The sequence below is a fragment of the Diospyros lotus genome, chromosome 2, assembly GCF_014633365.1.
Source record: "Diospyros lotus cultivar Yz01 chromosome 2, ASM1463336v1, whole genome shotgun sequence".
NCBI lineage: Eukaryota > Viridiplantae > Streptophyta > Magnoliopsida > Ericales > Ebenaceae > Diospyros > Diospyros lotus.
This window is the reverse complement of record NC_068339.1, coordinates 6,864,018-6,980,376: the sequence shown is the minus strand read 5'-3', so window position 1 is coordinate 6,980,376 and position 116,359 is coordinate 6,864,018. Positions and strand designations below refer to the sequence as shown.

The following is a 116,359-nucleotide window of genomic DNA, read 5'->3' as shown; positions in this document are numbered from 1 at the left end:
ATTTATTATTTTATTTTGTAAATGCAAAGCTCCCTTTCTTCCTCTCGTTCCACCTATCAATGTCAACTTACATGCCTGCCTGCAAAAGGGTCCATTCTTCTTCTTGGGATGTTGTTGCAACCTAGTAGACACCCACTTACTTGATAAAGATGCTTCCCTTTGATTGACCTCATTTGATAAATTATTATTATTATTATGTATTTCATAAATTAAGGAGTGGTTTTATTTTATTTTATTTTTATAAGAATTGTATTTTAAATATGTGATATAATTATTAGTCATTAATTAATTAATTAATCTATTTGGGGAGGGTGGAGTGGGTATAAGAATCAACTGGCTGAATATATATATATATATATATATGACAGGGAACACTAACAGTAACAGTATGACTAGTGGCAGATGCACTAAAGCCACAACAACTTGTTGCTTTCTCTTTGAAAATTTTGTGGCTTGGATGGAGGAAGGAGGAGCCGCCAGCACCGCCCCCACAGCAAAGCGTGAAAGCGGTAGGCTTTGATATTTTAAGATTTGCTGTTGACTTGGACGAATATTTCAATCCCAAATTGAATAAAATTGTAATTTTGAATTATTATTATTATTATTATTATTATAGAGTTCATATATATATATATATTAAAAAAAATGTTGTCTAAAATAGTGATGATGTGCTTTGACAACTCCTATGTTATAAATAATATTAATTAAGTTAAATTTAATATAAAAATCCAGAAAATAAAAAACCATCCCATGGCCATGGGGAACCCCAGAAAGAGAGAGAGAGAGTGTTGCACAATTTCTCCTTCTCGACGATGGTGGCTGGCAGCGGCAACCTGTCAGATTGAGTCTGCAAAGGAGATGAATTGGAATTGATTGATGCCAATTGTTTTATGGACCATTGAGCACTAGAGTTGCTATGGATAAAATGATGGCTTAATCAGGGTCCATCTTGAGATTTTTTTAACCTTACAAAAATTTATAAATTAAAATTTTAAATTTTTAAGACTTTAAATTGAATATGATATTAATAATTTAAAAAAATTAACTAAAAACTTTTAAAATTACTTTTTCTTACAAAATTTTGATATAAGAAGGATATTTATTCTTTAAAAAATATTAAAATATAAAAAATTTCAATAAGACATTAATTTTCACAAATTTCGTATTTATTATCTAGCAAACGGTAAAATGTAAAAAAATTCACTAAAGGATTAATTTTTTTTACAAAATTTGTGGGATTGGTATTTATTATTTAAAAAATATTAAAATATAAAAAAATTAAAAGAAGTAACTTGAACCAATGACCTAAAAAAGTAGTTATCTTTATATATATAAAAATATGATAGTTTGGCAAAGAGTTTTTTCCTCCAAAACTTGCATTAATTAGTAAAAGTATTAATTATTGTAAAATTAATAATAAATTTTTCAATACATGAGTTTTTCAATGCTAATTATAGGTTTTTCAATGCATTATTTTGTGTATATTAAATATTTAGTTAATATACACATAATAAAATAAGATAGTCTGCAAAAGAATTTTTTCCCCCAAAACTTACATTAATAATAATTAAATTATTATTACTAAAAGTAGTAGTAATTAATAATTATTATAAAATTAATAATAAAATTTCCAATACATGAATTTTTCAATGTATTATTATGTATATATTAAATATTTAGTTAATAAATAGTTTGTTGTGGACACAATTAAATAGATGAATATACATATACACGTAGCTAATTTTTAATATGCAATAATGAATACACACTAAGAAATTACACAAGATGTAACCAAAATATCACTTTTATATTGATTTTCTATAATCTTTCTGACTTACATGCTGAAAAATTATTAAAAGTCATTTATAATGTGTATATTATTTATCCACCTGTTTAAATATTTAGTTAGTTAACTTCTTTTAAGCATGAATTTTTCAATGTATTATTATGTGTATATAAATATTTAGTTATTAAATAGCTTGCCAAGCATTTTTTTCCTCCAGTACTCTGTCAAAAAAATATTTTTTATCTCTAAAACTTGTATTAAATTAAAGATAATAATAATTAATAATTAAAGTAAAAAATTAAGCATGGGTTTCCAATACTATTTATAATATTTACTTATAACTTAATTTTAAACTCAATTAATCTTCTCATCAATTAATTAAAAATATTTATAATATTATTTTTGATTAATCCCTCAATCAAACAAAAATAAATATTATTTTTGAAGAATATAAATAGACAACTTAAACTATTAATTAAGTCATAAAAAACTATTTATTTGAATAAAATAAAAATAATTTACATTTAGTACTTATTATTCCAAAACAATTGGAGACCTCCTATATAAAGTATTTTAAAATTTTTGACTATCAATTAAATAAATATTATTAATAAAAAATTTGAATAGATAATTTAAATTATTAATTATGTCATGTATAGATATATAATTTCTCAATGAATTAAAAATAAATATTTTTTTATAAATATTATTAATAAAAAATATTTATAATATTATTTTTGATTAATTCCTCAATTATTAAAAAATAAATATTAATATATAGGTTTTTCAATGTTAATTAAGATTTAACATATCACATTTGCAAGATTTGAAAGAAAATTAATACAAAATGAAAGAAAAATAAGTCAAAATGCATATTTTCAAAGTTTTGTTATCATTACAAAAATTAAATTTCAAGATCATAAATTAAAAATTTCAAGTAAAATTTTAATTAGTATTGAAAAATCCATACTTTCTCGCATTTAGGAATTTTAATTTATATTTATAATTTATAAATAAATATATAATATAATAAATAATTTTATTTTAATAATTAATCAATCACTATCTTTAATTTAATGCAAGACTAATGCATGAATTTTTTAATATTAATTAAAATTTAAGATATTGTATTTTCAAAACTAATATATGAATTTTTTAATATTAATTAAAATTTAATTTTTAAATTTATTGTGATTATACCTATCGTGCATCACATGGGTGAATACTAGTTTTAATTTACAACCCCTACTCTACCAACTAAGCTCATATAGAATTGATATAAATTAAGTATTTTAATCCAAACTTAATTTTACTCATATTTATAACTAATCAAATCATAACTTCTCAATAGAGTGGGCTATCGTGAATGAGTTTCTATCATTAGAATTCAACTAACTTAGTTTGAACCCAAATAGAGTTTAATAAAATTTGAGTTAAAATGAATCAGAAAATATATATGTAAAAAAGGAGAACTATTAAAAAAATTAAAATTTAAAGTTAAAAAATTCAATATATTTTATTCTAGAAGAACAAATAAAAGAGGGGTGGGGATATCCTTGCCGCGCCCCACAGTTGGGGGGGGGTTGGGGGGGGGGGGGGGGGGGGGGGGGCGTATCCTAATAAGTGTTGTCTTGGGAGGGGGAGGGGGAGGGGGGTCGGTCCAGCCGAAATGGAAGGAAGCCATTAATGGGAGTTGAGAGTATCCCGTCCCAAATTGGTGATACCCCTTTTCTGCGTGCGAATTGGAAGTACTTTTCAGCTTTGGGGATTGAGACTTTGTACGCAAAATCAAAACACCTACCAAAATCAGATAAAACTATCGCTGAGTGGTCCTTCTGGTTGGTACGTCTTGTCCCATCCAACACCCCCCCTCTCCACTAAATATAAATTCTCAAATACTAGGAAGAAAATGTTATTAGGGGGTTAACTTTATTTAACGAATATAAATAAATAAAATTAAATATCTACTAAAATTAAAATTAAAATTAAAATAACAAATTAAATGTGTAATTATAAATACTCTTTAAGACTTTTGGCAACAATGAATTGTGATGTTTTAAGATTTAGTATTCTCAAGTATTGAGAAAATAATAATTAGACTTCAATAAATAACAAATTAAAAATAACCAAAAGATTCATTACTTTAAAAAAAAATCAAAATATTTTAATATAATAATACAAAAGGTGTTTGATTTGGAGTTAGACTTGGAATTAAGGGAGGACAGACACTAGAAAATGAGAAAATAAAGGAAAAATATAGAAGAACAATTATTCTAATATAATAATGTTTAAAAAATATATTCGATATTATTTAAGAGGGGAAATGGCCCCCTTAAATCCGCTGGAGGTACTTTAAATGGCTTGAATCATAGCAAAATTAGCGATCGAATATTGAGGGACCATTCTCATCACTCTTTTTAAGTCTTGTGTGATTTGGGTTTAAAGAATCAAATTTATATTTATATTTAATGCCATTAAAACTAGCTAGGCATAGGCGACACGAGTAGAGCCCTTATTTGAGTAGTGTTTATATAGCGCCGCAAAAATGGGGACAAGCCTAGCTATTTCCGTAGAATACAAATGCGCGGACGACAGAGGGCACTATTTTTGATGAAAGACATGACCTCGCCACCTTGAAATGATAACCTTTCTTCTTAATTTTTCCACCTTGCCTATTAAACTCTCAGTTAAAACAACTTAAATATGTATTTATATATACACACACATTTATTTAAAAATTGTGAAAAAAAATAATAGATTAAGGTAAATTATACTCATTATTCTCCTAAGGCGTGATTAACATAACTTAAATTTTGTTTCCTCTCTAGGTTTGTGAATTAATAGACTTAACGGAACGTGTCAAATAAGCCATATTCTCTTTATGTTTAAATAAATATTGGTCTAGGTTATCATTATAGCAAAAATTATGCCAAGCTACTTTTCCATTCAAAATTTGATCCAGTACTAGCACTTCCCACCTTCATCTCAACATCATCATAGCCCACTAAGCAAGTCAAAATATTTTTTTCTCTACCCTGGGTGGGAGAGAACGATCTGGGGGATAAATTATGCTATGTTTTACTCACTCCATTATCGTCTCTCAAATCTCACCTCATACCCCCACCCCCCCCGCCCCCCAATGGCCCATGGGAGTAAATTATTTAAATCTCAGTGTGTCCCACAATTTGATTAAATTTGATGGTATTAAAAAATACTAAAAAAATTATGGGCATAGCTGAAATTTCGACACCAAGATTGAAAATAAAACTCTGACGGCAGTGGGACTGTAGAGAGGTTGGTATATCACAGGGTATGCTAGCTACTATTACTTTTCGATATTTTGGTGTCTGGTGGCAAATAAAATAAAGAAATTATCATGTGCTAATTGGTGCCATGCTCTGTGACATCCGATGTCTAAAAGAGAGAGAGAGAGAGAGAGAGAGAGAGAGAGAGAGAGTTGTTATGGGAAATCTATAAAACCGGGTTGGTTGTGCGGTGAGCGATCTCTTTCGACGACTGTTTTGGAAACAAGAATTTCAAGTTCAAAGAGATAATAACGGAAAGGGGAAGAGAGAAATAAGGGCCATTAAAGTTGACCTCAAGCCCTTTCTATTAAAGCAACAAGAAATAATCATTTAACTTGAGCTTCTTATTCAAGAACTTCAACATCTTATTTATGAGGAGTGGGCCATTTAACAAACATTTTAATTTTAATTTTTTATCTAATTGTTTCAGTTAAAAATAAATAAATTTAACATCTTGTTTAACTGTTGAGTAAATTTCACATAAGATCAAGTGCAATGACCTCCCTCACAACTAACACCACCCATATCACTTTTACATATAAACAAATTCCACTTCCCTCCCCATATCACTTTTACATATAAACAAATCCCACTTCCCTCCCCCCCTCTGTCACATTAACTCTCTTTCAATCCTCACTTAGTCATTTCTGCCCTACTCCACTTCCTTGTCTTCAGCAGCTTGCGGCCGTGAAATCCACCGACTAAAGATGCCCAGCTCTCTCTCTCTCTCTCGACCAAAAACTCCTCGTGCAAGGTTGGGTTCGACCAAAAACCCATTGAACAAAAACACATCGATAGCAACTAATGAGATTGATTCAAACCCGTCTAATTTTGAATTGTTTTGAACCGAGAAGGGTTCAACGAACGAACCCACTTAGAATTTTTAAAAACGAAAACAAATATCATTATTTTCTTTTCTCAGAGTTAAAATACTAAAAACAAAAGCTCTATAAATGGTCCAAAGTAATTCAAATTCCTTTATACTCTAAAACTCTATATAGGGCTTCTATAGGAGTTCGTCCTAAGTTCTTTTCTCCTTTTTAAATGTTATAAACAAGTACATCCCCTTTTCTTTATCTCCTTAACCTTTCAATCAAAGACCTTTTAGCCAAAAAAAAAAAAACTCCACCAAGGGCATTACTTCCATTGTTGAGTTACCTAACATAAAACCAAATTGGTTGAGTTTCTTTTCCTAAAATCTACTCAATCATCCCCTCGCAAAATTTCATGATATAGTTCGTTATCTTGATTACATAAATTTCACAACGTTTAATATCCTATTTGTTCTTAAAAAGTAGGCGTTCAGATAACTTGGTCTCTGTTCTAAACTTTAACTGAATCATCCTCTCCCAAAGTTATACTAGATACCTTATTAACTTGATCCCTCTTTAATTTCACATCTTTGAATATCTCATTTACTTTCCAGATAAAAAAAAATCCCATTTGTTCTTAAAAATAGGCATTTGAGCCAAGTCTATAAAAGATAATAAAAAAAACACAATTAAACTAAAAGTGCCCCGCCCCCACCACCAAAAAAAAAAGAAAGTAGAATTAAACATGATTAGCTGTGAGAAGAAGAGACCTTAACCGTCATGCATCTCATCTCGGTTTGTGTTATTTCCAGTCATTGAAACTATAGAGACAGCAGAGCGTGAGAGAAGCATTCACAACAAACCTCATGCTTTTTCCACGGCGATCCCAATAAGTCCTAACCACTCACCTCTTCAAGTTTTTTTGCCTGTACGGGGTCTTTTTCTTTTCCTGCGACTCGTTCTCATGGTCTCCTCGCTATTCTTCATTTCCTGCATTTTGGCTACCACATTTCAATGACAATGACCAAGGGATTGAAAAGTTGCAGTATATGTTGCCATTGCTTTAGAAAGTAAGCTACCAGTTAATTTTGTTATCTTAGGATTAGAAAGTAAACTTCAGTTATTTGGTTATCTTCAACTGGGATCCTAAGAAAACACGGATCAGCATTTCCAAACCTATGTTGGCAAACAATAGCACACCAAAACATGTAACTATTTTGAATTCAATTTTGGATCCAATGCAAAACTGCTAGTTCCAACTCTGTTTCTAATCTATGACACTGAATCCATTTCGCAATTTCATTATTTTCAAAAGAAATTCTGTCAGACTAGAAGCAAGGTTTTCCAACAGGCCAATGGGCATAGTTCAAAATAAAAGGCAAACATTGTGGAAATCTAAGAAGCAAATATGTGCACACAAACACAAACACAAAACATAATGATGATTGTGAGCACCAAAATTTTTCTAAAGTTGGAGAGAACATCAGGATGTTATAACAAACAATTTACACATTTCATATCAATAATGGAAATAATAAAAATCCCTTCATTCTTAAAATATATTTATATTGCCAAAACAGTAAAAATCATTTCCACATTTTCCGTGATCTTTAGATTCACATCTTTCAGGTATCCATATGCTCCCAGATAATAGAACACGAATATTCCATGTGACCACTTTTTTTTTTGAATAAATAAACTAACAGAATAATTCTCTTTGAAATTATATCACTTAGAATCGACAATCTTCAAATAACTCTCCTCAAGTGGACTCAATGACTTTAAAAGAGGAGATTATGAGCATTCAGAAAGAATAATCAACTCACCTTTTCTGAAACAAGATTTGCATGCCCGTGATTCTTTTTCTTCATACAAGAGAGTGGGTTAGGACCCTGCAAATTTGAAGGAAAACTAAGTTCATCAATGTCAGAACTCACTTAGAGACAAGCTAATAGTAGCAACTCTCGCTCTCTCTCTAAACACAACATAAAAGACCCATTAAGATCATCTCCCTCCCCCTATCTATTTATCTATTTAAAAAACATAATACACATTGAAATGATGTAAAGACAAAAAACATGAGGCAACCTTAAGCAAACATACCTTCAACACCCACTTTCCAACATTTCACATGGCAAGTAGTTTTTTTTTGGTCAACTTGCGTTGCACTTAGATTATTGACTAGTTAGAACAACAATATTACAAGTTTGTAAATCCAAACATTTTTCTACAATTAATGATTTGATAATGAGCAGTTCTGCCTTGTTAGTAATGGTAAGGTTGCTCCTTTCTGACCAGAGGGATGGGGTTTGAGTTGTAAAAATAGCCTCTTCAAAATGAAGGCAAGGGAAGGATGTGTACAAGTACAACCCTCCTTTGTTCCTCAAAAAACAGGGAGGGTCCATGCACTTGGGATGCCATTGATTTGACAACTGGAGAGAAGTAGATAGTATTGGTAATGGGGGAAAAATAAAAAAAAATGTCATTACCTAGTGTTTTCCTGTAGCCATCAAGCTGTTCACTAGAAATTTAACCTTTTAGTTACAATAATGATGAATATATATCATTATGTACAACTTTAGACTGCATGTGAAACAACAGGACAGTGAATAAGGTTCCCCCTACCGCAATGTCTGGCAACAGTCAGTATGAAACTTGAAACCTGTGACCAGAGTCTCACAATATTATCATGAACAGCTTTCTTTGGTCTTTCCTTGAGGAAAAATCAAAACACATAGCATCCTACCCTGGGTGCTCTTTCTCACTCATGGCCTACAAAATTCTTATTATTTTCAATTTTGAAATTATATTTTCGCAATGATCAATCTTTCATTGCACTTGTTCATAACCCGTAACTATATAGTGTTTTCCTTTGTTTTTTTTTCTTTCATTTTCAATCCTTCATTTTATTATTAGTATTTGAAACATGTATGCTTGACCTAAGCAGTGTCTGTATTTTCAATTCTTTTACAGTCTCTGCATGTTTAATAAATGCCTGAACTGACATTTTCATTGTTGAGCAAACCACTCTAGCAAGATGTTAGCCCTGTTATACATGTCCATGAGAATGCTTATAATTTCTATATTCCCTTGCATTTTTATTTTCTTCTTTCTTGGTTTCACTACCTCAAAAATTTAAACCAAAACAATTATAAGCATCTCTAACTCTTCTTTAATTATATAATAATTATCCATCTATGGCAACAAAAATATGGCCTCAACATGTTGAAGTTGTATGAGAAAATTGTGAATAGAAAATGCTGGTGACAAAGGTACGAGTAAGCAAGTTGGAGCAAATTGTCAATGCTCAGTAGAAAATATAGTGAATCAGCCATCAGATAGACAATGGATAAAAAGAGGACACAGCATGTGAACACCCAGGGATGTAGTCTTTTAACCAAAGCATGCACTCTCTTATATGCAGCAGCTTAATTCTAATGCAACTTGAAGCTATTCTTTCAAGTATACCATGATAACTAGCTCATAAAATGGTAAACATATTATTTAATTAAATACTAAAAATCTCAGGTACAAATGAAATTCAGAATACCTTTTGTACTAACTAATTCATTATGCAATAGGTAGCCAAAACATATTAGCCTCAGATGGATAAGCTTATTTACATCTAACAAGCAATAGACTGCCAACATACCATATTAATAGTTCAAAACCACCATCCGTATATTTGTGAAGCTGCTAACTCCAAATAACTTCATAAGGGTAATAAATCACAAATATCATGCTTTGACAATACCCCTCAAAAAGTATGGGCCATCTTAGGCCATAGGAATTATATCTGCAGACCAGCAGGACATTCTCAACATACTTAATGAAAGCAAAAGAATGTCATATATTGTGTGGGACAGGGGAGATATATTAATATAATATATGTATATATATACATATATATATATATAGAGAGAGAGAGAGAGAAGAGAACAATAACTAAGACTTGAAACAAACCAAGGGAAAAGAAAGATTTGATCTGGATCAGAACCTTGGCTTTCTTTCTCTTGAACTGAATTCTGTCCACTTCTGTTCTCTTTCCTCCATTTTTGCTCATTATTGTTTCCTGGTTTTCTAAAGCTTGATCAACTTTTCTTTCATTTACATCAGAAGATTCCTGCACTTCCTCCACAGCCAACTTAACCTTTTTCTTCGTTCTTAACATCTTATATTCCAATTCAGACATGTGTGAGCGTTTTTCTTCAGTAGATTTGACAAATTCACGTTGATATGAAGATGGAGGCTTGAGGAGTAAGGCATTTCGCAAACCAAATATTACAGGCACACCGGGTACCTTCAACCATAAATAAACAAACATAATAGTAAATAAATCAAGGATTTTCACAATCGGTATATTAGTAAATTGAGCGGACAAAGACAGGGACATTACGGTGGAACAAATTGTAAACTGAGCAGTTAAGAACAAACTGCAAAATAATAGTTGCAGCATCTAATGAAAAATTCAAACCCTTGCTTTTAGGTTGCTTTTGATTTTACTTCTAAACACAGTCTATCTATATCACACTCCAGCTTGTAAATCAGCACATCAGCATTGACGGATTGGATCATGTTTCCATGGGAGCGTGCAACCCCATTACCAGTATCACTAGACAAGAAGATATCCTCTGAGAATTTCTTTATTTCTTGGCATCTAACCTACCATGACAACCATAGGCAAAAACTTCATTATGAGAAAGGACACAAACCATTTGGAACTTCTTCTGCAAATCAGCATCCTGAGTAGCAACAAAGAAGTGTTCGGCATTGTCTTCTCCAATAATTTCCGTGATGCAAGCCACGGCACTCTTTCTCTTCTCATGGTCACATCTGAAAATGGTACAAATCATAATCCACTCCAAGGATCAATCATTATGTGTGAAGGTATCCTTAAATTGAGCAAATGTTGATATTTGTAAAGTACTTTGCTTCTAGTTAGGCCAAGTAGGTTGCTATCTTCCAATATTTTTCTTTACCCCAAACTTGATGCTAAGCAGAAAGGGGTGATAACTGACCTTGCAGTAAAGAGGTTACGAGCTGCCTTAAGAGATTCTGTATAGCCTTCGCCAAGGCTTTTTAACTCTTCATGAACGCACCTAAGCAATAAAGAAAATGAAAATTAGACTATAAAGTAAAAATGAATTTGACAGGATATCGTTGTCATCATTATTATCATGAAAAAGAAAAACTAGGTAAGCCAGCTGACCTTGTAGTAAAGATTTTAACAGAGGCACCAAGAGTGTTTGAAAGTGCAGTATCGGCTGGAGTAATATCATTGGCAAGAAGATGATGTACAAAAGTTCCATCACAAAGAATCTTGAAAGGCTCTCGGAAGCCAAAGCAAGCTGTGTAGAACCTCACGATCTTACGATGACGTTTTTGCTTTCTCAATCTCATCTAAATGAAAATAAATAAAGGATTTTCACCTTACATGGCAAAATCTTCGACATAAACAATTTTTTTTATTTATTTATTAAAAGCATCTTATACTCATTAAAAGCAGCTGGTTATGAAATCGCAAGAATCTCATATACTCATTACAGATTGTAACTTCAAATCTCTGTTTAAAATTCTACAAAGTGACATCATATAGTTAGTTCCAGGTTATCTTCACTTTTTAGTAACAAAGGGAGAGCAATTTCAGAAGATCTCTAGATTCCGGCCAACCCAACCGAAACCAAAAGAAATTGCAAAAACAATTCAAACAACAAATTCAGCCATTAACAACAATGCAGAACCAATTTGCAAGTAGAGGAAGGCAAAAGAAAAAAAAAAAAACTCACCGAAACCCTGCGATGGCTTGAACCGGTCTTCTCCGCTGCGAATTTTCTCGCGCTTGCCCTAGGTTATTGCTTCAATGCGATCTCTTCGATTGAAATCTTTCTCCCGCTAGCTGCTGTATTTTCGATAGTATAAAGCCTAGAAACCACACTCATACAAGACCATTCCACAAACCCCCAAATAGTCATATAACCTAATTTCGTATACAAGCAAGCATCCGCACATCCCCTAATTTCTTTATTAAAATTTTGTGATATTAAATTACCCAAACCAAGTTATACAATATCCTCTCTCTCTTTGTTTTCCCCCCTGCTATTTGTATGTGTTGTATAAAAGTACTTTCTATAAGATTTTTTTTTTTTTTAGACCGTGTTTAACGTTGTTAATTTAAAAAATAAGAAATAAATTATTTATAATATAATAGAAAGTAGAATAAATAGTGTGACTGGAGATAGGCTTATATAAGTTATTTTTTTTAATTTAATTTTGTATATAAAATTATTTTATGCAAAGAAAATTCATAAAGGAATTTTACAAGAAAATTATGTACAATAAAAAATAAGAAAAGGGTGCAAGTTAGTATTTAGGGCGTCCTTTTCCTTTTTATTATTGTATGAGAATAAATAGAATGAAAATGCATAAAAGTCCAAGTTCTGCGAATAAGCATATATGGGTGGGTAGGGATAAATGGGCCCTCAATGAATTTGCTTAATTTTGTTTAAAATAAAAAATAAGATATAGATATAAAATCTCATTTTACATCCAAATAGAATTAACAAGGCAAAATTACTAATGCAGAGGGTTGAATTGGTCAATGTAGAAGTTCAATTTGCTAAAAATGATTAAATCATTTATTTTTTCTAAAACAGTAGGAAAAAAAAATAAACATTGGTTAAATATATAATTTATTTTATTTATTTATTAATGGTGTTGGATTACTTAAGTATTAGAAATTGATATATTCTACGGTAGCATTTATTAAAATAAGTAAGATAAAATTTAGTCAAGATAAAATTAAAATATTTTCTAGACTAAGATACAGAATAATTAAAATAAAGATAGGAATCATTTTAAGACTTTTATTAAAATGTTTGTTAATTTTTTTAAAATGTACTGAAAGATACAAGTATCATTTTTTTTAATATGTAAGGATCAAGATAAATTTATCTGAAAAGAAAAAAAATAAATTTATCTGAAAAAACTCAAATAAAAAGTTATATAATTTTTTTTAATTTATATTTTAGTTAATGAACACTGCCTCTATATCAAATGGTGTTGTTGCATTTCATCTCTACTTTTTTTCCTTTTGGCTGCCGATTTAGTCTGCGGGCTGATTGATGTAGTAGCGTCGTCAATGCAGATGGTGATTTGCAACTCTCGGGTTCTGCATCTGTTGGTTGCTTCTGCTTCATTTTGAGTTGTGATGCTTGCTGCTTGTTTCACTTGTATTGATCCCCTCTCTCTTTGCTTGATCCTGCGTTCGGTTTGGAGGCTTATTCATCTTCTTTAAGAAAACCATATCCCCTATCCCTCATCGTTGCCATGGCTGAACTAGGCATCCGAGACAGCGAGGGAGAGGGAGGAGGAGACAAATCAAATGACGATAAGGGGTCAAACGCCTGTTTGTTTTTGTGTTATGCTGCTAACTAGCGTTGATAGGCATTTAAATAATTATTTTAAACTAAATCTCCATTTATTTTGATATATAATATAATTTAAAATAAAATAGCAAAAATTATTACACATCCAAATCCAAAAAAAAAAAAATAGTAATGCCTATTTCTTTAGCATTTTATTTTACAACAATATAAAAAATAATTACATGCTATGGTACGTGCTTGCTTATACAACAAAGCTTAAAATAACTTTTCATTCAAAAAAGCATGGAAGACCTGCTTAAAAACAACTTCATTTAAAAAAAAAAAAAAACTAATTATGCTTCAAAACACAATAATAGTTTACTAAACATTAATTTTTTTAAAAAAATAGATGAAAAACTGTGCAAATACCAAACAGCCCAAAAGTGTTTCATGTTTTGTAATACCTAAGGCAAGCCCAACTTTCTGCACTTAAACTACACCAAACCTCAGAGGGGGATAGTGTGTATTTTACCCTAAATATTACTATAATTTGAAAAAAGAACTACTTAAAAACCCAAGTCTGCACTGAAATATAGTCTAAAGATGAACAAACAGAAATATAGTCTAAAGATGAACAAACAGAAATATAGTCTAAAGATGAACAAACAATTTGATGATTTCACCTGATAACTTGTGAGTTAAAAATACACACGAGGATTATATTTTCATTTAGGGACCAATCTCAAAACAAGTTCAATCAGCTCAAGCTTGAATAGTGGGCCATCATTCCCCTTAGGTTCAAAAACTGGAAGCTGTGTGCCGGTGGCCACAATAGCCCAACCAGCTACACCCATTAACCCCAGTTGAGAGTTTGGAGAAACTGAGAAAGTGCTCAAGGAAAAAGGGTAACATGCATTGGCCAAATGCATAATTATCTATCAATGACTAGCCAAAAAATCATTCCTGCCATTTGACGAGTACCAGATTTGTCCTCAATTCCATTCTCTTGTTTCATTTGACTATAGAACAAAAAGTGTTTCAAGAATTGCATTCCACATTCAACCAAGAACCCCAACACAAAAAACCTGCGGACAAACAAGCTTCAAGATCACATGTGCAAATTAAAGTTTTCGTGGCTGAAGAAGCATACGGTAGAAACAGTTAGGGTAAATGTACCCAGAACCAATGGAACAGCATGCATCACTGTCATTCTTCCAATTTTTATATTTGACAAGGGCTACAAACAATTAAAACAGATTAGCTGGTTAATCACTTTACTAGTTCTTCAATTTGTGACCCCTCTGAAACCCATCTCAAATGAAAACCATCCCAAATGGTCCTGTACCTCTCCATAACTAATAAATGAGGCCAAGAGCAACCGTGCAATTTTCTCCATGCATAAAATCACAAGGAACAAGTTAATCCTATCCCCAGCAAAACAACTCGACGTCCTAATTGGATATTGCCCACATTTTCCTGCACAATTATGCTCAAGAGAGATAATTGCAACTTCGATTCAACTACATTCAATGAAGATCATTGCACCCATTAAGTTATAAGCAATGGTTTGGATTATAGAGTTAAGCTACAGATTCCATTGTATCCAAATAAACAAAACGAAAATAAAAAAGACCAAATGTTTGATTTCCATAACGAATCTGAACTCATATACGTTTGTTTCAGTTTAATTTATTGTCAGTAGATCCATAATTATCAATCAGTTCACGGACACCTTTAATTTTAATTTCATCAAAATGTTCTTCACATCTTTCTCGGCTGGCCCCAATTCCACATTGCATATTCAAACCAACTAAATAACTCTCCTTAAACCCCCAAAACGGCACCGCAGCATAACAAATTATTTAAGAATTACGACTGAATGTGCAGAAAAGCAATCAATCACAACTCAACAAATCAAATCCACAAACATCTAAAAAAACCACAAATCTCAAAAGGTATCCATCGCATCAAATGGCAGATATTTTTATCAAAATATATAATTCCAACCAACAGACCTAAAATTAAGTAAATGATGTTCATATATTAATCAAAACTCAGAAAATTGCCTCGGAACTTCAATTTAACAATGACAAGAAAAACCAAAAACTGGAAAACCCTAAAATCGGCAAGAAAGTTTAATAACCAAAAGCAACCGAACCTAAGCGGTTAGGACGACGGCCCCGCCGGCCTCCTTAATCTTCTTCTCGGCGATCTTGGAAACGAGCTTGGCCTTGACAACCACCGGCTGGGACGGCGGCAAAACACCCTTGCCCAAGACCTTGAAGTAGCCAAACTGCGTAACGTCGACCAGCGGGACCTTGTCCTTGGTGGCCTGGTCCTTGACCTCTTGCGGGACAAGCGACCAGATCTTGTCGATGTTGACTATGGGGCAGTGGAACTTGTTCCGGAGGCGGTGGAAGTACCTCATGCCGACCTTGCCGAAGTAGCCCGGGTGGTATTTGTCGAAGAGGATGCGGTGATGGTGCATCCCTCCGGCGTTCCCCCGGCCACCGGGGTGCTTCCGGTGCTTCCCGATGCGGCCGTGTCCGGCGCTCACGTGGCCGCGCTTCTTCCTGTTCTTCTTGAACCGGGTTGTCATTCTTTCTCACTGCGGGTGTTGGGGGGCGGCCGCGGCGGTGTTAGGGTTTCCGTGGAGCAACGGAAGAGGAAAATTAGGGTTGAGAGAAATTTATAGACAATGAAGGGTGCTATTCAACGATTTTACCATTTTGCCATTGCATGCGAGCCGAATGGCATAGAACAGATCGAGGGTGTCTTCGTCATTGAAGTGGTGGACGTGCTATGTTCAGTGTTGCTGCATTGTTGGTCCAAAAGGTGAAATTGTTTACCCCGAATTCTCTTACACTTGGCCCGACAAGATATGGGAGGAGATTAATTATGGTGATTCAGTCGGACGCAGTGGTTAGACCCGGCCTCACCGTGCACAAGGAGCCCCCTCACTTTGAAGAGAGGTACCCCATACTGTCGCTTGCGAGACTTAATCATCGATCTTGGTCCAAAATTCACCACGGAAGACACTTTGTGCTCCCTTCTTGACCAATGAAATTAGTGTTGGTGTAAAAAATGTTATGTTTGGTAATTAGTAATTGGGGGAGACGTCATATTTATTAATATTAAAAATAAATAAATATTAATTTTATTTTAAGTGGTTTTGTTATTTTAAGTGGTTTTGTTTTTCTTTTATTTATTTAAGTAACTTAATTTATTTTTTTAGAGAAGTAATTATGATTTAAAAAAATAAATAATACTAAATAAACTAAACACTTACACTTCTTCTTAGATTTTGTCGACGTTGGAAATTTGTCGACTGTGATTCGTTAGTCCGCACTGATAAAATGAACACAACCAGAAAGGGAAATCGATACAGTAGACAAATTTGACGTAGTTAGTGTTCCGGCCGCCAATACCTGCAAGTACTCCGATACTCAAATAAGTGTGAAAGTCATGAGCAACCGTATAGCAATAGGCTAGCTAGAAAAAATATACCTTTGCCCCTGAAGAAGGCTAACAGATATATAGAAAAAGAGAATGTTCTCCTGGATACATCGTATGACTGTAGGTAATGGAACTGAATATTCGGCATTAGCGGAGGTGCCCGGATGGCAGCATGGTGTCGACGGGACCCTCATTGATAGGGATATTAATGGGGATGGAAATTGCTATTAATGAAGATGTGATTTGAGTTAGACGCACGAAAATCTAAAAGTGGCTGCAATGATGATATTGCAGGCGAATACAAGGCCAGGATGAGACCGCCATGAGCTAAGAAAATGGGCTGAGAGGATAAGGCCAAGTCAGGCCCAGATGGCTTAGCCAGAATAACCCCTAGTCCATAATTGCTCTTTGGTTACTTTACGGTCTTCTCATTACGCGAGTTGATCAATTAGGCCAGCGAGTTGAAAGCGTTGTTAGGAGTTCGCAGTATCGCTAGGAGCATCGCTGGGAGCTCGTTTAAAACTCGTTTAGTCTCGCGATCCAAGCTCGGCCTCCAGCGATGCGTGAGCTTGCCCCAACGAACTCAGCTTGGAACTTGCTAGGCTTTAGGCGATTGACCCAGTCTACTGAATTGAGCCTAGCCCATAAAAGATAGTGTGGGAAATACCCGTAACTAATCTAAACTCAATGTAATTTGTCGTCGTGAATCTTAACTTGGTTCATTGCATGTCGAATGAAATCTACTAAATTCGTCGTCAACATTTACGATGAATCTAATAAATTTTGTTTTAATATTGATTTAATTTATTTATTTATTTTATTTTTATTTTTTAATAAATAATAAGTTAATTATTTTACTTATTTATTTAACAAAAGGATGGTTATTACTATTTCTTAAATTTTAAAAAATTTCTCACAATTTCCTCAAAACTTTAAAGATATTAATACTCTACAATTTTCACTAATATATTTTTTATCCTTATAATTCTAGAAAAAAAAACTGCAATTATAAAAAATCTAAATCGAGATTATTATTGTTCCAGGTTGAGCCATAAAGATAAAAAAAATAATCGAGTCAAAAGATTATTTAACAATTATTTGAATATCGAAATCCATTACAAAATAAATTTCAGCACACACTTGTTTATGCTTGGGACTTGGAGTCCGAGACCTTTATCTGAATACCAAGCTTTACTAGTATTTTATTGCAATTTGTACTAAACTGCAGAGACCTGATTTACTTGGTTGGTTGGTTGAAATTATTTGAACTGTGAATTTTTTTAAAAAATAAATTTGTCTTTGAAAATTTCTCCTCCTCCATCGGTCGTCGACAGAGGTAAGAGAAAAGGAACCATCCATCTCTTTAAAAGTTGTTCCTACATTTCTCCATGAATCCCAGACGAGTTTTCTATATATCCACCACTATTGAAAAATAAACCCCGCAGCCATACTTAGAAGAAAAATGTTACCTAATTTCCCCAACAAGAAGCTGTAACGAACACCAACTGCTAGGTTAACCCAAGTATACTGTCAAAACCATACAATTGCCATGCCACATAATTGTGTACTAGTATTGCCTCAATACAGTGGCAGGAGAAAAAGACGAACGCCACACAAATCACAACAATGAAATACATAATAAATACACAATGGTTTTTCTTGCATTTCTCAATTGCAATAATACATCCGATCCGAGGCTCAACAATAATTATCATGTTCCTAATAGTATAACCAGTAAAAACATATATAATTGGAACTTCCCACGGCACCCCAACCAAGGTACTCGATCTAAAATTAAAAATACCTTTTTTTCCACAACTTAATGTTGCGCTTCATGAGCACTACCACCAAGATCCCCCTAAGAGATACTCTTAACTAAAATACCTATATTTCGGATCTTAACGACGAATTGAGGAGCATAACTAAGCTACCAAGGCCTCCTGGAACCAATAGGAATGGTGTTGGATCCTGAAATCAGAGACCTGTTTCCGAAACCACCTTGTCCTCTGGACCGGAAGTTGCCACCAGAAGCTGAGAATAGAACCAAGATATTGTATTAGCCATTCAGCCCAACACACTGCCAGACTAATGAAAGCTTTTGGTAAAGTTAACAGCAATTACCTCCGAGATGTGAACCACTCGAACGAGCCAAGGCCAACAATGCAGGAGGGGCAATTTGCCCCGCTTCTTGCAGGATTTTAATGAGATCCCTAGCATACTTCGCATTTGCATGTGTGAAAAACGTAAAAGCAGTTCCCCTGGCTCCTGCACGACCAGTGCGCCCAATCCTGTGGACATAGTCCTCCAGACTTGAAGGAAAATCATAGTTGATCACACATTTGATATCCTTCACATCTACAATCAGCAGACACATAAATCTCAGGTCGAAAGAACAAGTTTTAAAGCATAATGGAGGAAATGCAATGCAACCTTATCCCTGCACTCCTAAGGATCTGACCCGTCAAATATTAAGATAACACATTCATCATGTAAATGTGCCCACCTTAATTTGCAGGGATAAGGAGCAGCTTCACCACCATAACTTCCAATTCCACACATCCAACCAATCAATAAGCTTGTATGAGTCAACCGGGCTGCCACGACAACCAGCTCCACAACTGTGGATGGGCAATGATGATTTCAACTCTGTTACCTAGACACAACATAGGAGCCATGCCATTTTTGGTAAGTTAAAAGGATGGATCCTACAAATCTTTTGAAAAGTAAAATCCACCTGTACATATTACCACCGTCCCCATACATGTCAAAGAAACTACGGACAAAACCTAACCCAGTATTATGCTGGCCTTCATAATACAACAGATAGATGTTCACCTAAACCTAGAGACCATCATGGCAACAGCCGTACACTGCCCTGTGTCCAAGTAACACTAGCTATAGAAGAAATCACGAGTTATCCTATGGAATGATTGTGCCAATATAAGAATATATGGCCCATTCAGTATGTCACTTTTGTGAAGATTTTAATTTCAGTTTTTTTTTAAACATATAAAGTGGGGGGGGGGGGGGGGGGGGGGGGCATCTTTTAAATACATTTAATGGTTCCAAGTTTGCAAAACCTCAAAAAACAATTTAAAAACATTTCCTAGAGTTGGGATTTTAGAAGATTTTCAGGAACGGGATGGCCCAAATGGCATAAGTATCATTCATGTTTCAGTTTCCAAGAACAGATAAATAATTTTCAAACTCCTCAAACTGATTTAAAAGATTTCTTTCAAACTGATTTCCTATCATTTCATGCAGAAGAATCATGCTCATAAATTTTGAAAAGAAAAGCAAACAATGGCCCCAAGGCATGACAGCTCCCTGCTTCACACCCAAACCACAAATCATTTTCCCAGGAAAGTGGACAGCAGCCGGCCGACTCACCAATGGTTAGAATATATCAAGACCTAAATCAAAAGACTCAAAAATTCCAGAATTATACACAGTGATCCTACCAAGACCACGTGCAGCAACATCAGTAGCAATCATTATAGGACTTCTGCCACTTTTAAATTCAGCCAAAACCCAATCTCTTTCAGACTGGTTTTTATCACCGTGGATGGACAAAGCTGGCCATCCATCAATTCTCAGCTGCCTAGTGATTTGGTCACATCCTTTTTTGGTCTCAGTGAAAATTAGTATTCGACTTCCATTCATCACTTCGCTGAGCAGTTTGATCAGCCTGCAAGGATAAGACACTAGGACATCAAAATCAACAACGAAAAATCTTCAGGCATTTTCTTTGGTACAGCCACAAAGTCACACCTGTTGTACTTCTCCACCTCTGTAACAACTTCAACAACTTGGTTGATAGACTGATTTGCTTTGAGATCTAGAGAGCCGATAATAACCTAAAAGATGCCAGAATAGTCCAATCACAATTGATAATTACCTACATCAACACAAATGTCTTACAAATTTAGGGTAGGAGTTCAACCTTATACGGATTGCGCAAGAACTGTCTTGCCAAAGTTTCCACCTCTCTTGGCCATGTAGCACTCCAATACAATGTCTGCCTATCTGGTCGAATCTGTAATTGGCAAAAAGAAAGCTACCAAATTCAGCTCTGAAGCTCTAGTGCTTAAGAGCAACTCAACATAAAACACTAGTCTCATACACAACACAGATTATCACTTTCCCCCTTCTCTGGCCAAAAACCAAATGGGTGCCCATTCAACAAAGAACATTCGAAGCACAAAGATTCTCAAATCAATCCCAATCAAAATCAGGTTAGACAGGCAACTTTTTGGTACCATATCATTCAGTAACAAAATTTAACCAGATGTTCTTGCCAATTGCAATGCCATGGAACCCCAAATTAGAACTTCAAAGTTCATTCTCTCTCTCTCCCCACCCCCCGGGGGGAAGATAGATTAAAAAAAAGACATTCTCAATCATGTTAGAAACATAAGAATGAGCATAGGCAAGATGTAATGTCTATGTACTTCAACAAAGAACAAATGTTATAATGTGAGACAGATTTGGAAACCTACTAATACTGACTGGTTGTAGGCAAGATGTAATGTCTACGTACTTCAACAAAGAACAAATGTCACCATAATGTAGGACAGATTTGGACGCCTACTAAGTTAAAGATGGAAATTAAAAAAGCAAATCTCAATAATATGATGGAGAAAATTCATTTGGGACCAAATTAACATGCACCACCTGCAAAGGGTGATCTTAATTTGGAAAAAAGGCACTTCCCTCTAATAGGGTTTATCATGGTATTTATCATTATTGTGATACTCCTCCTACGCCCAAGTATAAGTGCCAAGTAAATATTGTTCGGTATGCGAATACCCTTTTTTCTCACCATAATGACATTGATTATGACGCGTCATGAGTGTTAATCCAAGAGAAAAATGAGTCTTGGGGGGGGGGGGGGGGGAATAAGCTAGAAGAAGGGTTATGAAATTTGAAGCCTGAAATTGAAAGATTAGAGAGAGACAAAAATCCCCTAGGCATCACACCTAGGGTTGGAATTGCATCTTACAATTCAAAGAAAGCATCACACTCAATTTTTTATTTTCTCTAATGGAAAAGAAAGATTTTATAATAGTATTTAAAGAATTCTAGCAATCTTATTCCTACCAAGATTAAGAATTTTTTGTAGAACAAAACTAATTGGAAATCTTTCCTTTTTCCAATTAGGAAACTAATCAAAATCTAAAACAACTAATAATAAGACAATAAATAAAACCTAACATATAAGAATTTCCATTTTGTTTAGTTTACTAAGACAAAAAAAAAATCCTATTAGGAATGGAAGAATTATGGGAACTTTATAAATACTATTGTAATCTTTCCTTTCATTACTAAATAAATAATTCAATTTTCTCAAAGCGTGATGCTTTCTTTGAATTGTGAGACACAATTCTAACCCTAGGTGCGATGCTTAGGAAATTCTTCTCTCTAACATTTCAATTTCAGTCTCAGGTTTTCGAAACTCTACTTCCAACCCTGTTCTGAGCAAACCAAGTCTCATCTTTCTCCAAAACAAACATCCCCATAGAATCTTAATCGACATCCTAAGGTGAGAAAAAATGGCATTCTCATACTGAACAGTCTCTCCTTCAATTCAGAAAGAGTCACATGATAAACCAGATTAGCAAGAAATGCCTTTTCCCAACTAAGAACACCCTTCGCATGTGGTACATGCAAACTTGGCCCCAAATGAATTTTCATCATCACATCATCAATAAATACTTATTTAGCTGCCCCCTGTTACAATTAGAAGCACTAGGATCTCTCAAACACAGCCAATTCACAACCACACACACACCCGAGACCAATCCCAACAACAGAAATATAATCAGAATTAAAGACAATAATGGAAATAGAGTAAAGAGACAAGCAAACCACACAAGAAGACAAAGATTTATCCTGATTCAGATTGCTGTAAGCAATCCTACATCCAGCCTCTTCGATCCGAGAGCAATTCACTAGAAATCCTTTTGAAATCAGTACAAGAATCCTCTTCTCTATCACACGAGTACGCCGTCCTATGAGATTACAAAAAACTCTCTTTAACAAGCCTTTCCTCTCAGTTTCACAGCACTAAACTCGTATACAAAATGTGAAATGAATGATGCGACTGCCTTCCTATGCCTTCTATTTATAGACATATAGGCGGTAATTACAATGACTCATTAAAAGAGAGAACATTCTCTTAATATACCCCGCATAATATACTATACAAGTTAGACTCTAACTTAGTTTATTTAAGCCGCTTCCAATCACCTGAGAATTCTCCTGATTCCTTCTAATCTTCCAAAAAGATACTCGATGCAAAACTTTACACCCCCATCATCAACTTCTCCAAGAGATTCAACAAACACACTTTCATAGTCACTACAAAAGAATGAGCCATTCACAACAAATCTGGCATTCGCAACTCCCAATTGATAATCAAATTTGAGTGCCACCACATATCCCTAAAACCCAACGGACAAATCAAATGACAGAACTCCCAAAATGTCCACAATACAGTACGGTTTATGAATTACATCTAATGCATTTGGCACAAATCAACAGTATCTTAGATAGGATTGGCATTGCTGTTTTGAGCCAAAACTTTGTTGCTAGGGTTAGAATGCTAGGGTAAATTGTTGCTAGCATCATAATTGATGCAGGAAATACAGTGGGTATATTAACTGTTCATGTCCATTAGCATTGTCACCTTAGCAAGTACAATTGTTACTAAACTTAAAAAAGAAAGGTACATGTCTCAATTTCTAAGGGCATCATATCCATTGGAACATATTGTACAGGTGGTCACTGGTCAGTGCAATTTACAAGCAGAAAATTGGACTCATTGATGCAACTGGCATGAAATTTGTGGGATACGTGTATCAATTGACATCTATGAACAACTATATCATGTAGAAATATCATAAATGAAAATTCAAATTCTATTGAAAAAGGACAAATGAATAAATTACACATTAGTTAGGTTATCTCAATTAATCCAGAGGCAATAACAAATAAATAGTTATGGTTGTTTCTAGCTCTGACTTCCAAGCAAACTAAATCGACGTAAACCATATTTATATTAAGAAGGGTATTTATCAGTCACATCATAAGTTGTGCCCATAGAGATGTGGAAATAGATTTCTAAACTAAATCTACAACTCATCGTCCAAACTAACTGGCTTATGGAAGTAAATGATAAAACCTAGCTACTTTATGAGACACATCATGAATCAGCTGAAAAATAAATCCAACTATCTACTCAACATACAACTGCTGGTGAAATGAAAAAGATGTTATGGTTTTGCATCAAGTGTAGCCTAGAAGATTTAGAAGAAGTCAGTGCAGTCAAGTTGGTCAAGTGGCAGTGTAAGTTAGGGTTTATGTCTAACGGTAATTTAATTATGAGGGGTATATTAGGGATTGTGTACTCTTTAATTAGTCCTTGTAATGTCCGTCTATTTGTCTATAAATAAGAGGCATGGGGGGCAGTCGCTGGCCATCATTCATTCATATTGTGCAAGCCTAGAATTGATAGTGCTTTGTAATCTTGCAATTGGTGTACTCGTGTGAGGGAAGGTTCTTGTATTGATATCCTGATTTCTTAGTGGATTGCTCTCGGGATCAAGAGGCTGGATGTAGGATTATCTTTTGATAATCTGAACCAGGATAAAATCGGCTCTCTTCATTGTGGTTTGCATGTTCTTTCTTTGATTGTTTGATTTCTGTATTTGTTCTATTGTTCTGTTTCTGTTGTGTATCCAAACCATGCGTGTGTGTGGTTATGTATTGGCAAGATTGAGTGATTCCAGTGCTCCCAATTCAACAAAAGATGTGTCAAACAAATTGTACCTATTTACAAATTTGATCATATGGGGGATACATGTTTAGTGTATAGTCAAACTTCAAACTGCAATGTTAGTTCTATGACACAATAGGACACATCTGAAGAATCATTAGGGAAGGTTTACCTGGGCTATAATTTTCCTGATCTGAGGCTCAAAACCCATGTCCAGCATTCGATCAGCCTCATCCAAAACAAGGTAAGTCACTCTTCTCAAGTTTGTGTGCTGAGTTTCTAACATATCTATCAGTCTACCTGGTGTAGCAATGATAATTTCAACACCTGGAATGGCAAAAAAAGTAATTATCTCATCTCACTAGTCTAATTGAGCAAAAGGACTGCAAACAGAAAAAAGAGTCCACCATAGGACTACGCAGATACCTCTTTGAAGGTCACGAATCTGAGGGCCTTTTGGTGCACCACCATAGATGCAGGTGCTTCTAATACTTGCACGGGACCCAAATTTTAAAGTTTCTTCCTGAATTTGAACAGCCAATTCTCTAGTAGGTGCTAATACCAGGACGATAGGACCTTCACCCCGTACTGAAATGTTTTCACAGATTAAAATGTAATCATTACTGGAAAAAGATAGATGAGAAAACGTGATAAATATTTTGGAGAATCATTAAAAAATACTGACCCAATCGAGGCTGAGCACTAACATGAACCAAAGCAGGTAGCAGATATGCCAAAGTCTTTCCAGAACCTGTCTCAGCAATGCCAATCAAATCTCTTCCTTTTAAGGCCATTGGCCATCCTTGAGACTGAATTGGTGTTGGCTCAACAAAACCCAATCTGGCCATAACCTCAAGGCAATAGTCTAATAAGCCATACAAGATTGATCAGATGTCAGTAACACATGAAAGACTTCAGCTAGAAACTATCAAAATATGGCTCAAAGTAATACCAGGGAAATTTGCCTCCTCAAACATTTGTATTGGCCTTGGAACATCATGGCCTTCAACAGTTATCTCTTTTCTGGCACGGTACAGCATAACTTCTTGCTCAGACTTTGAGCTCACAGAAGGGCTCTCAATGTAGAAGTTCTTCTCAAAAGGGACCAAATTACCAAAATCTTGCTTTGGAAGAGCAATATTATCCAAATCCCCTCTAGACCCTCCATATCTACCACCTCTGCCACCGCCACGACCTCCATCAAACCCCCTCCCCTGCCCCCCACTGAAGCCCCTTCCACCACCACCACCTCGACCAGTATCAGAACGACCACCACCAGCCCTGCCTCCACCCAAATTTGGCAACCAACTCCTTCCTGCATCAAAAGCCCCACCATCCCCACGGCCACCAGCAGCTCTACCTCCCCCACGCCCAGAATCAAATCCCCTACCACTACCACCACCTCGCCCCCTTCCACCAGCACCTGCATAACCTCCTCTCCTATCCCCCATTCTACCACCACTTCCCCTCCCTCCACCTCTCCTATCACTAAATCCCCTTCCACCCCCACCTTGGCCAATGTCAAATCCCCTGCCAACATCAGGCTTAAACGGGTATCCGTTGAAACCACCACCACCCCCCGGTACAGAACCCGGAGCCCCTTCAATCCCTTTTCCACCAGAAGAGTAAGGCCCCGGAGCACCCCCATAAGGAGCAGGGCCGCCGCCTCCGCGGCCGTAGGTGGAGGACCCTGGCCCACCCATAACCCCCGGCGGCGAGGGCCCCGTCAGGTCACTGCAGGAACCACAAACATAGAGCATATTCAACAACCTCCGTAAATACACAAAAATTTAACAAACACACTTCACAAACAAAGATGAACAAAAACACAAATCCTTGTGCGTGGAAAGAAAAAGGCACAGATCTGAATCGGAGGATTTGAACTCCAAGTACCTTCGACGCTGGCGATAGGAAGTAGGGTCGCCATATCTTTGATCGAGATGGTTCATCGTTGCGAACAAACAATGCTCCAAACGCCTCCAAACCTACAGGTCGACAAGGATGAAACTAACTTAGGGTTTCGGAATAAAGAGAGAATGGAGAGGCTGCCCCTTCCCTTTGCTTTTCAAGGAATAAAATAAAAACGTTATTTCCTCCTTTTCCTTCCTTTTCTGCAGCGGGGAGGGAAAGGAGCGTAAAATATCTCCAAGAGGAAGACTGATTAATTACCGCTCACAACTGCACCGCCTTTCATAATTTCATTTATTTATTTATTTATTTCAGAGTTTTTACTTCCAATTCTTCCTCCATACATATGACGTCATATGGGTTGGGTAACATCTTTTATCTTTTTGTTATTTTCTATGAATATAATTTATTTATGCATTTTTTATATTTTGCACTTTGTTTGTTTAACTTTTAATCGCCATGCCCTAAGTTAATTCATGATCTCTTGTTTAAAATTAACTTATTTTACCACTACACCAAGTCTTATATTTTCAAATATATAATTCAATATATTTAAAAGCAAAAAAATAATTTTGTTGATAAGCTTTAATGTAAAACGTCTCTTGTAAGTTATTTTATTTTTATTTAAATTCTTTTTTTACTTAATTTTATTTATTTAAACGACATTACTAAAGTTGCAAGAAAATAAATGGATGATTATGAGAGAAAAAAATAAAAATATTGCAAGAGAGAGAGTGAGTTGAGATGATAAAAAAATTTGTGAAATAGATTAATAGTGTAAAAATTAAATTGTTCAAATTTCAAGTGAAATCGAACAAATTTAATAAATTTTAAATATATAATTAACCTTTGATTCAAGATATAGGGCTATGCTTAGAGCTCACAAAATAAGAGAGGCCCCAAATAAATGAGAGACGCAAAAGACTTAAGATGGGAGATGTAACATCCCGCTCGAGCGATAGGAAGAATCGGAACAACTTATCCTGATGGGCCTACACGAACTTCCCAGGGGGGTCACCCATCCTTAAATTGCCCCAGGTCAAGCACGCTTAACTTGGGAGTTCTTTGCCAACATTCAGCCCAAAAGGTATCCAACTGGTGTTGTTTCCTTTCTTACACTATCCTCGATATATTCTAACTTCTCTGGGCTCTCGGGGTATTACATTCTCTCCCCCTTAAGCACATGACGTCCTCGTCATGCGACCTTACAACTGGTCCCAGACCTTCTCCCCTTGGGGGCTGCCATCCTAGAAGCCTGTCAGAAGCCGCTCCTTGTACAAGCCCTCAAGCCCCGGCGCCACTCCCCGCCCTCATCGGACCGCTTTCGCCAAGGGTCGGCTCTGATACCACCTGTAACATCCCGCTCGAGCGATAGGAAGAATCGGAACAACTTATCCTGATGGGCCTACACGAACTTCCCAGGGGGGTCACCCATCCTTAAATTGCCCCAGGTCAAGCACGCTTAACTTGGGAGTTCTTTGCCAACATTCAGCCCAAAAGGTATCCAACTGGTGTTGTTTCCTTTCTTACACTATCCTCGATATATTCTAACTTCTCTGGGCTCTCGGGGTATTACAGGAGACATTGGAAAAAAGGAGAATAGAGCCAAAAGTGACCCAAGGGACTCTATAGAGAGGGAGGGGATGCTAGAGGACGGTAGGAGATCCCGAAGAAAATGCATGCAAGACAGCGATAGACGTTGAATAAAAAAGAAAAGTGTGAGAAAACAAAGGAACTCCAGACAGAGGTGGAAGACGAAAGGAGACCAAGGGACACAAGAGATAGAAGAGAAGGGATCACACAGAAGAAAGAGTGATAGAGAAAGAGAGAAATGATGGATGCTACAGGACCAATAATGGGATGAAAGAAACTAAGGGATGCCCAACGCTAGAGGTGGTGGAGGACCGATGACAGAAGGAATGAAATCAAAGGACGTCGGACGATCGAAGATGGAAGAGACGCAATCAGTCAATCAAGCACTCACACAAGAAAGAGAGAGAAAGAAAAAGAGATGGGGAAGACAAATAGACTCACTCTAGCTGCAATGCTTACACCTACCATCTATATATATATTATAACAAAACAGCCGTCAAATTTTTTCCCGCTCATTTCCAATTACTATTTTGATATTTTATTATATTTTTTTAATTTTTTTCTTACTTGAAATAGAATTTTTATAGGTTATTAATTAAGTTTTGGAGATGTAATTCTTGGAATATGTAGTTCTTGGAACATGTAAATGGTTTTTTCATAACTAAATAGTGTTTGGAGAATGTGTAATCATGCTGGTATATGAAGAGTCAAGATAAATATTATTAATTCATCCATATTATTAATGTTTAAATATTAACATAAAATTTTAATTGAAATAAATTACAGAAAAATGAGACTTTTTTAAATCGGGAGAAATCTTAAGATATTAGGTAATACTGTTGAATACTGACTGTCAAGTAAATTTTTTATTTTATTTTTATTTATATATAGTTTAATTAATTTAAGTTTATTTTTTTATAATTTTAAATGTTATAATTTTATATATAAATTAAATGTTATAATTTTATTTTTTAACTTTATTTTTTTTTGTTGTTTTTTAAAAAATGTGACATGTCTTAAATGTGATAATTGATTGCTAGGATAAATATGTAAAGTCATGTATGGATAATTAATTTTAAAATTTTGATTATTATTATTTATATAATTAATTAATTATTTAAATTATCTTTATTTTATATATAGTTTAATTATTTTAAATTTAGTTTTTTATAATTTTAAATGTTATAATTTTATATATAACTTAAATGTTATAATTTTATTTTTTAACTTTATTTTTGTTTGTTATTTTCTTAAAAATGTGACATGTCTTAAATGTGATAATTGATTGCGAGGAGAAATATGTAAAGTTATGTATGTATAATTAATTTTAAAAAATTGATTATTATCATTTATATAATTAATTAATTATTTAAATTATCTTTATTTTATATAGTTTAATTAATTTAAATTTAATTAAATTATAATTTTAAATGTTATAATTTTATTTTTTAGCTTTATTTTTTTTGTTACTTTCTTAAAAATTTGATCTGTCTTAAATTTTTAAATGTTATAATTTTATATATAATTTAAATATTATAATTTTATTTTTTTAACTTTTTTTTGTTACTTTCTTAAAAATTTGACCTGTATTAAATGTGATAATTGATTGCGAGGAGAAATATGTAAAGTCATGGATAATCAATTTTGAAAATTTGATTATTATCATTTATATAATTAATTGATTATTTAAATTATCTTTATTTTATATATAGTTTAATTAATTTAAATTATTTTTCTTATAATTTTAAATATTATAATTTTATATATAACTTAAATGTTATAAAAAAAATTTAAATTTTTTTTTTTTTTTACTTAAAAATTTGACATGTCTTAAATGTGATAATTAATTGTTAGGAGAAATATGTAAAGTCATGTATGGATAATCAATTTTGAAAATTTGATTATTATTATTTTATATAATTAATTGATTATTTAAATTATCTTTATTTACATACAATTTAATTAATTTAAAATTATTTTTTATAATTTTAAATGTCATAATTTTATTTTTCAATTTAATTGATTATTGTCATTTATTTAATTTTGCTTTTTCCCATTAATCTACACTGAAGATGTGTTATATGTTGGACTTGGAGAAATTAAATGCAAATTAAATTTGTGTTTTGAAAATTATATTAAGTGAGTAAGATTCAAATTGTGTGGCAAAGCGTGGGAAAAAAGAGAAACTTAATGGTGGCATGTGATTTGATAAATTGAGAGAAATAGGAGAATTTAAATGAAGAGAAATTAATAAAAGAAAGTAAATATATCTCTCTCTTCTTCCTCTCCATTCCCGTTCAACCCTTCAATTTCTTCTCTTCTCCTTTCTCGATTATTCTTTTCAAATTTTCTCTTCTTCTTTACTTTTATTTATTAAATTTTAATCGTATTTTTTTACCTAATTTGGTCTTCTGGTGTAACATAGCATCACTATTCTGTCAAGTGAGTGATGTGAATGCAGCTAAGAAAAATTAGGCCTTGAGAGTTCGTGTGGTTTGCACATATGAGATAAATACACGTAAAAATGCCCCCCAAAAAAAGTCTACCCTTGAATGCATATTTCAAAATAAAGAGGTTGGTTATCGTTTATTTTTTTTTCCTATTATTGTGTAATTTTTTTATTTTTTACGCATTGCTTATTGTATTACATGTTAATTTAGGTTTATTTTTACATGATTTCGGGATAGAGTTATGTGCTTTTAATTGTTTGTCTACCCTTGAATGCATATAAGAAAATCTTTCAAAATCTATAATCTTTTTGTTGTATTTTCATGATTGTAACACGGTTATTTTATTTATTTTTTACTTCTTTATCGTGATTTTCATTTATTGTAACTATTAAATTATATAATTTTTACTTTAATAATTTTTTTTTTTTTTTTTTACGATATCCATTCATCCATGCATCGCATGGGTGATCCACTAGTTAAATATTATACTTGACAATTATCAATTAATTGACATTTGACAGCGTAAGAGAGAGAAAATCATATAGTAAAATCGAAAATGGAAGGGGTTGTCATTTATAATGGCATAAAAAAATTAAATAATCTTTATATATATATATATAAAAGTATGATAGTTTGTAGAAGAATTTTTCCTCCCAAAACTTGCATTAATTATTAAAAGTGAAGGTAATTAAATGCTTGTATTTTTCAATAAATTAAAGATAATAATTAAATTAAAAAATTAAGCAGGGTTTTGAATATTATTTATAATATTTATTTATAACTTAATTTTAAACTCAATTAATTAAAAATAAGTATTTTTTATCAATATTATTAATTAAAAATATTTATAATATTATTTTGATTAATTTCTCAATTAATCCCTTAATCAATTAAAAGTAAATATTATTTCTGAAGAATATGAATAAACAACTTAAACTATTAATTAAGTATAAAAATTTATTTATTTGTATAAAATAAAAATAATTTACATTTAGTACTTATTATTTCAAAGCAATTGAAGATCTTCTATACAAAGTATTTTGGAACTTTTCATTATCAATTAAATAAATATTATTAATAGAAAATTTGAATAGACAATTTAAATTATTAATTAAGTCATGTATAGATATATAATTTTTTAATAAATTAAATATAAATATTTTTTATAAATATTATTAATCAAAAATATTTATAATATAATTTTTGATTAATTCCTTAATTATTAAAAAATAAATATTAATGTATAAATTTTTCAATGTTAATTAAGATTAACAAATCACATTTGCAAGACTATGCAAGAAAATTAATATATAATAAAAGAAAAATAAATCAAAATTTATATTTTAAAAGTTTTGTTATCACAGCAAAAATTAAATTTCAAGATTAGAAATTAAAAATTTCAAATAAATTTCTAATTAACATTGAAAAATTCATGTTTTCTTAGAAGTTTTAATTTATATTTATAAATAAATATATAATATAATAAATAATTTTATTTTAATAATTAATCAATCACTACCTTTAATTTAATATAAGACCAATGAGCTTTTCAATACTAATTAAAATTTAAGATATTATATTTTTAAGACTAATATATAAATTTGTTAATATTAATTAAAATTTAATTTTTAAATTTATTGTGATTTAAAATTTTATATATTAGTCTAATTGTGATTAATACTAATTGTGATTAATAATTTTATATCTTAAAATTAAAAAATAAAATTTTAATAATTTTAATATTTATTTATATTATTAAAAGGCCACCAAACAAATTTTTGCCTAGGGCCGTAGATGCTGTTGAGCCGGCCCTGTCTGTTGCCTATAAGTGTTAAAAAATTAATAAATTTTATAAAAAAATATTCATAATAAAAGTTTAACATTTTTAATATAATTTTTTAAAATGAATAAAGTAACCAAAACTAAGCAAATGTCAACCACAACATTACAGGGTTTATATAGGTTGGACTTACTTGAGCCAAAAATTATATTAAAAATTAAGATTGTATTCTTTTTTAGTTTTAATTGTTAGTTTTGAGTTTTAAATTTATTTTTAATTTTTTATTTTGATAATTTATTTTTAGAAAAAAAAAATGTATTCTGTTTATTATTTTGAAAAATTGTATCTCAAAACAGAAAACTAAAAAATACTTTCTGTTTGGAATTTTAAGAATAATTTTTTAATGACACCTTATTCAAAAAATTTGATTATTTAATAAATTACAATTATTTAGTATTAATATATTATTAAGAAATATATATATTTTAAAGCTAGTGAATCTTGTAATATTTTTTCTCATCACAAGAACAAAATATGAATAAATAAATAAATTGTCCCATCTTTTCCGTATTTTGGTTGTTTTGACTAAAAATAGCCAAAATAACTTTTTATTATTTTAAATTTTATTTATAATTTTTTATTTTCAAAAATATATTTTTAAAAATAATAAAATAAACCCATTTTTACTATTTTAAAAAATTAAAAACTAAAAATAATCTAAAAACAATAAAAAGAATGGGCCCTAAAGGTTTCATTAAATATCAAAGACAAAATTTACTAGCCTTTGTTAAGAGCTAAAAAACCTAATACAAATCTTCTTGCATGACAAATATAAACTCGAGACAACTAAAATAAATTTTCTCTTAAATGAGATATAGACTACACAAAAATTATAAAATAAAACTTTGACCCATAACTGGTTTTATAACAATAAAGATGAAAGAAGAGCACTAGTCAAGTTGTACGCTGGACTTAAATGTTAACAAGTTTATTGAACACCTTATTATTACTCACAACTTTTAAAAGAACAATAAATGGTCTTCAATGCAGATGGTTGAGCTCTTTTTAAAGGCCCCTTTGCCTCTTCCAACGGTTGGACAGAAGAAGGCTTCAGATAAAAAAATTACTTGTTATTAAACCTCTTTTTCCCTTCAAATTTTCAGCTACAAATAAAAGGAGAAAAGTATTCATTTGCTAATGGGTCAATGAAACAGATAAAATAGGTCATCTTGGGCATTTAATGATCATCAAAAATAGGGAAATGTTTCGGTTCTGAATCACAATAGACTCTCAAACTATGTTGTACGGAAACGGAAATGAGAAACATTTTCGATAAGAAACGAAAACGTAAAAATGAACATTCTTCTAAAAAAGTAAACATAAATAGGATCCGAAACAGGAATAAGAAACGTTTCCGAAACGAAGAAACGGCTCATATGAGATGTTTCCGTGTAACATAGCTCTTAAAGATTAACTTTAAATAGACTCTCAAAGAATGAATTATATATTGATTTAGTGGAAAAAAAATAGAATTTAAAAAATAAGTAGTTTTGGGAGATATGAGATATTAATCCATTAGTTTTTTTGATTTAGTTGACTAAAAGAGCAATCCATAATATATTGAAACATTCCTTAATCCGTTACATGTTAAAATAGTTTTTGTTATTAAATAAGATTAGTCGACTATACTACCTCAATCCCTCAACTAGTGTGATAGAATAGAAGGCATCAACTTTTTAGATAAAAATGATTAATTACTCTTAAGCAAATGGTCAACCACTTACTAACATAAAATTTGAAGACAATTTTTTAATCCAAATTAGTCGACTGTATAAAGCGAAGTAGTCGACTGCATCTTAGCAAAAGATAAAAAATAATGAAAAAGATATTTTGAAACATTCTTATTATTAACCTTTTTCTATACAACTTGAAAGAAAAATTCTTTTTGAATTTTTTTTGTTATCATCAAAGGAGTAATGATTGTCTATTTGAAGCTAACAACCTTTCAACAACAACTAATTTATCAAACAACATTATTCTTATACCAAGACTTATTTTATTTAAAATAAATTGTTACTGTCAAATGCTACTAAATGAACTTTTATTTAAAAAAATTTATTTTTATTATTTACTTATATTACATATCACCTCTCTAGTGTGTGGGTGTGGGTGTATATATATAGGTATGCCTGTATATATGTATTTGGACTCAAAAAGAGACTCAACCAACTAGCATAATAACTCATTTTCCCCTAAAATTATCTTTCCTTTTTAAGTTATACATGTCAAACATGTATTCTTTATCTAAGTGGTTGCCTTTTCTTTTTAAGATTTTACGTTAAAAACAAGTTTACAAATATTAATATTTTGGTGTGTTAAAGATTTATAGGCTTTAGATTATAAAATTTGATGGACATTAAAACTTTGATTTAATCCAATCCAACCCAAATTTTAATAGGTTGAGTAGTTAGTTCAATTTTAATTTATAGAGTTGAGTTGATTCATATACATAAGATGAATAGAGAGATACTCTCTGTTATTTTTAAAATATGTGATATTCTTTATAATTTGATAAATGATGTAAGTGATCATTGTAATTCACTCTTTAGTTTGTTATATATAAGTCCATGTTCATTGTGTGCATAGTTGAATTATAGAGATAGTGTTATCATTAATTTTTGTTGTTTGTTTGTCAAAAATGTTTCGACAATTTTCCAAAAAAAAAAAAACATTTACGTGTTAGTAGCCCTTAAAGATTTATTATTATTATTATTATTATTTTGATAAACCCTTCAAGATTAAATTTACTATTTTCTATCTACTAACTATGCTATTCTCCTCTTCTTTGTATACTTCTGCTGAATCCTTCAAGCTTGAATTCTATTGTCCACTCAGTTATTAACAGATAAGGAAATGCCTTCTGTTTAAGTAGATGTGCTAAATAAGGCTGCATATGATTTATCTCCACTTAATTGTGGGCATAAAACAATGACCAATTAACGTGCTCTAGTGCTGTTATCAACAAAATACATGGTTCAGTTTGATTATCAAACTGTTTTCTGCTTGAATGATTGGCACACTTGTGACAAATCTTGAAATGATGGTATTCATATGCCGTTTCTGTGGCATAGAAGGCACATGGAGAGAGAGGTGTTCATCCGGTGAATCCTGCCAGCAAAGGTAAGACAAGATATAGAGCACAACTTTAGTGGGTTGGACCACGAATCCACAATTGGATTCAGCACCAACTGATAAGAGGACAACAAGATAGTCATATATGATGGAAAGCTCAAGCCATGCTGCTAATCAAACAAGGTTACAATTGACAATTTGACTGCTTCCAACAATCTTAAAAATTTATGGATATTATCAACTCATGTAGTTTCCGTTAAAGAGCCATATTCAACTTCTCATTGAGCAGCGGATGAATTAAACATCAAAGTGGAGAGTACAGAAATCCCATTTGATTAGCTGCTGTTGCAGTGCAAACTGCTTTCTGTTCGGTCTTTCTTGTTCTGCTTTTGTTTCCCTTTTTCCATTTTAGTTTTCACATTCTGCGGAAGAATAGTATTGAAGTGATGAGCACTTTGAATTTAGTGTGTTCTCGGGCAACCGGTCAATAGAAAATGAATATAAAGAGTCTATATAAACAGATTCTTCTGATGCTGCTGGGATCAAATTAAGGAGAGAATCATGGCGAGCTCATATCTTCTTACTATAATCAAGGTTCTGATGATCTTGATATGTGCTGGATGGATTTCGCTTTGGCTTCTCAAGCCCACAGAATTTTGGACAAACAAATGGAAAAAAGCAGAGGAAAAAGCAGCAGCTACAGCCTTCGGTTACAATGGTACAAACATCTTTCCTTAAAACATTTAAATCCCATTCTTGCACATTTTCTTTGCTTTCTTGGCTGCTTGAAGCAAGAGCAGTCATTTGAAAAAACAGTAAGAATTTTGTTTCCAAGCTCTAATCTCAGAGAGGTTCCTTTGCAGGGCTTGATTTTTCTGTGTATACGTTTCCAGTTCTTGCTTTGGCGATGATCGGATTTATTTACTTGGAATTGAAACCAAAGGATCCAAGAAGCAGGTAGGGGTTAGGGAGATAGCTTCTTATTATAATGAACTCATAATCTCTCAACATTTTACATTTCTCCCAGCTGAATTTCGATGACAGACAAGCCAAAACTGCAGTGAAAGGCCTCTCCAATCCGTTCATTGTCAACAGATATGTGGGCATCTTATCCGCAATTGAAATCCTTGCTGTATTGCTCTTCATACTCTTTCTCGCATGGACATTCTACGCCCGCATCTCCAATGATTTCAAGAAGATGGTGCCGGTGAAGAATTTGAAATTGAACATGTGAGTGCGATGCTACGATCCCATTCGGCTCCTTGTGGAAAAGGAAATATGCTCATCTTGGTTGTGCGAATCCTTATTTCAGGTGGCAGTACAAAGTTTCAAGGGTGGCAACGCGGTCTGGCTTGCTAGCAGAGGCCTGTCTCGCCCTCTTACTTCTTCCCGTCCTGAGGGGACTGGCAGTATTTCGACTGCTTGGCATCCAGTTTGAGGCTTCAGTAAGATACCATATCTGGATCGGAACAACAATGATACTCTTCGCAGTGTTGCATGGTGCGGGAACCTTGTTTACATGGGGGATCAAGCACCGGATTCAGGACGAGGTGAATTCTAAGCGTGTGGATCTGATACCAGCCGAATGCAAACACATTTCTTCAGTGTTCTCAGAGCTTTGGATTGACTTGTATTTGTTTTGCAACAGATGTGGAACTGGCAGAAAACAGGAAGGATATACCTTGCCGGTGAGCTTACACTGGCCACGGGGCTAGTCATCTGGATCACTTCACTTCCACAAATAAGAAGGAAAAAGTTCGAAATCTTCTACTATACCCACCATTTATACATGATCTTCATAGTATTCTTCTTGTTTCATGGTGGGGATAGGCACTTCTACATGGTTTTCCCTGGGATTTTTCTCTTTGGCCTTGACAAGCTGCTCCGGATCATTCAGTCGAGACCAGAAACCTGCATACTTTCTGCCCGGGTCTTCCCCTGCCGAGCCATAGAGCTTCTTCTTCCCAAAGATCCAAGTAATTAAGCTCTCAATTTCCTTCTGTCACACATCAAGAAGACAAAGAAGTAATTAACTAACTCATATACTGTTTTTTGTGTTGTTTCAGCGCTGAAGTACACGCCAACAAGTGTGATATTCATGAAAATACCAAGCTTATCCAACTTACAATGGCACTCATTTAGCTTATCCTCTAGCTCCAGCACTGATGATCAAACCATGTCTGTTCTAATCAAATGCGATGGGCGGTGGACAAGCGCGCTTTACAACATGGCAGCAGCCGAGCTGAGCTCCAATTCGAAGCAGACCAAGTGTATCCCGGTTGCCATCGAAGGGCCTTATGGCCCCCCTTCACTCTACTTCCTAAGGTGCATCAAACCCTCCATCAATCTCAAGCTCTCTGTACAGAACTTTTGAGTACCGATGAATTGTTTTTTTAAGCTTTTTGCAGATACGATAGCCTTCTGATGGTTGCCGGGGGAATCGGGATTACACCATTTTTAAGCATTCTGCAGGAAATTGAGCACTCTGCAACGAAGGGTTTGATCCCCACACAAATACAGCTCATTTATGTCGTGAAGTCGTCCCCACAAGTATGCCTTCTGGACTCGGTTTTGCCATTACTGCTCAACCATAGAGCAGAAGAGTTTAGTCTGAAGCTCAAAGTGTTTGTGACACAAGAGCATTCCGGTCCTACTCTCCGGCAACTTCTGAACGACTTATCCGGCGTAAAGACAGTTCACTTCGAGACACTCTGTACGAATCACGCCGCCCATGGACCTGAGAATTCGCTCTGGATGGCCGCCATTGTTGGATTTTCTTCCATCATGTTCATTATCTTCCTCAGCTGCTTCAACCGCGCGTTTCTTCATTCCGGTAAAAAGGCCTCGAAACAGAAGCATCCCTCCTCCCAAATCGATCTCTTTCTCTTCAGTTCTTTTGCTTTGGCTGTCGTGTGTGGCGCCTTGGCAGCCGTCGTCGTGAGGTGGAGGCGGCTAAAGACGGAGCTCCCACGGGGCTCCCATAAACACGGCAAGGAAATCAAGCTGACTTCCATGGAAACCGGCCATGCACTGGAAGAACACGAAATTCATTACGGAGGAAGGCCTGATTTTCAAGGTACCCTTCTGTATTCTTTTTCCTTAACGATGAGTTACCATTAAGCATTGGAAATTAATTAAGCAGTGAAGATCTTATAAATTAATTGGTGATGGATTGGGCAGATGTATTTTCTCGATTCCCGGACGAGACAGGCGGATCTGACATCGGGGTGTTGGTGTGTGGACCAGAGCCGATGAAAGAGTCGGTGGCTTCATTGTGCCAGATGAGTTCTCAAGGTTTCAGAAGAAAGAAGCCATACTTCAGCTTCCACTCTCTGAATTTTACACTCTAAGAGATTGATATATACATACTCTTCTTAAGAGCAAAATAAACATGCATCATAACTTAAAACTTAGGCCTGAATTTTCTTTCTTCATTCTTCTAGACATCAGCCTTAGCCTATGTAAAGAAACAAGCATGCCAAGATTTTTCTCTAGATTTTCTTGTACAGATCAATCAAATGAACAAAACTGATTTACAGTCGATGCCCAGAATCAAGAAAACAAATTTCACCGTGGAAGTTTTGAAATGCACACAGCAAAGTTGGATTCAAACCGGAATTTGGAGTAGTGACGCCTCCTCTCTGGCCACATCACCGCCGCCGTCCTGAGCTAATTCCGGCAACAAAACCCTCGGCACAGCCACCTCATCGCCGACTAAAACCGCCACGACTTCCCTCATATTGGGGCGGCGGACAGGGTCAGGGTGACAGCAGGCTAAGCCCAGCTTCAGCACAGCCTCCATCTCCTCCGCCGCGTACTCTCCTCGGATCCTCCCGTCCGCCACCTCCGCCACCATCCCCTCCACGTACTTATCCCTCACCCACTCAATCAGCAGCTCCTCTTCCTCTGCCTTCGCCGCCGTCTCTATCGGCCGCCGCCCGCACGCCACCTCCAGAACCACCACCCCGAAGCTGTACACGTCGCTCGCCGCCGTGGGGGTCGCCATCGTCACCAACTCCGGTGCCATGTACCCCAGCGTTCCCACCACCCGCGTCGTGTTCGGCGCCTCGCCATGAGTGTACAACTTGGCCAGCCCAAAATCGCCCAATCTTCCTCGCATCTCGCTATCCAGCAAAACGTTGCTGGATTTGATGTCCCGATGGATCACCACCTGGTCCCAGCCATGGTGGAGGTAGTTTAACCCCTCGGCGACGTCGGCGAGGACTCTCCGCCGGCCTGCCCAATTCATCACCTTCTTGGGCTTATCGAAAATCCATCGATTGAGGCTTCCGTTGGGCATGTAATCGTACACGAGCATCAATTCATTTCCCTTCCGGCACCAACCTCGCATTTGGACCAAGTTCTTGTGTTGAAGCCTGCCCATACTCGATATCTCCGCCATGAATTCTCTCAATCCTTGCTTCGAATCGTGGCTCACACACTTCACGGCGACTTCGGTGTTATTGACCACTCTTCCTTTGTAAACTCGGCCGAATCCTCCCGCTCCAAGCAGTTCGTCTTTGGAGAAACCATTGGTGGCTTGGCTGAGCTCTTCGTACGAGAATCTATGGGGCCAGTACTCGAGCTCCCAGTCTTCAATCACATCCTCTTCTCCTCTCGTCTTATTCTTCCTCCAGAAATACCAGTAAAAAACACCTAAGGCCAGAAAAAAAACGAAAAGAGAGGCAATAACGATACCGGCAATAGCTCCGGAGGACAACGAAGACGACGAAGTATGGAGCGTGAAAACTGGCAAATTCGTGGTATTGATGTCTCTGGCAAGGCCCGTGTCACTGAAACTCCACGCTAAGAGCCTCTGCGCTTCGACCCAAGTAGTCTTCGACGTAGAGAAACCGACGTACATTTTGGAAGACAAATAATTGGCCATCGCCGGGGCTCTGTAACTGAGCAAAGGTTTCGGCGGGCGAGACACTCCGACAGGGGCGATGGTGACGTTGATTTCGAGCCGAGACCCGTCGAATTCGATCCAAGCGTGTACGTTCTGACCATTTCGCATGTCCAGCGGGATGAGATCGCCGCTGCTGGAAGAGTTGTAATAGCCGGCCTTTTTAGTGACCGCCGATTCAACGTTGTTAAGGTCAACGCCGACGTGATTGTCGTTGGGGTCATTGAACTCCGGGTTCCGACCCGTGTCGAACTCGACGGCGAGTAGCGGGGCAACAGTGGGTACAGTGGCGTTGGAGAAGAGCCCCAAGTACTGACCCGACAGAGCACCGGCGGGTTCCGTTGAGTTAGAGAGGACGAAGACGAGGCCGAAGCCGGGACTGGAGCTGATCTCTGGCAGGATCGAGAACACGAATGAGGTCGAAAACGACGAAATCGAGGTCGAGGTCGAGTTCGAGGTGGGTCTCATGGGAACTCTAGATCGGTAAAAGGCCCGGCCGATAGAGAACTGGTTGGTGTCGTTGGTGAATCGGATGACGGAGGAGTCAACGCGGGCGTCGCCGACGAGCTCGAGGAGGCCAGCGGCAGTGGCATTGAAGGAATTGAAGAGAAAATCGAGGGCAAAGGAGGAAGGAAAAAGGGCGAGGTGGAAGAAGAGGAGCCAAAAAAGAGGGAAGAAGGGCTTTGATTCGCTCGCCATCGGGCAGGTGATCGGCTCCCGCAACCAAACAGCTTTGAGGTGGTGTTTCTCATTTTTCTTTGTTTTTTTTTTTCTTCTCAATTTTTCAACTCTTCATCCAGCTTAGTTTTTTGACCAGCAGTACCTATCTAAATTCTGTGGCCCAGCTTACCTCTTTCGATGACGGACCTTTACCTAACCGCCGCTACTGTATTGTATTGTATTGTATTGTATTGTTCCCCTCAAAATATTTTACTTCTTTTAATAAAACTATTTTAAATTAAAATATAGTATATATTTTTGCTTGTTAATAATAATAATAATAAACTAAAGTCGGCTAAGTTGTTACCGTTACTTGTCTGCGTGGAACTGAAACAAAATAAAAAGTCAAAAGTGTAGGCGCACGAATTATAAATTGACTTGTATTCCCTCTCCCCTCTTGCCTTTTCGTACCCCCCAGCCAATTCCCAAAAAGGTCTCCAATGCCAGCAAATTCCGACGTACTTATTCCGGGAGCTGAATCTTAGCCAGCGCATGTTACATCAAATATTTTCACATTTAGCCGGCAGGCAGGCAATTACAATGACAAAGGCGTTTGCGAGTGCGTTTCACATTCCTACTCGGCATCGACACATAATTCTAGTTCCCCGCCCGCATTAGATCAGAAGACACCTGATTAGAATAAATCATCGTTTGTCCAGGAAATAAGACTACAAAACAAACATTATTCATTTACCATTCCTATTCTTATTCTTCACCTTAAGAGTTTCTTACACATTGTCCTAAACACGTAAGAGAGGTTAATTATGGTATATAATAACACACCAAATAAGAGACACAGTGCATGATACTCACAAAAAATCATCCCACAGAAAAATAAAATTCTCACACTATGATTATCATGACTCAAATCGATAACATTATATACAATTGTTACTTGAGAACCAATTATATTACCGCAGAGGCTCCTATTCCTATCAAAAGACAAGGCAAATGGACGTGGCTATACGGGTGGGCTGATCCTGATCCTATGGTATGGCCCCAACCATGACTCCGGATTCAATTACCAATCTAATTGGACTTGAGATCAAATGGGTGCTTCAAAAACATGTTTCCTTTTATATTTTTATTTATTGGATATCTATTTCTTCAATTAACTACTCTTTTGAGAACACAAATGAACATTACCCTTACCGGCGCGGGTGGCTCACTGTCCTAAAATGTTCTTATACTCAATAATTTTTAATGATAAATTTTGTTTTTTTTAAGGCAATTAACTAATTACCATAAATATTAGATATTAAACTTAATACAAAGTTAATTTATTGAGAATGATATATTTAAATAATAATATTTAAAATCACATAAAAAATTAATTAATGTAATTTTTATATAATAAATAATTCATTCATTTGATAATGAGTTGGTATGGTAAGATATTTTTGCAATTTGTTAGGTTCTTGTTTGAGATGTCAGCAAGATCTCTTAATCATATCATTATTATCAATTTGGAAGCCATCACCCAATTAAAGAGACAGGTGAGGTGAGTCACAATTTAATTTGATCATGCCATGCCATGTATCCATGACCAAAGCATATGATAATTACTAAAGTTTAATTTATTAAAAATTAATAATTGCCATCTGTTTAAATCTCAACCATATAATACAATACATTTAAATTATAATACTATATTATCATTGGTACATGAAATATTTTTTATTGCAGTCCCAATAATAGTAACATACGTTGTCATTTTCAAATTTAGTCATTCATTTTCTCAATTTACCCTTCAAATTTAAAATGATCATTCTTATATAGTGTTCATCGCTTGTGTAGAAGATAAATCATAAATACGACACTTTATTTTATTATATAAGATTAGAATCAAATTCACAATTCATCAATATAAATTTAAAATATAGATCGTTTCATAATTCAATTTGGTTTGAAATTTGATGCGGGGAGACAATGGATAGTGTGAAATCATTGACAACAGGGAGTTTGAGGCATGGATATATTTCAAATCAAAATTACGTTCTTTGGTGTTGACAAATTACTTTATAATAGAAATATTCTTAGTAATTCAAAATTCATAAATCTTTTTTCTTATTTACTCGAGAGCTGACTCGCTGTTGGGCTACGCCTAAGGGGTGACTGTGAGCATATGCCATATGCCACGAGGCGGTCCCAGCGGGCTCCACCTCACGAGCCACTTGTCACCATATTAATGGGGGCACTCACTTTCCTTCGTTTTATCTTTTTCTTTTCTTTTTCTCGAAACATGCGAAACGAACGAATATCCGAATATCATTAACTAACTAGTATGGCGGTTTCTTTGACTAACTAATTTTCATGTTAAAAGTAAAGAATATACATTTGCATTTCTCCTCATTAACATAATTTTGTTTTTGTACGAAAAAAATCGTTAATAACATAATTTTATTTATTTAAATTAAAGAGGATTTTTCAATCTAATTAATATATTTTCATTAAAATATATGAAAATACAAGTGAATAACATTTTAAAAAAAATATACCAATTAGAGTAGAGATTTATCTTCATAAATAGTATTACTTTTGTTGATATGGTACTATTTCTTTTATGACAAAAGAATGGTTGGAGGTGAGTCCGCAAAGGGACTGGTCCTGACGATCAATTCATCGAGAGGCAACTAACATCTGCAAGTACTTTAACGTTTGAGTGAATAAGAAATGACAGAGTATTAGTAGATCAGAAAGAAAAAAATATCTTATATTTGAAAAGAGATGATTTATATAGAAAGATGAGATATTTTTTGCATGAATGCGTCGTGTGTTTATAGATTAATGGGATTGAGTATCCGGCGCCAGTGGAAGTTCTTAGGCAATATCATGACGTTAACGAGACCCTTATTAATATGAATGAAATTTACCATAAATGAGGATGAGAAGAGTGAGATCTTAAGTGGACGCACGAGTTTCCAATATATGACCATAATGATGTTATTGCGAGCTGGCATAAAGCTAAGATTGGGGCAACGTTAGGCCGAGAGCCATGGGTGAAGATTGGGCCGAGAGTCATGGGCCGAGATTTGAGCTGAGATTAGACAGGTACAGACCACGACTCCCCAGGTTAGTTGCATGAGAAGTGGCCATTTGAGTTAAAAAAAAAAAATTATATTTTAGTATTATAAAATTTTGTTAATAAAATATTTTTTTTGTGTATTTTGTTTAAAAATAAAAATTAACTATATTAACCAAATTTAAATACATCACCCCTAAATCTAAAATATAATTAATTTTTGATATAATATTACTATATCAACACTCATTTTATTCGAATCTTTATCTAAAAAATAAAAATTAAACTGCAACTATTAATCATCATATTTTAGTATTAGTTTATAGGACATTAAAATATCAAATAAGTCTTTATACTTATCTCATCGTTTTAAATTGTTCATTGTAAATAAATAAGAGTTAAATAAACTATTATACTTTAAAATTTAAATCTAATTTGTTCATTATATTTAAAAAAAATCAAATAAGTCATTATATTTTTAAATGAGATCATATTAGTTATTATTGTAAATATTTTCAAATTATAAATTATAAATTTCAAATAATATTATTTGAAGTACATAACTTCAAAGGCAGGCTGTTAAGTGTATAATGGTTGGTTTAGACTTTTTGAAATGTTTCAAATTATTATTGATGGTTCGTTTATTTTTTAAATTATAATAATTAAATTATTGTGGACACACATTTTTATAATATCCACGTCGAGCGATAAGAAGGATCGTGACAACTTCTCAGGGATAGGTGATCCCCCTCAAAAGTTAGCATCCCTGGGAAGTTCGCGTAGGCCCATCAAGATGAGTTGTCTCGGATCTTCCTAAAGCTCGATGCGAGGTGTTACAAAAATGTGTGTTAACATTTGGCGCCGTCTGTGGGAACCCCCTTGGCCGAACTATCCTCTCTCACCCTTGAAACGGTCCGCGCCCACGAGTGCCACCGCACTTAGGGGGAGGCTCTGGCGGTGGTGCGTTAGTACCGGGTTCGTTCCACCTCAATCACTCAGAGGGCGACTGCCCAGAGGATAATTGAGAGGCTCACAAATGCGACGGGACTCTTGGTTGTCGAAGGGCGATAGCTTGAGCTAACCCGTGGTTGTGGACCCATGATGACACCATGTGTGTGATACGCCAAGAGCCCAGAAAAAAATAGTATATATCGAGAATAAGTAAGAAAAGAAACAATACCAGTTAGATACCTTTTGAGCTAAATGTAGGTAGAGAACTCCCAAATTAAGCATGCTTGATCTAGGGTAATCCAATGATGGGTGACGCTCTTGAGAAGTTCATGTAGACTCATCAGGATAAGTTGTCACGAACCTTCCTATCACTCGATACCGGGTATTACAAAAATATGTTTAAAATCATTATAACTATAACTTGACGATGAGCCACTTCAACTATAATAATTAACAAGAATGATGTTTCATGTTTTTAATTTTAAAATAATTTAAAAGTTATGAATTGCTTATTTGTTTAAAAATTAATCAAAATTGGTAATTTTGTGACTAATGAAAAGCTAACTCTGCTATTTAGAAAAGGAAAGGAGAAAGAAGGAGTTTAGCCCGATGAAGTTTAAGAATTTTAAATTATAATAAAGATAATTTTATTTAGAATTTGAATGGACTTTGATAATTTATCGAAATATAAAATTAAAAAAATTTAACTTTAATTACTTTTAAAATTATCAAACAATAATCAATCAATTTTTTTTTTTTTGTTGATTTATCAAAGTGGTCCAACCAATTTAAAGTAATTAATAAACTCAATTTAGAAATTGTAAATTATATATATAATTTTAATTTTATATCAATCGTATAATAAGAGTTGATATGATTATTGTTTTCATCTGTTTCACGGAGTAAATTGCACCTTTATCATTCCATTAAATTTTAATAAAATAAAAAATTAATAATTTTTAGAATTTGACATGCAATTTATAAACTCGTCATCATTTTTTGAATTAAGGGAGGGTAAGAGGAGAAAAACGGAAGACACACGGGGCCAACTAGGCAGGCCCAGTCACGCCTCCGGGGCTTTCCTTGCCCCTTCCGCTCCCCAAGAAAAATCCCATAAATTCGAACGCTACGCAACTCCCTAGCGTCTTCAAGGTCCAAGGTGTCGTTGACAGACAGCGCGCTCGCTCCCTCCCTTCCTCCCTCCTTCCCTCCTCTCTCTCTCTTTTCCACATCACCCTTCCGTTTCTCGTCTCTACAGATCATGACTCGGACCTCGAATCCTAGCAGCAACAACACGCTCAAGTTCCTCTACAGCTACGGCGGAAAAATCCTCCCTCGTCGTACAGACGGCAAGCTGCGCTACGTCGGTGGCCACACCAGAGTTCTCGCCGTGGATCGTTCCATCTCCTTCGCAGGTTCGTTCATCAATTCTTTATTCTCTGTGCGTGTGCGTGCGTGCGTGTCGTATTTAGAATTTTGGAGGAATTGAAGCGAGTTTGGATTGGTACAGAGCTGATGGTGAGATTCGGAGAGTTGTGTGGATCGTCCATGAGTTTGAAGTGTAAGTTGCCGAGTGAAGATCTAGACTTGTTGGTTTCGGTCACCTGTGATGAGGATCTCGCTAATGTCATCGATGAGTACGATCGATACGCGTTGTCTACACGGAAGGAGGATCTGAAAGTCAGAGCTGTGCTCTTGCCGCTTAAATCTCTTAAAAACATTTCTCCTCCTACGTCAACTGGTTCCAGTGTCGATTTCTCTGCCACCGCATCTCCACCACTTGCTCCAGCGACGCCATGTCAACGCGGTGCTCGAAATTACTCGCCGGCCGTTGTATTTCCGGGTGATATCCTGAAAGAAGCGGGCAAATTCCGTTGCTGTCCTCGCTGTGAGCATGGAAGCCCTAGGGATCTGCACCTTGTCTGTCACTGGAATCGCTGCCAGTAACTCCAAGCCCCCATGGTCTATATATAAAAGACTGATATAGAAATATATACAATCGTGAACACCGAAATATCAGGAAAGAGAAGAAAAAATAACACTCACACAAAAAAAAGAAACTTGGTAATCCCGGAGTTGTTTGAGCGAGTTGAACTGTAAATTCTAGTTTGAGGACAAATTTTTATTCAACTTTTGCGGCGATGATGCCATTGCTTTCAAAGCCTTCGTTTGTTCTTTCCATTTTCTTGTCGAATAAAGGACCATTCGCATCCCGTGCCACTCCATTGCCGTCCTCGTTTTAGTCTTAACCTTTTCGCATTAGGGTTCCGTCAACCACCGTTATAACGACGTTTAGAATTCTGACTCGTTTTCCGCTTGCTGGGCTTGGGTTCCGTGTCAGATTAAGGTATACCCGCCGTTTAAACTTTATGCGGCTCTTTGACACGTGTGAGAAGCACATGTTAGTTTTTCTTCATATCCGGCTACAAATGGTTGCGTTCGTTGCATTTGTAATTAATCTATTTGTTGGTTGATTTGCTTCTGCAGGTGAGGAAATGTTGGAACCGGTCGTTGAATGCAATGCATCAGGGATTGGGAAAGCCTAATGGGATCTCTCCTTTCTTAGTTCGGACAAATGCCCAATTTTATTGGAACGTGTTGGATTGTACTCTGCTCTCCTGCATCCCCGAAACAACAACAATAACTTTATGCAGATAATCAAATTTAATGAATCATAGTTAACCAATAATATTATCGAGTATTATACATACATAATCAGGGACCCCAAGTGCAAGTTGGCCGGCTAAGGTCAGGAAGAGACGGCAATTGCAAATAGGTGGGGAGGGGCATTAAACAATAAGCTTGCTTATTCGCACAAGTGTGTTGAAGAAAATCATTCTGAATTTGGAATCTTGGAGCGAGAACGAATAATGAAGGTTGGATGTGCTATGGTTGGCATGGGGGTGGGTGGCAATAATGGAGCCAAGTCCATTGTTTGTTTGTTCACTATTTGATTCGCTAGGCAAAATTAGCAGAAATCCCACTTTGATTGGCAGCAATTGCATTCGCGTCCTTTGTGGAACCCATATTGCTTGGCCGATGAGAAACAGGGGATGTGCCTGGGGAACGAATATATATATATATATATATTTTAAGTGGGGAACGAATATTTGAGACTTGCAAAATGTGGTGTTGTCCAGTGCTGATTGGACGAATCTCGTGCTCTCATTGGAAGGTGTGATAAGGGATAATTTCTCTTTGTTTTTACTTGGAAAATATTTAATTTTTATAAATAATGGTTAAATAATAATAAATAAATATATATTATTAATATATTTTTATTTGTATTAATTAATTAAATATTCAAAGCATAATACATTTATCATCAGTTAATAAAATTATTTAAATATTTAAATAAGATACAATAAATACATCTTATTTGAAAATAATGTATTTCTTATTGTTTAATCATTTAAAATAAAAATAATAATAAATATATTAAATTTGAAATAATAGGTGAGTTTAATGTGTTTTAACTCATAAAATATTTAAATTAAAAAAAAATTATATTCTTGTATCAAAATTCACAGAAGAGTACATCTTAGGTTTAGCCTAGAGTATAGATATTTTTGAAATACATTTGTTTTAAAGTAAGTGGAACAGTGACAGTTAACCAAGAAAGAAACAAGGAAAAAAAAATGCAGGATCCTGGGCTTCTTTCTTTCCCTCGTACTCGACCCCATATATTGGACAAACCTTGTTTTTCTTCAACGATTTGTCAACCAGATATCCAGAAGGCGAATTTGGAATATGCCATCCAATATTAAAATATAAATAAATATTAAGTTCTGCTTGTTTTAGGTAGTTTATTTTTTTATGTTTGGATAGCAAAAATAGTATTAAAAAAATATTCTTCTGTAAATTTTAAAATTGATAAATTGCACTATTCTAACGAGATGTTAAACTTGAACATGTAAAATATCGTCGAATTTCTAATGTTTGATTTTTAAAATATCTTTTTTCTATAAAAATTATATATTTTGTGTTTTTAACATAAGCCCCTTGCGAGTTGATTTTTGAAAAAAAAATATATATATATATTATTTACTTGTATGTCTCTTTTGGTTGTGAATTTGATAGCAAGTTAGCAATTCCAACAAGTCTTTCAACTTGATACTTCGTAATTAAGATCTCGAAAGAGAGTTGGTTTTTTTATAAAACAATATCACGGCTCAGTAAATGCAATCGGCAATCCTCGTATTTATACCATATCATTTGCAGCAACATTGACATGCCCGGTCAAATTTTCAATTTGTTTTAGTACTGAAGCGCAAATTGAATCTAAAAAGTTATCCTTCTCTGGCTTAGTGGCTTACCATGGGGGAGGGGTGGGGTGGGGGGGTGCAAGTGCCAATTTTAACCATCATGGGATCATAGCATATCTTGTTCCAACTTAAATCTCACTAAGTATTGATGATGGAAACTTCTATTCCTTCGGTTTCTTCCGCCACTTAATTCGTTGTAGTAGCATTTCATCTCTAAGTACATGGGCCATGGAAGCTTCTGACATCCAAAATGAAAAACCAAACGAAACCAAGGATTACCAAAAATAGTGAAAACGACCATTGAAAACTAAAATCGAAAAGCCTTCCAATCGGCCCCAATAACCCTACGGAACAGAACCTAAAGCAAGCCCCCATGTGTGTGTATATTAGGGGCATGTTCATCAGGCTCCAGGAGTCAAGACCGTGAAAATTGAGTAGGACATTGATAAAATGGAAATCGACAAAGAGTCTGACCTCCTCCTTTGATGGTTTTAAGTAATCATCATCTGATGGAGCCTTCTTCTGCTAATAAAATCTCCCTTTCCACCAATTCAAATGTGTCCTTTAACCGGCGAGTGAACTTGTCGATTATGTTTCGGGTGATCCTCTGCTGGAACTTGCTACTCTTCAGCCATTTGACGCCAGCATAAACATCGAACTTGCAAGAACTGTGGGTAACATCAGAGTTCTCGAACTGGTACTTGAAATGGACCTACATGGCAACCATAGAATGTTAAGGCAAATAGAAGATTAGATTCCCACCTCAGATACCTTTGCAAAAAAAAATGTATTGGTACTTTACTTACACGAAAGTGATCGCTGAATGGGATATCGTGTAAGACCATGACCTCGTTGACGATCCAACCTTCCCCATTTGAAGTGGGCAATCTCTGCTGTGTGCAAGTTACTTCCCCTCCATAGATTGAGAATCGGCGGTTAAACTTGTAATACAAACGTCTTTCAGACACGTGAGGCTTTACAGGTTCCCAATCCGTCGTGACATAACTCAAGCAACCAGATTTTACCATCACTTTGTTTTCCAAGTCTCCCCCATCAAACATTTTCATCAATGATTTCATCTGCAGGATGGTTTCCATACAGTTTCAACATAATCACATGGAATATATCTATCTCTCGCACAAGGAAGTACCAAGGGGGAATTATCGGCCAAACAAAAGGAGCTATCTTCCCCAAACTATTCAGCTTACTTTAAGTACTAAAACTGACTCAACTGTTTCAATAGCTAGTATAAGTCTTAAATTTAATTACTTTTTAAGACATTTCCTCATTAGAAACTGAAAAAATGAGTGGTTGAACTAGCAATGCATTATCTGTCAAAATTCAAGTCCTGCTTCATTGGCATGTTTATCTTTAGATTACCAATGAAGTTCTTAGAATCAAATAAAACCAATTACATACAGTTGCTATTGAGTAAAGAGTATGAAACTAAAGAATCAACAAAAAGTATCAGAATCAACAGCATTATATTCTTCCACCAGCATAGAGACAGGATAACAATTTATACTTTTGATCAAGAAATAGTGACTTGAGGTATTATCTAGAAATGGCCTCTGCTTTCAAGGACTAGACCAGAGTCTCCAGACAGCTGGTCTGTTTCCCAACTAGACAGCTAAATTTTGAAACACTTCTTTACAAGCACAAATGGTGTAGATTTATTAGTTAAAAGCTAGTTTGTTTGCAACATGGTATTTTCATATAGAAAATTAATTCTGACACTACCTGTAGGCAGAAAAAAAATAAAAGAAATGAAGAATCCTCTATTTAATCATGTTCCCTGACACAAGAAAATTGAAGCCTAGCAGCTAAAGTCACGTATGGTAGGATTCACGTACGGAGGACTAGGAAGCAAGTAAATGAGAAGAAAGTATTGATAACTTACTTTCACAGGAAGTTCCGCAGAGTAGACTTTGGACATTCTTGCATCTTCAACCAACAAATAGGACCCAGCATCTTCAAGTAACTTGGACTCTCCATCGTCACCCTGCTGCTCTTCTATAATTTGTGCTTTCTGATCTGGAGTTAGCGTTCTTGACTTCCACAAGGCCATGATTGTCCTGTTAGCATAAGAGAATGGTTCATCCCCTTCTATCTAGGGCATAGCGCACAAATATGTCAAATGATCATCACGCCATCTCTGTGATAATAAGTGCAACACTGAGTTAATACGCAAACCCATACCTACTAGCAGCATGGAATGACACAAATGACATAAAATAGTAGTGAAGCCTGCCATTTTCATCTTGATATTTTGCACCATGCCTGGCATCAAGACCCCGGCCCCTACGAAGAACCATGACCAACTGAGGGCTGCCCATGGATGCTAGAGATGCAGGAAGCACTTGTATTTCATCAATGTCCTCCCAGAGAAAGAAAAATTTGGTTTTATGTCCAAACACGTTGGCATAAAACCCCACAATTCTTGCAGATAGAAAAAAGCGTCCCTGCACCAAAAACAAGACTTGAACACAAGGAGGTACATAAGAAGCACCGTCACTATATATGAACTACATACAGGATATAAATAGAAAAAATAGAAAGCTTTTGATCTCCTCGACAAAATATGTTTCTGTTTGGTTAGGATGAACTGAAGTACTACAGAAAAAAACATATTACAGTAAGTTTGCTAGGTTGAAAGTTCTTTTAAAGCCAAATTAACCTAACCCCATGCATCTATATAGAACGAATTCCATTGGAAAGAATGGTTGAGAAACAACAGTTTAAACTCCATTGGAAAACACAAGATTTCACTGCGTACTACTCAATAACTACCAAGTAATAGTTTCTTTGTTGGCAATGTAATTTGACAAAAAAAAAGATTTCTTCTATTTGAAAGATAGTTAACTAATACCTGTAATGGCATCTTTCTTCTTAACGAGCAAGAGAAATCACTGATAAGAAATTCTTCTGGTGGCAAACCAAAATTTTTTTGGAATGTTGAGTTTCTGTGTGGTGACCGAAGGTTCAACTGTCACATGTGCATCATGGAGTTAGATAAACATTTAAGGTGGGACACTACAGGTATTTTCCTGTCAAAAGAAGGTCTCTAATTGGAACAAATGCAAATATGGAAAGGACCTGTCCTACTTGAGACGATCACTAACAACTACCAAAAACTATATGAGAAGTGATTACCTTCTTCCCAACTTCCTTTTCCATTTTTGTTAAGTACTCTTTAATAGTTTCAACTCCATTGTTGTTGTCCAAAAATATCCTAAGATGCAACTTCGACTGAGCAGACTGAGCAAGTTTCCCCTCAAGGGACACCCAAATGTCAGCCAATTCTGTAGAAGTATGTTTTAAGAAATTTATCTCTGCACGGCCAAGAGAGGCGGCCTGATCAAATAGACCATCAAAATCAAAAACCTCCACATCCAACACTGAGGGTGGCTCTTCAGTAGCATCAAACTCAAGTACCTCTGCACAAATTATGTAGCAGTTACGATACAAACTATTTTTTTGCTGTTAATAAGCAAATAACCCATAGAAGATATCCAATGAAATGAGGATTTCACCATTCCATTTAGGATCCAGAGTTTGAAGCTTGATGGAGCTTGTTCTCGTTTTACAATTGCAGGTGAAAACCACATAGGGATCTGGCAAACCCGTTGGATCCGACGACGCCAAGTTCATTCCCCCAATCAAAGCAACAGTGAGAACCCACCCATCACCTTGAGCTTTGATTCCACGGTCACTTCCTGCAAATATAACAAAGCCAAAATACGGGATACATAAGTTTTTTTTATATGCTACTCGAATCATTTTACAACAGAAAAGTGATGCCTTCAAGCCTTTACCTCTTTGGAACCTAGCTTGTACAAAATGTGACGCCATGTTATAGACATGCTGTAATAGAATGACTAGAACTCCACTGCTGATGAGCTCTCCAAAATTGTCTGGCAGATCAAGACCGTTAAATTCCAACCCTTGCAGCTCCCGAGGTCTACAAAGTAGGAAATGAAGAAAGACATAGGAAATTCCGAAAACAGCACAAATCACGGGAAAATTCCAGAAGTACTCAATTGCCAACTTCCAATCAGATTTGTGCTCGGCTTCCAGTGTTGCCAACATATGATCCTTGTCTAATAAACTATCAGAATTTACTGGCCTGACATTCTGAGCCAGCAAGCTGGCAAATTCCATAAAACTCTCCTTTAGGCCCTGTCGAACACCTGCTTCAATCATGCCCTTCATCATTGTGGTCTGAACAAAGTCTATGCCCCAGGAAATTACAAGTCGACAGGATTCCTCACCTGCGGATAGCTGTGGTCCAGGTGACATACTGTAAAGGATTTGAACCTTGAATGTATTGCCATATGGAACTTCCGGCGTGCTCACATTTACATGAACTGCAAATTCCCTTCCATCTGCCTTAATGTAGGTCTGCTCCTCAGTGGCCTTAACAGCCTTAACCATCTTTGTTGCAGCTTTTCTATAGGCAACAACCCTCGTTAAACATGATGTGCCTTCCGATTTCCAGATCCAAGGCCCCATTTGAATGTCTGTTGTCCCTTGCAAGTCTGCAAGGTCTCTCCTAAACTGTGAACCAGGTGCAAAAAGGAATAAGTTGAGTTCTTTAGATGACAACATGTAGGTCTGGTCAACAAGAATGCCGCCTGGCAAGGACTCGGGCATTTCTGTTCCACTGCTTAGTGACTGCATCTTCTCCAAAGCTTCTTCAAAGCTATAACTAGTTTGAGGTTCTTCTGCGCAATCCTCATAATCGGACAGCATGGTAGACTGCTCTGAGGAATCACTGTTTCTAGAGTTATCCTCGCTTCTATGAAAAAGCGTCTCCAAACGGCCTTTAATAGCTTTTATAACTGGGTTTCTATCTAGGATCTTCCAAGATGAAGCAGCGCAGCTATTAATAACTTGAGACGTGACATGGGAACCTTCCTGTTCTTTAGAATCTATATTCTTTACACTTGGATCTTCATAAAAAATGTGGTCAGTGGAAATGTCTTGGCCTCTTCCATGCAATGAAATAGCGAGAAGAATTTTTCCTTCATCCACAAGACGAAACTTCAATTGGGAAAACAGGAAGAGCTGTTTCTGTATACATTTTGATGGCACTAAACTATTCTTTACCCACATTGATAATCTTCCATAAGAAACAAATAAATGGACTCATTGCTAATCGTGAGGACATGACTTTACCAACTGCACAAAATCTCATTGGATACAATTTTTTTTATTAAATGGTTTATAACATTGCGTATGAAAACATGAACACCATTGTAGCTGCTGCCTGTCAGAGTTAGTTCCTCCTGATAAATAAATGTTGATTTGAATTTCATGTATTCTCAAAATAAACAAGAATATCAGGTTCATTGTGTTGAATTTCACCAACAGAAAACAAAAAGCAGGATTAATGGTCTTTACAAACTCATTGTTGCTGGAAAGATGGTTGGATATTGGATATTCCATCCAGAGTTGGTATTATGTGATCTATTCTTACATGTGCAACTTTTTAGGACAAGGTATTATCTTGATCATGTAAAATAAATTTAAATCCCACTTCCTATGCAATTTACAGTAAACAAAAGACTTCATTGCTAACATGCTCACACTTTGTTGACACTCCTACATGTCCTTGATTTAATCAATCCAGCCAACATCTTATACTCCTTTTTAGATAACATACTTACTCTTGTTATGGCATAGAAAACAGCAAACTAACTCAATTGGTTCCTTTTTCATTTTTGGGATAGTTATGTTAATTGGACTTGAACTCAAAACTCTCATAGATATCAAATCTGCGCATGATGTTGAGCTCTCTCAATGCCCATTATCCATCAAATTAATGAAGAGGAACTAGTAGAACTCTGTCGTGACAACTACTTCATTTTTGAAGAATATGCGCAATAATAAGGCATAACGTACTCCAGTTCAATTTCTGCAGCATGTGCACATGCCCTCTGGACCACTAAGGTTTACTAGTGTCAAAATCAATGTTACCAAAATTGCTTACGCTAGTGATTAGCGAATTGACAAGGTCGTTCTGACATATAGACTTCATTGGTGAATAAAAACCACTCTGATTAACTTGTCGCTGTAACATCCCTTATAGAAAATACATTCTCACTCAAATCTGAATTCATAACCTAATATATAATATACACAAATATGCTCACGACACATCAAGAAAAAGATCAAGACATACGAGATGTTCCAGCAGTTGGAACAAAAGACAAAATTAAAATTAAAGATCAGGTTAATGCAAATATACTGTTCTAGGAGTCTGCTCTGCATCGAAAGAAAACAGGCGTAGAGAACACGAACCGCAATCTTTGTCGACGGTTTTTGAAGCTTTGGCTTTAGGCCTTTCGAGAGAAAACCAGGTGGGGGGTAAATTGTGATTCTCCTCGGCGGCAATGGATTTTATGGGAATCCGAAGCCGACCCATCAAGCTCCCAGAGGAACTGAAGAGCCCAGAAGGTTCGTCTTCATGGCGGTACACAGAGACCACAAGCTCATCGTCAATATCATGTACCCTGAAAGCAAACTCCTCGTTCCAAACTGGGTTTTTGGCGTCTCTCAAAACTCTAGTCTCGGAGTTGGACTTCCCAACGTGGAGCTTCGCGTATGAGGCTTTGGCGGCCAAATCTCTGCCTTCCAGTAGATACACGTACAGCTTCATTTCTATCTGCGAAGGTTACTTCTGGTTTGTTGAAACAGTGTTGGTATAAAATTGAATGGCTTTGGGAGGTGGCGAAGAGCGAGGAAATTGAGGAAGGAGAAGAAGAAGAAGCCATGAAAAGAAACGTGGAGCGCAGAAGAAAGGGACACGTGGGAGGGAGGGAGGGAGGAAGAGTAGAGAGAGAAAGAGAGAAGCGAAGCAACCGTGGACGGCTCTTTGTGAGAGAGAGACAGGGGTTTGGTTTTGCGGCTTTTCCCTCATTGGGGGGAAAGAAACATAAAAGTCTTCTGAGACTCCAATGCATCGACGTCATTGTACGGTACCTAATAATAATAATAATATAATAATATTATTGAATCACCAAATGCTTTCTAATTCTAAATTATACTTTGAAGATAGTCATGATTTTCAAATCATATCATATCATACGTGGACTCAACCCTTATCTCATTTATTCCTATTTTTAATATATTTTATTCAAATAATTCTTCAACACATTTCCATTCAAAAATAAATTTATTAACCTTATCCATATCTTTTATCTTAAGAAAAAAAAAAAAAAAAAGCTTATCAATATCAAACCTCATATATATTTTTTATCAAAAAATGTTAAATAAGTTGAATCGTTTTGTTTAAATGAGAAGTTTAAGACTCTAAGCCAAATGAATTAACCTAACCTAAGTTCATAGGTGGGAGGGACTACAGATTCCTATTCTTTGACGGCTTAAATATTAATTTTATATGTTTTATCTGTAATTTTGTAAGTATATATCTCAAGTTGGAGAACACTGTGACCGAATTGATTTATGTTTCAAAAATATCTTTCCCAAATGTATGAACTGATTTATGTTGGGTAATGTAACTGTAATCTTTTTGATATTTTCCATTAGCTTAAGCTCCACTTTTTTTTATTATTATTTTATGTATAACCAACTAAGTACCCAAAAAAAAAAAAATTCATTCCAGTTACAATGGGTCTTTTATTATTTTTGTACATTTATTAAAAAATATATATTTTTAACAAATAGTTAAAATTAATAATTATAAAATTATTTTTTTTATCAAGCCCACAGATTGTGCAATTTTGGGCCATGCCCACAACTTAAAACTTGTCAATGTTGAATGGCCCAACTCATTTGCTATCTGATTTTAGTAAGCCCCGACCAATTAAACAAACTAAAAATTGTTTAGGCCATCTTTCGGTGAATACACATGTTGGCTTCTGAAAATATATTTAAAAGGGTAAATTGTAGTACATTATTTTAATTGTAAAGACACCTCTCATATTTTAAAAATGACAATCTCTTATGTCGCTAAAAAAGAGATAAAATAATTAATATATCTTCTTCTTCTTTTTTTCTCTCCATACTCCTATATTTCTCTCTACTCTCATTGATTTAAAAATACAAAATTAAAACAATTAAGTGCTCTTGACCACTACCCATGCTTGTCGAATCCTTAGCAAGCATTGGGGTTCTACGATGGAACCCTAACAATCTTGGCATTTTAGCGTCAAGATTCACATCGAAGGGGAATAACAAAGAGAATGGGGGAAGAAGTTAATGAAAAAGAAGAAAAAAAGGGGGGGGGGGGGGGGGGGGGGGGGTTAGATTAGTGTGATTTGAGGTGAACAGATCAAAATGACAATGAAATTTTTGGAGAAGTATCTGCCAACACCACCGTAAATCCCATAGCTAATTGGCAAAAAGAGAGTGTGAGTGAGTGTCTAAGTGAGAGTGATCGGCAATGAGATTCCTCCAACCCCTTCAACGACAGGGTTACCAAAATTGCATCATAATGGAGTTCAATGGGGTTATTGCGACCCCATTGGCAACCCTACCAGTAATGAGAGAGAGAGAGAGTTGTAAACAACCGCATCTCAATCTCCAAAAGATAGAGATAAACATGAAGGAGTTGGGGTTAAGTTATAAAGACATTTGGGTCATTGTCAAATATTTAGCTGCACTTAATTGGATAGTAAAAATAAAATTGTAACACAACATTAAAATAAGAAGATACTTATTGTATTTTCTCAAATATCAATGACATTATATACATTTATCTTAAATCTTAGGAATACCCAACCCATTTTTACCTACTAACTAAAAATAAATTCAATTCGCCCACAAATTTACTTATGAATGCAAGTTGCATTACTTCTGCAATGCGCACCCCCCGATGGTAGCCTAGCTAGCAGCTCTGATCTGATCACCGCTGGGCGTCTTTGTAAATTTTTTTAGTTAATTTCCGTGCAATGGTTCAATTCGGCCGCTTGTTTCGGTTAACGCATGACGGTCGTTCATTCAAACAATCATTGGCGGAAAAACTGAACATAAAACAGGAACCGGGAAATGCTTGTATAATAATATAGTTGTTAGGTGGATAGTTCTCAAAAACACACAAGAAAACTAGAAAATTTCAATATTAGGACACAAACTAGGAGGATCCTTGAGCACTGACCTGTCATTGTTGAACTTAAATAATAGTGGCAGTGTTCTTTGATATATAGAACATATGAAAACATGCTACAGATGACTGTGTAACAAAGTATATATGGAAGAGAAGGCAAAGAGCAAGAAAAAGAAAAGAAAAACCTGATTTTAAAGTATCATTTTTGTTGCTGCTTCACTTCCTCACCATCAAGCCACTTGAGTGAAGGCAGCAGTTTCACCAGGAACGATTTGAACTCATTTTCTGCCACCACATTCCCAGCTATGTCTATTTGCCTCAACTTCGAGTCTTTGAATAGTGAATAAGCTTCCCAGTACTTTGTCAAATTGACATCGTCCCTTGCAAATTCGCTAAACTTCCCACCATTTCCTCCTGTCCTGTGGGAGAAGGGAGACGCACATAAGTAGCGTCTTGTGTCAACCATGTGCGCGCCAATCTCATTGTACGAGATATCCAACACCTCTAACGATTTCAGCAGTTTCAAAGGCTCCAAACCAGAAAAGTTTCGGATTTTGTTGTGGCTGAGGTTCAAGCAAACAAGAAGTTGCATAGCCTCCAACCCTGTCAAATGATTCCTACTACCACCCAATCAGTTTCCTTTTAACAATCAGCAGAAATGCTTTTTTTGAGTACCAAATATCATCAAGAGCATTAACCAGCCTATTACACACTAGGAATAAACACCCAAATACAGCAACAATAGATGCAATTAGTTAATTATGACCCCCCCCCCCCCCCCGGGAAGAAAAAAAGGAAAAAAAAAAAAAAAGAGTGCACTTCGTATTGATGATATTTTGGTACTGCACATCGAGATTTTTTTCATTTTTCTTCTGCAGCTTCGAATTTAGTTGTGAACTTCTCTTGGGTTTGGTAAAAAGCTAAGTACAAATCCTGTGTGATACAAATATTATCCACATGCCACCATGTGATGACCAAAGCATAACAATATTAGCTTCTAGTTACTAAACACTTCACAAATATTTCTTGGAATGAGCAACAAACAAGGTTAAGAAAGTCTAACACAGCCTCCTTCAAACAGTGGTGGTCCATAAACCAACAATAGACAAGGATAAGTGACCATATACCACCTGATATATAGCCATATGGTTCTCCAGACAAACTGATGTGTCCTAGTGGTCTGTGTATTTAGCTCAATGTAGTCTATTTTCTCACGATAAAGGTTTTACTAACCTATTCATCACGACATAATGAACTTTTAGTCCCTAATGTAAAAAACTAAATACACTTTACCTTCAATTGAAGAAAGCTGGTTGTGACTAAGATCTAGCATTTGGACCCATAATAATTCTTCGATAGATCCCATTCGTGATAATGAAAGGTTGCATAGTTTAAGACAAATGTAACTCTTGTTGTTTGAAAATGAGGAATCCTTGTACAGGTAGCAATGACTGCGCAAAAGTTCCAGACTTGAAGTCACCTGAAGAAGTGAATGTAAACAAAAAGATTCATTAAATTAATAAACAAGGGAGAACCCATGGAATCAAAATTTTCGATATCATGTATCAAGATCAAGACAAGTCCTTGACATGCAAAAGTTTTTAAAACTATCAACTAAAGATCTTCCAACAATAAACATAGGAGAGGAAATTGCAACCATGAACTATCTATTTGTTTATGTTTAGGATTGTGCCAACAGTGGTTACCTGAGATTAATACAATTGCAATGAACATAATTTCAATATTAGTTATACCAATCTCAAGAATAAAGCCACTTATATGAATAGATGAACAGCTATAGCCCCATTTGTTTGTGTTGCGGTTTTCAGTTTTCTGGTTTTATTTTCAATTTAAAACACACACACAGACAGAAAGAGTCTCATTTCCAACAAAAGAAAACAAAGAACACAGCTTTGATCTTTTCTATCTTCTTCCTCATCCATTTTCTTATTCTTCACCAAAACCTTGCCAACACTAAAGAAGAACCGACAACCCTGTTGGTCCACCACCCAGGGAAGAAGAGCAGCTGAAGAAGGGAGGGGGAACCTGCAAGGGATGGAAGAAGAGAAAGAACAAGAACAGCCTGCAATCTGGTCGTTTGCCAGCCAAAGAAGAAGAGCATAAAGAAGGCAAAATATCAGGGAAGGAAATATCCGTAAGAATAAAGTCATTTTTTATATAACCAGATAACATAAATAATTTTTTTTACAAGGAACATTTTCTGTTCCAATTTTCAAAAAGACAATGTTATCAAATGCAAGGTCAGTTTTATTTTTTTAAACAGAAAACAAAAACAAAAGCAAAAACTTGAAAATGAAAACTGAAGATATAACAAACAACAGTAGCAGGAAAAGCCATAAATCCCACTAGGTAGGTCAAATATATGAAATCTACAGTCAGGCTTTTCCATCCATGGCTGTACGGATTTCTGCCAAGTTTTCTCCGGGCCATATAATTATTCAATTAAGTTTTGCTTTTGATGTTATAGACCAAACTTAACAAAGGACCATCTCCATCTTTTTCTAATAGAAAGAGCACATAAAAAGTTGGAGGAAAACAAAACAAGCACAGCTACTTTTGACATTAGGTTGTTTATAGCGATAAATGAGCTCAACAAACAAGAGAAGTTCTGCAGGTCTCTTTTTCAAGTTGAGTTTGACAAGTTCTTAACTTGACTAAAGCCCATCAAATCAAATGGGTTTCACCTAGATCCTATTAACTTTCAAGCACATTGAGTATCCTTAATTTAATCCCTATTTGACTTAAGTACGACAAGTAGTGATAACATCACATGTCCAGAATCAGATTTGTTATGCCAGTTTGTGAAGGAATAATAAGATCCAAGTTGAATATGCCAAAGGAATGGTTTGGCCAGCAAACACACTGTCGTAAGGTTATAGAAAGACATTATGACTGCCTTTGGGACTTGACTAAGATTATACTTTTGTACATGTTAATCTTGGTAGACAGTTTCATGTGGCAAGGCTCAAACAACTCTGTGCTTGTATAGTTGAGTTTAAAACAGGCAATTTTCATTTTAAGTACTGCTATTTTATCACTTCACATGAACCTAAATCTTATGGCATTGTCTTCCATAAGAGATGTCAACAATGCCATCCAGTAGCATTCACAAAAAGAGCAAAGACAAACTGGAGTAGCTTGTCTGTCTTTCCCAGTTAGTTCAAACAGTGGTAGCACAAATTCAACAAAGCTAGAAGCAGCCACAAGTATTTCAAGTAGACAATACACGGTTTACAGCTCAACTTATATCACATTCTTCTCACTCCCAAATTTAGTAATTCAATAAAACCAAATAGACAGAAGTTTATTACACAGAAAATACAGAAGGGAAGTGACATTCACCTGCTGCAGTGAGACCAAGCTGTATTCATCCATGTAGAATTGAGAATGCCGCGGGTCCAATTTCATCAGATCATTATACAATTCTAAAACTTCTTCAGTGTGGATAAATTTGTTAGTATCTGGAGTCTTGTTGCATGATGTCAATGCATCATGTGCCTTCAACAATCTTGCAAGTGTAAGCCTTCCAATTTTACTACAATAACAAATAGGTAGAAATTAACACAATGAAAAATGAGAAAGCAGCTTTTAAGCTGTCAAATAACTTAAAAGAATCCAAGACTACCAGTTTGTCTCTGACAGCAATTCCCGAAAAAGAGCTATCTCATTAGCTATGGCCTCTTCACTCCATTTATAAGCTGTTGAATGATCAGAAAGTTTGATTTGGGTTGATTCTTGAATATGCGTTTCACAAATATGAAAATTTTCTAATCCCCATGATATCTTCCCTAAACTTGGCACATCAGCACATTTTGAACTGGGAGATTGCACACAAACAGTAAATTCAAAATGAGTAGCATGGCTATGGTGAAAACCACTCAGAGATGCAATGCCCTGAGAATATCCTATGCTGACCTTTACTGGATTGGCTTGTAAAGAATGGAGCTTCCCCTTTGGAAAGTTCAGATGAGTTACCCAGGCTCTGGCACTCCCAGAGTTAATTATTGAAAGTGGCATCCAGATTAGATCTTCATTGGCCTCATACACAGATTCCACAGAAACTGTGGATTCATTAACACCTTCAACTGCTTCACTAAAATATAAAATGAGTGGAATTGATCCAGTATTAAGCTGGAAACTTGTCATTGGAGATGAAGCACAAGAATCCAGACACCCATCCACTGATACACTGAGATTAGAACCAGGAGGTGGCCAGGTAGAAACCAACAATGGTGCCTCCACTTTGACTGTCTGATCCAGAAGCCAAAGATGATAAAACCATCCACTTTGATCATCTGGATCAGTAAAAATAGCTTGATGTACAAGGTTTAACTCATCCATCAGGACCTTCTCCTTGGGGAAAAATCCTTGAACCCTTTTCTCCAATAAATGAGAGACAAGCACGCTGAGAATTCACAAGGCGGCAAAATTAAGGCCAACAAAATAGCAAAGATGTAAAGACACCACAATTTCAAAGCAACAGTCTTGTTTTCCATGCTACAACTGTTTGGCCCAAATCCTAAACTATCATAAAAACTCTGATAACCCTAAAAGTTCAGAGTTCTTATGAATAAGCAACAGGCTTGTATTTTTCTTATAGAACCATTTTTTATGAATAACCCCAACCAAATAAATCATAACTCCTGTTCAAAGATGGTGAATATAACCATTTTCCAGCCTTAGAAAATATTGTGTCTTGGTTTAGGTAATAATGCCTTACTTCTTACTAAAAATGTAGTCACAAAGCCTATGTTGCAGAAAATCCTTTAAGTTGTTGCATTTCTCGTGGTGAAACTTCCAACTAATATCAAGGCTCAGATACCATTTTGTCTCAAAGAAATTGGCTAACGACTCTGAGGACTATATGATTTTAGTAGATATTAACAAATAAAAATTAACACGAAACTTGAAGATAAAGAATCACTTTGGCACATCATATGACATCACAATAACAATGTGCATGAGAAAATTTTGAAACAGGTCAATGTAGCAAGAACATACATCCAAATCAATCATTTCCAGTTCTAGTGATTCCAAAGATAAAATTACTTGAAGAGGGACATACCTACGGTTATGCCATGCAGAATAGTTACTGAAATTGTCATTTATCATATCCGTTGTGAACTGTAGTTCTTCCTCATCAGATATATTCTTCAATGCTACTACATATCTGGAGAGAGAGAGAGAGAGAGAGTTAATAAGAGCATTTCAGCGTCCAAAGCAGTAATGTATTTCAGCAAATCATCTAAAGTCACCTCCGGTAATCCCAAGCAAGGAAATTCCTAGTATCTTTCTTCAGAAAGAACCTCAGAAGCTGTAGTTCACGATCTATAGATGAATGGCCCTTGCTTAGGACCCATTTACGATGATACCAGGCTCCATAAGACTTGCAGTTTTTAGTTAATGCACACTCTGTCTGCATATATATTCAGTCCTTCAATAACATCCAAAACAATTTGGTCTTGAACACAACTCCCAACATAACTGAACTTGGCTGTTGGTGAAGTTAAAGAAAGAAAGCAAAATAACATTTTGAATCTCGTGACAGTAGCATTCTTCAATTTTAATGCACAAAGCTCCCCCTTAATTCTCATGTACTAGACATTCCGATTCAGCATAGCTGAGTAAAGGCTTAGTTAAATCTACAGATGAATTTCCTTTCCTTTTCTTGAGTTTCCAGCACTCAAACACGCCTAATTCTAATAACTGAATGGTAGAAAGATAATAGCAATCAAGTTTCTTGCTTCTCAGTGGTAATCATCGTATAACAAAAATTGCATTATTCATTGTCATAAAAAAGCAAGCAAGATAATCTTTTGGATTCCATGAATTGATAGCCCCGAGTTACCATATATAGAACATGCATTAAACTCAACAAAACCAAATAGTTCTACTCAGCAAAATTGACTGGTGACTTATTTAAGATCCATGGTTCCATTTCCTCTTGTCCTACAGTTTCTCACGAACGAAGGAGGAACAACTCATAACACAACGCAGACCGAAAAAATAAAAGCAAAATATTTTATAACAAAAATAATAAAAAAAAGCATAGCACTTCCGAGTAACGTGAGAGAAAGGTACCAATCTCAATTCTTCGCTGAAAATTGATTTAATGGAGTCCGGATCGGCCTCGGATTGATTAAGAAAGTGTTCAACAGCCAGTTTTCTGTAGTTCCAAGCAGTGAGATACTCGGGATTGGCCTCCAGAAGCTTCGCATTCAAATCTAGGGCTTCTTTCGTGTAACTGAGCAATTTCCACAATATGGGCATTGAAGATTGTTCAAAATAAACCACATAACTTCAAAGTTATAAATCTAACACACGCACACGTATGTATAAATGTACGGAGAGAGGAATTACACTTTGTCGTGATGAAAATGAAGGAACTGAGTTTGGAGAGAGCGAAGCTTAGCAGCTTTGAGAGCCGAAGACTTCTCATCTTCTGGTGTTGAGGCTTTGCGAGGACGACCATGCATTTTCGTACTGTGGGAGAAGGTCTGTGATAAAGAGATGAGAAAACACACACTGATGATGGAGTATCCGATGCTTTTATCTATTAAATTACTCTGTGATTGTTGCTTCGCAGAGCTGCCTGTGAAGCAGCAGCAACAGGCATTACCAAGACAAAGATGGCAAGTGAGAAACGAAATCAAACCAGACGCTCAGAGGGGGGGAAATCCCAGAGATAATATATCGATTGAAAAGAAAAACAAAAGATACAAAACAGATCTCAGTAAAAAGGGGTTAAAGATTTCAATTTACCAAGCTAAGGAGGGAGGGTTTTGATAGATGAATTGAACTTCGCTGGTCTAACAGAGGATCGCCAGTCACTGGAATCAACAGGGGTCGATGAAATGTCGCCCGCCCGCGGGAGTTGGAATTGAGTGAGAACCGATGCTTCCTGATTTATTATAATCGTTGATTTCTGGAATTGAGTGAGGATGAGATGATCGCAGCCGTCGATCTCTGGAGACTGGAGTGAATATATACGTAGACCCGTAGACGAGTCAACTGAGTGAGCATGAGGGTTAGGGAACAGGGATAAAACCGATTTGGGGAAAACAGGACTAGGGTTTTGATATTTTATATTTTAATTAAGGACAAATTTCACCATTTAGTGAAATTATTATAAAAAAAAATAATTATATGATAAAATATTAATGAGATTCAAAACTATGGTGTTATTTCTCCCTATCATTAGTTAACCCAGTTAGACATTAATTAGAAAATAATTAAAATACATTTATATTTAAATATTTATTCTTATTTTTTATTTTTATTTCTTCATTTTTTCAAATCTCCCATCTATTTATCTTTCTATTGGGCAATGACAGACGAAGATTGACAGTAAAGACAATGGCAGTGATATCAATGACAATATTCCTTTATCCAAGGCTTAGATTGTGTGAACAATCCTTCCAAATTCCAAATTTAAAATATTTTAAATGTCTGAAAATTATTTTGCAAAAACGTACAACAGTGTTAAGTTTTATCCTTCGTTGTAATTACAATTGGTGAAATGCAGTTAATCACTTGGCGTTATTTACCTCGAATTCAGGCAAAATATTGCTAGCCAATTATAACTAAAATAATTATATTTATAATATTATAATTATTACTTAAAAATATAATTATTGTCGTACTATATTTAAATCAACATAACATAACAAAAATATTAAAATAATATAATATTACGTAAAAAAATTAAAAGTTTAATAATATATAAAGAGACGAAAAAATTGAGACATGTGTAACATATAGTTCTCTTAAAATAGATTCATTATCCTATCAAAAGTACTAGAGGTTAATTAACATCTGCTTTTTATAATACAAAAATTTATAAACTTAAAAGTTAGTTCAAATTTTAGAACCTTACAATAAACTGAAATACTAATTAAATATTATTAAAATTAAAAAAAAATTATAGAATAATTCTTCTAAGAATTCTACTAATATTTTTCAAAAGAATAACCCTCCATTTATAGAGGAGGAAGAAAATAAAAAAAAGAAAAGAGGAAAGATGGTTGCCGAGGGAGAAGCCATGGGAGGCTATCCTCCTTCGATTATACAAATATATATATATATATATATTAAAAATTAAAATAATAACTTATATAGTGCCTTAATATTATTAACCTTAATAAGTCGTCTTGTAGTGCAAGTACAGTAGATTCTAATAATTTAAGAGCATAGTACATCTTTTGTATTTTTTTTTTACTTTTATAATAATATAAATTATATATTATAATACACATATCTTAAATTATTTTTTAATTAATTTTTCATTCATCCAAATATCAATTTAGACATGTGAATATACAAATATTTTAAAATTTTCAACAAATATATTATACATAATTCCATGTGATTTGCCCCCATTTTAACCCAACAAATAATTAACTCCATTTTTGCTTGGCTAAGGTAATACAAAAATAATATAATTAAGATATTCATTCCAATTAAATCAATCTTAAAAAGAAACTAGATCAAAATCAAAATTTTAAAATTTATTGAAACAAAAATCAGACAGGGGCAAAAGAACACCTTTATTTAGTGTTATAAAATCTTATAAAAAAGTAATATTTTAAAATAATCTTTACATATTTTACTTAAAAAATAAAAATTAATTAAAAACAAAATTTAAACACAAGAATTACAAAAAAAAGAAAAGAAACTTCAAGTGTGAATTACCAGTAACACCCCAGACGTCCAATAAACAAGATATTAGAACTCATCTATCAGTCCCGCTGGTGAAATTATTTTGCACTGGCTTGTTCCTTATAATAATTTTACAGCCAGACGCGTGGCGAAAGATTGATGGTACTGCGAGCAGTGGTTGCCGGCTAAGTTTTCTCCAGTAACTGTCAATGAGAATCATCAGTTGGAAGTCGACGAAGTTGATCCACTCCCCTTCCATTCCTACAATTACACTGAAGGGGACAACCTAAGCCCTAACCTGACCTGAAGAAGCGGACAACCTGATGAATCCTCCTCGTTCACTCTCCCGTCTGCAAATACGATGCCAGTGCCGCTCTTCAAAACGCTTATCCATTCCTTGCCGAACGTCACGACTTGTCCAAAGCTGATCATCATCTCTCTCTAAAAATTTCTCATTTCTTCATCTGTTTGGAGAGCCCAGAGATGGATCCAAACCCTCACAACTTCCCCATTCTCCACTACGTTATGGCCAAACTCCCCAGCATTGGGCGCAAACACTCCCCTAATTCTGAGAGTGACATCGAACAACCGCCGGCGACGGATTTGTCAGCTTCGAAAGAGACGTCGTTTGAGCTGACGGAGCGGATGCCCCGCTTGTCGGACCCCAAACTCTTCGCCTCTATGCGATCGGCGGTCTCCGAGGTGGCGCAGACTCGAGCCGTGCTCAAGACCCTAGGTCACCGGCCGGATCACGAGGCCGTAGACGCCGCCAAGGCCAAGCTCGCCGAGATCGAGTCCAAGCTATCGGAACAGCTTGAAGATGTCACATTGTCGGGGCAGCCATCCGAAGAGGTCGAGCGGCGGGACGAGACGGTGTTGGAGGAGCAGAGGAAGGCTTTCAAGGCGGTGATTTCGTTGGACGAAATGCACGAGGAGTACGAGAAGCTGTTGCATCATGCGGAGGCCAAGTTGATGAAGATATACGAGTCGGCTGTGCCCGGTCTTGGTGAGGAGGAGGAGGAGAAGGCGGATGGGGAAAATGGTTCCAATGAGGTGGTGAATGACGAGGTTGTGAGAATTCTGCAAGAGGCGTCTGGGAAGGAGGTGGAGAGGATCGATCTTTCAGAGCAACAGCTGCGATTGTTGCCGGAGGCCTTTGGGCAGATTCGCGGATTGGTTGTGCTTAATCTCTCCTCCAATCAACTTGAGGTCAGTCTAATTGTCTTTCTTTTTCTTCTCTCGGATGTAATTGACGGCTAATTGATGAAATTAGCTGTGGCTACTCTAGTTGCTGTTGAGATGTTCTGTTTATGTGGCTATCATCTATTGCATTTGAAGCATGTAATTGGTTTGTGCAAATAATGATGCATTTTTGGCTGATCTGAAATTTAATCACTCTGCTAACTGCTAAGTACTGGTTATTTCTGCTGTGCTGAATAGGTTTCCTAATCTGAGATATCCATATCCCAACTAATACAAAACTAAATTGTTGTTATCTGTTGGTTTTGAGACTGCTGGTATTGACTAGAATGGGGATAGATAGTAAACCAAGTGTTTGATTTGGGGGACATTTAGCTTGGTGGAGAGCCTAAATGCTTATTTAAGGCATTTTATTTCCACATAGTTGAATGCACTACTCATGTCAGTGATTATACTTGTGAAAAACACACGTGCAGATTTGGTGCCTTTTATTTCGTGAATTGTCTCTCAGTTGCTGGGAATCTATTATCTATTGCAATCTAAGATTATTGTCCAGGGAGATTACACACTGACCTAACTTTGTTGCACTACATGCCCATGCTTTAATGTGAATCTGGATTCATTTTATTTCCAAGGGTACTAAGGCTATAGACGAGTGTGAGAGCACTAGAAGTGAAGTACAGAATTAGATCAAGGCTTGGTAATATGTGTTTGGTTTGCATGTACTTTTTGGCTGACAGCAGTTGGTCTACTTTTGGATCACTGTAACAGTGAAGATACAAAATTCATTTATGGTTCTTGTGGTACCTTTGATGTAATTATTAATTAATAAGAACTATCTTAGAAGGCTACTGTAGTGTTGATATGAACACAAATTTTATTTTTGGACTTCAATTGGACATTTAAAGGAGATATTGAGGCTTTCCAATTACTGTTGGATTACATCCAAGGATTTGCATGAATCCTTTATCTCTTGTCTTAGTAATAGATGAACTCACTGATCATATCTAGGTAGAGGTGCCTTGATGTATGTTATTTGTAGATAATATTCTCTAGGTGGACGAGACAAAAGAAATGACTAATGCTAAGCTCAAGATATGGAGAAATACTATAAAAAAAAACAAAGGTTTTAAGTTGAGCAGATTGAAAACCAAATGTATAGAATGTAAATTTAATAAAAATATAAATGTAGATGATGTTATGGTAAAATTTGAAAACCAAGTCATTCTAACAAAAGTTCAATTTAGATATTTGGGATCAACCATAGAGAAAAGATGGAGAGATATTAACTCATGAAGTTAAAGTGGAAAAGTACACTCAACGTTTTATGTGATAGTAAAATTCCATTAAGGCTAAAAGAAAAATTTTATAAGACTGTTATAAGATCAACTTTGTTGTAAGGCATAGTTGGGCAGTAAACACCAACATGTGCAAATATGTGCATAAAAGAGATGAAGATGTTAAAATGGATGTGTGGCCATAAAAAAAAGATAAATTTAGAAATGATTTTATTCGTAACAAGGTTACAGTAGCTTCAATTGGAGATAAGATGTGTGAGATACAATTAAAATAGTATAGTCATTTCAGAGGAAAACTAACAGAAGCTCCCGTAGGAGAATCGATAGAATGGAATCTGTTTAGGAAAAAAGTTAGAGAAAGACAGGAAAAACTTGGTGTGAGGCTCTTATGTATGATATAAGTTAATAAAGGTCTTATAGAAGAGATTGTCATGGATAGAAATGATTGGCAAGCTATAATTTATGTTGTCAACCTCACTTAGAAGGATTAAAAGTTGCTAAGTTGTTGTTGGGTTTCTTTTATTACAGACTTGGAGTGATTGTCCTTTTAATCTACCAAGACTATTCTCATCTTAATGATATATGGTAATCTCACTCACAGAATCCAAATAGGATAGTTAGAATAGGGAAGTGCGTTCAGCATTTACAAGATCATAAAATCCCTTTACAACTAAAATAGAAGTTTTATGAATGACTATAAGACCATCTTTGTCATTTGGTTTAGAATGTTGTGCAGCTGAGTACCAACATATCCAAAATAGAAGCATAAATGAGATCAGGATATTACGGTGGATGTGCATCCATACAAGGAAAGACAAAACTAGAAATGAGATTAGACTTCATAAGATTGGAGTGATGAATGTTGAAGATGAGCGAAACAAATAGTTTGGACATGTGAGAAGAAAATCAATAGATGAATTTGTGAGGCAAGTACATGGAGTGGAAGAAATTTGTAACAAAAGAGGTAAGCCCAAATCAAACTTGGTGGGACCCTTAAACATGACGAGAGTAATGGACTTATAGAAGATAAAAGTCATAGATAGAGAGAGAGTTGGAGGGGTAGAAGTCATGTAAAAGATCCTCTCGAGTGAGATCTAGGCTTCTGATTGTTCTTTCCAATTCTGTTCATTCATGCATTGGTTGATTTACTTATTTATTCGAATAAAAAATATTCACATATATGCCCTGGTATGAGAGCTGACCAAGCAACCACGCTGCTGCATTCACTTGCAAACTAGAAAGTGATGTTTAAAAACACAGGGCATAAAAACAAAAGTTGAAAGCTATAAATACTGAATTGTAAAATGGCATAAATTATTAAGGGCTCTTGTCTCAATCCTCTATTACTTCCAAATGGTTATTTGGCCCATAAAGGGAAAAAAGGGGAAAAACAAAAACAAATCTGCAGTTATAAGCATTCTGTTTTCTTGGTAAAAGTGGACTGTCATTGTGGATGAATTAACTTTTGTCAAAATGATCGAAGTTGAAGGTTGAAGTTGAAGTTAATTGATAATCCTTTCTTCATACTTTTCTTCCTTATGTTTGGTTTATGTGTTGGACGGAAACAGCAACTCCCTGATTCTATTGGAGGTCTGGAAAAGCTTGAGGAGCTTAATCTTGCTTCTAACCTTCTAGAGTATCTGCCAGACTCCATTGGACTGTTGCTTAATTTGAAGTATCTGAATGTTTCTGGAAATAAGCTTGTTTCCTTGCCTAACAGCATTTGCCATTGCAGGTAATCCTGGCTAGTTACAATCTTGATTTATTAAAAGTTTCTTGCTCCACTTTGTCCTGAATAAATTTGGTTTTGCTCAAGATCTTCCTGAATTATTTGGTTTTGGCCTGTTGTTCCAGGTCACTGGTGGAGTTAGATGTTAGCTTCAATAACCTGTCTTACTTGCCAACAAATATTGGGTATGAACTTGTGAATCTAAGAAGGCTTTCCATCCCTCTGAACAAGATCCGTTCTCTCCCCTCTTCTATTGGCGAGATGAGGTCTTTGAGCACTTTAGATGCGCACTTCAATGAGCTCTGCGGCCTGCCACTTGCCATTGGGAGATTGGCAAATTTAGAAATCCTCAATCTGGCCAGTAATTTTAGTGATCTGAGAGATCTTCCTGACGCAATGGGCGATTTAACCAATTTGAAGGAACTTGACATCAGCAACAACCAGATCCGTGCTCTTCCTAATACGTTTGGCTGGCTTGCCAACTTGACCAAGCTCAACTTGGAAGAAAACCCTATTGAAATTCCTCCCAAGGTGGTTGTCAGCCAAGGGGTTGAAGCTGTCAAGGCTTTTATGGCTAGGAGGTGGCTTCACATATTAGAGGAGGAGGAGCGGAAGAGCATGCTTGAAGCAGAAGAGCCGGACCAGACTGGTTGGCTAAGTCGCAGCACCTCCTGGTTGAATAATTTTGCTTCCAATGTTTCTGGAACTGTTTCAGGGTATTTAGCAAAATCTCCTGCAGACCCTTATCTCAACCAGCAGCTGTGATTTGGTCCCCGTAGAGGTGACTTGGTTGAGCATTCCTTCATTCTGGTGGGATGTGAATCTGATGAAGATATTGAAAAAAATGGTGTTTGATGGAGGTTATATTCTGTGTTGCCTTTCTGTTCATGGCAAACTTTTCGAGAGGTGATGATCAAATAACGTTCTTGTCACCACTCTAGCCAGAATCCTGGGCAATGTTTGTCAGTTTCAGGGAAATGTAGTAGTAGTAGTAGGAGGGGGTTTACCGTCTTGTTTCTTTCAAAAGCTGCTTGGTAGTGGAATATGGTGCTGACAGCGTAGTATTACCTCTTCTTCCAGTTCTTTATCCCATTTTATTTTTCAAAGGAGAAGCTTCAAAGTCTGCATTCTCATGCCGCAGTGCTAGTTTATGATTTATCTGCCCATATGGGAGAAAAGATGACACAATTTCATCAAAACTTTCACAGGTGGTTGGTCCTAAATCTTTAGTTAATTCAAGGTGTGTTATGTTGTTTTATATATTGCCATCTGAATTTGAGTTGTTCTTTAATTATCTCTACCCTTCATTTTATTAAAAGAAAACAAAACAAGAGTAGGATACAAAGCGTGCAAGATCTCTTATAAACATGCATGTAGGTGCACTTTTTGTTTTCCTATTCTCTGCATTTGTGAAATGAGTAGAGCAGGATGAGAGAAATTATGAACTAGAGATGAGAAATCTCAGATCTTCAAATTATGATTTTTTTTCCCATTAAAGTTGATTATGTCATTGCAATTAAGTTTCACTAGGGCTCTCTTTCTTTGTTTCTTTCAGATCAAAATTCAAAAGTGTGCTATTTCTATTTATATGATTCTTCTTCTTCTTCTGGGTATGAATTTGAATGTGATTTGCCGTTGGGTTTGATGACATAGTGGTTATGAAGTATGGCTGAAGCTTCATGCATAGGAGCTGCCGATGAGTAAAGTCAGGGGCCCATTATCAGAGCTTTTTTCTCAGCCCCCCCAAAAAAAAAAAAACAAGGAATAAGAAGAATTTTTTTTTCTTGTTTTTTTTTTTAATTCACCTCGATGGGCACAAACCAATTGCTCATTCAAAGATGTAGCACTAACCAATTAATGCTAATCTAAAGATAGCGGTTATAAGAGCTACGTATAGACTGTTTTCTAATTGAACCTCTTATCTGTTTTCACAATGGATTTTAGATAAAAAAAAAGATGAGTTTGAATTGAACTAATCTTCAAAATAAACTGCAACAGCTACTTCAAATAATAAGTATTTGTTTTCAAATACAATAATGGCTGTGAAGAAAGAATGGTTCTGATTGACTCAATTTGAAGGAGACTTGTTGAATGTTTCAGAACGTGTGGTGATTGTTAACATGTCTTTAACCGTAACAAAAAGTTGGCTCATGGTGACTGTAAGGAGGCTTTTCAATTTTAATTCAAAGATTATTAGTGCTTAGGAATAGGTAGAAAAAAATATATGAGGTGGTAACCTTGTGGTATATATATACATATGACTTTTATAACTAAAGAATGACGTGACTAAATAAGTTATTATGAGATTAATATGTGATTATCTATGATGATGACATTAATCCTTTTTTTTATATTAGAATAAAACACACGCTCTTTTAATCACAAAAAAAAGTAATCTTACTAGAATATAAATGAATTCATACTTAGAAAGAAAGATTTGATATTTGGGTTGTTAGCTTAGGCTTGTTAGCTTATTAGTAATTTTATTTCACAATTTTTTTTTTATTATAAATTTGGCCTTTTTTATTTTTATGTATTTAAGAGCAGAGGTAGCAGCATTATGTGAACTACACTACTTAGCTAATTAGACACTAAGTTACCTAAACTAGATATACCTCAAATTTCCACCATATGCTTTTTCTTCATTTATAACTTTCAATTGGATTTCCCCTTTCCTAATTTGATCAATTTTCTTGTTTGGATTTCGATCTAATTAATTAAATACTACATGTAGCTATTAAGTTCCCTAAAGTATATATAACTATACTTCAATTGTCTACCTATATGCATTTTCTTCATTTATAACTTTCAATTGCATTGCCTCTTTTCTAATTTGTTTGACATTCGATCTAATTAAATGCTATACGTAGCTACTATTAGGTTACCTAAAGTATATGGTTATATTTTAACTCAAATTTTCTCACTTATTTAATGATATGCTTTATTTTTTTCATTTAAGTCTATATTTATTTAAATTGAATATATAAACAGTTGGATAAAAAAAAATAAAAATACGGAGTTCTTCTTGATCTTCCATGCCTGTCTTGCAAAAGATTTCTTATCTGCATTACATGCACTCCACACATCGATCCATCACAATTTTTTTTTATTTTTTTTTTTATCTCCATTCAATCCAATCTAAATTAAAAAAAAAAAAACACAATAATTCAGCCTTAAATTAAATATACGAAGTAATCTCTATATGGCCATTCGCCACGGTGGAATCCCGCAAAGACCACTCATGAGTGCCGTCCAAACTCCTGATGTGGCCACTCCCTGTGCATACATGATCAAGGAGGTCTTGCTGCTCTTGCATTTGCAGTGTGGTTAGGTATACAAGCAAAAGTTTCATATAGAATTCTCACGTAAAATAATGTGAATTTTCAGTGGAAGAAAACAATTCCCATAGAATGGTGGTGGATCATGAAGAGGGATCGGAAACAGTAGTTCCAGAATTTCCTCTGATTGCAAGATCTGAGAGTGTTGGGGCATTTAGTTGGACAGAGAGAAGCGAAGAAGAAGATGATGATGAGACATCAAGAAGGAGTGGCATAATATTGTTGGAGGTGAAGAAGCAGACGGAGATTGCTGGGCCTTTGGTTATGGTTGGCTTTCTGCAGTACGGCGTGCAGATGATATCAGTCATCTTCATTGGCCATCTGGGCGAGCTCTCTCTCTCGAGGGCAACCATGGCTACTTCCTTTGCTGGAGTCTCCGGTTACTACATCGTTGTGAGCTTCTTTCTTCATTCAACCTAATTGTCCGTCTGTGAAAAATACTTCTTTCTGCAATTTTGATGAGTTGAAAGATCGTTTGAGCAAGTGAATAAAGTTTCTCATTTTAGTAGGGTGGGGGAAGATCGATGTTATACATAGATTTGTTGTTCTTGTTTTGCGAACAAGTTACGTACCCAATTTTTAGAACTAAAAATTAGAAATATTTTGAAATTGTCATTGTTTTTGCACAATAATAATTTTTAAAATTAGAAAATAATCTTTGATTTCTTCAAACTTTGTTGCATCATCAGCTGGGAATGGCAAGCGCTCTGGAAACCTTCTTCGGGCAAGCCTATGGCTATGGAGCAGAGCAGCATCATATGCTTGGCATACAAATGCAGCGAGCCATGCTTGTTCTTATGCTCTCCTGCCTTCCCATTTCCCTCATCTGGGCTTTAACGGCCCATATCTTCACACTCTGCGGACAAGACCCCCAAATTTCAGAACAAGCCGGGATCTATGCCCGGTGGCTGATCCCGAGCATTTTCCCATACGGCCTCCTCCAGTGCCAACTGAGATTCCTGCAGGCTCAAACCATTGTCAAGCCATTGATAATAAGCTCCATCATCATAACTCTGCTTCATGTTCTCGTGTCTTGGGCTCTGATTCATCGATTCGCTTTGGGTAACAGAGGCGCTGCCCTGTCTGTTGCCATCTCTTACTGGATCAATGCTCTGATTCTGGCTGTTTACATTCGATCTTCTTCTGCTTGTTCGAAGACTTGGACAGGGTTCTCCAAGGAGGGTGTGAAAGATCTAGCCAGTTTTCTTTCGTTGGCTATTCCATCAGCCTTCATGGTTTGGTAAGTAGTCACCCCCTGATGCAGTATGTTAACTCGAGTTCTACTAGAGGGCCAGGCAACCTCACAGATAAAGTTACAGAATAGGGTTAAAAAGACTAAAATACCCTTCATTGCACAGTCAAGCACTCGCCTCTCTCTTCTCTCCTTTCTCCCTCTCATGGCTGCGCGCAGTGCCCTCGCTCTCTCATTTATGTCTTCTCTGGACAACTGCCAACCGCCGCGCCTTGTTCGTCGTCTCGCCGCCAGCATCGTCGCCTTGCCTACCGTTATTGGTTGCAACGATGGTTGGCGAAACGAGGCCAGGTGCAGCGACAAGCGAGGCGAGGTGCGGCGGTCGGCGGTCGCCCAGAGAAGACGGAGATGAGGGAGGTGAGGGCTCTACAAAACAACCATGGGAGAAGGGAGAAATGAGAGAGGTGAAGGTGGGCGAGGGCATTTGGGTTTTTTTGACCCGTTTCGGTAAGCCCGTCGGGCTTTCTAGCATTTTCCATGTTAACTCATTCTAAAGAAAAATGCTAGAGAGCCCGATGGGTTTACTGAAAGGGGGCAAAAAGACGATTTTACCTCCGCCCATTTTGCAAATTTGCAAAGCGGGCCACTACCCCCCTACGCGTCTCCCCTGCCATGGCCGCTGCTCGTTGCTCGCCTCGGTGAGGCGAGGCGGAAATGGCAGAGAGGCAACGGAGGCGAGGCCAAGCGACTGCAACGCGGTGGAGAGGGCGAGGCGAGGCAGCGATGGCAGAGAAGCAACGGAGGCGAGGCCAAGCGACTGCAACGCTGTGGAGAGGCGAGCAGCGGCCATGGCAGGGGAGACGCGTAGGGGGGACAGTGGCCCGCTTTGCAAATTTACAAAATGGACAGAGGTAAAATTGCCTTTTTGCCCCCTATAGACTTGCCTATAGAACGAGTCAATTCTAAAATGCAATGTGTTTCTGTTATTTTTTACAATGTACTGTGACTGTGATTGTGACTGGTCATGGGGAATGAATACAGCCTGGAGTACTGGTCGTACGAGCTTTTGGTTCTCATGTCCGGTTTTCTGCCTAATCCAAAGCTCGAAACATCGATGATGGCAATCAGGTTTGGATTATGTTTGCCTCAATACATTGAAATCAAGCTAATTAAACTCGCTAAATGGAGATTTAATTTGATTGTTCCCCCAGCTTTGACACAAGTTCACTGGTCTTCAGAATCCCCTATGGTCTGGGCAGTGCTGTAAGGTATATGTATTCGGTGAGACTGAGACACCTCAATGAGAAACCATATTAGCATTTTTGCCAATATTCTTGACTGAATTCCATCTTTCCTGGATTGAAGCACGAGGGTTTCTAACGAATTAGGCGCAGGAAAACCACGCGTTGCACGTCTGGCTGCACAGATCGCCATATCCCTGGCTGCAGCACAGGGCCTGGTCGTAAGCCTAACCATGTTTTCAGTCAGAAACGCATGGGGCTATATGTATACCAACGAAGAGGAAGTCGTGAAATACATGGCTTCTGTGATGCCTGTGCTTGTGATTTCCACCTTCATGGATGGAATTCAGGCTGCACTTTCAGGTTATAATCTCAGCTTTATTTCTCATCTTCTTCAGTTCGTTTTCAAGTCTTCGATTCATCTGACACTGGCAAAGATTTTCGTGCTGCAAAAGGCATTGCAAGAGGATGCGGTTGGCAGAAGATGGCAGCATTTGTGAATCTAGGAGCTTATTACCTTGTTGGCCTTCCTCTGTCGATCATCTTAGCTTTCGTGCTCGACCTTGGAGGAAACGTTTAAAATGCCCAGCTTCCTCCTCCTCCTCCTCATCATCATTAACTGCATTTTATCTTAATTGAATTAGGGCCGGTGGCACAACATTCATAACATGGCTGCTAACTAGCTCTGTTTTTGCAGGGCCTGTGGATGGGGATAATAAGTGGGACTGGTTCACAAGCGTTACTAATTTTGGTTCTTACCATTCACACAGATTGGGAGTATCAGGTAAATCAAATAAATTGTTTGTTCTAATAGTTAGACGGATGGATATAGTTTTGGTTGACTGTTTTGGAGTCTCATTATCCTTCAGGCGAGAAAGGCCAGGGAAAGAGTGGATTCATCGAGTGGCACTGCAATGGAAATAGAGCCAGAAAACAGATTCAGCTCTGCAGCAACTGTTTCATGTGAAAAGCCATATCAAGAAGCTATATGAATTAACCAACTTTGTAGAGCTTAGGAAAAACTTTCTCCACAAAACTCCTCTTGGGGCTTTCAGTAGATACAAATTCACGAAATTAATTTGGATTTAGTTTTGTTGCTTAGCGAAATTTCAAGTTCTGCCAAATTAATGTTCTGGTTATAATTAATGAAATGGGAGTCTTACGATATTATCAAGAGGTCTCAGTAAGATAAATAGATATAATTAAGTATACTGAATTCTTTTGTAAATAAATATATGATAATTTTATGAGATTTTATAAATGTTTTTTAGAAACTTGTTTATGAAAAGCCCAAATAACTTCTGATATAATAATATTATTATTATAAATTAATTATTAAAAGCTCATTTTAAAATATTGTTAGAAGTCAAAAATAGGCTAAGTTTTTCACTAAAAAAAATTACTTTAAAATCTACTAATTCCTTTAAAATTTACAACTTGAGGCATTTAATTTTCTTATAATTTTATTTTTAACCAAATACTCCCTTTGATATGATTTTTAGATTAAAGAAAACTAAATTTATATCCTAAAAAAATCCACAATGCCAATTAATCTTGAATAACTAAATTAAATTTAAATAATCTTCCATCCATATTTAAATTAAATTTGAGGATGATACTGTAATTTACGCAAGTTAGGGGTGGATGGCGATGATAATGAGAGGCAAATAAACGAAGCGGTGGGGGTTAGGCAATAAATTCTTAATGCGGCTTTCACCTTCAGCCGCAGACAGCATCACATTGTTCGCACGCGCCTCCACGATTCATCCAACGGCAGTTAAAAAAAATCCAATGCATTCAACCCCACACAAGCACCTTACCCCACTCATACGCGGCACTTAAGTATCCTGCCAAGTGTAACACAACTTGCTCCCTCCAATATAATCAAACGTCTACGAACGTCCACGGTATCCTTACCGTGGCGACGACTGTAACTCGGATAAGGCCGTGACGACTTTTGGTTTCCTTCGTCGAGTAGTTTTCTTTGGAAAGAAGAAACAGAACTCCAAACAGAGCCTCTTCTCTCTTTACATACACAAACAGCGCAACGCACCGCTACACAAAGTGTACATATAGTCTATAGAGAGAGAGACACACACACACCCACCCACCCACCCACACACAGAGAGAGGAAGAAGAAGAAGAAGCGCGGCTCACGGCTACGCGTTGCAGGCGTGAATATCGCTGGTTTGATTCATTTCTGAAGATCGGTGTCACCCGATCAAATCGCTTCCGCCGTTGAACGATTCAAGGCTAGGGTTTCGCCTTTCATTGATATTGTTGCCAGTTAGGTTTGGTTTCGAGGGCTCAAAGCCCCTTCTGCGGCTTACCTGGAACGCGCGAGTCTCCGGTTCTCGTCTTAGCTATGGAGTCTACTATAGTGATCAAGGTTCGGTTCTACGCTGCCCTGTTTCGTTTTGTTAATTGTTGTGTTTGGATGAAATTTTTGTGTTGAGGTTTTTGGTTTTCTCCGCAATTCAGCGCTAGGGCTTCTGCAGAAAGCCTAAATTGAAAATTGGGTTCTCCTAATGTGTGTGTGTGTGTGTGTGTGTATATATATTGCTGCTATTTTTTCTGTTTGAGCTTTGCCGAAGATTCCTCCCACCCAAGAAAGCTCCCTAGGTTGACAAGATGTAGTTTAAGCTCCTTGCTACCAGTTACTGATCTATGATTCTTGGAAGCTTTTGGTTAAGGCCCCTGGATTATCGTTTAAATTTGTTTTTTTTTTGGTAGTTTAGGGAATGCAAACTTCAAGCTCACTCATCTAGTGTTTTTGGTAGTTTACATTTATCTTAGCTATGGAGTCTAGACTGCAATTTCTTTCACAAAAATTTTCAAGTGTGCCCATTTCATTGCCGTTGACAACAGCAGCCCCATGCAGGCTTTCCCCGTGAATTTTAAAATGTTAAAAATTCGGAAAACAACAGATCCACAGGTTCCCCCAATTTTCAAGGTTGGAAACTCTTTCTATAGAATCTATAGAAATAGGGTTCGTGTACTGAATTTGCCGGTTTGCATATAGAAAAATTCTGAATGTTGAAAGACTGTGTGTTCATTTCAAGCTAACTCAGGTTTGGCTCATATATAAAAAATGTGACTTTTTATGTGGAAATCTGTTTGGCTTGTATTCTTGTAATAATTACGCTCATGTGCAATGCTTTGATGATTACCTTTTGCGATTTCATATGTCTCTTAACATGATGGGCGCAATATTTCAGGTTAAATATGGAGAAATGCTTAGGCGCTTTAATGGACATGTTAATGAAGCAGGACAGCTGAATCTCAGCATGGAGGGGTTAAGAGAGAAGGTTCTTGGTCTCTTCAATTTTGCTCCAGATTCTGATTTTACACTCAGTTACATCGATGAAGATGGTGATGTAGTGACTCTTGTTGATGAGGAGGATCTTTGTGATGTGATGAGGCAGTCCCTGAATCCCCTAAGGATTACCGTGAAGTTGAATGCTGAAAAGGGAGGTAGGTTTTATGCTAGGTCGAGCGGAAGTTCTACTCCTATGAGATCACCTGGAGTTCAGCATCCATCACCAAACTTGAACAACAGTGTTTCTCAAATCCTGAAATCTGTTCCGGAGCCTTTCCGTGAAACAATATCCAAGCTTAAGGTTGATTTGGCATCCAAAGCTGCATCCTCTGCCCCAGGGCTTACTGAGTTGGTTGAATATCTTTCAAAGTTTGGACACTCCTTTGTAAATCCGAATTCTGAGTTCCATGTTGCTACAGAATCTAGCACTGAGGGAGCTGGGATGGGTGCATCAATGACTAAAGAACCAGAGGGTTCAAGAGATGATCGGGCCACAAATGCCAAATTTGAAGGTACGACCTTCAAAACCAATGAGGTCAATAGCAATGGAGTTGATAATACTCTTGTTAAACCTGCCTCTGGCCCTTTCAATCTGAATGCCCTACCTGGTGATGCTGTTAGTGACAGCAAAGAGGTTGTTAAGGAATTTGGTGAATTTCAATCTCATGGGAAAGTGGGTAAACCTGTCTGGGAGAATATCAAGGCAGTTGTATCGAGTGTCCTTGATGGTGACAACAATAAAGAATACAAGAAGCCAGGTAAAGGACGGAATTCCTTTGGTCCAGGTGCTTCCCGAGGTACTGCTGATACCATGAGACATTGCACCAAGGATTTGAAGTCTAATAATTTGGATGACAGAGCAAGCACAAAATTTCGTAGTCTGAACCTTGTTAATGAATGTCCCTTTGCAGGGGTGCCGTTGGCAAGTGATCCAGTTGTGCCTTGCGCTCATCATGGTCCTCGTGTGCATCCATTTAAAAGGAGCTACGATCACAGTGAGGGTCTGGGCAGCATATTCCACAGAGGTGTTCGTTGTAATGGTTGTCGGGTACATCCAATTACTGGGCCTCGGTTCAAGTCAAAAGTGTAAGAAGTCTTTTAATCAATAATTTCGATGAAACCTCTGGTAGATTTATGCTTAAAGCTGTTACTTTTTCTATGCAGGAAAGAGAACTACGATCTTTGCAGCATCTGCTTTGCAGAAATGGGAAATGTGGCAGATTACATCTGCATAGAACGTCCGGTTTCTCGACATCCCTTTCCTCCTTTCAAGGGAGCGTATGATCCAGTATGCGTTTTCCTGCTCATCTTAAATTGTTTTCATGTTTCCTCTTCGTTGCTCGTCATATTTGATGTTCTTGCCTTGTATTGAACTTTGCTTAAATATTGAATTGACTTCTACTCTTTTCCTTGGCATAGCATCCCGGCTTTCGTCCTCCAACAGTACAACCTGTCTTGAGAGGTTGTATGATGAAACCATTCCGACCAAAGTTAGATAGTCGCTTTATTTTGGATGTTAATGTCCTCGATGGTACTGTGATGGCCTCATCAACCCCATTTAGGAAGATTTGGCGGATGCGGAACAATGGAAATATCTCATGGCCCCAAGGAACACAGCTTGTGTGGATTGGGGGAGACAAATTAAGTGCCATCCTTTCCGTTGAGTTACAGGTGCTGAATCCCTCATCCACCTTTAAGATATTTTAATTGTGGCATGTGTGTATTTTCTGTAATAAGTTTCATAGCTTCATGGCATGCCTTTGATCTTATTGTATAACATTTACGGGTTTGTTTGATTTGATAATTTAGTTACAGGTGCTGATCTCACCTACCTTTGATTTGATATTTCTATTTGCAGATTTATGGGGATGGTTTGCCTGTTGAAAATGAGCTTGATGTTGCGGTTGATTTTATCGCTCCTGCACTTCCTGGAAGATATGTATCTTACTGGAAGATGGCCTCACCAACTGGCCAAAAATTTGGGCAACGTGTTTGGGTTCTTATTCAGGTCTGTCAGTGTGCACGTTAGTTTTCAACTAACTTTTCCCTGTTCTTGATTAGTTTTATGTAAGAAATGAAATGGCTGCTAATGTGAATTTGGTCCTCAACTATACCAGGTCGAAGCTTCGCCAATTGATTCACTGCCTAACCGCTTTCAAGGTTTGAACTTGAATTTGCCTCCTATTGGCAGCAGTGCACCTGTCCCTGGAATCATAAATGGCAATTTTGAATCCATGATGGTGAATGGTAGGATTCCAGTCCCTGGGAGCATAAATGTGAATTTTGAACCCATGGGGGGAGATGGTAGGCGAGTTCCCGGTCCTGAGCCGCCATTAGTTGAAGAACACCCAACTAAAGACCAGGAGCTGGGTTTCCCCATCAATGATACAGTACTAGTTGGTGATGGCTTTTCTAACATTGTTCCTCCAGAGGCTCCTCCATCTGGTTCTTACACTCTCACTGATTGGTCTGAAGCTCCAGCTTCTACTTCCCGTGTATCAACATTTCCCGATGTTCTAGCATCATCAGCCCAGGGAGCCAGTGGAGACAAAGATGTTGAGCAGACCCTACTCAAGGAACTGGAGGATATGGGCTTTAAACAAGTTGATCTGAACAAAGAAATCTTGAGGATGAACGAGTATGACTTGGAGCAGTCGGTTGATGAACTGTGTGGTGTTGCTGAGTGGGATCCCATCCTCGTGGAGCTGAAGGAGATGGTAAGCTTTTTATCCACACACTGTAATCCAGCATCGGCTATATTTCTTCTTCCCTAATTCATTATTCCAATGAGTTGCAGGGTTTCCATGACAAAGAGATGAACAAGAAGCTGCTGAAGAAGAATAATGGGAGTATCAAGCGTGTAGTCCTGGATCTCATCAATGGGGAGAAGGCATGAGTAGTCTTAAGTTACTTGATGATTTGCAGCCAATAATAAATGGAAGAGTAGCAAGAATCAGGTTTAGGGTTTGTTTCTTCTCCTATCCTCTCGTGTGTCAACAGGTGCCAAACTGTTCCAACGGGGGTGTGTGTGTTTGTGTGTGGATTCTCTGCGTAGTTTGTATGTTGGCGAGGTTTTTATTTTCTTTCACTTGAAACTCATCCTTGTACGCTTGGTTTGGCTATGTAACTCAGCACTCTGTTTGGTAATGCGTCCTACCATAGAAATATTTCTGCATAGCTAATGTTTGCAGGAGCAGCTTCGAGCTTAACATATGATTAACGAAAATGTTGCCATATCTTAAGACATTTTTGCATACAAATCACAGTAAGCCCGCACAAGTTTTTAAGTAGAAAGACTTATATTGAGTATAAAGATAATGAAGGTGCATTTACCTTTGCATTGACATGTGTGATGACATATCATTGATTTGGAACATTTAAGATTACCATTACCACAAGGCATCAAGGTTTGCTGCTATTGTGGTGCCACTGGAGGCCCATTGTAAGACGCGCAAACTAAGTTGAAGCCTCAGTAATCAGGTAACCTTTTTGAGGCTTTCAAGTCTTTGGAGTTAAATTTGCCTCTCATAGTGCAAAAAGTGTTTGATAATGACGAGTTTAATTCACCAGTAGTCATTACACGAACATGACCCGTCCTTGAAGTGGTGGAAGCGGTTTCTATCCCTAACAACAATTTCTCTGCTGAAAACTTTTGATGCCATCTTCGTTGCATTGTGACAATCACAACATATTCTAAGGTTCTTTGATATTCTTATTGTAGTACCCGGACAAGTCCTTATAAGCCCAAAGGCAATGGCTAACTTCTCACTGTGGTGAGACACTGAAGTTTCTTTGTCATCTTCCTCTGCATCCAGTCTTGCCTCTGATGTGTTGGGCACATATCCAGCCAACTTGATCTCTTTCATCATGTTTTCAGTTGCATAATACACCTCTTCCGAGTCGGGATGGACATTGTCTTCAGCGAAGAACTCATGAACGACTCCATCTAATTCAATCACGCTACAACCTGGAATCTTCTCGATCCCTTTCTCTCTCATCTGAGTTCTGACTCTTGAGGCATCCTCCCACCTACCCACAGATGCATAAATATTTGATAGAAGAATGTAATCGCCGCTATGTGCAGGTTCTAACCTGACCACATTTTTCAGTGATTCTTCCCCAATTTCGATATTTTTGTGAACCCTGCATGAAGCCAGCAATGTTCTCCATATAATAGCATTGGGTTTAATGGGCATGTCCTCTATAAACTGGTATGCCTCTTCTATCAGCCCTGCTCGACCAAGGATATCAACCATGCACCCATAGTGTTCGATTCTTGGTTCAATTCCAAAATCCCTACTCATACTGACAAATAAACGTCGGCCCTCATCAACCAAACCTGTGTGACTACAGGCACGGAGAACACTTATGAAAGTAACATCATTTGGTGGAATGTTCTTTTCCAGCATCAAGTTGAAGAACTTGATGGCTCTTTTCCCTTGTCCATTGCTAGCAAGGCATTGAATCAACACGGTCCATGACAAAACATTCCTCAAAGGCATATTTCTGAACACCTCTATTGCACTCTCGACAGACCCACATTTCGCATAGAAATCCACGAGCGCGGTTCCAAGGGTCACAGTGAGCTTCATCCTCTTCTTCTTTATGTAGGAATGCACCCATTTACCGGTTTCCACAGCTCCAAGAACAGTACAGGAACAAAGAACACTAACCATAGTGACCTCATTTGGTTCTGCATTGGCCTTTTGCATTTCATGAAACAGTTCAAGCGCATCCCTGCATCGGCTTGCTTGGTTATAACCAGAGATCATGGCACTCCACGCGACAACATCCTTCCGGGGCATCTGATCAAACAAGTTCCGCGCTTTATCCACATGACCACATTTTGCATACATATCAACAAGTGAAGTCATCAAAGTAGGATTCCCACTTAGACCATTTGCCTCGACATACTCACCGATCCATTCGCCCAATTCTATATCAGCCAACCTTCCACACGCAGTCAAAACACAAACCAGAGTAACCTCATCAAACTCCACATCCATTTCCAGCATCTCATGGAATAGTCTCATAACCTCCTGCCAATAACCACTCTTACTGTACCCTGCAAACATCGAATTCCACGTAATAATACCCCTCTCAGACATTCCGTCGAACAGGCGGCGGGCAACTCCTACTTCACCACAAGTCGCATACAGATGAATCAAGGAATTCTCAACAAACCCGTTCGACCCAAATCCCAATTTCCATAATTGGGCGTGGATCTGCTCGCCCTCCTTCAAAGCTTGTAGCCTAGAACAAGCCTTCAAAACACAAGGGAAAGTGAATCCATCGGGTCGAGCGGACCTTTCGCACATCTCCTTGAACAAAAGAACAGCTTCATTGGGAGACTGCTTCAATGTGAAGCCTCTGATCATGATGTTATAAGCCGGTGAATTGGGCTCCTCGAGTTTGTCGAAAATGGAGACGGCATAGTCCATGGGCTCCGGGGCAAGGATGGCGGCGGACTCGAGGAGGTTTTCGGCGACGCCGGGGTCGTGAAGGAGGCGGTTTTTGATGAGATGGGCGTGGATTTGGTTGAGATCTTTGATGGTCTTGCATTGTTCCAGAATTAGGGTTTTAGGGTTCTCCGGAAACTGGGGGATGATAGTTGCCAAGTTTTTCGCGGGAAGGATGGACAGTGGGATGGCCATCTTGTTCGGCCTTGGGAATGCCGCATGCAGCAAGTGGTCTCTCTCTATACACACAAGGAAAAAAGGGGTCAACTGCCGTCACAGGCATGACTCAGCGATAAGTATGTGAAGTTCGACAAAATATTAAGAATTAAATTTTTATTGTAACATTTGATATGTGAAAATTTGAATTAAATATTTTATTTTATATATGTATAGGTTCTGATCGTATTCAAATTTACTTGATGAGCGAATTAAGGGAAAGGTCGCCTATTCTTAAGTGAAACTCGAAACCTAAGTTATAAAAAAAAAAAAATAACTTTTATAAATTATTATAATTATAATTTATTCTATATTTTTTTATTTTATATATTACATAAATAAGTGTCATTATTTTTGTAATACTCCAACAGTCCAAAAAAGAGTAGTATATATCGATGATAAGTAAGGAATGAAATAACACTAATTGAATATCTTTTAGATTGAATGTAGATAAAAAAAACTCCGAGATTAAGCCTGCTTGAGTTAAAAAAATTCAAGGATAGATGACCCCTAAAAAGTTCGCGTAAATTTATCACGATAAATTATTCTATTCTTTTCTATCGCTCGGTGTAAAATATTATAATTTTGCTACTATCATTATGTGGCATCTCATGTCTCCAAGACTCTAGCTGAGAGCTATGTTGTCACTCTATTGCACACAAATATTGTTGAGAGCTATGTTGTTGCTCTATTGCCCACAGCCACAAGTATTGTTCTAAATCAGGAAACCATTACAACTTAAATTGAGCCCCACTTTAGGAATTTAGTAAATCCCTCCCTCCCCACCATCAAAGTTTTGTTTAGTTTCATCTCCACCTCCATTAATTAAATGCAATATTATGAGTGATTTTTAAAATGATATAATATTTTAGTTATAAACATCACCATTTACAAAATGACCACGATGACGTGTAATTTTTATTTTTTAAGAAATTCTAAAAATTTCTAACGTAAAATATAAGGGAACTGATCACTGTAGAGAGACGGGAGATAATTCTTTAATTATTTTACAATTAATCATATTTTTGAAAGAGTGAAACTTTGAACCATCAAGTGGCACAGACAAGCTTGGATGGATGATGGATGGTGGGGGACACTCGAGCCAATTGCATTGCTCCTAGTGCGTGCTCCACCAGCAACTCCTCCCAATCCCAACGCAATCATAAATTGGAAACAGTGATAGCAACTCCCCTGTGATAACTAGGAACAACGATGACGATGTCTTTGACAAATTGGTATCACTGCGAGCACGCCTATGGTTAACTTGCACCCCATGTCATGTGCAATCATAGAGAGAGAGAGAGAGAGCATGAGCAACCTTCCAAAACATGTAAGTCGACACCTATAAATACACCTTTCAAGACAAGTTAAAAAAGATTTTCTTTTCTTTCTTCTCCCCTCCAACAATTGGTATACCCCCTGAAAACCGTAATTACTTACTCCACTTCACTTTTAGTATACTTGCTATTTTGGGTGTCTTTAAACCCTTGGACACCCTGCCATTAATTTTTGTCAATCACTAACTCAAGATCATCTAGGGCTCTTTTTCAAACAGAGAACCAATTCAGTAAGAAAAACTCAACGTTTAAAAGAACCAGGCCAACAAGAGCTTGCACCATTATAAAAGTTGTAATATTTCACATCGAACAATAAGGAGCATCGAAACAACTTACCTTGATGGATTTACACGAATTTTTCAAGGATCATCCATCCTTAAGTTTTTCCAATTCAAGCACGCTTAACCCCAAAATTTTGTGTCTACATTCAACCCAAAATATATCAAGTTGGTATTATTTTCTTCCTTACTCATCATCGATATATACTACATTTCTCTGGGTTCTTAGGGCATTACATTCTCCCCTCTTGAGCACATGACGTTCTCGTCATGCGACCTTACAACTAGTCTCAACTCTCCCCCGTCTAGTGTCTCCAGTCCAGTACCCCAGCATTGGGCTAGTACACGGTCCCTAGTATAGTATCACCAGTCTTTGGCCAGTACACGATTCCAACACATGGTTTGAGTCGGCTCTGATACTACCTGTAATATCCCGCATCGAGCGATAGGAAGGATCAGAATAACTTACCTTGATAAGTCTATACGAACTTCTCAAGGGTCGCCTATTCTTAAGCTTTCCCACCTTAAGCATGCTTAACTCAGAGAGTTATTTACCTGCATTTAAGTCAAAAGGTATTTAATTGGTGTTGTTTCATTCGTTATTTATTCTCAATATATACTATCATTCTCTGAGCTATTAGAGTATTACAAAAGTCGAGACGATAAAAACTTATTGGTACAAATAATTATCCAACATCTACCGCACACAAAAATAATATATCATTCCCAGAGTATTATAAATGAATAATGTCTTCACCGTAATTTTATGTGCCAAAGTTGTGATGGACCCAAAAAGAATTCTTTCTAACAACCTTACGTGATGTCCACTCGTTTTTGGAATTCTATTCCCAATACCCCCACACAAATCTACAGTGAATCCACCGTTATGATAATGACAAAAGCAATGGTATTAGATGCAAACCTATCGCGTAGAGAATATATACATGAAAGTGCCATGCGCTCCTCTATTATATAAATCCATCTCACAAAGCAACCAAATTAAGCGAAGCTAAGCAGATCAGCACATCCCCAATTAATCTTGCTAGCTAGCTAGCTTGTAGCTAGAGACCTAGAGCAAAGAAGACAAGAAGACAAGAACCATGTCGAGAACGAGAAGCTCCGGCAACCAGCCAGGCTGGGACACCACTTCCACCGACTACCACTCCCACATCTCAAAGATATCGAGGATGCCCAGCGTTCTAACCGGTGTCCCCCAGTACCCAACCATCCACAACATGTTCCAGAACAAGCAGGCGGCCATGAATGAGAAGGCGGAAGATAGAAACAGTTCTCGCCGCCCGGAGGAGGCAAAGAAGAAGGTGCAATTTGCGGAGGTGCAGGAGCAAACAGCCAAAGAAGCTGGTGGCCAGCCGGAAGCAGCTAATAATTATGAGGTGGAGACGACGGTGGCGGAACTGGAGGCGAAATCTGATGGCTTCATCCGGAACCAGCACAAGAGATTTGAGCTCTGCAAGTGGACTACCTTCAAAGCCTGAAGAAGAGAGAGAATTATATCCGATTAAGACCTATATATGTGTGTGTGTGTGTGACACATAATATAGTTTTATATATATATATATATTCCATATAATGATGTTAATTGTTAGCAGCAGTAGTACTGGTACTGCGGTAACTGCGCGCATGCATGCATGCTTGGCTGGTTAAATAAAATTTGCCTGTCTTTTGTTTCGTACTAGCCAAAGTTTGCTTGCTTCAGATGGTGTGTCCAACTAATCTTAATTAAATATTAGAAAATTAAAATCATCTCATCTCATACTATGTCCTAATTGATTAATGAAAATTTGTTATCCATCATTGTGGCATAAAGGCGTTCCTTTCATCGTACTCCATGAGTGGATAATTTTCTATGGTTATTTATATATATATATATATATATATATAGTGAAATAAGAGGAGGTTGAAATCATTAGGTCATGTTCTGTTAACTGTTTTTTAGTTATTTTTAATTTTTAGTTTTTTTAAATAATGAAAATGTGTTTATTTTTATATTTTTTAAAATAAAAAAAAAACTCAAAATAATAAAAAATTATTTTACTTGTTTTCATCACAAATATACTCAAAAATTTTAAAATACTGAAAACACTACACATAAAAAGAACGTATTTTCAGCAATCTCAAAACAGATACTCAAACACATAAAACTAAAAATGAATTCAAGATTCAAAAGTAAAAACTGAAACACGAATAGAACAACCCTTTAATTTTTACTTGATCAAAACAAATATTATTTTTTGGGGAAGAAAATATATTTTTTTGTATAAATAAAGAATTGAATATTTAGTTCAGAGAAAAGTTTAGATTTTTTTTTTTTTTTAGTGGAAGAACAGAGATTCTAAATTATAATGCATTAGATTTTGCCTAATTAAAAATTTAGATTACAGACATATAGATTAGAGAATTATTTTTATTATTTATATTTTAAAATAGAATCGTTAGAGAGACATTAATTATTAATAAACTTAAAGTTGAAAACATTAATTAGTTGAGAATGATTCAGTGTTTATAAATTTATTTTAATGTGACAATAATAACAAATAATTGTTGGGAAAAATCTGGAAGGTGCATATGTAGGTATAAGGCCACGGGAAATTCTAGTTGCACTACAATCTTTTGGTCTCTATAATCATTTTCTACTAAAATTTAATATGACTAAAATAACTTAATAAGAAAATTTATTTTTACTCTTCTAAATATGCAACCACCTTATACTCACCTAATACATTTTAAGACTTTTTCAAATAACTAGTGGCGAAAATAACTTATCTTCCCACATTCGAAAAGAAAAATTCAAAGCATCTCGAATGCTAGGGTTCGAGAATCTTCTCCCTAACTCTAGAGTGTAGGAGATTGCTAGAGTTCGAGAGTTTCACAGTCTCCCTAACTCTTGGCTTCCTCCACGCTGAACGTGACTAGGGTGTATGGGGTAGAATCACCCAACAATACTTTAATAAGATTTCAATGTCAACTTATTTTATTTCAAAATATAGCAATGGCATTCATAGATAATTAGGAAGGAATCAATTTGTGGTTTTTTTAAAATCAAAATAAAAGCACCTAGGCCTTCCAAATTTTTACCCCTTACTTAGTCTTGCAACATGTTCGTCAGAGTGTGACTAGGTTGTATGGAGTATAATTACTTAGCCTTATTGTCAAATCGACGTCGACCTACAAAATTTGAAATATTAAGGGGTAAGTCTACCACAGACTTAATAAGAGGTAAAAAACATTATAATGGGGAAATTCAAAATTAATTCATCAAGGAATATTCATCATGTCATGTCATGTGCAATAGTAATTATAACAATATAAGACATAACAAACAAACATGCATATTTAAGACAAGAAGTTAGAATCGTAGTTCATATTTCCATGATGGCGCCCTATTGCACACCCAAACATGAACATGATGGCGGCTAGTCGCACGCTTGAACATGAATATGATAATTGTCGGTCACATGCCCGAAAGTATATGTGGTGCACCAATGACTAACATTTACTTTGGTTAGCTACACAAGGTTCTAACAGTTATACCATTTAATACACATCTTATGCTATCATAGTATTAACAAGTGTCATATACAATATCTCACATATAAGTGTCAACATTCATTGTCCACGATAACGTGAATCATATTATTCCCAAATGCAAAATTAAAGAAAATGCAATCATCCATAAGTGTTAATATGCATAGATCAGACAAGATAGATTCTATTTTTGCATATGCAAATAAGAAATAAAATCGTGAATTAAAAATATATATATAGAATATCGGATGCTTGGAAATATGAATGTAACAATTATCACCATAATGCAATTTACTCACTCATAGAGTTAAGAAGATTTGGAATTCCCTCAGACGCTTCTCGATTGGGGCGTGTCAAGGTCACATAACAAAATTATTAAATCACATGAAAATTAAATAAACACAATATCAAAGTCACTTAGATATGGATTGACCCAAAGGCTGTTGCAACTGGACCAGACCTAACCCTAACCACATTGGATTGCCTCATGAACTAGCTAGGCCCTACCAACTTGTCCAACCCCCAAAACAGCCTAAACCAGCCACAACTGTTGCCACTAACAACCACTTGCGATCATCGTCGATTGGAGATTTCCATTATTAGAGTCCACCATTAGAAACGCCAAGTCGAGGTTAACATACACAAAAATAGAATAGATTTAACGGTTGGATTTTCATATATTTGATTTTTAATTTTTGGTCAAAACTGAGTAACACATTAGTAGTCGCCATCAATCACCTCAGTTGGTGGTTTCCGGCGATCAAAGACAACCACCTGACACCCTTATCCTTATCAACCAACATACCCCATAAACCAACAAGATCCAACAACTGAGTCTCCATAGATTTAAGCTTAAATTTATGGTTTAAACTCAACCATGTGTATATACATATATATCATGGACTTATACTAAAAATAATGCTGATATAACTAAATGACTTGCCTTGTTATAGATTGTAGCCTCTTTCACGGTGAAAATATGGTCAAATTTAAGACCAAACGATCAAATGTTACAAAACCAGTGATTTACAGAAATGCTTTAGGAAGAAAATGAAAGGGAAAGGGAGATTGTAAAGGGAAAGAACAAGAAGAGAGGGATGAAGGGAGCTGGGAACTGGGAGCCGTAGTGGCTTTATTGTCATGCAACATTGGCTTTCCTTGGGCCTTTTAAAAAATAAGGCCCTAAAGTTGGCTTTACAATCTAAATGTGATACTATATTTCTTTAAATTATTTAATAGAATAAATTTTGGCTCAAACTTTTATGTTTGGAATATTTGCACGAATAGCAGTTATGATTTAAAAATATTTTTAGAAGTCTTTGTATTTTTTTTTTTTTTTGCTTATTAGACATTCGATAGTTTAAAAATGCATTTAAATAAGATGTTCAAGTAAAAATATTAAACCATAAAAACTTGTAGGTACATTTTTAATTTAAGTCACAAATATTTAAAAATATTGTGTTCAACTAAAAATTATAAGTCATAAAGACTTCAACAAATATTTGGTTCTCTTTGTAAATAATCCAAACAATAAGGGATCTAGGTGTAATTTATTTTATTTAATATCTTTAATAATAATAAATTATCACAAAAAGAATAATTAAGAATGCAAGCAAACAAGGCAAAAGTATGTGAATATTTTTGTTTAGGCAAATGGGGCAAATTTTGATAACACACGCCATCTTTGATATCAGGTATTTGATGCAAATGATGTTTCATTGTAACTATAAGAAGATGAATTTTTTTTTTGGATGAGGTCCATCACGAACGTCTCTGTTGCTCAATCCTACAATTCTAGCAGATAATGTAAATTAAGAAATCATAGTAGTCAAGATTTGAACACTGACACACTACAAACGTGAGGGCGAAATTTTTTTTTTCATGTTCGCTTGACCCTTGGACTACGTTATTGAAGGTTATGAGAAGAAGACTGTTTTTTTGTGATATGGTGGTTTTTTGGGAGGTAGTAGAGACATTTTTTTGAGTGCAATTGACTATGTCCCTGTAGAGACGATTTAATAATAATTTTATCGCATCTTCAGAAACATTTTAATCTTAGGATTTCATACAAGCATTATTTTCCCGCTCATTTTCAAAGAAAACCCCTTTCATGGACTAGGGTTCCCACTTCTCTCTACAGAAGATGAGTGTGAATCCCCCAAAATTCGCATCAAAATGAGTGCTCCAATGGAGATCTCTCTTCTTAACGCCACCGACGCGCCGGACCAAAAAACCACTGACCCCTCGGATAAAAAATGCGACGACACCTCCGAGCCGATCAGCGACGTCTCTGAGACCGCCGCGGCTCCCTTTTCTGTACTCGCTGAAGATAAAGTTATCGTCTCAGGTCACATTTACGAGATGACTCCCCTATTTTTCTTTTCCCCCAAAGGTTGAATGATTGACTCTTTCTGAATCGTCGTTGCAGTTGAAGTCTGCCTGAAGCCCTCGAGTACAGCTCGCATTCAAGATGTCCGGTCAGCTGTCGAGAGGTACGGACTTGAATTTCTGAAAATATATGGAAATTTGTGTTTAGTTACCGGTTGGCCATTGAGATCTATGCTTTTGTTTGACAAGGGTTCATAAGCGGTATTAGATATCGTTAGTTGTGGGGGTTATGCAATTCTTGTTGTCAGCCTTAAAGTCCAGTGATTTCTGGGAGATTAGATGCTTTATGACGTGGGTTTTATCAATATGGTTGAACTGTTTTTCAGAATGCTCGAGAAGAGGAGTTTAAGTTATGTTGATGGTCCAATTCCAGTGCCCCTGGAAGATTCATTTCTGGTAGAAAATGTACAAAGGATCTGCATCTGTGACACCGGTATGTTCCTGTTCACTGTCAGAATGAGGTTTTTATTTTTTGAATGAGGTTTTCTGCTAGAATTTCATGAAAATAAGGTCTGATTCTTTGTTATCGGCCATTGTAGATGAGTGGTTGGAGAACCATGATATTCTTCTATTCTGGCAAGTCAAACCTGCTGTACATGTTTTTCAGGTGATTCGCTTTTGATTACAACATCCTAGTGGTTGCAATACAAATTTTCCTTCTAATTTAGTTTTGAATTTGAATATGGCACCATGTGGAGAAAACCCATCACTATCAAGTGTGGCTATAGAGTATAGTTGGAAGAAAGTTGATTGTTTTTTATTAAATAGAATCATCTTTCTGGTTTCTTAATGTAACAATCTTTTATATCCTTTTGCCATAGTCTTTAGGATGGTTTGCATTCTCAGTCTTGGGTCCTTCCAGAATGGTGTTTCTCTTCTATGTCTTCTGGAAATGTAACTTTCAGATATCCAATTAGAGAGACAAGAGTACTTGAATCAGTAATTCTAATTATTTTGATACTATGCTTGCCTTTTCTCAGTTGTGTCATTTGTACGAATCTTTGGCCCTTCAAGTTTTAGCCTCATTTGCTTTTAGCCAATATTTGATTGTTTCATTCTCAGCTTAGCGAGGAAGGACCATGCGAAGAACTTAGCGGGGACGGGCAACTTTCTACATTTAATGAGTGGATTCTTCCTGCCCAAGAATTTGATGGCATGTGGGAGAGGTTTGCTTTGCAATTAATGCACATTACCCTCCTATCTTGAACTCAAGGAATATAGAAACCAAGAAACATATTTGCTCTTGCAGCTTGATATATGAATCCAGTCTCAAGCAGAGGTTGTTGCGGTATGCAGCAAGTGCTTTGCTCTTTAGTGAAAAGGGTGTTGACCCTTTCCTTATATCATGGAACCGGTGAGGAATCTCCTGCCAATTTTATAATGTTAAAACAAGAGATTATGATCTACTACAAGAATGTGTTAATAAAATCAAAGGTTTAAAGAGTTTGAAGTTAGCTATCAGCATAATCTTTTTCTTTTTTAGTAATTGATATTTGTCCCCTTTTTTTCTGTCTTTGCCTCAGTGATTCTTCCTTTGAAGTTTCTTTATGGACATGTAGAAAGCTTAATTGTTGTGATAGGACATATCTTGTTCAGGACCCTATATCTGTTCTTTGTATTCTGAATTAGACTGGAAAAACTTTACTAACTGGAAAAGAAATCTGAAGTTAAAGTGAGGATATATCTTGATGTGGAACAACCAGAAATACAAGAAATATTGGAGAAGAAAGAGGAGGGGAGGAAGAAGAGAAGAAGAATAAGCTTGAGAGAGAGAGAGAGAGAGAGAGAGAGACTAATCAGAAGAGGAAATCAATTTCACTTGTATTCGATAATCAAAGCAGTGAATTTCATAAGATATTGTATGCATATTTACTAGGCAAAATCTAGTTCTAACTGTATTATAGTTATGAAATTCTATCCTAACTATAACCAAAGATGTCAAGCAAAAAATGAAAAAACAAAAAATCAAAGATAAAACCTACCAAAAAGTTGACAAGATAAAACCTAAACCAAATATAACTCTAATATCTAAACAAAAAGATAAATGGAACAAAAAAAATAAAATAAATCAACCAATATCCTATTATATCTTTTCGATGAAGCACCTGTTTAGGTATTGCGTTATGTAAGATAAGAACAACAACATGGGCTCCATTCTGATAGATGATTAAGTATTAGAAATCTGTCTTGTATATTCTTAAGTATTAGGAATAATGGGTACAAAGCTGAGGAATCACTCTGTTATTGCAACTATTCCTCCTGTTGCAAGTTCTCTGCAATTTTGACTTCTATAATTACGAAACAATAATGCCTTAATAAGTCAAACATTCTAAACTATAAGGATCAAATGTAGTTCGATGAACAACAATAAAACCACTGTATGTGAGTTATTTGAGTTGTTTATAGTTCAGTGGCACTTCTTTTACGTACTCTTTTGATCCCCTTCAAGGGCATAGTAAATTCCTTGATGCTTTTAAGTGGTGCTGTGATCATTTTTTGCAATGTGGTGAAAATTTGGTGCTACTTTTTTTCCATTCTGGAGGCTTGTTTGCACTTTGAAATAGATTTTTCACCAGTCTAAATAGTCTGCTACTGTCTACTGAGCTATTGAGACTGTTATGACAAGTCTCTGGACCGAGACTTGAGTTTTTGAAGCTATAAAAGGATTGAGGAAGAGAGAAAAAGGGGGGAAAAGAGAGATAGAAATTGGAGGGAGAATTGAGAGAGGAAATTGGAGGGAAAGAATTCAATATTATTTTCGTGAATGAATTCCCATCCTCAAGCAAATAAGCCTTAATAGGCCATGCCTTTGGCAATTACAACCACCTGTGAGGGTCTAAGGGTCATTACAACATAATCAAATTAGTTAGCTAACTGATTACTTGTAAAAGTTTTGAAAAATTACAAAATGGACCCTTAGGTCATGACACTCCCCTACCCTTCAACAACATTCTTGTCCTCAAGAAGTCTTCAAAGTAGGCTGGTAGCTCTAGGGAACTTCTTCAGCAGTTCGAAGAGGTAGTTCTAGGTGGTATGGTCGGGCTAGTGGTGCGACCATTGGACCAAAACTTGAATGAGGGGCATTGCACCTTGGTGTACCACCCTCTTGTTTAGGATAGCCCTAGGTTCCCGGTGTTCCTCCAATTTAGCTTCGACCTCTGGTAGTTGCGGGCTCGTAGATGCCCTTGGTTCGATGGATCTCTTAAGCAGAGAAATATGGAACACGGGATGCACATGTATCCCTTCGGGCAACTTCAGTTTGTAAGCTACCTTCCCTACCTTAGCTTCTATGATATAGGGCTCGAAATACTTGGGTTGAGCTTGGATATCGGTGTGGATGTGAAAGGCTGTTGCAGAAACCTCTTCACCTTCAAAAACCTCTTCCCTACTTCAAAATCCCTGTCACTCCTCCTTTTGTTTGCAGCCTGTTTCATCCTATCATGGGCATTAGTTAGCTCTCTTTTAAGGACATAGAGCATTTCCTTTCTCTGCTGTAAGTAGCGTTCCACTGCTGCCAAGTTAGATGAACCGCTCGTTATAGTTGGTAGGAGGGGGGGCTTCTACCCAGACACTGCCTCAAAGGGGCTCCTCTTGATTGCACTATGGAAACAAGAGTTATACCACCATTGGGCTAGTGGTAACCACCTGTTCCAACTCCTTGGTTTGGTGAAGCACATGCACCTCAAATAGGTCCCTAGGCATTGATTTACTCTCTCTGTTTGGCCATCAGATTGAGGGTGGTAAGCGGTTGACAGGTGCAAACCTACTCCCAGTTTCTTAAATAGTTCTTGCCAAAAACTGCTGGTGAAGATCTTATCTTTGTTGGACACAATTGTTTTAGAGACCCCATGCAACTTGATAACTGAATCTAAGAACACCCTGACCACTTCTTGTACTAAGAAGGGGTGTGTTAGGTTGAGTAAGTGTCCAAATTTTGTCAATCTGTCAACAACTACCAATATCACATCCTTTCCTTCGGACTTGGGTAAGCCCTCCACAAACTCCATGGAGATATCTTCCATGCTTGCTCCGACACTTCTAAGGGTTGCAGTAGGCTATGGTATGGCACTTGCTCGTGTTTGTACCTCTGGTATGTTTCACAGGCTAACACAATCCACTACATCCTTCTTTAGCCTTGGCCAAAAAAACAGTTGCCTTATCTTGTGGTAGGTGGCTTGGATCCTTGAGTGGCCCCCTAAGGGGTGAGCAGTGTAGGGACTTCAAAATCTTCTCCTTCAACTCCTTATCATCTCCTATCACCAAACGCCCCTGAAATTTGATGAGACCATTTGATAGTGAGTAGCCGTTTCTTCCCCCGTTTGAATCGCCAATTTGGGTAAAAGGGATTGCGCCCAATCTGTATGTTCATAACTTTGCTCCACCTCCTTTACCCACTCCGGCGCTACTACAGTAATGCCGTAGCATTGGTCCCCATCTTCTTTGACTTCTTTCCTAGATAGTGCATCTGCTACTACATAATCTTTACCTTTTTGGTAGAGAATAGTGTAGTCCAAACCCATTAGTTTAGACACCCCCTTCCTTTGTAATTGGGACTGCAACCTTTGTTGGGAGAAGAACCTTAGACTTTCATGATCTGTCTTAATTACAAACGGATTTCCCTCTAAGTAATGTCTCCATTTATCCACTGCTTTCAACATGGCCAGCAACTCTTTGTCGTATACGCTCCAACCTTTGTGTTTAGGTCCCAAAGCTTGGTTGATGTAAGCTTGGTGAAGTCTGGAAGGGCTAACAAAGGGGTTTGAGTCATGGCATTCTTTAGAGTTAAGAAAACTGCTTCTGCTTGGGGGTTCTAGTTAAACCTTTGTCATGTACCTGGGGGCATACTATAATAAATAAAAATAGTGGGAAGCAAATGCTATAAACCATTGTATAGGGGCAGTAGTGAGTTGTGTTACTTTGGCGGTTATTTTGGGCGGGAGATGTAGCATGTGAGGGAAGGCTATAAATTGTGGCCGCCCTTATTCTTGGAGCTATCGAGAATTTTGAATGAAATATGAATTTCCTTCTCAATTTACTTCTCCATTTCTCTCTCTATTCTTCTAATTATTCCCCCCCCCTTTCACGAGATCTTTCTCGTTCTTACTGTGATCTCTACCATTCGGGAGAGATCAGTTCTTAAAGCATTGTCAGATCCTTGCGGATATGGCAATTTGGTATCAAAGCCAAATTTTGGGACTCGCGTGCGAAGGAGACGTTAATGGCTGAAGGCACATGGATGAAAGGATTGGAGGCTCAAGTGTAGCAATGTAGATCCTCGATGGCAAATTTGCAGGCAAGGGTAGATCAATTGGAGTTGGGATCTGATAGGAACCATGAGGTGATCATTGCCATGGACATGAAGCTGGATGTGGTGGTAACACAGATCCGAGAGGAGCTACAAGGATTTATGGTGATGTTTGCAAGGCAGCATCAAGTAAGCATTCCACCTGATTTTCCCCCTTGAGGGAGGATAGATCCGATTTTACCCGGACAAGGCAAAACGGATCCAATGATGCCAGGGAGAGGAAGGAATTCGAGGTACATTGAGACATCGGTTGGGGGAGAAGATTAGGGTGAACCAGGGGAGATCAGGTAGGAACGACGACAAGAGGTGCCGATAAACCACAATCCACATGGTTTGCCCATGCCGAGATCGGAAATTCCTTTGTTTGATGGGACAAATTCTTGCTGGTAGGTTAGGAGATGTGACAGGGTGTTCGAGTGGTAGAGAGGCAAAAGGTAGTAATGGTAGCAGCGTATCTTAATGATGCAGGGGACACTTGGTATCAGGGTGGTCCAAGGTCTAGGAACTCTGTAGGTGGGAAGATTTTGTAGAAGAATTCTGTGAGAGGTTTGGAGATTGGGGGTTATTTGATGTGGTTGAAGAATTTAATAAAATCAAACAGGTTGGAATGGTGATGGAGTACCAACTTAGGTTTGAGGAGTTGAAGGCCTTAATGCTCAACCGCAACCCCTTCTTAACTGAGGCTTATTTCGTTTTAAGCTTCATAAGTGGCTTGAACAAGGAATTGAGATTGTAACACTCCGCTTTTCTCTTACCGAGCGTGTCACTATGCTGGAGCACAAAATATACATAAATTATTTTTTTCTTTCTTTCTCGGTACATAACTTAACCTTAAGTACCGAATTCCAAACAAAACCCCCAGCAAATCATTAAAAATGCGGAATAGATAATCGAAACCTGATATGGTACATAATCAAATCACTTTATTTATAACATAAGAATTCGTACCATAGTTAATATCATATCCTCAATATTGAAATACATAAATACATGGAGATTCTAAAATATTCTAACAAGGCTAATCATTAATAAAATATCAGTTAAAACATATTCGAGTCAGCTCGCTGAATCCATCGGCCACCCCATCACATGCCGTCTCATCTCAACCTGCTCCTTGCCTAACCTGCAAGTCTAAATTGGAACGTTGAATGTTCCGGGGGCATAACCCATTAGAAGATGAAATTTCTAGTGAGGGTTCAAAACATATATATGAATGCATGATGCGGTAACATGAATAACGTTTGCCCTTAATGTAACTTCCCAAGCCCACCAGCCCGGCACGGAATCCTAGGCAAATTCTGAATCTCTGTAAGATAGGCCTAATGTTATTCCATCATTGCCCTAGGGGAATTACGGTTACACTCTGGGGGTGACATTCCATTCCCATGTACAAATATCAATGTGACAATAATATCGTGCCATGCAATTATCACGACTTTTAATGCAATGTGACAAAATGAATCATATCTTTCGTAAATATTATGCATATATAAGCAATTATATCTTTTATAAATATCATGCATAATAAACAATCATATCATGTAGGATAGGAAAACTCACCATTTGAGATAAACTTGCATTTTCTTGAAAAGCGTGCATCGCCTCGATTCTCGTGCCAACTCTCGAAAGTTGCACCAATCACATCATCTTGATTACTTCAAACATAAAATAATATTTAATCACTAAATATCCTCAATATTCCATTTATTTCATTTTTCCTTCATTTTCTTTCATTTTTCCTTTCTGAAAATTCCAACAAATACCTCGAGACTATTTTCTTAAATCTAATTTCACAATAATTCATTATAGACTATAAACTTCCAAGGAAAAATATTGAACTTACCCGGATGTTGCGTTTTCACGCAAAACGAGACTCTTTGGTGCGAAAATCGAGACATCGGGGACCCGAACTTCAAAACTTTTTGCACAGATCTCCATAAAATATTTTTCTAGAATTTTATGGATTTTTTTCACATTTTTCTAGGCCCCCATGCGCTGGCGCATGGGCTGCGCTTGTTGACCAGCGCGTGTGGCTCACGCGCCGGGCATCTTTTCTGGCACCGGCCATGCTGGATTTTGATGCCATTTTCTCCCCCTTTTTCAGTCGATCCTCCTGGCCAAGCTTGAGCCTCAAAAGAGCACCGGAAGACCTCCTATTGGGCATTTGAAGACTCGGCCACGACGACCGCCACCCGTCTCCGGCAAAGCCCAAAACCCCTTCAAACCTCGACCAAAATGTATCAAACTTACCAGAAATTCTCCTCTCACTATGGGCAACAAAAGCCCCTTAAAATGGAACGCCAATTCGTTCAGTAAGTGGGTCGATTTGAAGCTCAAAAACCCTAACTTTCGGCTATCACGAAACCCCTATTTATAGGCATCCTCGATGCCTCAGATCGGTTAGCCCATGAGCCTTAGAGCATCTACCTCCCTCATATGGCCCTGGAATGAGCCTTACCCGACCACAAAAAGCGATTTGCAGCCACTCGATCGCGCGACCATTTTCGATCGCTTTTTCTTGCTTTTCTGGCCAACCCAATGGCCATTGTCGGATCCTCCTTTACAAAAGATGCTCCCCCGACAGTGCCTCGTGAAACCCCGTGGTCCATTTCGGCCATGGTCGACCGGCCATGTGCTAGTCATTGGCCAACTTTTGGCTTTTTGCATTTTGGCCCCTTAACTTTTGGCCTTTACCTTTTTGGCCCTTTTCACTTAGCCCTTGAACTTTCCAATATTTCATTTAAGACCCTTAAGTCCTAAAACATCTATTTGATCCCTGAGGATTCGGAAAAAATATCGTTTCGACCTCCCTCTAACAATTTCGGAAAACTGTACTTAGGCCTGAATCTTTGTTTGGGCCCTAAACCCATTTGTTTCTTCCTGAAACCACTGAAGGGTTGTTCCTTATGAAAAACCGAAACCCCCTCAAGCTTCCGTTGACTTTCGGGAAGTCGTCTATAACAATTCGGTATTGCAACCTAATTGGCAGTTGCATTTTAGCTGTACCGAAAACTGTTCCCGATTCGATTTCTTTTGGCACCATAAATCCTATCTCGGAGTGCTCGTTAATGCCACATCATTTTCTTTTGGCATCTCGGCTCCAGGGCACTCTCGGCAGTCGATTCGGTCATTCATACGGTAATAAATTACCGTTATATCCTTTATTTATCCTTAAATTCCATTTTTACCCTCAAGATAATTTACCCTTGAGTCTTTTAGAATTTCCCGGGTATTACAGAGACCCCTGATGAAGGTGCTAAGGCCACGTACTCTCAAACATGCTGCTGACAGTGTTAGGTTGCACGAGGTGGCAGTGGAAGCATTGATAAAGAAGCAAAGGCAGTGAATAGGAGTGTTGTCCCAGTGAATTCATTGTTTGGCAGGAGTTTTACCAGGGAATGGGGATGGGGATCTTCGGGCATGAAGAATTTGGCCCTACTAACCCCTAACTCCCAAGGAGGGAAGACCATGGAACAGAAGAGACAAACAGGCCTTTGTTTTAGGTGTGGAGATAAGTATTACGTGGGACATCAATGCAGGAAACAACTCTTGTTATTAGAAAGGGAAGAAGGAGATCCAGTGGAAGAGGAGGAAACATCACACATGCAAGAAGAAGAAGATAATGGTAAGACATCCCTACATGCCCTTAAGGGACTCACCAACATCAAAATAATTAAGGTAGAAAGGCAAGTGGAGGAGAGTAAGCTGACGATCTTAATTGATAGTGGGAGTACTGTAACACCCCACTTCCACGGGCATATTATAACTTAGGAAATTTGACTATATATATATATATTTTTTAAATAACTCGTTATGATATAATTTCAAAATTTCCCTACTACTTGCCTATCATTAGCTTACTTACTCTGTATATGCTAGGCTAGGTAATCATTAATAGTGGAAGTAAGAATCGAGCCTCAACATACCTCAAACATTAATAATATTACATGATTGTCTCAACGAAATTAGTAACACAAGATTATTCAACAATAATATTTAAGTCCTTCAACATAACATGAAACATGACATAAGTTTTTTTTTCCCAACATAACTTGAAAACATAACATATCATAACTTAAAGCATGATCGGGTCCTTATACAGGAACTAAATGCAGAAATTAACTTCATAATGCCTTGCGTCTTTACAATTCATCCACTTCTATGTCTTCACTGCAAATCTCATTTGGAACGTTTGAATGTTCCAGGGGCAAGGCCCACATTAGATGATGAATCATCTAAGTAAGAGTACATCATAATACATATGTATGAATGCAATGCATATAACATTATAACTCTCATGTTTGGGTTGATTATACCTTAAGATTACTCGCCATTTTTATAGTCTCCCTGCCAGACCGGGGTGTATGGGTGCACCATTGGCAAAAGCAATGGCACCAGTATCTAATCTCAAACTCATGCAACGTATGACCGTGAATCTCATCATGCTCATATGCACACTTTGTCATCAATACATATAAATGCAATCCACATGACATATTCACATCAAGACATGAGAATATGATGAAAATGTTTACATAAAATAAGGTTTTGGTGGAACCACTTACAGGCCATTTTCATAAACTAAATCCAGTTGAATAGTACCGCTTACCTTGCAAAAAGACAATTTTGCCCCTAACGTAATTTTGCCTAAAAATTTGCGTCAGACTTCCAATCGTATTCAATTATGAATCTTGACGTACCTTGGACATCATAATTACTTAAGAAAATCAGATTTCTAATTTTCTCTAATTTTCCTAATTTCTCCCATTTCCTCCTATTATTTTCTCAAGATTATGAAAGAAATACTTCATCATAAAATTTTCTCAATTTCTCTTCACAATAATTCCTAAAACAATATTCCTAAACCCGAAAAATTTCTTCATAATTTTCAGAATCCATGTTCTATTTATTTCTCATTTTCAGTTTTGATTTTCAAGCATCTAGCCTCAAAAATCCATAATAAATACCAATCATGCATTTCTCTTACAATTTCATCATCAAAAATTCTAAAATATCATTATCATATTTATGAAATTTTTGAAGAAATTTTCGAAGATAACTCACATTTCTGCGGAACAATTTGGTATTTTTCTATACTACGATAAAGCCTCGATTTGCGTATCCAACGCCTTTTGTCACAAATTTTCACACGAACTACTAAACCTAACTTATAGAATTTATTCTAGAAATTTTTTGATATCTTTCTCTCTATATTTTTTTTTTGTTTCTTTTTTTCAAATCTCTCTCTCACTTTCAAATCTTTATTTTTTACAACATTTCTTTTTCTAATCTAAGTCCTCAAACCTTTCAAGTTTTCTCTATTTATAGATGGTTGAGTTAAGATTAGCATAATTGTAGTGACCCACTATCTTTAATTATTTTGTCACATTTGTTAATTATTTTTCACTAAATCTCACTCATGATCTTTAATTATTTATCCACACCCTACTTTGTCTCCCACATTTCTCAATTATTTCACCAATTATTTTTGATTATTTGTCAACACCCTATTTTGTCTCCCACATTTTTCAATTATGTACCTATCATTTTTAATTATTCTGTCACATTTCTTAATTATTTTTCACTAAATCTCACTCATAATCTTTAATTATTTGTTCACACCTTATTTTGTCTCCCACATTTCTCAATTATTTCACGCATCATCTTTAATTATTTTTCACTAAATCTTCTTTTAAATAGATTATTTTTTCATTTAGTTCATTAATTTTATTCCCACTTTTTTAGCCTACTAACTTTAAGCTCATTTACTTAGCATTTCCCTTTTTCTACTTAGCCCACTAACTCTAAGCCCATTTACTTAGTTTTTCATTTTTTTAACTTAGCTCACTAACTCTTAGCCCATTTACTTGGCCTTTCATTTTTCAACTTAGCCTACTAACTCTAAGTCCATTAGTTTTTTTCAATTTAATCTCTAATGGAGGCCAAAAAATATTTTAAATACAAAAAAAATAATTATTATTATTCTCAAAATATTAGGATATTATAAGTACCCATAGTTTCTTGGATGAGGGCACAACTAGGAGGTTGAAATGCCCTCTAATTCCCACTCAACCATTGACAGTGACGGTGGCTAATGGAACTAAGGTGATGAGCAAGTTTGCATGTGTAGGGTTCTGTTGGGATATGCAGGGAGAGGGATTCGAGGTCGATTTGAGGCTACTAAAATGAGGAGGATGTGATGTAGTCTTGGGGGTCGAATGGATGAAAAATGTTAGCTCAATTTGCTTTGACTTCAACAAAATGGAGGTGACCTTTGAGAACGAGGGAAGGAAGATGACACTGAGAGGCAGCAAGGAGGTGGGGGTATGCAAAGGGTTTACATAGGCTATTCAAACACAAGATGAACCAAGTGGCTCAGTTGTTCTCTATTCAGGCCACAAAGGAAGGAGAAGGGGAGCTAAGAACAGAAGGGGGGTTCGTGTTAACCATCAGAAGTTCACCCCCATCTAACACTAAGGTACACCATTTTGATCTACTTAATATACTCCTTGTTGAATTTGAGAATTTATTTGTAGAGCCTCAATCTCTACCCCCAAATCGAGCCATTGAGCACACCATCAACCTTAAACCCCACATAGAACCTGTTAATATTCGTGCCTACCATTACCCTCTTAACCAAAAACCATAGATCGAAAAATTGGTTAAAGGGACGCTCCACAAATCCCTCATAAAACCCAGCCACATCCCTTTTGCATCCTTAGTGTTGCAGGTAAAAAAAAAAAAAGACAGTTCTTGGCGATTTTGTATTGATTACCGCAAGCTAAACAAAATAACCATCAAAAACAAATTTCCCATCCCACTCATTGATGACCTACTAGATGAACTTAAACATGCCACTATCTTTTCTAAGTTGGACCTGAGATTCGGATACCACCAAATCCGGATGAATCCCATGGACATTCCCAAAATTGCATTTTGAACACACTAGGGCCATTATGAGTTCCTTGTCATGCCCTTTGGTTTGACAAATGCCTCAGCCACTTTTCAATCTCTAATGAACTGGATTTTTGAGCCATACGTCAGAGATTTTATTCTTGTATTCTTTGATGATATTCTTATATACAACCCAACGTTTGAACTCCACCTAAAACATTTGAGGACTACATTTGAAATTCTTAAGAACAACAAGTTGTATATTAAGAGATCAAAATGTGCCTTCGCCCAAAGCCAAGTGGAGTATTTGGGATATATCATATCATGCCAATGAGTGAGTACAGATCCAAAAAAAGTGGCTACCATGACCAACTGGCCAAAACCGACAACTGTTAAGGCCCTAAGGGGTTTTCTGGGATTGATCGGTTATTGTAGAAGGTTTGTGAAGGGGTATGGAGGCATAAGTAGGCCACTTATAGATTTATTGAAGAAAGATAGCCTTGAGTGGGATCATAAGGCAGAAGCCGCTTTTGAGTCACTAAAGAGAGCTATGAGTCAGGCCCCAGTGCTCGGCCTTCTTGATTGTAGCAAGACATTTGTGGTGGAGAGAGATGCTAGTGGAATGGGCATAGGGGCATTGCTCGTGCAAGAAGGCAGGCCCTTAGCATTTATAAGTCAGGCCTTAGCTCCAAAACATATGGGCCTCAGCGTGTACGAAAAGGAGTTGTTAGCCGTTATTTTTGCAGTGGAAAAATGGATGCATTATCTGGAGGGAAACAAGTTTATTATAAAAGCGGATCGTGAGAGTTTGAAGTTTCTACTACAATAGAAACTTCACACCCACTTGAAGGGGATGACTAAACTAATGGGCTTGAACTACACAATATAATACAAAAAGGGGAAGGAGAACGTTGCGGCAAATGCTTTGTCTAGATGCCCTGAAGATGGGATAACTGCTGCTATCTTAGCTCTAGTTTCAGAATGGTGTCAAGAGGTGGCTAAGAGTTATGAGGGGGATGAGCAGGCCAAGACTCTTTTGGAACAACTAATAATTGCTCCTGCAAGTGAAGTGGGGTATACGCTGGCAAATAGGGTGATAAGATTCAAAGGTAGACTGGTGGTAGGAAATAGCATAGAACTAAAGCGAAGGATACCGCAGGCCTTACACGAATCCCTTCTTGGTGGTAGGAACTGTTTAGCTGACCTAAGTTGAAAGAAGAGGTGATGAAGTTTGTCCTTGCATGTGATGTGTGTAAGAGATGCAAATCTGAGACCGTGGCCTATCTAGGGCTTTTACAACCACTGAACATTCTGGGGCAGACGTGGGAGAGTGTTTCCATGGACTTCATTGAAGGGCTTCCAAGGTTGGAGAGGAAGGACTTCATATTTGTGGTGGTGGACAGGTTCTCCAAATTTGCTTATTTTATGGCCCTTAGTCATCCTTACACGACACATGAAGTAGCTCGAGTTTTTTTAGATCAAGTGGTGAAAGTGCATGGGGTGCCAAAGACTATAGTGTCAGACCGAGACAAGGTTTTCACCAGCCTTCTACGGTAGTCGCTAATGAAATCATTGGGAGCTAAGCTAAATCTCTCTTCTACCTATCATTCTCAAACTGATGGATAGACCGAAAGAGTCAATCAATGCCTTGAAACATACGTCAGGTGCTTGTGTTTCACGCACCCAAAAGGCTAGCATAAGTGGATCTTAGTTGCACAGTGGTGGTATCACTCCTCCTATCACAGTGTCATTAAAATGACACCCTTCGAGGCCCTCTTTGGCTACAAGCCCCCTTTATTACTAGTCTTTCTTGGCCTTACTAGTGTGGCTGCAACGAATGAACACTTGCAGCAAAGGCAGCAGATCCAACAACTGAAAAATGACTTAGCTATGGCCCAGAATCGGATGAAACAAATGGCAGACAAAGGAAGGAGTGAAAGAACATTCAATGTGGGTGAGACAATCTACCTTAAGCTAAAGGGACCCCATCTCAAATCTTTAATTCCAGGCCCTATCTCTAAGTTGAGTCCCAGATACTTTAGTCCCTTTCCCATTGTGGCTAAGATGGGAAATGTAGCCTATAAACTACAGCTATCGGAGGGAACTCAAATCCACCCAGTATTTCATGTCTCACTACTGAAGAAGTCAATGGAGAACCAACTGGTCAGTGTCCAGTTACCCCAAAGAACCCTCAACTCTAAGTTCCCCCAAAACTAACTGCCATTGTAGATTGCAGAGTCATTTATCAACACGACGCCCTAATCATGCAAGTGCTGGTGCAGTGGTCCAGCATGCCAATCGACGACAGTACTTGGGAGTACCTCTCGGACTTACTTAAGCAGTTTCCAAGAGCTGCTAGTCTTCTAACCATTTCTTGAGGACAAGAAATGTCTCAATGGGAGGGTATTTGTCATGTACCTGGGGGCATACTGTAATAAATAAAAATAATGGGAAGAAGACGCTATAAACCATTGTATAGGGACAGTAGTGAGTCGTGTTACTTAGGCGGTTATTTTGGGCAGGAGATGTAGCATGCGAGGGAAGGCTATAAATTGTGGCCAACCTTATTCTTGGAGCTATCGAGAATTTTGAATTTCCCTCTCAATCTACTTCTCCATTTCTCTCTCTATTCTTCTAATTCTTTTCCCTCCCTTTCACAAGATCTTTTTCGTTCTTACTGTGATCTCTACCATTCGGGAGAGATTAGTTCTCAAAGCATTGCCAGATCCTTGCGAATCTGACAACCTTTCCTTAAGAAAATCTGTCAGGGGCCGGCTAATTACTCCATAGTGTCTTATGAATTTGCGATAGTAGCCTGTTAATCCCAAAAATCCCCTAAGTTCCCTCATTGTCCGGGGGTCTAGGTCACTCCACCATTGTTGTGACCTTGCTGGGATCGGTTTTGACTCCTTCTCCCGATATGATGTGCCCCAAATAGCCCATCTTATTTTTGGCAAAAATACATTTGGATAGCTTGACATACAAATGGTTAGCTCTAAGGACCTCAAATGTGGTTTTAAGATGGGCTAGGTGTTGGTCCATGTTCAGGCTGTAGATGAGAATATCATCAAAGAACACTAGGATGAATTTTCGGAGGTAGGGAGCAAATATTTGGTTCATAAGGGCTTGATAGGTGGTTGGTGCATTTGTCAGCCCAAAGGGCTTGACAACAAATTCATATAGGCCCTGATGAGTGCAAAATGTTGTTTTTGGAATATCTGTGGGTTTCATTCGAATTTGATGGTAACTGGACCTCAGATCAAGTTTAGAAAAGATCCTGGCTCTTACCAATTCATCAAGTAGGTCATTGATGAGGGGAATGGGAAATTTGTTTTTGATGGTGTGAGAATTGAGTTGACGATAGTCAACACAAAATCTCCAAGTCCCATATTTCTTTTTCACCAACAAAACAAGGGATGAAAATGAACTTTGGCTAGGTTGAATGAGTGAAGTAGCTAGCATGCTAGAGATTTGTTTTTCAATCTTTGCCTTTTGTGTAAATGAGTATCGATAGGCCCGAATGTTCACTTGAGTGGTATGAGTTTTAAGGGGTATGGTGTGATCCAAGGGCCTTCGGGGAGGTAGGGAATTTGGTTCATGAAATAGGTCCTTAAAGTTTTCCATCAGTACATGCAAGCTATCTAAAGTAGTAGTTATATCATAATGGGGAATGTGGGAGTCTTTCCTCTCTTCTGATAAATACTTTGCTGTTTGGTCTGATTCTTTTCCCTCAATGGCATGTATTGAATAGAGCTGGCATATCTGTCCCCCTTTTTTTCACCAGCAACTTCTGTAGCTTACTTCCCTTGATCATTTTGCACACCCCTTTTTCCAAACTTTCCACCAACGTTAACTATAGCCCATTTCCACAGTTACCTCCAGCTTGTTAAAGTCAAAGGTTAATGGGCTAATCGTCCTCATCCAATCCACACCGAGCACAACATCACAACCGCCCAACTCCAAAACCCTCAGATCAGTCTTAAACTCGTTTCCTTGCATCATCCACATGAAATCCACACATTTACAATGGTTGTTCATTTTGTGTTCGTTGGCCACAGTCATTGATAGAGGAGTAGTGTGGGTCATCTTACACCCCAATTTCCTTGGCTGTAGCTTCATTTAGGAAGCTATGGGTGCTATCACTGTCTATTAGCACCATGAGCTTTTTCTTTCCCACGTGGCCCTTAACTTTGATTATCTTCCTTGTAGGACCCCTTTTAAGGCGTGGAAGGAAATCTCCCCACCCTCCGATCCTTGTTCCTTTTCAAGAACTTCTGATAGTGGTTCCTCCTTCTCGTCTTCTTCTTCCTCCTTGTCCAACTCTTCTTCTTTGTCCTGCCCTCCTTCCATGTTAAACAATTGTCTTTTTCATTGATGCCCTTGACTATATTTCTCCCCGCACTTGAAACATAAACCCAACATTCTCCTCTGATCCATGGTGGTGCTCTTGTTTGCCACAACATTGGATCCCCTGTTTTGCCCTCTCGAAGCTAGTACGGGCACCATAGCCTTCGAAGTTCCCCCATTGAAGGCCCTTCCCGTAGGAAACGACTTGGTCATCGTCTTGTTCCTCCTAAAAATGGCTTCAAGCGTGAGTTCTTATAGCCTTGCCTTCTCTGCTGCTACCCTTATCGTGGCTAACATCATTTTCACCATCAATTTTAACTCATTCTTAAAGTCGCTAATGAAACTAGAGATGAAGTATTGATCGGTGAGCGTGGGTTGAGCACTCCACATTAATAATGACCTCAATTCCTCAAACTTTTCCTGGTAATCAGTCACCGTCCCTTCTTGCCTCAACTTGTTAAACTCCTCAATTACGTCGGCCATATTTCTCTCCCTGAATCTGACACACATCTCCTTTGCAAAATCTATCCATCTCGCCCCCATACCCTTGGATCTGGACCATCCTTGATACCAACAATCGGCCACATCGTTAAGATAGGCCAAGGCTAACGTGATCTGTTGGTTTTCAGGGACACTGTAGAGTTGGAGGTACCTCTCGCACCTACGGATCTACCATCTCGATTTAGATCCCTCAAACAGAGGTATCTCTAGTCTCGGCAAGGGTCCTTGGTTAGTTCTAGGATAATTCAAGTGCCTTACTTGATTGCCGGTCTCCTCCATGTGTGAATTATCAGCCTCCCCTGCTCCCTGAGGCCTCGGTAGTATTCCTTGTCCGGAAGTCCCGGTCTCCGATACTAATTGAGGGGGAAACTTCGGTGGTAATTGGAATTGAGGGAGTGCGGACAACATGTTGATCACGCTGTTGATCCGTTGGTTCATCGACTCCCTTTGTCAGGCTAATACTCTCAGCACACCCTCTCGGGAAGCTGCTATGTCCTCCCGCAGCTCCTCCCTAATGGATCGCACCTCCTCTCTACTTTGGGTCACCGCTTCTTGCGTCTTCGTTAGCCCATACTCCACCTTAATTCGATTCTCTTGTTGCTTTATTCGTGTGCCCTCTGCCATTTCGAATTTCGTCGTTCAAGCTTCTCTGATAATCGACTCCTACTCCAGAATCACAACCTAGGACAACCGGCTCTGATACCAATTGACAAGTCTCTGGATCGAGACTTGAGTTTCCGAAGCTATAAAAGAATTGAGGAAGAGAGAAAAAGGGGGGAAAAGAGAGAGAAATTAGAGGGAGAATTGAGAAAGGAAATTGGAGGGAAAGAATTCAATATTATTTCTGCGAATGAATTCCCATCCTCAAGCATCTAAACCTTTATAGGCCATGCCTCTGGTGGTTACAGCCACTCGTGAGGGTCTAAGGGTCATTACAACATAACCGAATCAGTTAGCCAACTAAGTACTTGTAAAAGTTTTGAAAAATTACAAAAATGGACCCTTAGGTTGTGACATGTTATTATCATGTGTCTTTAGTCATGAGATGTGGATGACATGACTAAAGGTATAGGTGAAACATTTTGATGTTTTATCATCAGATGTGTAATCAAATGATCCTTTTATTCCGTTTGCAGTATCATTCTTCTACATGGACCTCCTGGGACTGGGAAAACATCTTTATGCAAGGCGTTAGCCCAAAAACTATCCATACGTTTCAGCTCCAGGTTTTTCTTTGGAACATTTGTTTGATTACTGTATTCTCATAATGCATCGTTAAATATGCTACATATATTTAGAATAATTTAGTGTCTGGTTTACATATTTCCGAAATCAGATACCCGCAGTGCCAACTGGTTGAAGTTAATGCACATTCTTTGTTCAGCAAATGGTTTTCTGAAAGTGGCAAGTTGGTAGGTGGTTTGGTGTTGCAGTATTTAAATCTTTCATCTATTCTTGCATCCTTTTACTGGTAAATTTTAATTGCATATAAATTATTCAACTATAATTGACACCCCCCTGTAACTGGTCAAGGTTTCATACATGAACTTCAATTTGACGTAAGCTCTATTTTTGGACAGGGAATTCTGTTTTTGCTGGAGATTATTTCTTGTAGATGAGCCATTTAGTTTGCAGCTAACTTTCCAGCATTCTAGACAGCGACTTTCCATTTGAGTTACAGTTTTCCTGAACAGACCTGGTGTTTTATATGATCAAATATAAACCCATTAGATTAAAGAAAAAATTTAGTGGACATATATATGACCAACCATGCTTTATCATACAAATGTTAGGCAGCTAAGAAATACATGATAGGGAAATAAATGTCACTGAGATAAGGAAACTAGTAGATATTGAGTTAAAGGGACAAATACATGAGATGATAGGGTAGCATAAAGTTGAGATTAAGGGTGAGTATTTCAGTTGATAATGGAGTGATTTGGCAACTGAATCAAATTAACCAAACTTATATACAACAAAAGCAAACTGAACTGAAATTCTAAAAGCCTGATTTAATCATATTAACCCAAATAACTGAGTTTTATTTAAAGTAGCCAATGTTAATAAATTTTATTAGGAATCTAAGACATTTTAATAAGTGCAATTGTTGTGACAGATATCAGTTTTAAGTTTATGGTAATGACAATTTTGTAAATCACATAGAACTTAGTGGTATATTTTTGTCAAATAATAATAGATTTTGGTCAAATCAATGTATTTATTTAAAAACTGAAATACTAGCATTAAAACTGAACCGAAAATTGATTCTTTTATGTACAAAAACTGAACCTAACCCAATTAATGTACATTGATCTGTTTGGTTCTGAAATTTGGTTGTATACAACTTCTTTATCTGTTCAAATTTGTGGAAAGCATTTATTCTTTAAATTTCAGCTGTGTCAACTCTCTAGAATACTTGATTATGATGTGTTACTGTTGCAGCTTATTTTGAAAACTTATTTGGCCTTTTAAGTCTGATCACCTGTTTTACTTGGTTGGGGTCAGCTAGTCTTGTTTATGGTTTCTCTTCTATTCTCAATTTTAGGTAGCAAAACTGTTCCAAAAAATTCAAGACATGGTGGAGGAAGAAAATAATCTGGTATTTGTTTTAATTGGTGAGTTCTATTTTACCAGGGTTTGTCGTTTTTGCTCATCATACCATGTCTTAGTGTTCAATTATTTAATGTGGTGATTCTGTAGATGAAGTTGAAAGCCTAGCTGCTGCTAGAAAGGCTGCTTTGTCTGGTTCTGAGCCTTCAGACTCTCTCCGGGTATCTTGTCTTTTGCATATCCAAGCTAAATCTTAACATTCGTGGATGTTTGAATTGTACCATGCTGGCTTACATTCTAATTCATGTTGGAACTTGTATGTGGTTTCTTAGGTTGTGAATGCTCTTCTAACCCAGATGGACAAATTGAAATCCTCACCCAATGTAATTATTCTTACAACATCCAATATTACTGCTGCTATTGGTAGGTCCATCATAAACTTTGGGTCTTCTAGATTATGTTGTAATTAGCATTAAATTCCTAAATCATCTTCCTTCCCTGCAGTTTCTGAACTAGCCCTTGGTTGTATAATCTGACATGTAAATTGGCTATTGTCTTTTATTGCCACAAATTACTGTTGAGATTCTTGTTATATTGTGTCAGAATTCAGCATAACAAAGTGAAACTCATCCATTGGACCATGCAATCCAATCCGCAATGTAAACATCGTTGGATCTACAGTAACTTTATTGTATGGAAATGATATAGCAATCCTAACATGCGGAGACTGTTTTCTGCTGTCAATTTTCCATGTTTCATCCATGTCGGTACATTGGTTGCGAAATCATGTGAACAAACGGGATCTAGATAGATATTATTACTTACTGAATGTCAATATACATAATATAAACACTACTTATATGCCTTTTGTTGCCTTTCTATTTTTAGGAAGGTCTCCTGTCCATTTTTTATGTGCACTTGCCTCTTTTAGAAAGCACATTTTCTATCAAGGAGTAACTTTGAGAACATATTGATGTAGTTCACTACTTGCTGTGTTGCAGATATAGCTTTTGTTGATCGAGCTGATATCAAAGCATACGTTGGACCTCCAACTCTTCAAGCACGCTATGAAATACTAAGGTCCTGCTTGCAGGAGCTGTTAAGAACTGGAATCGTAGCAAATTTTCAGGTGCAATTTCTTATCTTGACATCCTTTTCAGAAATTAACACTTAATGCTAATTTTCCACTGGATTGTTTATCGCCAACACTGTAGGATGGCAATCAAGCCATACTTCCAAACTATGCTAGCTTGAAAGAGAAGTTGAATATGCCAACAACACTGGACTCTGAAACCCCACTGTATCTGTCGAAACAATTGCTTGAAGCCGCAGAAGCATGTGAGGTCTGAGATGAATTTTCTTTTCCTTGCTTATTGACTTCAACATGGACTTAAAGCGATCTTTAAGGAGTGATTATGTATATTCTGTTTATAATTGCAGGGGATGAGTGGGAGATCTTTGAGAAAGCTTCCGTTCTTAGCACATGCGGCTCTTGCCAACCCTTGGAATTGTGACCCTGGCAGATTCTTGTCCACAATGATCAATACTGCTAAGAGGGAGCATTCTGAGCTACCAGACTACAATCAACACGTGGGTTTTACTGGATGATCATCGATAAAATATTTATCTTTGGCATATGAAGTTCCTTCCGGCCCCATATATTCAAGATATTGGTGAGTTATATAATAGTAATAGTACAGAGAAAGCTTAGATTATGGCATAGCTTCCCCAGCATTAGTTACTCAAACCTAGTTCTTTATAACAACCCTTCCAACTTGTACTCCTACCTAGTACTTGTAATGAATATGTTAGCAGATGTTCATATCCATTGCAGTTATCACCCATTAGTTTTGTAAAGACCACAAATGCACGACAACATTATGCTTTTGATAATTATAGTGGGGAAATGAGGTTTAACTGATTGTAAGGAATGGAGAGAATTGAATATTATGCTTCTGATAGTCAAGAGCAACATAGAACAGGGACTGGAGTCTGTACCTCTTACGAAGGCATATATCAATAGGAATATGAAGTAACTTTTGATATACGATTGCCTCTTGCACTAAAAAGTGTTGGGTCGTGATAGGCTGCCGAATACTTTGATACTTTTAAAATTACACCGGACAGCCATGGGCTTCCATCACACACCACTAGCCTCCCCTCTTTCTTAAGGGCTAAATTTAAAATGGACATTGCAGATGCGGTACAATTGTTCTATTGATTTTTTACTTTGTACCTACATCCATAAAAAAATACTGTTCATCACATCATTCATGAGTTGTAAACCAAACTATAATATTTTCTCAATATATATATTCTGATCTATATGTATATAGGTCTTCAAAAAAAGGTTTTAATATATTTGAAAATTTAAAAAATAAAATAAAATCACCTCTAATTTCAAAGAAGTTCTAAACGATTAAACTTGAATGTTGTTATTTGTTAAACTGGAATAGTAAAAAAAAAATGTTCATTTTATTTTATTTTGAGGCCACCAATTAATTCAATGAATTAAAACCATTTCAAGTGTGTATGAGAAGTCAAAAATGTAAAATTTGAAGGAATAATAACCCTTATGGAACAAGGCATCCAAAAAAGAACACAAGAGCCATAAATTCAAACAGGACAGGGGAAAGAGCCTTTTGGAAGGGTATGCTTTAAGAAAGAAAGAGGCCCAGCTTTAAGGAAACCATGCTTTGCCTTCAAAAAACGCACTCTCCCCCTGCCCCCACCTCCTCTCCCAATCTCTCCTTTTCATTTTCCTGTGGAAACGTGCCACCCGGCACTGTGCAGTCAAGAAAGCCATGCATGCGCGCGGGTATATGTATAATATATATATATATATATGTGTGTGTGTGTGCTCAATCCTTGCTGCATATTCTATATATATATATATATATATAGCTTCACTTCTTGACTGTGTTTCATAATAATGGATATTCTTCTTGCTTATGATAAGCGGTTGATGAGGCTGATCATCTCCTCTGATCATTTTGATGAGTTGGGCGGCTCTTCTTCAAGTTGTCCATTAGTGGCGATTTTGGAGGCCTCTCCAAGTTGAGCATATCATGAGATGAGATGAGATGCATGGTCGCCAATCCATGCAAAGGGGAATCAAGCCGTCCTGGTCCGATATATATTAGCTAGCTACTTCATCGATCTGCTATTAGTTGTCCTCTCTTCTTTCAATTTATTTATTTATTTATATTGCGGGTTTTTTCTCAGTTTCTGTATTACTTGTCATG

The 116,359-nt window shown here is 36.8% G+C and overlaps 13 protein-coding genes and 1 long non-coding RNA gene across 25 annotated transcripts; 6 read left to right on the top strand and 8 right to left on the bottom strand.

The window, feature by feature from the left end:
• Positions 1-6,627: 6,627 nt before the first annotated feature.
• Positions 6,628-11,889, bottom strand: LOC127796076 (uncharacterized). Of its 2 annotated transcripts, XR_008021913.1 has the most exons (8): positions 11,690-11,889; positions 11,113-11,303; positions 10,922-11,002; positions 10,616-10,736; positions 9,901-10,203; positions 9,556-9,699; positions 7,730-7,795; positions 6,821-6,893 (listed from the first exon to the last, which is right to left on the bottom strand). XR_008021913.1 is itself a non-coding variant. In XM_052328140.1 (7 exons), exons 2-7 carry the CDS (start codon positions 11,301-11,303, stop codon positions 6,816-6,818), a joined length of 840 nt encoding a protein of 279 aa, XP_052184100.1. In that variant the 5' UTR covers positions 11,690-11,870; the 3' UTR covers positions 6,628-6,815. The 2 variants fall into 2 exon arrangements, 1 of the variants encoding a protein (XP_052184100.1); XM_052328140.1 differs by lacking the exon at positions 9,556-9,699 and having other exon boundaries at positions 6,628-6,893; positions 11,690-11,870.
• A 3,334-nt stretch (positions 11,890-15,223) lies between these two features.
• Positions 15,224-15,938, bottom strand: LOC127793975 (60S ribosomal protein L27a-3). Its single transcript, XM_052324810.1, has one exon. The coding sequence runs from the start codon at positions 15,864-15,866 to the stop codon at positions 15,426-15,428; it is 441 nt and encodes a 146-aa protein (XP_052180770.1). The 5' UTR covers positions 15,867-15,938; the 3' UTR covers positions 15,224-15,425.
• A 2,428-nt stretch (positions 15,939-18,366) lies between these two features.
• Positions 18,367-26,598, bottom strand: LOC127795169 (DEAD-box ATP-dependent RNA helicase 20). Of its 2 annotated transcripts, none has more exons than XM_052326670.1 (10): positions 26,394-26,597; positions 25,453-26,234; positions 25,186-25,365; positions 24,927-25,088; positions 24,673-24,827; positions 20,667-20,759; positions 20,495-20,580; positions 20,185-20,411; positions 18,845-19,078; positions 18,367-18,754 (listed from the first exon to the last, which is right to left on the bottom strand). In XM_052326670.1, the coding sequence occupies exons 1-10, from the start codon at positions 26,447-26,449 to the stop codon at positions 18,651-18,653; spliced, it is 2,079 nt and encodes a 692-aa protein (XP_052182630.1). In that variant the 5' UTR covers positions 26,450-26,597; the 3' UTR covers positions 18,367-18,650. The 2 variants fall into 2 exon arrangements, 1 of the variants encoding a protein (XP_052182630.1); XR_008021749.1 differs by lacking the exon at positions 18,367-18,754 and adding an exon at positions 19,227-19,376 and having other exon boundaries at positions 18,930-19,078; positions 26,394-26,598.
• An 8,568-nt stretch (positions 26,599-35,166) lies between these two features.
• On the bottom strand, positions 35,167-37,636 carry LOC127795106 (uncharacterized). Its single transcript, XR_008021744.1, has 2 exons — positions 37,490-37,636; positions 35,167-37,362 (listed from the first exon to the last, which is right to left on the bottom strand). It is a non-coding gene; the product is annotated as an uncharacterized LOC127795106 (long non-coding RNA).
• LOC127795104 (ferric reduction oxidase 8, mitochondrial) lies at positions 35,925-38,720 on the top strand. The gene is made up of 8 exons (XM_052326558.1): positions 35,925-36,081; positions 36,227-36,320; positions 36,408-36,593; positions 36,676-36,913; positions 37,012-37,339; positions 37,430-37,688; positions 37,772-38,439; positions 38,544-38,720. The coding sequence occupies exons 1-8, from the start codon at positions 35,925-35,927 to the stop codon at positions 38,711-38,713; spliced, it is 2,100 nt and encodes a 699-aa protein (XP_052182518.1). The 3' UTR covers positions 38,714-38,720.
• Positions 38,721-38,762: 42 nt separating this feature from the next.
• LOC127795105 (L-type lectin-domain containing receptor kinase S.1) lies at positions 38,763-40,968 on the bottom strand. The gene has a single exon (XM_052326559.1). The coding sequence runs from the start codon at positions 40,966-40,968 to the stop codon at positions 38,971-38,973; it is 1,998 nt and encodes a 665-aa protein (XP_052182519.1). The 3' UTR covers positions 38,763-38,970.
• Positions 40,969-46,006: 5,038 nt separating this feature from the next.
• Positions 46,007-47,651, top strand: LOC127793977 (uncharacterized). The gene is made up of 3 exons (XM_052324813.1): positions 46,007-46,377; positions 46,473-47,309; positions 47,450-47,651. The coding sequence occupies exons 1-2, from the start codon at positions 46,224-46,226 to the stop codon at positions 46,907-46,909; spliced, it is 591 nt and encodes a 196-aa protein (XP_052180773.1). The 5' UTR covers positions 46,007-46,223; the 3' UTR covers positions 46,910-47,309; positions 47,450-47,651.
• A 1,441-nt stretch (positions 47,652-49,092) lies between these two features.
• Positions 49,093-56,020, bottom strand: LOC127794099 (C2 and GRAM domain-containing protein At5g50170). Of its 3 annotated transcripts, none has more exons than XM_052324990.1 (10): positions 55,531-56,020; positions 53,043-54,251; positions 52,761-52,943; positions 52,381-52,664; positions 52,097-52,213; positions 51,427-51,689; positions 51,128-51,302; positions 50,034-50,306; positions 49,702-49,939; positions 49,093-49,465 (listed from the first exon to the last, which is right to left on the bottom strand). In XM_052324990.1, the coding sequence occupies exons 1-9, from the start codon at positions 55,886-55,888 to the stop codon at positions 49,730-49,732; spliced, it is 3,072 nt and encodes a 1,023-aa protein (XP_052180950.1). In that variant the 5' UTR covers positions 55,889-56,020; the 3' UTR covers positions 49,093-49,465; positions 49,702-49,729. The 3 variants fall into 3 exon arrangements, with proteins under 3 accessions (XP_052180950.1, XP_052180951.1, XP_052180949.1); XM_052324991.1 differs by having other exon boundaries at positions 49,095-49,939; positions 53,043-53,417; positions 53,499-54,251; XM_052324989.1 differs by having other exon boundaries at positions 49,098-49,939.
• Positions 56,021-58,215: 2,195 nt separating this feature from the next.
• On the bottom strand, positions 58,216-65,273 carry LOC127795441 (geranylgeranyl transferase type-2 subunit alpha 1). 4 transcript variants are annotated; one of them, XM_052327110.1, is made up of 9 exons: positions 65,081-65,273; positions 64,679-64,910; positions 64,400-64,562; positions 63,574-63,734; positions 63,384-63,488; positions 61,944-62,723; positions 61,661-61,853; positions 59,591-59,777; positions 58,216-58,900 (listed from the first exon to the last, which is right to left on the bottom strand). In XM_052327110.1, the coding sequence occupies exons 2-9, from the start codon at positions 64,792-64,794 to the stop codon at positions 58,497-58,499; spliced, it is 2,109 nt and encodes a 702-aa protein (XP_052183070.1). In that variant the 5' UTR covers positions 64,795-64,910; positions 65,081-65,273; the 3' UTR covers positions 58,216-58,496. The 4 variants fall into 4 exon arrangements, with proteins under 4 accessions (XP_052183070.1, XP_052183069.1, XP_052183068.1 ...); XM_052327109.1 differs by having other exon boundaries at positions 64,679-64,815; XM_052327108.1 differs by having other exon boundaries at positions 64,679-65,273.
• A 1,822-nt stretch (positions 65,274-67,095) lies between these two features.
• On the top strand, positions 67,096-72,461 carry LOC127795724 (plant intracellular Ras-group-related LRR protein 9-like). The gene is made up of 3 exons (XM_052327587.1): positions 67,096-68,185; positions 71,043-71,209; positions 71,329-72,461. Exons 1-3 carry the CDS (start codon positions 67,460-67,462, stop codon positions 71,966-71,968), a joined length of 1,533 nt encoding a protein of 510 aa, XP_052183547.1. The 5' UTR covers positions 67,096-67,459; the 3' UTR covers positions 71,969-72,461.
• A 2,019-nt stretch (positions 72,462-74,480) lies between these two features.
• On the top strand, positions 74,481-78,075 carry LOC127795334 (protein DETOXIFICATION 16-like). 3 transcript variants are annotated; one of them, XM_052326943.1, is made up of 8 exons: positions 74,481-74,931; positions 75,231-75,781; positions 76,775-76,861; positions 76,945-77,001; positions 77,099-77,337; positions 77,412-77,548; positions 77,672-77,758; positions 77,844-78,075. In XM_052326943.1, the coding sequence occupies exons 1-8, from the start codon at positions 74,614-74,616 to the stop codon at positions 77,964-77,966; spliced, it is 1,599 nt and encodes a 532-aa protein (XP_052182903.1). In that variant the 5' UTR covers positions 74,481-74,613; the 3' UTR covers positions 77,967-78,075. The 3 variants fall into 3 exon arrangements, with proteins under 3 accessions (XP_052182903.1, XP_052182902.1, XP_052182904.1); XM_052326942.1 differs by having other exon boundaries at positions 74,483-74,934; XM_052326944.1 differs by having other exon boundaries at positions 74,485-74,934; positions 77,430-77,548.
• A 997-nt stretch (positions 78,076-79,072) lies between these two features.
• On the top strand, positions 79,073-83,440 carry LOC127794510 (protein JOKA2-like). 3 transcript variants are annotated; one of them, XM_052325670.1, is made up of 8 exons: positions 79,074-79,363; positions 80,193-81,051; positions 81,205-81,379; positions 81,458-81,581; positions 81,713-81,964; positions 82,152-82,301; positions 82,411-83,010; positions 83,091-83,440. In XM_052325670.1, the coding sequence occupies exons 1-8, from the start codon at positions 79,340-79,342 to the stop codon at positions 83,187-83,189; spliced, it is 2,283 nt and encodes a 760-aa protein (XP_052181630.1). In that variant the 5' UTR covers positions 79,074-79,339; the 3' UTR covers positions 83,190-83,440. The 3 variants fall into 3 exon arrangements, with proteins under 3 accessions (XP_052181628.1, XP_052181630.1, XP_052181629.1); XM_052325669.1 differs by having other exon boundaries at positions 80,193-81,090; XM_052325668.1 differs by having other exon boundaries at positions 79,073-79,363; positions 80,193-81,379.
• Positions 83,441-83,560: 120 nt separating this feature from the next.
• On the bottom strand, positions 83,561-86,018 carry LOC127794511 (pentatricopeptide repeat-containing protein At1g08070, chloroplastic-like). The gene has a single exon (XM_052325671.1). It carries the CDS (start codon positions 85,945-85,947, stop codon positions 83,857-83,859), a length of 2,091 nt encoding a protein of 696 aa, XP_052181631.1. The 5' UTR covers positions 85,948-86,018; the 3' UTR covers positions 83,561-83,856.
• A 7,185-nt stretch (positions 86,019-93,203) lies between these two features.
• Positions 93,204-115,128, top strand: LOC127795874 (pachytene checkpoint protein 2 homolog). Its single transcript, XM_052327828.1, has 14 exons — positions 93,204-93,476; positions 93,558-93,621; positions 93,844-93,950; positions 94,057-94,124; positions 94,580-94,683; positions 94,767-94,871; positions 111,701-111,790; positions 111,901-111,980; positions 113,114-113,179; positions 113,265-113,335; positions 113,447-113,537; positions 114,116-114,243; positions 114,329-114,457; positions 114,555-115,128. The coding sequence occupies exons 1-14, from the start codon at positions 93,305-93,307 to the stop codon at positions 114,720-114,722; spliced, it is 1,443 nt and encodes a 480-aa protein (XP_052183788.1). The 5' UTR covers positions 93,204-93,304; the 3' UTR covers positions 114,723-115,128.
• Positions 115,129-116,359: the final 1,231 nt, after the last annotated feature.

What these genes read in the sequence shown, in the direction of transcription:
- LOC127796076 (XM_052328140.1), bottom strand. Translation starts at nt 11,303, where the DNA reads ATGAGATTGAGAAAGCAAAAACGTCATCGTAAGATCGTGAGGTTCTAC. An exon ending in TGCAGAAGAAGTTCCAAATG is followed by an intron (nt 10,204 to 10,615) that starts GTTTGTGTCCTT and finishes TTATGGTTGAAG; the next exon opens with GTACCCGGTGTGCCTGTAAT. An exon ending in CAAATCTTGTTTCAGAAAAG is followed by an intron (nt 6,894 to 7,729) that starts GTGAGTTGATTA and finishes GCCAAAATGCAG; the next exon opens with GAAATGAAGAATAGCGAGGA.
- LOC127793975 (XM_052324810.1), bottom strand. Translation starts at nt 15,866, where the DNA reads ATGACAACCCGGTTCAAGAAGAACAGGAAGAAGCGCGGCCACGTGAGC.
- LOC127795169 (XM_052326670.1), bottom strand. Translation starts at nt 26,449, where the DNA reads ATGAACCATCTCGATCAAAGATATGGCGACCCTACTTCCTATCGCCAG. An exon ending in TAGTGCTCAGCCTCGATTGG is followed by an intron (nt 25,089 to 25,185) that starts GTCAGTATTTTT and finishes AAAACATTTCAG; the next exon opens with TACGGGGTGAAGGTCCTATC. An exon ending in GATTCGTGACCTTCAAAGAG is followed by an intron (nt 24,828 to 24,926) that starts GTATCTGCGTAG and finishes TTGCCATTCCAG; the next exon opens with GTGTTGAAATTATCATTGCT.
- LOC127795104 (XM_052326558.1), top strand. Translation starts at nt 35,925, where the DNA reads ATGGCGAGCTCATATCTTCTTACTATAATCAAGGTTCTGATGATCTTG. An exon ending in TACAGCCTTCGGTTACAATG is followed by an intron (nt 36,082 to 36,226) that starts GTACAAACATCT and finishes GTTCCTTTGCAG; the next exon opens with GGCTTGATTTTTCTGTGTAT. An exon ending in AGGAAGGCCTGATTTTCAAG is followed by an intron (nt 38,440 to 38,543) that starts GTACCCTTCTGT and finishes TGGATTGGGCAG; the next exon opens with ATGTATTTTCTCGATTCCCG.
- LOC127795105 (XM_052326559.1), bottom strand. Translation starts at nt 40,968, where the DNA reads ATGGCGAGCGAATCAAAGCCCTTCTTCCCTCTTTTTTGGCTCCTCTTC.
- LOC127793977 (XM_052324813.1), top strand. Translation starts at nt 46,224, where the DNA reads ATGACTCGGACCTCGAATCCTAGCAGCAACAACACGCTCAAGTTCCTC. An exon ending in TCGTTCCATCTCCTTCGCAG is followed by an intron (nt 46,378 to 46,472) that starts GTTCGTTCATCA and finishes GGATTGGTACAG; the next exon opens with AGCTGATGGTGAGATTCGGA.
- LOC127794099 (XM_052324990.1), bottom strand. Translation starts at nt 55,888, where the DNA reads ATGAAGCTGTACGTGTATCTACTGGAAGGCAGAGATTTGGCCGCCAAA. An exon ending in ACAAGCTAGGTTCCAAAGAG is followed by an intron (nt 52,944 to 53,042) that starts GTAAAGGCTTGA and finishes TTATATTTGCAG; the next exon opens with GAAGTGACCGTGGAATCAAA. An exon ending in GAAGAAAGATGCCATTACAG is followed by an intron (nt 51,690 to 52,096) that starts GTATTAGTTAAC and finishes TTTTTGGTGCAG; the next exon opens with GGACGCTTTTTTCTATCTGC.
- LOC127795441 (XM_052327108.1), bottom strand. Translation starts at nt 64,794, where the DNA reads ATGCATGGTCGTCCTCGCAAAGCCTCAACACCAGAAGATGAGAAGTCT. An exon ending in CTTGCTTGGGATTACCGGAG is followed by an intron (nt 63,489 to 63,573) that starts GTGACTTTAGAT and finishes CTCTCTCTCCAG; the next exon opens with ATATGTAGTAGCATTGAAGA. An exon ending in TCTGCATGGCATAACCGTAG is followed by an intron (nt 62,724 to 63,383) that starts GTATGTCCCTCT and finishes GTGAATTCTCAG; the next exon opens with CGTGCTTGTCTCTCATTTAT.
- LOC127795724 (XM_052327587.1), top strand. Translation starts at nt 67,460, where the DNA reads ATGGATCCAAACCCTCACAACTTCCCCATTCTCCACTACGTTATGGCC. An exon ending in TCTCCTCCAATCAACTTGAG is followed by an intron (nt 68,186 to 71,042) that starts GTCAGTCTAATT and finishes GGACGGAAACAG; the next exon opens with CAACTCCCTGATTCTATTGG. An exon ending in AACAGCATTTGCCATTGCAG is followed by an intron (nt 71,210 to 71,328) that starts GTAATCCTGGCT and finishes CTGTTGTTCCAG; the next exon opens with GTCACTGGTGGAGTTAGATG.
- LOC127795334 (XM_052326942.1), top strand. Translation starts at nt 74,614, where the DNA reads ATGGTGGTGGATCATGAAGAGGGATCGGAAACAGTAGTTCCAGAATTT. An exon ending in TGCTCGACCTTGGAGGAAAC is followed by an intron (nt 77,549 to 77,671) that starts GTTTAAAATGCC and finishes CTGTTTTTGCAG; the next exon opens with GGCCTGTGGATGGGGATAAT. An exon ending in ACACAGATTGGGAGTATCAG is followed by an intron (nt 77,759 to 77,843) that starts GTAAATCAAATA and finishes ATTATCCTTCAG; the next exon opens with GCGAGAAAGGCCAGGGAAAG.
- LOC127794510 (XM_052325668.1), top strand. Translation starts at nt 79,340, where the DNA reads ATGGAGTCTACTATAGTGATCAAG. An exon ending in AGTCTACTATAGTGATCAAG is followed by an intron (nt 79,364 to 80,192) that starts GTTCGGTTCTAC and finishes GCAATATTTCAG; the next exon opens with GTTAAATATGGAGAAATGCT. An exon ending in TCCTTTCCGTTGAGTTACAG is followed by an intron (nt 81,965 to 82,151) that starts GTGCTGAATCCC and finishes TTCTATTTGCAG; the next exon opens with ATTTATGGGGATGGTTTGCC.
- LOC127794511 (XM_052325671.1), bottom strand. Translation starts at nt 85,947, where the DNA reads ATGGCCATCCCACTGTCCATCCTTCCCGCGAAAAACTTGGCAACTATC.
- LOC127795874 (XM_052327828.1), top strand. Translation starts at nt 93,305, where the DNA reads ATGAGTGCTCCAATGGAGATCTCTCTTCTTAACGCCACCGACGCGCCG. An exon ending in GATCTGCATCTGTGACACCG is followed by an intron (nt 93,951 to 94,056) that starts GTATGTTCCTGT and finishes CGGCCATTGTAG; the next exon opens with ATGAGTGGTTGGAGAACCAT. An exon ending in TTTGATGGCATGTGGGAGAG is followed by an intron (nt 94,684 to 94,766) that starts GTTTGCTTTGCA and finishes TTGCTCTTGCAG; the next exon opens with CTTGATATATGAATCCAGTC.